This window comes from Aquarana catesbeiana, linkage group LG10 (assembly GCF_042186555.1).
Source record: "Aquarana catesbeiana isolate 2022-GZ linkage group LG10, ASM4218655v1, whole genome shotgun sequence".
In the NCBI taxonomy this organism is placed as follows: domain Eukaryota; kingdom Metazoa; phylum Chordata; class Amphibia; order Anura; family Ranidae; genus Aquarana; species Aquarana catesbeiana.
In genome coordinates this window covers 164,533,424-164,677,602 of record NC_133333.1, presented here as the reverse complement: position 1 = coordinate 164,677,602, position 144,179 = coordinate 164,533,424, and the positions used below count along the sequence as shown (strand labels likewise).

The 144,179-nt window shown below is 44.1% G+C and overlaps 1 protein-coding gene across 1 annotated transcript; it reads left to right on the top strand.

The window, feature by feature from the left end:
• The first annotated feature begins 31,938 nt into the window (after window positions 1-31,938).
• Window positions 31,939-81,499, top strand: LOC141110999 (uncharacterized). The gene is made up of 7 exons (XM_073602883.1): window positions 31,939-32,098; window positions 61,874-61,999; window positions 67,949-68,077; window positions 70,752-70,818; window positions 72,382-72,608; window positions 75,016-75,126; window positions 79,655-81,499. Exons 1-7 carry the CDS (start codon window positions 31,969-31,971, stop codon window positions 79,732-79,734), a joined length of 870 nt encoding a protein of 289 aa, XP_073458984.1. The 5' UTR covers window positions 31,939-31,968; the 3' UTR covers window positions 79,735-81,499.
• Window positions 81,500-144,179: the final 62,680 nt, after the last annotated feature.

The following is a 144,179-nucleotide window of genomic DNA, read 5'->3' as shown; positions in this document are numbered from 1 at the left end:
ACCAAAAATGTAAATATCATTTTGTAAGGACTCTTTAAAGTGTTCCACTAAAGAAAGCATATGCAATTACCTTTTCATTCCATAGGCTCATGGAATCAGAAATGTGCTATGATGTCATTGCGTCTGTTACAAATACACCTATGCTGATACCAATCAACCACACACATATCCTTTTCTGTGATATACTACTATACAGCACATATTCATTTCCTGTGCAACTGCTAGCAAAGCAATTTGGAATCGAAGAGGAATTTGACTCATCACAGGAAGCCAGAATACAGTACTGATCAGATTCATATAGTACGTTTTCTTTTATCTGTATAAATTTGCTTGCTGAAAGCATTCACAGAAGACTCCGGAGTTACCAGAACATCAAGTTATCTTTTTAAAGTAAGAAATATAAAAAGAGAAGTTTATTTTAATCAAGTTTTCGATTTCTGGAATTCTCAAAGCCAAACAATATTTTGGAAGTTTCGGGTGTTTTAGCGCTAGAAATAGCACCTGAAAACTGATGCTGCCCGAATGTGAAAGCTTGCGTGCTTTCACACTGGGGTGGTGCGCTTGGGGGATGTTAGAAAACAAGCAGCCTTTGGAGCGGTTTAGGAGCACTCCCTAAATGCCCTGCCCATTGAAATGAATGGGCAGCACTTCGAAAGCGTTAAAACACGGGTGCATTTAACCCCTTCTTCGGCCGCTAGCGGGGGTTAAAAGCACCCTGCTAGCAGCCGAAAAGCGTCGCTTAAACAGCGCTAAAGCGCCGCTAAAACGAGCTGCGCTTTAGTGCTAACGCTCGGGCGGTCCCAGTGTGAAAGTAGTCTTACTAATGGTAGAGATGCATTACATGACCAAAGGTATGTGGACTCCTCCAAACCTCGAACAACCTCTAAATTACTGAGTTCAGGTGTTTCCAGTGAAAGGTACTAATAATATTACAGATTACAAAGACATTTTAGACAATTAATCTCTGACTTCTAGAATGTCTGTGCCCCGAGCACAAAGTCAACTGCATACCGACATGGTTTAACCAGTTTGGTTTGGAGAAGCTTGTGTGGCCTGCAAACAGCCCTGACCTCAACCCTCAAATTTTTGGGGTATGGTTTGGAATGCCAATTATTCAGTAATAGTACCTGACCTCACAAATGTTTTTGCCTGAATGGGCACAGATTCTCATGTGGCATAGCCTCTAAAAATAGTAATGAGTAAATCTGTTGAAGTTTGATTTGCAGCTAGTTTCTTTAGAACGCAAAATCTTTCCCAGAACCACATTGAAATCTAGTGATACAAAAGTCTTGTTTTTTTTTTTTTTTCTTTAAAATAACAAACTTTGTCCTTGTAATGAAGTATTTTTACCAGGAGCGATCTAGGAGGGGCACCTGGTTGAGGGGGTCTAGGAGGAACCCTATGAGCTCTTTCTAGCACAAAGACGGGAGAGAAAGACTGGTCTCCAAACAAATCTCTAAACCATTTTTACAGAAATACAGTGGGATCTGATCCCTCACTACGTTCAGGGAGCCCCACTATCCGTATGTTCTTCCCACGCATCCTGTTATCCATTTCATCGATCTTTGTTTGATAGTTAGCTATCTCCTGTTTCATAGGATTCAGGTCATCCTCCAATAGACTAACCCTCCCCTCGAGAGCAGTAGTCCTTTCCCGCACTTTTTGCAAATAATGCCTAACAAGGGACAGTTCTTCTCGCACAGTTTTAAGCTGGACAAACATTTCATTTATAGAATTTTTGCAGGATTTAATAGCATGCAATGTTTCTGTTAGTGATGGCTCAGCTTCCTCCGTGGTTACCGTACTGGGTGGTAGCTTTACTTGCCCTGAAGCATCCTCCATCCCTTCACTCGTAAAATTTCCTATGAGGACATTCGCTCACTGGGGTTACCTGGCCCTGTCCCAGACTCTTTCTTGTAGGATTAGCCCCAGACTGTGGTTTGGACAATATGGCGGCTTGTTGAGTCTGTTGGCTGTTTTTTGGGGAAGACTGCCCCTGTGGGTGTGAAAATTCTTTTAATCTGGCAGCAGCTGCCTGGCTCACCTTTGTGGTGCGCTGGGATGGCATAATCACATAGGATTAATATACAGAAATATATCTCAAACCCTTTTTCCCCATCCTCTACCAACCTCAGGGCCGGCTGTTTAAGACCACAAAAAGGAGGAGGAGGAGGGCAGAGGAGGCAGGGGGAAGAAAAAAAAAAAGGATGCCAGGTAAAAATAAAAAAATTTTTTAAAAAAAAGGTCCTTCCCCCACAGTTCAAAACACTTGTACTTCACAGTCCCAATCTCATGGTTTAACACCATGAGGTATTGGCAAGGGGGAGATTAAGGATACAGAAATACAATTTCTCTTTCCCAGAAAATTAATGAATGGAACTTTCTCACCCTTCTTTGCACCAGCGTGGGAGGCTCTCGTCGTGTGAAATGGGGAATCTGTTGCTCCACTCTGTAGCGTGTCTATTTTGAGGTGGGAGTGAGGGTAAACTGAAGCCTTTCCAATCTGGGAAATAGGGAGAATGAGGAGGGGGGGCAGCGGGGATCTCTCACACCACCGATGCTACCCAACTGTAACAGGGTGTAACAAGATATCTCTGTTAGGTAAGTGGGTGGAGGGGGAGCTAGGGGGAGGATATACCTGTCACCCTCTGCCATTTTATCTCCTTCAAACAGGGAAAAGAAGTAGGAGTTCAGAGGGGGTCTCTCACACCACTGCTGTCCGCCTTTAATCAAGATGCCGTTCCCTCATAGAAGATGGAGGGGGGGGGAGATGCGATAGTCCACACAGAACCGGAGGCTTCCATCTTTCTTTCACACCAGGATCATGGGAGGGCTATAGCTTACCCCACTTTGCTGTAGCATGTTGTGAAGCAAGTCACTGACCCCCTGGCAGAAGAGCCAGAGCTGGAAGAATATGACGGTATCGCTCCTGGATTGCTGAAACGTCCCCCCTGTGAATTGGGTGGTCAATGGCCTCTGTGTACCCGTAGTCCTCTGGGCTGGCAGCAAAGACCAAAAGGTACTTTTCTAACAGTTGGTGTAGTATTCTTTGCTGTGGCAGGGGATAGTCCTGGAAAGGAATGTCCAGCTGTTCAAGCAGTAACTTGTATTGTGACTCATCCAATGAGGCCATGGCGGCTTGAAGCGGGGGCACATGTGGCCTGTACCCCAGGCTGTGCTTCTGAGATGCGGTGATGGGGTATTACTTATAGGTCTGCTAAAGTGGCATGGTTGAGGAGAGTAATCTGGGTGGTCTTTAGGACCTTCCCCTTTGTGAACCTTAGACAAGGTGCATGCAGCCAGCCATTCCCTGGGGGCTACTGGGTCTTTGCAGGGGTTCTACTATCACGGTGGCCCCTAGCAGCCTCTTCTGGGCTCCTATGGGGAGGGACCAGACTACCTCTTGGAGGGTTGACAGTAGTAGCTTCTCTTTAGGGGGTGTACAGACAACCCCAACTTGCTCAAGCTTTTTCCTGGCTGCCCTCCGTTCAGCTTCATAAACTCGGATGATGTTGAGCCATATCGCTCTCAGACCACAGCCCTGTGCCTGCCAGCCGAAACATTCAAACTTGGCCAGCAAGTGGGGAAAGTCCAAGTCCTTTAACATGTTCATGACCAGAACAATGGGCACTGAAGAGCTGACTGGGCCACGAGTCACTACCACTCCTAACAGATCCACCACTTGGTCATCAGTGTGGATCTTCACCCAGGTGATGCCTTCCACCAGGATGGGCAAGTTAATGGCTGCCTTAAGGGATAGTCAGGAGAGGTTCAGTTGGCCTTGCATCCCAAACCGATGGATATAGACGTCATACTCCATGATTGTAACTTCTGTGTCCATTAAGCATGGGACCTCCAGTCCATTGACAATGGGGGACACCAGTGGGCTTGGGGCAACCATGGACTGTGGTTTGCTGGGACCTTGTCTGGCTGGTCACTAGTTTAATAGTGGCCTTCGTGTACTTTTAATTTCAGTCCTACCACAGTTCTTGCCCACATGCCGTAGCACACACACAGCCAGCATTTACAGGCGTTCTTCCTCTGGGTCCCTCCATAGCAGGTTCTCGCCCTTAGGGGAAGGAGCCAAATCCCATTGAAGTGTAGACACCCGTTGCTTCAGGGAGGCCACGTCTAAGATGAGTTCCTTTGGTGTTTACTGTATGGCAGACAGCGGTGAGGGGGCCAGAGCCTCTTCTAACAGATGTTACGGCATAATACTTTTTGGTCACGGTTATCGTTGCCTCCATGTCCTCCTCTTCCCACACAATGGCGTCTACCACATTGTCATGAGAAGAAATGGCAGGTTGTACTCTAATTCGCTCCTGCTGAGCCCTCTTGACTGGGCCTGCTCTCAGTCCTGCCACATATTATCCCCTCAGAATGTGGCCTGAATCCACGATTTCTGCACAGCTACATGCATCCTTCTTTTCCAGTCGTTTCCAGAGGTGTTGGAGTGCCACTGCAAACTTTATGTGGCTCTTGTCCTTCTGTTGTCTCTGGACAAAGAATCTGTGCCTGAGCTCCGGGACCATCACATTTTCTCTAAACAGGCCCTCCAGGTGTTCCACCAGTTGCTCCAGTGTAGTCTGGTCCTCTTCCGGCAGAGCCATGACCGCTTGTCAGCAGGGCTGGACTGGGACAAAAATTTGGCCCTGGACTTGATCCAGACCGGCCCACTTTAATTTTGCAAACACACACAAAAACAGTATATAAACTATACGTTACTGTGACCAGTGACATTAAATTACTAATCAGTTACTGTGACCAGTGGCATTAAATTATTCATCAGTTACCATGGCCGGTGGCAGTAATTATTCATCAGTTACCGTGGCCGGTGGCATTAAATTATTCATCAGTTATCATGACCAGTGGCATTAAATTATTCATCAGTTACCGTGACCAGTGACAATAAATTACTAATCAGTTACCGTGACCAGTGGCATTAAATTATTCATCAGTTACCGTGGCCAGTGGCAGTAATTATTCATCAGTTACCGTGGCCGGTGGCATTAAATTATTCATCAGTTATCATGACCAGTGGCATTAAATTATTCATCAGTTACTGTGACCAGTGACATTAAATTACTAATCAGTTACCGTGACCAGTGACATTAAATTATTCATCAGTTACCGTGGCCAGTGGCATTAAATTATTCATCAGTTACCGTGGCCAGTGGCATTAAATTATTCATCAGTTACCGTGGCCAGTGGCATTAAATTATTCATCAGTTACCGTGGCCAGTGGCATTAAATTATTCATCAGTTGCCGTGACCAGTGGCATTAAATTACTAATCAGTTACCGTGGCCAGTGGCATTAAATTAATAATTGACCACTGGCATTAAATTAATATTAATGCCACTGGTCACAGTAACTGATTAATAATTTAATGTCACTGGTCAATTATTAATTTAATGCCACTGGTCATGGTAACTGATGAATAATTTAATGCCACTGGTCACGGTAAGTGATTAATAATCACTTACCGTGACCAGTGGCATTAAATTATTCATCAGTTACCATGATAAGTGGCAGTACATTTACCCCTACCCCCTCCCCCCGCCATGCTGCATATTACAGATACAGAAATCACAGACACTGACAGTAACAGACTCAGTTTTATTAATCATGCCATTCAGCCTGCATTCCATATAGCATCTGATGAGTAGCTTATTTAGTGCTTACTTGAATTACACTATCGATTTGGTCGGGTCCCTGTCTGTGCTGCTGTCTGTACTTGCTGCAAATTGGAATTTTCTGGTTCCGGAATCCTCCTCCTCCTCCTCAGCGGCGCTGGCTCGACTCCTCTGGGTTGCAGGCTTGCTACACTATGCTCCTCCTATGTCCCCGGGCCGCCTCCGCCCTCCGGCCGTGAGTGACGTCACAGCGCCGGGACAAGGAGTCCGAGGCTGTAATGTTAGGGGGAGTGACAAGTGAATGGCAGCATCACGATGATGCTGCTTGTGTGCCGCCGCCCGCCGGGTGCAGGAGCGGAGCCGAGCCGCCCGCGCCCGGCGTTATTATAACGCAATACAGACTTGGAGAGAGAGAAGTGTAGTGAATCAGTCACTGTCTGGCCTGGCCCACTGCCAATCGGCCCACCGGGAAACTCCCGGTAGTCCCGATGGCCAGTACAGGCCTGCTTGTCAGGCATCATCCTCCAACGAAATAAAGCTAGCTCTGCAATCAGCCAGACGGGAACCTGGTACGGGTATGCAGCACTCTCAAGTCTCTCCTCCCATTCTGCCAGTACTATATTGGAGCCAATAAACTTAGGCCAGAGCTGATCCTAATGGTACCATGATGGAGCCTGCTTCCGCATCTGCTGTAAGAAGTGACATATTCTACCGACTGCCACCAAGTGTAGATGGGTGCAGCGTGGTGTGGCAGCAATTACACACACAGTCCAGGTGCAAATAATGGAACTTGTATTGAAGAAAAAGCAAAACAGTTCACAAAAGGTTGGTAGAAGGAGGCCCAACCGGGAACACTTATGAATGCCAACAACATGTTGCGGAGCAGGTTTCAGCCAAGCTGACAGCATCTGTCTCGAGTGACAGAATCTAGCCTAGCCATCTAAGCCCAAGGAAGAGTGGTGTTACTAGACTTTCCCTACTCATCTGGAACTTTTCTTCTCTACAGCTACTATTTTCCCTGACAGATGGGTAGCCTGTCACTACACTGTCCACACACAAAATGTGCGCCAAACCCAGGAGCCAGGGTCTCAAATAGACTCTGCCTGACCCAGGATGACTGCCAGGGTTACATGAGCTGTCAGCATCCAACCAGATCGCTGTCCCAGTGACCCAGGAAACCACAGAGGAACTATGTTCCTCTTGACTTTCTCTCTTACTGCATTGCTGCTGTGGTTGAGTGCCAACTGCAGTGGAAAAAACAGACTGCACCTGCCTATACGCTAAAATCTTGTCTGTGAAGGTTCTGATTTACAAAAAAGATACAAAAAAGACGACACTTGCTCCCATCTATATCTATCGCAGTAAGAAGCATTGAAAGGCTAACAACAGGTAAAAACAAGGCCAAGGATAAATCCAAGGAAAAAACCAAGGTTAACTTACCACCAGCCTGCAGACAACCAAATAACCTGTCTAACAGTATGCGTTAAAAGCAGGGGTTTAGTCTGCACACATTTGCAAATGCATGCGTAAGCCACAGAGCCTCGTCAAGGCACCCTGGTATCTGTGGTACCTAACACTAACTTATACGTGTCCCCACAGTGGAGGCACACGCATTCTGATGGATAGGTGAGAGCAGGTGGACTGAAGGGGAGCCACCCCTTCTTAAAGGTACAGGGGCACATTGAACACCCAGCATATAGCACAATAGCTGCAAAGGTGTCAGTGCGTTGCCTGACCAAAAAACACGACAGTGATACAAAAAAGGCTCCACTTGCTCCCATCTATAGCTGGCTATCGCAATAAGAAGCATTGGAAGGCTAACAGCAGGTACAAACAAGGCCAAGGATAAATCCAAGGAAAAAACCAAGCTTAACTTACCACCAACCCGCAGACAACCAAGGTTTCGATTTACCCAGGTTGTGGTATAATTTGTTAGTAGCATTCAATTAGGCCTGTTCTGTAACGTTGAATATATTTTACCTTTCATCCAAGTGGCTTTTTCAGTTTTTCGAACATCAGGAACATACCCCAGCGTTTATTGAACCACAACATGACATTTGCTTATTGTTCAAATAAATACATTTACTGGTTATTTATTCTAGACAATTTTTGATTTTAAGATATTGCTGTCTAAAGCCCCACCGGGGAAACTGTCAATTTTTTGCCAATATATTGCTTTTTGGGTGTGCAGCGCATACATCTCTCCCATATGTGTTTTTCCCTCTAATAACAAATTTTGGGTGGTTAAACACCCCCTCCTCCCTATGACACATGAGAGATATGGCAGGAGCTTTGTGTTGTTCATATGGCCCCTTTAACCCTTGCATGTCCAAAACTTTCTAAATACGATAAACATTTTGGGGGTGACATTTTGTTTACCTCTTGTTGAGGAAACTTCCCTCAAAATGGGGGAGTAGATCACAACCATATCTTTCCCAACCTCATGCATCAGGACATATCTATTATAGATTCCTGCAGGGTTTTTTTTCAGCAGGAACGCAGGGGAACGCAGTTCCGGCACCTCAATCTCTGAATGTATGTAATGGCAAGGGGTGCTGGAGTTTACTGGAGGGTCTATTAATGCTGGCTGCTGGGGGATCTATTGTTGCTGGAGGGGATCTATTTTTACAGGGGGAGAGGCTATTGTTGCTGGTGAGGTCAGTTGTCGCTGGTGGGGGATCTATTGTTGCTGGGGGGGGCTCTTATGCTACTCAGAGGTGGGTAGAGAGTGGAACCAAAAAATAATGCTCTTAGGTGGGTAGGAGGTGGAACCAAGGAATGGTGCTCAGAGGAGGGTAAGGAGTGGAACCAAAGAATGGTGCTCTGAGGTGGGTAGGGAGTGGAACCAAGGAATGGTGCTCAGAGGTGGGTAGGGGGTGGAACTAAGGAATGGTGCTCGGAGGTGGGTAGGGAGTGGAACTAAGGAATGGTGCTTGGAGGTGGGTAGGGAGTGGAACCAAGGAATTGTGCCCGGAGGTGGGTAGGGAGTGGAACCAAGGAATGGTTCTTGGAGGTGGGTAGGGGGTGGAACTAAGGAATGGTGCTCGAAGGTGGGTAGGGGGTGGAACTAAGGAATGGTGCTTGGAGGTGGGTAGGGAGTGGAACTAAGGAATGGTGCTTGGAGGTGGGTAGGGAGTGGAACCAAGGAATTGTGCCCGGAGGTGGGTAGGGAGTGGAACCAAGGAATGGTTCTTGGAGGTGGGTAGGGGGTGGAACTAAGGAATGGTGCTCGAAGGTGGGTAGGGGGTGGAACTAAGGAATGGTGCTTGGAGGTGGGTAGGGAGTGGAACCAAGGAATGATGCTCGGAGGTGGGTAGGGGGTGGAACTAAGGAATGGTGCTCGGAGGTGGGTAGGGAGTGGAACTAAGGAATGGTGCTTGGAGGTGGGTAGGGGGTGGAACCAAGGAATGATGCTCGGAGGTGGGTAGGGGGTGGAACTAAGGAATGGTGCTCGGAGGTGGGTAGGGAGTGGAACTAAGGAATGGTGCTCGGAGGTGGGTAGGGGGTGGAACCAAGGAATGGTGCTCGGAGGTGGACACAAGAGGTGACTCGGAAGGAGGGAGTTCCTGCACCTATTCTCTGAGAAAAAAAGCCCTGGATTCCTGTATTGCAGTAGATCAGATGTTTAACTAATATCTGTTCTGTAAACATATATGCTAGGATTTGGGGTCATTGAGCCATCACTTAGCTCCTGCATAAATTTAATGAAAACTTTATTACCCTATAAGTAGTGTTCATTGCATTCATTGTGTCTGTATCCAACAGCATCATATATACATTATAGTCTATGGCTGTTGTGGATCATGGTGGGCTTCCGCAGCCCCTGTCGGCCTCATGGAGTCCTGGTCCAATTGAAGGCTTCCCGGCAGGGTAAGTGTGAGGGAGATGCGGTATCCACGCTCTCCCCCCATGCTCTGGTTGACGACGAGTGATTTCCCTCGTCCGCCGACGCAGTGTTGCCAACCGTCAGTATTTTTACTGGCAGCCAGTAAAAAATGGGCACTTTTCTCCTGCCAGTAAATGCCAGTAAGAGGAAAAGGTTGCCAGTAAAAAATATGGCAAATCAAAAATGGGAAACTCAAGCGCTAATATGAATATAAATATAATAATAATAACAATAAATTCAGCTGCAGCTATTCTAATGTGCTCTAACACCACATATATTTCAATAAAAAGTAATAATTAATAGTGCGCTAGAACCTATAATACTAATCCACAGTGAAAAATAAAACAACCACATATAATATAAATATAATTGTCCATAAACATATGATTGCTGAAAAAACTTTGATAAGTAAACTCTGTGTCAAAAGTCCATATGCCGTGATGATGAAAAGGACTAAAATTGAAAAAGTGCAGACAGAAAGTCACCACTACCTCAGTGTGAACTGCCTGCTCGCCTTCCAGAAATTTTCAGACATAAATCCTTATAATGGTCAGCCTTTATGTGTCCCGATCCTGGGTAAGGTACAAACAATTTTCCTGGAATTCTCCACAGGTGATTTAACTTCTCCAGGGTAAGTTTATTCTCAAAATAATATCATGGTGCAAGATTGCTAATAAACTAATTGCTTCTACTTAGTTTAAAATAAACACTCACATTTGACTCAATAAATACCACATATTGATTGATTAGCATTAGAACGTAGCTCTCCTCCTCACTGCACATCCAGCGTGTTCAGTAAAACAAACACCCGGAAGTGTCGTCACCGGCTCCTCCCGACGCGTTGTGTCACAGGTCACGTTTTCCAGCAATCATATGTTTATAGACAATTTATTATATGTGGTTGTTTTATTTTGCACTGTGGATTAGTATTAAGGGTTCTAGTGCACTATTGATTATTATTTTCAGTAAAAAATATAGCTATTATGCTCAGCTCGGAACTGCGTATGTGCACCTCTGGCCTGGAGCCGTCCGAGACCATCCAAGTGCCTGCTACAGTGTGTTCAGGCGGTGCCGGCGGGGGGCGGGTCTGGTGGAGGTGGTGTCTGAACATGTCGTGTGATGTCATGGTGCAAGGGAGCTGAGCGGAGCGGCCGGAGCTTTGTGTGCAGGTTTGCAGGATGGGATTAAGGCAAGCCAGGACCGGGACTGTCAGTGCTGTTTGGACTGGAGGGGACTGAAGGGACCACCTGGCATGGAGAGAGAATGTCACTGTGACTTGGGAGGGGACATGTTGTATCAGTGATCTGTGCTACTCCACACTGCTGTCAGTATCACTGTGAGAGTCAATTTCATTAGTGCATCGCCCATTCTAATGTATTGCCCTCCTGAGTCCTGTCCCTGAGCTACTTACTTACTATATTGAAAATAAAATAAGAAATATGCTTTTTGCCTTAATATCTACCTTAAATCACATTGCTAATTGCATATTGTACTTATTTGTAGCCTAAATACTAGAATTTGCACTTATAACTGTAATTTTGTAACTTCTAGAACCGCCTGTAAAAACGTGGCTGTGCCAGTAAATTTTGGGTGTTGTGTCAGTAAATTTCAATCTGGTAGATTGGCAACACTGCGCCGACGTGAGGTTCACCCTGCTGGCGGCATCCCTCCGGATGAGCTGCGGCGAGGTGCGCATGTGCGAGCTCTCTCGGTGTGTGCACGGCGCCGCGACATCTCGCGGCTTGCGGCGGAGATGACGGCATCTGCTGGGGCATCTGCCTTCCGGGACGCCAAGGGAGCCCTCCGGATGAGCTGCGGCGAGGTGCGCATGTGCGAGCTCTCTCGGTGTGCGCAGAGCACCGCGACATCTTGCGGCTTGCGGCAGAGATGACAGCATCTGCTGGGGCATCTGACACGTGGGCTGCTCATCAGCAGCCGGGACGCCACTACTCGGGGGGGGGGGGTCAGCACCTGTGTTCACTCACCTAATTGCCTATCCTAGGCATATATCCATGACTGGCTGCCTGTGAGTCTCACCATGAGTCCACGCAGACCTAAATGGATGGCACTGCATATATTCTTCTTGGCTCCAACTCCTTACCTCTTTTGCTGTCATGGTTATGCAATAGAGTTTTGTCTATCAGCTTACCTGTCTCCATGTGTTCATCTCTAAAGACCAGCTGACTCTCACATGACTGCTTTTATTAACTCTCCTCTAGCATGGCTCCACCCCAGCTCCTATCAGAGAACTCTATATTAACCTCTGCACTGCAGGCCAGCCCTGCTGATCAACCTTTGTGTGTTTGGCTTCCTGTTCCTGCCTGCCGTGTGCTCTATGTTTGTTTCTGTTACTGACCTTGGTGTGTTCTCTACTATTCCTGTCTGCTCGTGACCCTGACCTTTGGCGTGTCCCCGACTATACCTGTTTGCCTGTGACCCTGAACCCTGGCGTGAACTCTGTTGTCCTTGTCTGCTTGTGGCCCTGACCTTGGCTTATTCCTTTACTATCCCTATCCTCCTGTTGCCTACTGTGGGTGTGAGCTGGGGGACCCTGGGGGTCGCGACCTGAAGCCAGTTGCAGCCCAATCCATCCTCACCACTAGAGGCTCTGGTGAAAACCTGCTGGCTCTTAGACTCCGCGCCCCAGGGAATCCTATGCTCTAACCCTGGTGGGATCTGTGTTGGTGTTCCAGCGGCTCTGCCTTCCTTACCACCCGGACTCCCATCCGCAGCAGTCAGCAGTAGGTTCCACTGCCTTGTGGTGCACTCCTGATCCCATTGGTGTGCATCTGTCACCTAGCCTCAACACCTGACATTTGCTTCATTGCAGTTTGGTTTATATAAGTAAACATTTCCCATACTACACCAGCCACATTGTGGCACAATATAAACTACAATATTATATATATTCCTACTCCTATAATTGGTTTAGGTCCCTCACACATGTTTTTGATTTTTTTTTTTTTCACTTTTATTCCATCATGCGTTGGCTGACACATTACACATATTTATTCACTTTGATATGGCACTTTAGCCAGCACTGTGCTGGCCATCCATTCTATTTTACTTAATCACTTAAGGGTTTTTATATTCCCAGTACCCTATACCACCTCTCCTCCACTCACTTCCACACACCACAGATTTCAAACAACTCCATAACTATACTACAATTTCTTTTACCCCATTACGGCTTTGCCACATTATATTTAATTAATTACGCCTATGAGACTTTAGGATACCTGATGAATATACATTGATCATTATGATTGCAGTTAGCCCATACACCCTATGCTTATAACTTAATCAACATTCTTGCCAATGTGCTGAGAATCAGTCTACCCAATTTTTTGTATTTAATTGATTATGACTTATTGGGTGTTTGTTGCAGGTGCGGACTCTCCCCTTCCCCTGGAGGGCGTCAGCAATGTGGCTCCTTGTAAGCCCCTTGGGCTGGATTCATACGCTCTGGGGAGGCAGGGGCGACTATGGGGCCCTCCGGACCCATTTACGGCTTGTAACAGTTCTGGCCAAGGGATTATTCCCTCCACTCTCCAGCGGTAAATATAGCGCCATTTTAATCCTACAATGGGATTTATGATGATATGTTCTCAAATTCTGAAGCTGTTTAATGTGTTTTATAGAACCAATTATCCCCCTGATGATGACCGTCCATAGGTCGAAATGCGTCGGGGATTTATACCGTCAATAGTCCGGATATGTATTATTGTATACAATTTCTTGAAAATTTGTTAATTCTATATTGTGGAATATGTATTGTACCACTTGGCCAGCTTTCATATGTTATAATTTAAATTGAACCACAACATGACATTTGCTTATTGTTCAAATAAATGCATTTACTGGTTATTTATTCTAGACAATTTTTGATTTTAAGATATTGCTGTCTAAAGCCCCACCGGGGAAACTGTCCATTTTTTTGCCATACCCCAGCATTTATAGCCACACAGATAGTCTCTTTATTCCAGTCACCATGAAATAGTGGTGTGAAAGTGGTTCCTACGCAGGTGCTAATTGTTTGAGTAACATTGCTGAAGGTTTGAACTCTTGTCAAATTTTAAAGGTAAAAATGTTAAAGTGGAGCTGAACTCAACAAGAGAAGATTTGCTATGTTATAGGGAACATCTAGAAATGTTAACTGTTCCAAAGAGGTACCTAGAAAATAGACATTTTCCTGTAAGTTCTTCCTGCACCCCTGTACCTAAAGCCTCATAGCTGGATATCTGCAATGTGAAATCTAAGGCACTGTTGCCTCTGACTGCTAGTTTCAGGAGATTTGAAGCGAGAGCTGACAATGTCATTACTGTGCTACTCTTGCTTGAGGCTCTGACATGAGGATGTACAGTGGTTAGTCAGACTCAGAGTGTTCCAATGCCAGAGAGCCGACGTCCAGAGTAGGACCTCAGATGGCTCTCTGGTTTTGGAACACTCTGGGTCTGACTTGCCACTGTGCCAGGAACTATTGGCTTGACATGCTGTAAACCTATATCGTTTGTGAGTATGTATTTTATCAATTTGTAATAAAGTTCCCATGGTATAGTGCACTAGGCCAGTGCACCCTCTTTTGTTTGTGTTTTTACAGTTGGACGCTTGGACCAGCCCAGTCGTCAGAGGGCAGCAAGGTCAGAGAGTATGTATTTTATCAATTTGTAATAAAGTTCCCATGGTATAGTGCACTATGCCAGTGCACCCTCTTTTGTTTGTGTTTTTACAGTTGGACGCTTGGACCAGCCCAGTCGTCAGAGGGCAGCAAGGTCTCATGCCTCAAAGGGAATCCAATGAGGGTTTGTCCCTAGTCCATCATACTCATGTGTAGGGGGTGTTTTTACTTTGTACTTTTGAGGATGCAAAGCCCTGCCTCTACCAAAATGAACACCTCCACACAGAGGCACAAAATAGGACAAGGCATGGAAAGTTTAAAGTTGAGGAAAAGATCAGCTGCAATCTTTTTTACATTTCTACTTTGAAATGGGGAATTGGGTCAGAATTTAACATGCGCAGTATGAATCCAGTGGGAAAAGGTTGGCAGCATGGCGGTTTGCACAAATCTGCAGAAGCTATGTGGTGCTAAGGTGTCAGCATGGATCAGAATCTTTAAAAGACATTTCCAGAACCTTGAATCTACCCTAAGAAGAATTCAAGCTATTATGAAGGTAAAAGGGACTAATACCCAGTGCTATATAGGTATATATGAAAAAGGGGTCTCTAACTATGGATGCTATAATTAAAAAATCTGGCTAATTCATCACACAAGTCTTTCGAGCAGCAGTCATCTACCACTACAGTCGCCCTGTTTCTGGAACACCTCACACATAAGCCACATCAATATGAGAATAAATTGAAAGGTCCCTGAACAGCATTTCTTGCCCACCTTAGTTATATATATGTGAATGTGGTCAGATTAATGTAAATGTCAAATATCAATGTGATACATACAACAAATCAAATATAAAATTAATCCCTAAGAACAGAATATGCACACTATAACTATGAAGTATAATTTCCTGTTTCGTGCTGGAACCCCTGCAAAGATCCCATCAGCTTTTCTGGAGGTCAAAATTTGTATACTGAACCCCCCCCAGCTTGTGGACGTGTGTGGAAGTGCTGCTCCAATGAGAGTGCCGGCCCCCTAATCCATGCGCCCGGCCCCTAATCTACATGCAGGGCGCTGGACGCATGGAATTCCATGTTTTTTTGTTTTTTTTTAAGTACATGATTAAAACCTGAGGCTCTAATTGGCTTCAAAAAGGGTGGGCTCGGGGCACAGAGCACTGCGCCCCAAGCCCACTCAGTTGTGTGACAATAGCGAATTAATATTTATTAATATAAATGAATAATATAATATGAATAAAAAAAATGTAAAGTAACATACCAAAAAAAAAACCGAACGAGCTTCAAGGGTCATAGCTCGGTGACCTGGCATCATAGAGACCCAATGTGGGAGGTAGGTAACTAAGTCCTACCCTACCACTGGTCAAAATTTGGGGCTCCTATCATCTATGGCTCAGGAGATACAGGGCTCCTTGTGCAACCTGTCAGAAGCTACATACAGAGCGACCAGTTTAAATACAAGCTGGCACACACTGTTTGCAGAAGACTGAGAGGATGAACTCACAGTGCCTCTCCTCACTTCTTGTCAGAGGCACTGAGCTCAGTGGACAGCTTGGAGTCTTGGACCAATGGTAAAGTACCATTGGCCCAAGCTGTCCAATAAAAATGCTGCAGTGGAGGCACGCCTCTTACTGCAGTGTCATAGAAGGGGGCATGTGTCTAAAAGACATATGCTCCATTCCAGCCCAGCCCTCTTAACTACAAGGAAATACATGGATTTATGTGTATAAGATTTACCCACAATCCCATGTTTTTCTTACATGTTAAGAGGGAGAATGAGTATCTGCTGCTGCTGATAAGGTACAAGCTAAATCAATGGAAGACTCGGCTGTCATGGTGCACGTTGGCACCAATGACAAAGTCAGAGGCAGATGGAGTGTCTTAAAGAACGATTTTAGGGACTTAGGAGCTAAATTGAGGAAAAGGACCTCCAAGGTAGTACTCTCAGGAATACTACCAGTACCTCGAGCCACACCAGAAAGGGAGATTAGGGAAGTAAAAAAGTGGCTAAGGAGCTGGTGTAGGGAGGGGTTTGGGTTCCTGGAGAACTGGGCCAACTTCTCAGTCGGTCACCAGTTCTATAGAAGGGACGGACTGCACCTAAATGAGGAGGGTGCAGATCTGCTGGGAGTCAAGATGGCGGAAAAGTTGGAGGGGCTTTTAAACTAGGCAACAAGGGGGAGGGTCCAGAGGTAGAGATAGTCAGCCCGGAAGATATTCCAGAGAGTATTGGGAACTGGGAGCTCTTCAGGCAGTTTCTTTGACCTCATGATTCTCATTTGCTCTGACATGCACTGTGAGCTGTAAGGTCTTATATAGACAGGTATGTGGCTTTCCTAATCAAGTCCAATCAGTATAATCAAACACAGCTGGACTCAAATGAAGGTGTAGAACAATCTCAAGGATGATCAGAAGAAATGGACAGCACCTGAGTTAAATATATGAGTGTCACAGCAAAGGGTGTGAATACTTAGGACCATGTGATATTTCAGTTTTTCTTTTTTTAATAAATCTGCAAAAACGTCAACCATTCTGTGTTTTTCTGTCAATATGGGGTGCTGTGTGTACATTACTGAGGAAAAAAATGAACTTAAATGATTTTAGCAAATGGCTGCAATATAACAAAGAGTGAAAAATTTAAGGGGGTCTGAATACTTTCTGTCCCCACTGTACATCTCTGGAAATTACAGACCAGTTAGCTTAACATCAATAGTATGCAAGCTCTTGGAGGGGATGATAAGGGACTATATACAAGATTTTAGTAATGAAAACGGTATCTTTAGCAGTAATCAGCATGGATTCATGAAGAATCGTTCTTGCCAAAATCTATTAACCTTCTATGAGGAGGTGAGCTGCCATCTAGATAAAGGAAGGCCCATAGACTTGGTGTATCTGGATTTTGCAAAAGCATATGTACACCTGTGTGTATCTGGCTCTGATACTAGCCAGTGCCTCACCAGTCACTGACCTCACCACACGTCCCTGCAAGAAACCAGTGGTGAGATGATTTCAGCTTTGTGACATGGTTCATTATCCTGCTGGAAAAAGCCAACAGAAGATGGGTACACTCATAAGCGTGCGCACAGGGTGTGCCTAGGCACACCCTAATGTGTGTCCTGAGATCTGCTGTAAAATGCTGCAAGAGACTGTATAGCGCACTGCCTGTAAGACAGTTTCACATTGAGCAGTCAGTGAGGCATGTAAGAGCCACTCAGTGTTTGAAACTGTAATGTAATGTCACTGCTTGCAGAGACCAGCTGTCAAAACTCAGCGCTGATGTTGGTGATGAGCGGTGGGCGGGACCAAACAGCAAGCCTATCAAACACAAGCCAACAGGATATGGGCTGGGCAGGCCGCTCCATGTATGTGGCCCCGCCACTATTCTATCAGCTATCAAACACCAGCCAATGATTGGGCTGCTTAAGAAAGGGTGCGGAGCGACATACACGGAGCTGCCCGCTCAGCCCCTATCCCATTGGCTTGTGTTTGATAGGCTAGCTGTTGGGTCCCGCTCATCCCCGACATCAGGGCTAAGTTTTGACAGCTAGTCTCTGCAAGCAGTGACATTACATTACAGTTTCACGCATTGAGCAGCTCTTACATGCCTCGCTGACTGCTCAATGGGAAACTCCTAGATCAGTGCCAATCGGTGCTGCCTGTCAGTGCCAATCAATGCCACCTGTCAGTGCCAATTAGTGTCAACTAATGCCACCTATCAGTGCCAATAAGTGCCCATCAGTGCCACCTGTCAGTGCCAGTGCCCATCTTTCCCACCTGTCAGTGCCAATCAGTGCCACCTGTCAGTTCCAATCAGTGCTGCCTATCAGTGCCAATCAGTGCTGCCTATCAGTGCCACCTATTAGTTCCCATCAGTGCTACCAATCAGTGCTGCCAATCAGTGCCCATCAGTGCTGCCAATGAGTGCCCCTCAGTGCCGACTATCAGTGCCAACCAATGCCATCATTCAGTGCCCATCAGTGCTGCCTATCAATGCCACCTATCATTGCCCATCTGTGCTGCCAATCAGTGCCATCTATCAGTGCCAATCAGTACTGCCTATAAGTGCCAATCAGTGCTTCCAATCAGTGCTGCCTATCAGTGCTTCCAATCAGTGCCACATATCAGTGCCCCTCAGTGCTGCCTATCAGTGCCATCTATCATTGCTGCCAATCAGTGTTGCCTATCAGTTCCATCTATCAGTGCTGCCAATAAGTGTTGCCTATCAGTGCCATCTATCAGTGCTGCCAATCGGTGTTGCCTATCAGTACAGCCTATCAATGCCCATCTGTGCTGCCAATTAGTGCCAATCAGTGCCACCTATCAGTGCCACCAAGCACTGCCTATCAGTGCTGCCAATCAGTGCCAATCAGTGCTGCCAACCAGCATACCTCCCAACATTTTGAGATGGGAATGAGGAACACCTACTAGCAAATGTATGTAGGCATAAGACATGCCCCCTGCCACGCCCCCTTAAAGGAAAATTAACAAAAAAAGGTTAATTAAGTCCACAAGTACTTTTTTTTACCACTACTATTTCCTTATATTGGCTTTTAAAACTTACAAATGCAGCAATTTAGAAATTGGATGAAAGGTTTAGCACTGGAAAAGACTTTTTGAAAGATAAAAAGTGCATTTTATATACAACTATATAGATCAGACCAAAATGAGGGACAAATGAGGAGGAAAGAGGGACAGAGGGACAGTGCTCCAAATCAGGGACAGTCCCTCGAAATCAGGGACAGTTGGGAGCTATGCAACCAGTATCGCCTATCAGTGGCCACCAGTGCTGCCAATCAGTGCTGCCTATCAGTGCCCATGAGTGCTGCCAATCAGTGTCACCTATCAGTGCCAATCAGTGCCCATCAGTGCTGGCTATCAGTGCTTTCAATCAATCAATTATACTTCTTTAGTATAATAGGTAATCACCACACTACTATTTACAATAAACTACGGGAGGTAAAATAAAAAAGTGTCAGTAAAAGCCCTGCCGCTAAGCACTGTTGCGTGTTCCCACACCACAAAAAAATAAAGTGTAGTGCTAACTAACTAATCAATAACTTAACAATAACCCTCTAATGTATGGAAATCTCAATAAACTTCAATATTACTATACACATCAAACTGAACAAATAAATAAAAAATGAAACTTAGCGGGGATGGTAGAAACCCCTCCTATAGATATTTGCCATACAGATTAACTTCAAGTGTAATAATTCCAGTGATATGCGATTTCACATGTAATACACATCAAAATGAGAATAAGACAAACATTTTTTTAAAACAGCAAGGATGGTGGAAACCCCTCTACAAATAATTGCAATACAAATTAACTTCAAGTGCAACAACTTTTTAGTTGGGAGGTTCACACCATTATAGCACTTTGAAATTTTAATTTTTTAGATTGTTACACTTAATTTTATATGTTTTAGTTACTATTATAATGTGAATATCTGCACTTGAAGTTAATTTTCCACCACCATCGCTCATCCATGTCTTTATGGACCTTGTTTGTGCACTGGTGCGCAGTCATGTTGGAACAGGAAGGGGCCTTCCCCAAACTGTTCCCACAAAGTTGGGAGCATGAAATTGTCCAAAATGTCCTGGTATGCTGACGCCTTGAGAGTTCCCTTCACTGGAAGTAAGGGGCCAAGCCCAACCCCTGAGAAACAACCCCACATCATAATGCTCCCTCCACCAAACGATTTGGACCAGTGCACAAAGAAAGGCCCATAAACACATGGGTGAACGAGTTTGGGGTGGAGGAACTTGACTGGCCTACACATTAGAATGGAGACTGTGAGCCAGGCCTTCCTATCCAACATCAGTGCCTGACCTCACAAACACGCTTCTGGAAGAATGTTCAAACATTCCCATAGACACACTCCTAAACCTTGTGGACAGCCTTCCCAGAAGAGTTGAATCTGTTATAGCTGCAAAGGGTGGGCCAACTCAATATTGAGCCCTACGGACGAAGACTGGGATACCATTAAAGTTCATGTGCATGTAAAGGCGGCGTCCCAATACTTCTGGTAGTTTAGTGTAAATATATATATATATATATACGCATGTGTATTTGAGCTTTGGGGTGCACACCCTAATGCAATAGGCTGCGCACGCCTATGGATACACTGTAGTCATAGAGGGATGGACATGGTCAGTAACAATACTCAGGTAGGCGGTGGGGTTTAACCACTTCAGCCCCGGAAGGTTTTACCCCCTTCCTGACCAGAGCACTTTTTACAATTTGGCACTGCGTTGCTTTAACTGCTAATTGCGCAGTCATGCAATATTATACCCAAACGAAAATTGCATCCTTTTTTTCCCACAATTTGAGCTTTCTTTTGATGGTATTTGATCACCTCTGCGGTTTTTATCTTTTGCGCTATAAACGGAAATAGACAGAACATTTTGAAAAAAAAATGATATTTTCTACTTTTTGTTATAAAAAAAAATCCAATAAACTCAATTTTAGTCATACATTTAGGCCAAAAGGTATTCAGCCACACGTCTTTGGTAAAAAAAAAGTCAATAAGCGTATATTTATTGGTTTGCGCAAAAGTTATAGCATCTACAAACTAGTGTACATTTTCTGGAATTTACACAGCTTTTTATTTATGACTGCCTATCTCATTTCTTGAGGTGTTAAAATGGCAGGGCAGTACAACCCCCCCCCCCATATGACCCCATTTTGGAAAGTAGACACCCCAAGGAAATTGCTGAGAGGCACGTTGAGTCCATTGAATATTTTATTTTTTTGTCCCAAGTGATTGAATAATGACAAAAAAAAAAAATTTACAAAAAGTTGTCACTAAATGATATTTTGCCACAAGTTGCGGGAAAATGACAAACTTTTTTTTTTTTTTTTTTGCACAAAGTTGTCATTAAATGATGTATTGCTCAAACATGCCATGGACATATGTGGAATTGCACCCCAAAATACATTCTGCTGCTTCTCCTGAGTACGTTGATACCACATGTGTGGGACTTCTTGGGAGCCTAGCCGCGTACGGGGCCCCGAAAACCAAGCACCGCCTTCAGGATTTCTAAGGACGTAAATTTTTGATTTCACTCCTCACTACCTATCACAGTTTTGAAAGCCATAAAATGCTATGATGGCCCCCCCCCCCAAATTACCACATTTTGGAAAGTAGACACACCAAGCTATTTGCTGAGAGGCATGTTGAGTCCATGGAATATTTTAGATTTTGCCAAAAGTTGCAGGAAAATTACAAACTTTTTTTTTTTGCACAAAGTTGTCACTAAATGATATATTGCTCAAACATGCCATGGGCATATGTGGAATTGCATGCCAAAATACATTCTGCTGCTTCTCCTGAGTACGGGGATACCACATGTGTGGGACTTTTTGGGAGCCTAGCCGCGTACGGGGCCCCGAAAACCAAGCACCGCCTTCAGGATTTCTAAGGTCGTAAATTTTTGATTTCACTTCTCACTACCTATCACAGTTTTGAAGGCCATAAAATGCCCAGATGGCACAACCCCCCCCCCCAAATTACCACATTTTGGAAAGTAGACACCCCAAGCTATTTGCTGAGAGGCATGTTGAGTCCATGGAATATTTTATATTTTGCCACAAGTTGCGGGAAAATGACAAACTTTTTTTTTTTTTGCACAAAGTTGTCACTAAATAATATATTGCTCAAACATGCCATGTGCATATGTGGAATTACACCCCAAAATACATTCTGCTGCTTCTCCTGAGTATGGGGATACCACATGTGTGGGACTTTTTGGGAGCCTAGCTGCGTACGGGCCCCCGAAAACCAATCACTGCCTTCAGGATTTCTAAGGGCGTAAATTTTTTATTTCACTTCTCACTACCTATCACAGTTTCGAAGGCCATAAAATGCCCAGATGGCACAAACCCCCCCAAATGACCCCATTTTGGAAAGTAGACACCCCAAGCTATTTGCTGAGAGGCATGGTGAATATTTTTCAGCTCTCATTTGTTTTTGAAAATGAAGAAAGAAAATAAAAATGTATTTTTTTTTCTTTTTTCAATTTTCAAAACTTTGTGACAAAAGCAAGGCCTGCAAAATACTCACCATACCTCTCAGCAAATAGCTTGGGGTGTCTACTTTCCAAAATGGGGTCATTTGGGGGGGGGGGGGTAGGGGGGTTGTGCCATCTGGACATTCCATGGCCTCCGAAACTGTGATAGGCAGTGAGGAGTGAAGTCAAAAAATTACACCCTTAGAAACCCTGAAGGTGGTGCTTAGTTTTCGGGGGTCCCGTACATGGCTAGGCTCCCAAAAAGTCTCACACATGTGGTATCCCTGTACTCAGGAGAAGCAACAGAATGTATTTTGGGGTGTAATTTCACATATTCCCATGGCATGTTTGAGCAATATATCATTTAGTGACAACTTTGTGCAAAAAAAAAAAAAAAAATTGTCTTTTTCCCGCAACTTGTGTCACAATATAAAATATTCCATGGACTCGACATGCCTCTCAGCAAATAGCTTGGGGTGTCTACTTTCCAAAATGGGGTCATTTGGGGGGGTTTTGAACTGTCCTGGCATTTTATGCACAACATTTAGAAGCTTATGTCACACATCACCCACTCTTCTAACCACTTGAAAACAAAGCCCTTTCTGACATTTTTTGTTTACATGAACATTTTTTTTTTTTTTTGCAAGAAAATTACTTTGAATATATTACTTTGTATATATATGTAAAGCGCTGCGTATATTGACGGCGCTATATAAGTACCTGAAATAAATAAATAAATAAATAAATAAACCCCCAAACATTATGTATTTTTTAAAGAAAATGCCCTACAGATTAAAATGGTGGGTGTTTCATTTTTTTTTTCACACAGTATTTGCGCAGCGATTTTTCAAACGCATTTTTTGGGGAAAAACACACTTTTTTCCATTTTAATGCACTAAAACACACTATATTGCCCAAATGTTTAATGTAATAACAAAGATGATCTTAGGTCGAGTACATGGATACCAAACACGACATGCTTTAAAATTGCGCACAAACGTGCAGTGGCGACAAACTACATACATTTTTAAAAGCCTTTAAAAGCCTTTACAGGTTACCACTTTAGATTTACTGAGGAGGTCTACTGCTAAAATTACTTCCCTCGATCTGACCTTCGCGGTGATACCTCACATGCATGGTGCAATTTCTGTTTACTTTTGACGCCAGACTGACACTTTTGTTCGCCTTTGCTGGAGAGCAGGGGGGGGGCAGGCGCTTTTTTCTTTTTTTTTTCTTAATATTTTTTTTTTGCTTTTTTATCTTATTTTTAAACTGTTCCTTTCATTTTTTTTAATCATTTTTATTGTTATCTCAGGGAATGTAAATATCCCCTATGATAGCAATAGGTAGTGACAGGTACTCTTTTTTGAAAAAAATGGGGTCTATTAGACCCTAGATCTCTCCTCTGCCCACAAAGCATCTGACCACACCAAGATCGGTGTGATAAAATGCTTTCCCAATTTCCCAATGGTGCTGTTTACATCCGGCGAAATCTAAGTCATGAAATGCTTGTAGCTTCCGGTTTCTTAGGCCATAGAGATGATTGGAGCCATTCTGGTCTCTGATCAGCTCTATGGTCAGCTTGCCGAATCACCGGCTGCGTTCTCGGGTTCCCTGTTGGGACAGGAGAGCCAGAGAAAACCATGGAAGATGGTGGGAGGGGGGGGACAGTCCCTCCCACTGCTTGTAAAATTAGCCACTAGGATTGCTTTTACATGAAAGCCGACTGCTGGCTGAAAAGAATGATACCAAGATGATACCTAAACCTGCAGGCATCATTCTGGTATAACCACTCAAAGTCCAGGAACATACCAGTACGTTGCTGGTCCTTGTTGGGCATATATTGTAATTTTTTTTTTTGTGCAGCCTGTGGGCTGAACGAAAAAAAGAGATTGATCGGTGGGTATGCCCACCATTAGAATACCTCCCTTCATCCACCCACTTCTAATGATGGGCATACATGCACCATATATATATGCCGAAGCATGGGGGCATGCGCCCCAAGAGTTAGGAGCAAATCGCTCCTCCGCCCCTGCTGCCCACATACTTCGGCATATATGCTCTTTTTTTTAACTGTGGTGGTGAAATCACCTCCAACAGCACTGGAGTCACGGCTTTATGTATCGTGGGAGCAAATGCTGTTGCTGTCAAGATAAATAAATCCGCGCTGCAACTGAATGACGTACCTGCTAAGCAAATGATGGTTAACAATAAAACAAAGTAACATTACAGTATAACAGCAATGCCCTGTACACACGGTCGGATTTTCCGATGGAAAATATGTGATAGGACCTTGTTGTCGGAAATTCTGACCATGTGTAGGCTCCATCACACATTTTCCATAGGAATTTCCGACACACAAAGTTTGAGAGCTTGCTATAAAATTTTCCGACAACAAAATCTGTTGTCGGAAATTCCAATCGTGTGTACACAAATCCGACGCACAAAGTACCACGCATGCTCAGAATAAATTAAGAGACGAAAGCTATTGGCTACTGCCCTGTTTATAGTCCCGACGTACAAGTTACGTCACCGCGTTCAGAACAATCGGATTTTCCGATAACTTTGTGTGACCGTGTGTATGCAAGACAAGTTTGAGCCAACATCCGTCGGAAAAAAAACATGGATTTTGCTGTCGGAATGTCTGATCAATGTCCGACCGTGTGTACAGGGCATTAGACTTACCATAACTGCAAAGCAAATACAAAAAAAAATAATAAAAAATAAAACATTTTTTAACGCAACCTGTGCCTAAAATATATATATGCCGAAGCATAGGGGCATCCACCTGCAAAAGGTAGGAGCAAATCACTCCTTCGCCCCTGCTGCCCCCATGCTTCGGCATATATGCTCTTTTTTTAACTGTGGTGGTGAGATCACCCCCGACAGCGCTGGAGTCACGGCTTTATGTATCGTGGGAGCAAACGCTGTTGCTGTCAAGATAAATAAATCCACGCTGCAGCTGAATGGCGTATCTGAAAACAAAAAAATGGTTAACAATAAAATACAGTAAACAGTAAAGTATAAAAAAATTACATACCTGAAAAGCAAACATGATTAAACATAATAACAATAAAACATTGCAGAATAGAATACAGTACAAAAGAAATATTTTTGTTTTTCTATTTTATTTTTTTTTTGTGTATTTTTTTTTTTTTTTACACTTTTTTTTATAACTGTAACTTTTGTAACTGTAACCGGTTCCAGGTGTGCCTAGTCTGTGCAATGCTGTACCCTGCGCTAAAACTCAACTAGTGTATGGTAGCGATCAAAACATTGACCAATGCAAAGACCAGGATTGTCAGGACAGGAGGGACAATAGTAGCGGGTGTCACGCCTATGTCCGCGCTTTCTACAGACACAACATTTTCTTTGGGGGGTTCGTTGGGTAGGGGTACTCGGGAGGACATAAGGAAAATGCTTCTCATGCAGCCGGCTTACTGCATTTGGTTGGGGAAGGTGAGGTGGAGCACCGTCTGGAAACAGAAGGGCTCTGACGATCTCTTCCTGGAATTTAAGGAAGGATCCAGTCCGTCCTGAAGCTCTGTATAGCACATGAGCATTCAGCAAAGCCAATTGAAATAGGTATACAGACACTTTTTTATACCAGCGTCTGGCCTTACGGGCAACTAGGTACAGCGACAACAACTGGTCGTTGAGGTCCACCCCTCCCATATTTTGGTTATATTCGTGGACACAGAGGGGTTTCTCCACAACAGCAGTCGCTGTAGTAATTTGGACCGTCGTGTCTGCATGAAGGAAGGTAAGAACGAAAACATTCTTATTATCCCTCCACTTGATAGCGAGCAAGTTATTACACTTCAAGCAGGCTCTCTCCCCCAGCCTAAGATGGGAATCTACAAGCCGCTGGGGAAAGCCCCGGCAATTAGATCGCACGGTGCCACATGCTCCAATCTGATGATCAAACAAGTGACTACAAAGTGGCACGCTAGTGTAATAATTGTCCACGTACAAGTGGTACCCCTTTCCGAATAAGGGTGACAGCAAGTCCCACACAATCTTGCCAGCACTTCCTATGTAGTCAGGGCAGGTTGTTGGCTCTACGTGAGTATCTCTTCCCTCGTAAACCGTAAAACTACATGTATAGCCTGTGGCCCTGTAACAGAGCTTATTCATCTTGACCCAGTATCTGGCATGCTTGCTGGGAAGGTACAGTTTGAATGACAAGTGGCCAGAAAACTTAATCAGGGACTCATCAACGCAGACAACTTGATGGGGAGTAAACAAGTCTGCAAAACATTGGTTGAAGTGGTTTACGAGGGGACAAATTTTTTATAGCCGATCGTATCCAGTTTTTGGTTATGCCCATGAGGAGGGAAAGGCCCAGAAAGATCTTAAATTCAGAAACCGTAATTGGTTTCCAATCTCTGGCAAGGGAGGACTGGGGAATAGTGGCGATGTGTTGACCAGCGTACAAATTGCTTTGGTCCACAATAGATCTATAGAGATCTTCGGTGAAAAACAGCGAATAAAAATCAAGTGAGGTAAAATCAACTGTTTCCACATGAATGCCGGGTTGGCCAGTGAATGGGGGAAGTACGGGTGCTGCAGAAGTGGTGGGTTCCCAATTAGAATTGGCGAATGCAGCAGGAAGGGCACTATGGGCACAATGGGCCTGTGTTGGTCTTCTTGGTGGCAGCGGGACACTACTTGTGCTTGCCACCTCGCCAGCTGGAACTGCACTTATGGGACTCGCCACGTCACCAAGTGTTACTGCAGTGCTGGATGTACGACCAGAGTGTACTAGGCCGCTGGTGCTTGCCAGTTCACCAGAAGGAATAGCGGCGCTAGTACTTATCTGTTCCATACGAGAGCCCTGCAGTTCTTGCACCTCAACAGCAGAAGAAGAAGATTGGGGTCTGGTATGCCTGACCTTGGCAGGAACCACAACTCCGTCATCAGAGCTATCTGTCATGGAGCCGCTGTCGTCTACAGGTTTGTATTCTGAGCCTGAATCTGACAGATGAGTGACTTCCTCTTCACTATCTGTCATACTCAGAAACGTGTAGGCCTCTTCACTACTGTACCTTCGATTTGCCATTTTGGGCTCTAAATTTAGTGGTACACTAGTGAGACTCACAGGTAAAAAAGCTCCTGACTGTTAGCGACTGTATCAAAACGCTACCAAAAAAACGTTAGTGATCGCAGGGATCAGGCCTGACTCTGCGAACGCTGCAGTTATGTGTGTTTAGTGTTTTGTAAGTGACAGTGATTGATCGATACTGCACTTGGGTGGGCTGGGCTGGGCGGAGGGGCAAAACGCAGGTGCTAGCAGGTATATGGGCTGATCCCGCTAACACTGCGTTTTTGGGAACTCTAAACTGCTGGGGACGCTAGTATAGATCTGATCGGATCAGATATTGATCTGTTCATATACTATACCACTAAGGGAGGTGTATGCTGCGTGTGTGGGTGTTAGCGGTACTGGCACTAACCTGACGCTGCCTGGGGCAACGCAGACCCTATCTGACCCTAAAACCTAACTTATATAACCCACCGGGTGATTAGGGGGTTAAACCTTTATTCGGTAATAAACGGCGGGTGCCCTGACACTATAAAAAAAAACGAACTAACCAGCGTCACCCGTAACAGTTATACGGTGATCACTGGTGAAAGGGTTAACTAGGGGGCAATCAGGGGGTTAAAACCTTTACTAGGTAGTATATGGGGGTCCCTGACGCTATAAAACGCTGACGGCGAACCTAAATACTTACCTCCCTAACTAGCGTCACCAGTGACACTAATACAGCGATCAGAAAAACGATTGCTTAGTGACACTGGGGACGGGGGGTGATTAAGGGGTTAAAACTTTATTAGGGGGGTTAGGGGGGGTACCCTAGACCTAAAGGAGCCTAACACTAACTGCACTACCACTTTAACTGTCACAAAATGACACCAATACAATAATCAGAAAAAAAAAACTGCTATTGGTGTCACTGTGACAGGGGGTACAGGGGGGTGATCGGGGGGTGATCAGGGGGTGAAAAGTGTGCCTAGAGTGTTCTACTGTAAGTGTTGTGTTGGTGCACTTACTTGGATGTCTTCTCTCCTCGGAAGCCGTAACGAAAAGGCTTCACGAGGAGCGATAACATCACTTACTCTGCCGCTGTTTACATTACAGCAGCAGAGGAAGCATTCCATTCGCCCTCACCTTGGATCGCTCCTGACGGTAATCCGACCGCCGCAGGCACCGGGGGGGGGGTGGTCCGATCAGACCCCCCGCCCGCGGGCAGGCAGGGACGTACAGGTAAGCCCTTATGCCTGCCCGTGCCATTGTGCCGACGTACATCGGCGTGCGGCGGTCGGCAACTGGTTAAACGATGCTCAATTGGTACTAAGGGCCCAAAGTGTGCCAAGAAAATATCCCCCACACACCATTACGCCACCAAAACCAGTCTGAACTGTTGATACAAGGCAGGATGGATCCATGTTTTCATGTTGTTTACGCCAAATTCTGACCCTAAAATCTGAATGTTGCATCTGAAATCGAGACAAAGTTTTTCCTATTTCCTATTATTCAATTTTGGTGAGCATGTGTGAATTGTAGCCTCAGTTTCCTGTTCTTAGATGACAGGAATGGCACCCGATGTGGTCTTCTGCTGCTGAAGCCCATCTGCTTCAAGGTTCGATGTGTTGTGCATTCTGAGATGGTATTCTGCATACCTTGGTTGTAACAAGTGGTTATTTGAGTTACTGTTTCCTTTTTATCATCTCAAACCAGTCTGCCCATTCTTCTCTGACCTCTAACATCAACAAGGCATTTTCCTCCACACAATTACCACTCACTGCATATTTTCTCTTTTTCGGACCATTCTCTGTAAACCCTAGAGATGGTTGTGCGTGAAAATCCCAGCAGATCAGAAGTCACTTAACCTCCCTGGCGGTTTTCCCGAGTGTGGCTCGGGGTTAAAATTCAGTACCATTAGCGGTAACCCCGAGCCACACTCGGGATCGCATTGCAGGATCCTGGGGCGGCGTTACTTACCTTGTCCCCAGGATCCTGCGATGTCACCCGCAGTGTCCGAGGGCTCTGTCCTCCTCCGAAGCCTCTCTGTGCCAGGCTCCGTTCCCTGCGAGCGGCGCGACGCACGGGGGCGGAGCCTGGCGGCAAATTCAAAAAAATGTCAAAAGCATAACACATACAGTACTGTAATCTTACAGATTACAGTACTGTATGAAATGATTTCACATCCCTTTTGTCCCCAGTGCTTTGTCCCATGCCCTGCATGCAATTTTACATGATATACACTGTTCTTTCTGCCTGGAAACTGGAGATTGTCCATAACAACCAAAAAGTGTCCCTTTACGTCAAAAGTGGCTTTAGACCAGCTAGAAAACAGCGATAGTAAATTAGAACACTTGCAGAATTGAGCGATAGTGAATTGTGGGGAAATTTATTTTATTACTATTTTTTTTTTTTTTTTAATTATTTATTTTTATTTATTATATTATAATTTATGTTTTTGTGTTTCAAACTTTATCATACCCGGGATATCTACTAGACTCTGGTTTGGACAGATTTAAGTGTGTTATTGTTAAGATTTACAGACCTACAATATAAAACGCCAAATTTCCATGCAAAATAATGGTACCGCTTTCAGCACCTAAAATCCGAAATAATCATACCGCCAGGGAGGTTAAATCTCCTTTCTTCCACCATTCTGATGCTCAGTTTGAACTTGGTCTTCGCCGCGTTTTGATGCCTAAATGCATTGAGTGGCTGCCATGTGATTGGCTAATTAGCAATTTGTGTTACCAAGCAATTGAACAGGTGTACCTAATAAAGTGGCCGGTGAGTGTATATACATACATAGTGGTTGAAGGAGAAAAAGGTAAATCTGCTTGCATGGCTTAGCCAGAACCCAGACTTAAACCCCATTAAAAATCTGTGGAATGACTTGAAGACTGCAGTTCACAAACAGTTACCATCAAATGTAACTAAACTGGAGCAGTCCTGCAAAGAGGAGTGGGCAAATATTGCAAGGTCTAGGTGTGTAAAGTTAGTGTTTTTCTCCCATGCGTTGTTTCTTTCCTAATAATAACAATAATAATAATAATAATTAACATCCATGTCCAGCCAAAGCTTTTTTTTTTTTTTTTTTTTTTTTTTTTTAGAATCCTATTCAGGTTTTTACCACTATCTGGGTCTTAGAGAGATTTCCCCTCATTTCCTGTAACAGTGACAATGGTTTCACTAAACAGGAGCCGAGTGAAAAATGTCTCTAATGGAGTTATAAATAGGGAGTAAAGACCAGACAAAGGTTCTAATCCTTTCACATTATATCTAAAACTAAAACAAAGTTTTTGGGCTAAACTTAAACCTGAACTCTGGGAGTATTGTCTAAATACAAGTCATGTATATTCTTTCTTGAACCTTGGTGTGCTCTGTGTATTTCTTCCAGATCTGTGCAGTAATCGAGTGTGAGACTTTTCCTCTGTTCAGGAGCTTCCTGTAATAAAGACCGGTCACTGCTGCTCTCTCTCCTGGTTCAGGGTGACTGGTCTGTCCACCCCCTCCTGTAGCTTTCTGCAGGCACCTGTACTGGAAGGAGCCAGGGCTGCTGTTGGCCCCATACAGACAACCTGACAAAGGGCCCCATACAACTAACGCGTCAGTTATGAATAAACACAGTGAGTGATCACTACCGATCAACCATTGTGTTCATTCAGGAATAAAAGGGGCTGGTGAATATGACATATTCACCTAACCCTTCCCCCACTCTCAATCTTAAAGGATCATATTGTGTGCTTGCAGCTTCTGGCGGGAAGAAGAAGAGGGAAGCTTGCAGTGCTGTGGCACACAGGGGGGCCTGGGCAGCAGAGAGAAACATATGGTGCACAGGGAGGGTGATTGATGTGGCTTGGGGGGTGGGAGGCTCAATTACTGAAACTGATCCTTTGTATGGCTCTCTCTTTGCCACCTCATCCCTTTAAAACCAAACACATATTCATTACACAGGTTCTGTGGCTGATTGAGGTGGTAATTAAATTCACATAGTGCCTTACCTGCATTAAATTAGCCCCAGAACCTGTGTAATTAATATGTGTTTGGTTTAAAAGGGATGATGTGGCAACCCTACTCTCTCTGCAGCTGCTGAAAGCCAATGGGAGGGTGAGAAGAAGGAGCCAGCTTTCAGCTGCTGCAGAGAGCCCTACAGGGGATCAGTTCCAATAATTGCCCCCTATGCTGCACCGATCACCTTCCCTGTCCACATCCAATTCACCCTGCTGCCTGGGCCCCCCAGGCCCTGTACAGGAGGACTGGTGGTACCCCCTTATCTACAGCCCTGGATAAAGCCTTCTAGCCTCCCCCCCCCACACCACACACACACACACACACCTCTGCTCTCTGCATAGACAATGTACAATACACTGATGATATAACTGCTAGTTTTACAAGGTAATATCTGGGTTTGCAAAGGCATTTGAAGCACACAAATGAAATTTATTTCCTTTCTGGTTGTTGAAGAATATATTTAAATTAAGGTTTTTGTGCCCCGGGATCAGCTTTGAGTTTTTCTTTTTTTTTTTTTTTAAAGAATTTTAGCAAAACAAAGTCATCTAGATCTTCAGAAATTAGGTGTTTTTTTTTTTTTTTAGTTTTCATACACAAAGTGGTTCCAAACTTCTAAGCAGTGGTAATCAATGCATGATGAAAAAATTGAGTAAAATGTTGCGGGTTTTGTCCCAGGATTTCCCCACCCCGTGATCGGTCATTTACATATTTCCTTCTCTTATACTTGTAGAAGAGGAAGCAAGCAGCAGTCAATCCTCAGCAGTGAACATGAACCGTCTGTGGCTTCCAGTTGTAGCATTTCATTCTCTTGTACTCGCTGTCACTGAAGGATGCCGAGATAACCAATACGCATTCTATGCCAACGGGAGGGACCTCTGCTGTGACTACTGTGGTGAAGGTGAGACCCCTTTTATCATCTCAACCTTCTGATTGTCATTTTATCTCCAATTTTCTTGAAAGTCTGTGCGTTTTAGGGTCCATTCATACCAGATGCACTGACATGCGTTGATCAATGCATGCCAGCGTATATACACTGTAAAAGCAATGTATTTAAATCAAAGCAGTGCACATTGATAAAAAAAGTAAAAAAGCATTGTGCCAAACAATGCATGTAAGTGCACCGCAAAGCGCTTAAACGCAAGTTAAAAATTGTTTATTTATTTTTTTTATAACAAAACTTACTGAAATAAAAAAAAAAATATTGCAGCACAACACATGTTAAAACACACAACAATACAGCATGCCAATGCATGTACGTTTACGTGTGCTCAGTGCACACATGGCAGTATGAATGGATCCTAATTCCAAGTTCCTTGATAATATATAGGCAAGTTTCCTAGAGATCACTTATAAGGATTTAAGGTCATTCTAAATGCCAATTACTAAAATCAGTTATAAAATGTAGCATGTTATTATTAGGGATGCACCAATACCATTTTTCTTACAATGAGTACCGATACTTTTTTTTTAGTACTCGCAGATATCAATTACCGATACCTAACGCAACTGTTTTGTTTTAACTTCAGCTGTCAGCAATGGTACAAAGCATTGAAAAGTTATTTACAAATAAATTTTTTTTTTTTTTCTTTAATTTAGCGCTTTTTCAATGTGAAACGTGTAAATATATGTTAATATATATGTGTAAAAAATATTCACTAACAAAGCAAACAAAAAAAAAACATTTTAATTGTTTATCATTTATAAAATAGACGTGAACAAAAGGAAAAAAAGCAGGAAAATAATAATTAAATGGAGGAGAATAGGGAGTTAATTAAGGCTGATTAGAGTAAATTAAGGGTTATTAAGGGGTTAAACAGAGGAACATTTGTTCATTCCTTTGATCTGCAGATGAAGAAACAGAAGTATACAAAAAGAAACAATGTTTCTTTTTATTTTAGTGTTTCAGGGCTGAGCAATGTTGTTAATAAACATTGCCGGCTGCTTTTTTTTTTTTTTTTTGATAGCTCCAATTACCGGACTCCTTTAACACTGGGGAGACCCACTGACAGCTCAAAGAGCCGAGCCTGAAAGTATCAATTTCCGGTGTCGGTACATTTGCATGAGTACCGAAAATTGTGCAAATACTTGGTATCGGCACCGATACCGATATCTATACTAGTATTGGTGCAACCCTAGTTATTATGATGAAGCACTATTGTATAATACGTCATTTCAAAAGTTGTTTTCATATTTCGCTTTCAATAAAATCATCCCTGGCGATTCTGACAGCAAGGTCCTTGTTCAGGCACTTCCTAAACAACTGTCACCCATGAGCTCCTACTGGAGAATACAAGTAGCCTGGCTCACATTGCTCAGGTATAATCCACCCAACGATGTGCAGCCAATGCATGTAGACGGGAAGTGGCTGAAAGAGGCTGGAGGCGATCAGTAGCACTGAGGTGCAAAAAGAGGGTGAAAAATGGTAAAAACAACATTTTATGACAAAAATAAAGTCTGATATTTATGATACAAAGAACTTTAGAAACTGAAATGCCATCCATTAAGGGTTTAGATCTCCTTCAAGTATTTGAACATATGTTCATTAAGTTTTGTTGGTTGCAAATACGTTAAAGTGAGGCAGTTGAAAAAAAAAAAATAGAACAGATGCTTCCCTTGTAAAAAAGAGATATTATTACTTTATTTTTCCAGGCACATGTACTGCAATTCTTTGCTCTTTTCAACTGTTATGGTACTGGAGAATCCTTTCCAACCATCACACTTAGAAAACAAAAGTTAGGGTGGCTGCACTCCTTAGATCCTCTTGAAATCAGCTTTATTAAATGTGTGAATTTATAAAAGCAGTACCATCACAGTGAGGGGTGCTTATGAGTAAGTACTAAGTGCGAAACGCGTCAACGGTGTCTCTTACCCCCACACTGTGACTGTACTACTTATATGAAAGTGAAGATCTCTGTGCAACCTTCAATATATCACAACTCTTTTAACCACTTCCCAGCCACCCGCCGCAGTTATACTGCGGCAAGGTGGCTGGATAGCTCAAATCACCGTAGGTATACGTCAGTCCGTGCATGTGATATAGCGGTGGTACATGCGCCTGCGGGTCCAGCAGACTCGATGTCCGCCGGCGACCCACGATCTCGGTATACTGGGGCAGAACGGGAATCAGCCTATGTAAACAAGGCGGATCCCCGTTCTGTCAGGGTACATCTCAGAGTTCTGCTGTTCCCAGTCATCGGGAACAGCGATCTCTGTGGTGTTCCAGGCAGCCCATCCCCCCTACAGTTAGAACAAACCCAGGGAACACAGTTAACCCCTTGATCGCCCCCTAGTGTTACCCCCTTCCCTGCCAGTGTCATTTATACATTGTTCAGTGCATTTTTATAGCACTGATCAATGTAATAATGTCACTGGTCCCCAAGAAGTGTCATTTGGGGTCAGATTTGTCTGCCACAATGTCGCAGTCCCGCTAAAAATCACAGATTGCCTTTACCAGTTACCAGTAAAAACAATAAAAAAAATAAAAGTCCCTAAATCTATCCCATAACTTTTGGGCAAACCAATCAATATACACCTATTGCGATTTTTGTTACAAAAAATATGTAGAAGAATATGTATCGGCCTAAACTGATGAATAAATTTGTTTTTTTTTTATATATTTTTGGGATATGTAGTATAGCAGAAAGTAAAAAAAAAAAACATTTTTTTTTCAAAATTGTCGCTCTTTTTTTGTTTATAGCGCAAAAAATAAAACTGCAGAGGTGATCAAATACCACCAAAAGAAAGCTCTATTTGTGGGAAAAAAGGACCTCAATTTTGTTTGGGGACAGCTTCGCACGACCGCGCAATTGTCAGTTAAATCGACGCAGTGCGTATCGCAAAAAATGGCCTGGTCAAGAAGTGGGTAAATCCTTCCCGGGCTGAAGTGGTTAGACAACCCCAAAAAATTCTCCCAATTCACTATGTGTTGCTGCAAAGCACTAAAATGTGTTCCCACCTGCAACTTGAAATGAACATTTATAGAGTGCTGCACTAAATTAGGTCATTAATCCCATAATAATAAACAAAATTGCATTACATGCAGTGGACATAATAACAATATCTTATAATATATATATAAAGTCTATTAATTAAATGTGTATAATATCCAAAAGAAGTTATTTAAAATAAAAAGGTCCAATGTGTAAGTGAGAGGGTTCCACCCCCACTGTGACACTGCAAATCAAATGCACATTTCATAAATTCCAAACTGTGCCCTAATAAAGGTCGCATCTTCCTGGTGGTATGTTGACGCCATTAAGCTCCGCCCTGGTGTGTTTCGTCACTTCCTGTGACTTCTTCCAAAGGAACCTGCTTTTATAGATTCACTCATTTAATAAACCTGATTTTCAGGAGGATCTAAGTGCAGCCATCTGGACTTTGGTTTTTTAATTGGGGAAAATGTGAGCTGACCTGGAGCAGCGTCCTGTTTGTTTTGTTCCACCCATCACACTTCTGAGAGCTTCAGATTTTTGGTCCCCCCTAGATGCTGTGATTCCTTCCACCATCTCCTACATCACCACAGGACACAGGCAATCTTGATTTAAAATGCAAAGCTCTTCTTTATGATCACATAAAAAGGCATGGTTTCAGAACTATGCAGGAACCCTTCATCGGGCATTTAATAAACCTAGTACAAGTCTGAGGAAGGGTCCTTTGCACTGTCCCAAAACATTGTTTTTCATGTGATCTTGCAATAAACTTTGCACTAGGAAATAAGCTTGTTGGTGTGTTGTGGACTTATCCTATTATTGATATATACCATGACCAGTAGGGAGTCGTGGCAGCACCCTCTCAACCATATGGTTGATTCCAGTATGGTGAGCGAAATTGCAGGAAACAGTAGTGACATGTTGACCAACAGAAGAAATCACAGTGCCCAGTGGGGGCCCAGTACTCCAATGCTCTTCTAAGTGTGTGTATATATACAAAGGATTCTCTTTGCACCATAACTGCTGAAGAGAGCGAAGATCCACATCATGGGCAGTGGGAAAGGTAAAGTATAATATCTATTTTTTTCTAAATATTCCTTCTTTAAAACTTTTTAATAGAGTCACACAAAGTCATTATTTTAGATTAGATTTGACAGGCAGGAGTAGCCCCTGAGCCTCTCAGTATACACCAAGGGGCATGTGTTTGGAATCAGAAAAAATAGAATTTCCATTTCCATTGCGAAAATCTGGAGAAAAATACATTTGAGTCAATGTGGAAGATGAAATGCATGTGGTTATGGGTGGTTTTTAAGAATGCAATGGACTTTGAATGGCTCCTGAGGGTTATGGAAGCTCTTCATATATCCTATTCTCCTCCTATTGGCCCAGTGTTTTTACTTTTGAAAAAATTATATTGACAATATAAAATACACAAAAAAAAGTGAAAAAAACAGGACACTAAATTAAGTAAATAAAACTACCCAAAAAAGACCCCACGCCATCTTCATAAAAGGATTTTCTTTCTTTATAAATTGTGCCTAAGCAAATGAATGAGAGAAACTGAGAGCTACTGTTCCTGCTCAATCAGCATTTTACGGTATGATCAGTTTCGTTCAAATCATCTTGCACTTCCCTGGTCACTAGAAGAGAAACTGTAATTTATTGTAATGTGAATTTAAGAGGAATTCAGAATTTTTAGGAAGAAGCAATTCAAAAACCCATTTAAAGCTGAAAGGATCAATATTTATCATAATGACTGTTATTTTCAGCTTTGAGATCTGAGAGTTGCAGTCACAATTAAAGCGGTTGTATACACGCAAACGAAAAAAAACAAAAAAACTGTGGGGTAAAGGCATAAGGCTAATTATGAAATACTTACCTTAGAACGAAGCGTCGGCATCGCATCCCGGTCACTGCTGAGGGAGCTGACATTTTCCCTTCAGTTTTCCGCGCTGTGAGTGGCCGGAGCCACGATGATGTCACTCCCGCGCATGCACGCAGGAGGCCTCCATTCCGGCAAGTTCCGGCAGCATACGACGGACCTTCGCCCGACCTTCACTGTGCATGCGCCGATGACGTCAGCGGCTGCATGCAGGGTGAATATCTCCTAAACCGTGTAGGTTTAGGAGATATTAATTTTACCTACAGGTAAGCCTTATTATAGGCTTACCTGTAGGTAAAAATTAAAAAAAGGGGTATACAGCCGCTTTAATCATCATAATAAATGAGGCAGAGATGAATGAGATGTCATCTCACTTTCTAGTGACCAAAATTAATCTGCTTAAATCAGAGGTTCTTATTCTGGGGTCTAAGCATCCCTAAGTGGTCCATGAATGGGTTTCAGGGAGTCTGTGAGGGTCAGATAAAAAAAAAATAACATTTACATTAATTGAAATAAACTATGTAAAGAGAGAGAGAGAGAGAGAGAGAGAGAGGTGGGGGAAAGAGAGAGATAGTAGTAGTAGTAATGATAGTAGAAAGAATAGTGATTACTACTGGTAGTAATAGTAGTAGATTTGAGCAGAATTAAATTAGTTTTGTTAAATTTTTTCGAATCAATGTTTTGTTTTTGTAATGGATGGTCATTAAGTTTTGCACAGAAAGTTTTTTTTTAAGATTGTTTAGTTTATTTGTACTTTTTTTATGTTATATATGTATGATGGAATCAAATTTCAATAAAATAAAGTAAATATATTAATTGCATGCAAGGTTGTATTGTGAATATTTCCATAGCTTTCATTAGGTTTTTTAGAGGGTCCGTGACTCAAAAAAGATTAAGAACCACTGGCTTAACTGAATGTAAGAAATACACACAAGTTAACTGGACTAGTGGTGAACCTTTAGTTTTATACCGTATATATACTGTATATAAATACACTCAGTGATTTTCAATCCATACTCTACCCAATACTAAAAAATAACATACAGAGTTTTGACTTAAGGTAAACTTTACTACATTTACACAAATGGTTTGACCAATATTTCAGTTTCTGGGAGATGCGAGTTATCCCTTTAATGGCTTCATGAAGTGGAGCTCCAGCACCCCCCTCCAAAAATGAAAAGTCAGCAGCTACAAATACTGTAGTTGCTGACTTTTAATATTAGGATATCGTAAAAAATACTGCGCTATCCCATAAGTGGAAATGATCCCCACATGTGTGTGATGAAAAGACAAATATCTCAAACCAAAAATTGAAATGTAAAATGCTGCTGCAACCTTAGATGTGAAACAACCTCCACCTTACTAGCTATACAATTTAAAGGCTGCGCTGCTAGTGCAAATACATGATCATATTAACTGGAAATACCATAATTATGAATGAACACAAGTGAATTGTTTCATAACAAAAAAAAAAAAAAAAAATGCACATAAATCGCATGCAAAAAAAAAAGAATCGCATGCAAAAAAAATGAGTGGAACATTCAGTAAACAAAAACGATTAAGTAGAGTCCATTTAGTCATAGATTGAAATGAACTGTAGGTCTTGTGGGTGTAGAAAATGGTTGGATAGAGGGAGAAAGACACCCTTCCTTCAAGTGATATAAAGATTATCTCCGTAGGGAGCGTGATGTTAAAATAGAGAGAAGATCCTCCACCTCAAGTAAGGTAAGCCCCTTACCAGATCCAAAGATCTCCTGTCACAGAGATCATGCACACATGTGGCTGTGTCCCCCAGCCACTGGGTCTCTGTCAGTGCGCAGATCGGAAGCCACCTCTCCAGGAAATCAATCCAAACGTGATTTATCCGCTCACAGACCATGGATAAATAGGATAAATAGGAAAGAAATGCTCCATAGCGTAATACAGTTAAAATCCACTTTAATTTATAAAAGAAAAGCACTTACAATTTGTGCAGTAAAGATCGCTTATAAAAACATGTAGCGCCGGCCGGCTTCAGCTGCTGCCCGTTTCTTCCGGGTTCAGCGTGGTATGGTGGTGACGTCAGCACGCCGCTCCTGCCTACGCCGTTTCGACAAATCTGTCGTCTTCCTGGGGTATTAGGACACTTACCTGTCTAGGGAGCCCGCAATGTCAGCACCCCAAGCCGATCCATCCATCGGCTCTTGGGTGCTGCCACCGCAATTCCTTGTAAGGGAAACCGGCAGTGAAGCCTTTTGGCTTCACAGCCGGCTCCCTACTGCACATGCCCCAAGCGCGCTACACTTTCTGAATGGTCCTAGGGGGGGGGAGGGGGTCGAACTTCCTGCAGCGAGGTCCGAGGCGAGGTCTCACGGAAGTGGGGACAGGTACCTGTCAAAAACAGGGACCCGCTTCCCCTGAAAGGTGCCTAATGTGGCACTGGAGGGGGGGTGGCAGATAAGCGGAGCTTCCACTTTTGCGTCTCTGGGACCCTTTCGATGAGTTTTCTGCTCTTGAGTTCCTCGGTCTGCGTTACTGCCTTGGAACAAAAATGTTGAAGTTGAGACCCCCCCCAATAGTTTTTCTTTAAAGTTCATATTGAGCTTTTTTAACAAGGTTCTAGAGAATCATTCCTATTATATTATAAAATAATATTTACTTATTTATTTGCTATTTTATAATCAAAGCAAATAGCGGGAGGCAGTGTTCATATCCAGACATGTATTCATGTGAGACCTAGTCATGAATTCCATCAAAGAACATTCACAGTTAGTCATGTGAGTTGACTGATATTGGACTCCAGATATGAGTGATGAAATTAGTTACTTATTCCCAAATATGGCATTTTTTTCAAGCTTTTTTTCATTTCTTTCCTCGGAGTGCTCCCATGTTTAGTAAACTAGGCTGCTTCATACAAGATTCTTTGCTTATCTTGTTTATTAGTTAGAAAATATTAGCTTAAAGTAAATGTAAACCCTAATCTAATGATGTTCAGTTTATTAAAGCATTGTATGCCTTAAGCAATTGCCATTTATTTTATGACATACTGTTTTCACCTTTTTATCCTTTGTTGTATCTCAGCCATGCTGATCTCCTGCAGCCTCTTTTTCGCGGCTTCCTGTCTACACACACTCCAATTATGGCTGCCTAGCATTTCTCAGTGTGGGTTTCCCAATGGTGATAACAGTGGACCATGCCTGTGTGATATGTGTTGAAATTGCCACTTGTAGTCTCCATCAGAAGCCAGCATGACAGGGACAAAGCACTGTCACCCTATAGCAGAAAGTGCCTTAACAAGGTCCTTAATGCAGGATCACCAGGATGTCAGTTTTAATAAAAGCTTCAGACTGAAAATAATTTTGTAAAAAAATTATTTTGTACAACCTTATACAGTCATGTGATTTTAGTAACTGGGTTTTACACTTTCAACTTATATTAGGTCTAAACACATTTCAATAACAAAAAAAATGTGTATGGAAAAACTCTCCTTAAAGCTTATCTGGTCAAGACAAAAATGTAAAACAATCTTATTAAAAGGCTAGTCCTCCCAAAATGGATATTTTAGTTAGAGGGGGAGAATGATAGGTGGAGTCAGTGACTGACTTCTAAAATGCCTTGGATACAACAGGCTCTTCCTGCTATAGTGAGGAACTGCATTGTTCTGTCTCTATATGGGAGGTCACCATCCTGATGGAGAAAGGGCTTTTCTTCTTCATGTCAAAGCCTCCAGCAAGGAGAATAGTGAGCAGCACAGTAGTGACATCACCAAGCATAACTCCAAATTTCCTAAGACAAGCAGTCAGCTAGTCAGGCAGCAGAACCTTAGCTCTCACACCAGGGGAGTAGCTACAGGGGTCGCAGGGGGCTGCAATTGCAACCTGGCCCTATGCTGCAGGGGGCCCATGTGTCCCCCTGAACGTAGGGCCGGCGCGAGCATAAGCAGCTGGGTGGGTAGCAGTACCAACACCCGGGTGGCTGGAGGATGGGGAAGGTAACAGAGCTCCCTGCTCTTCCGCACTGGCTTTTATTTAGTCTCACATCCCCCACATGTGTCCTCAGCCGGCTCATCCAGGTCCCTCTCTCCTGCCCCATACAGTGCCACTCAGTCCAGTGTCCACCCCAGCCAGAGTCCTGTCCCCCCCAAGTCACCTCCATCCATTTCTTTGCAGAGCCTTCTGGTGCACACTTCTCCCAAGCAAACAAAACTTCCAGCACACAGGTACAGCCCTATGAGAGCCGGCTCCCCAGAGGACACCGCAGGCTTGCCTCCCAACCCCCCTCCTCCTCCCCCATCATACACAGGTCTCCCTCGGATGCTGATCGCCCTGTCTGTGCTGCTGTTGGAGGGAGCCCAGGTGATCATGGATGAGCACCCTGCAGCTTGGCAATGGTGAGTGAGACAACCCCATATCTCCCATACACCATCCCATACCCCACTCCATCTTCCCTGGGGAAAGAGACCCCTTTTCCCCTAGGGCAGGGACCCCTTTTCACCTAGGGACAGAGCCCCTATCTCCCCTGGGGACAGGGCCCCATCACCCCTGGGGAAAGGGACCCCATCTTCTCTATAGACAGGGATCCCACCTCCCTTGAGGTCAGGGACCCCATCTCTCCTGGGGACAGAGACCCCATCTCCCCTAGAGAAAGAGACCCCATCTCCCCATGGGATGGGGACCCCATCTCACCTATGGATGTGGACCCCATCTCCCCTAAGGGCGGGGAAGCAGCAAACACAAAAGAGGATATCCTCTCCAATGTATCACAATAAGAAAAAAGTGCTGCGCTATAATAAACATAAAACTGATAGAAGTGACCAATAAATAAAAATAAAAAATGTGAGCAGTTAACAATATACTCAAAAAATTATAAGCAATCAGTTACCTGGAAGATGTCTGTTTATGACATCAGAATTTAGTGTTTAGTCTGAGTTCTTAAGGAGGTAACCACACAGGAACTTACACAATGATGTTAATTTTAAGATCTAAACGTGAATAACATTTTGATCCATATCTTAAAGTAGTTCCTTTTTTCGTCTTGGCTTTTAAATGTATATTTTTAAAACCGTTCTGTCATGAATGAGTCAAGCTTATAGTGTGGTACACCAGGTTAAAATTTAAAGTTGTGTTTTTATCTATGTAGACACCCTGAAATTGCAAATTAAAAATAGTGTATGCATACACACTTCCAAAACTATTGGGTCTATTTATAAATGTGTTCATGCAACTGAATTCATTTGAAAAATGTGTGAAACTTGGGTGAAGGTTATTATTATTATTTTATTATTATACAGGATTTATATAGCGCCAACAGTTTGCGCAGCGCTTTACAACATGAGGGCAGACAGTACAGTTACAATACAATTCAATACAGGAGGAATCAGAGGGTCTTGCTCGTTAGAGCTTACAATCCAGAAGGGAGGGTCAGGTCAAACAAAAGGTAATAACTGTGGGGGGTGAACTGATGGAGAAAATGAAAATACAGTTGTTAGGTGTGGGTAGGATAGGCTTCTCTGAAGAGAAGGGTTTTCAGGGATCTTCTAAAAGCTAATAGAGTAGGAGATAATCAGATAGGTTGGGGTAAGGAGTTCCATAGGATTGGAGAGGCTCTGGAAAAGTCCTGGAGGCGAGCAAAGGAGGTGACAAGGGAGCTAGAGAGCAGGAGGTCTTGAGAGGAACGAAGAGAACGATTAGGTTGGTATTCTGAGTCTAGCCTAGTGATGTAGTTGAGGGCTAAATTGTGGATGGCTTTGAAAGTTGTTGTTAGTATTTTGAATTGAATTTGTTGGGTGAGCAGGAGCTAGTGGAGGGATTGACAGAGAGGAGTAGCAGACACAGAGAGATTGGTAAGGTGGATGAGTCTGGCAGCAACATTCATGATGGAGTGAAGGGGGGATAGCCTACGTAGAGGTAAGCCAACGAGTAGGGAGTTGCAGTAGTTGAGGCAAGAGATGACCAGGGAGTGAACTGAGAGCTTTGTTGTGTCATTGGTTAGAAAAGGGTCGTATTTTGGAAATGTTGCGGAGGTTGAAGCGGCAAGATTTGAACAGTGATTGGGCGTGGGGCTTAAAGGAAAGTTATGTAAAAACAATTAAAACAGCCCCAATGTGTGTTGTGGCTTTTCCAGAATTTTGGAAAGCCAATGTAAAGAAAAAGTAGTGGTGAAAAATGTACAGGTGGGTTCAGCCATACAGTTTTGGCATAATAATCCTTCATGGCCCACACAAGAGGGAGTGATAGGGACATGTCCTCTGACTACATACTTTGCTGTAAAGGGAATCCCACTCTCTCATCTCAGAAAGCCGGTAGGTGTGATTAAAGGTTTTTCCCATATCTCCTATCCCCTGTGCCTCACTGTTGGCTATTTAGGCCCCCTGCCAAAGTAATGGGACAAAAGTCAGACAATGAAAAAGAGGGGAGGGTCAAACTTTTAACCTCTTAAGCTGGCCATACAGTCGTTGGAATTTTGGCTGATTCAGAGGATCCAACAAAATGGTAACAGTGGTGGCCCTGCTGACTTCAAAAAAGTTGATTGCCCAATAATTTTTTCTTTGACAGAGCCAGGCTGAATTTTGTAGGCCAAACGGTGTCTTCAGCCAATCAGTTGCAGGTACAATTTGAGTATTCTGCAAGCCAGTGAAATCAGGTGTGGAAATATAATAGCTCAAGAACAACGTGTATGTGAGGTGCTGAACTCAAATCTAACTCCTCTCAGGTAGAGATTGGTAGTGAAACTTGCTCACTTGACTTCAGCTGCTCAGACACAAAATGTGAAGTATCCCAAAAAGTAGAGGTCATGCAAATAAAGACATGCACAATGGAATCAAAAGACAGAATGTGAATCAATGATCTCAAAAGATTGTAACCCTTTATTGTTAAAAAAGAGCAGTGGTAGCCAACACATTTCGGGGCAAGACCTCCTCCTTTATTAGGGCTTGGGCATAAAAATACAGTTTCTCAAAATAATTTTTATAGAGTCTCCCAGAGGACAATTTCTCTCTGACGAAACAGCCTTGTCATCTAATTCTTATTCAATATAGTGTTTTCAGCCACTTGAGAAACTGTATTTTTAAGCTCAAACCCTGATGAAGGGGGAAGAGGCCTTGCTCCCAAAACTGTTGGCTACCACTGTACATCCTGTTGTTATACCACAGCAACAATGAAAGACTATGAACTTTTGAGATTATTCCTTGGTGTTCTGTCTTTTGATTCCAAAATACATTATTCTGGCAGGGGGATTTGTCCATCCACACCATTTATAATTGTGGTGTCATATGCTTCGTTTTGGACCTAAAAAAAAAATATCTCCACTGTTTAAAAAAAAAAAAAATCTAATGTGTTCTTTGTCTAAGCAAAACTTTGAAACTGATTTCTGTTAGGTTACATTTGAAATGATTTTGTTTTTTTCAGATCAGCAAATGGAAAGAAAAATGAATTAAATGGGAAAACCCCATAGTACAGAAGAGTGTGGTGTAGTGACATCCTCAGAGCCTGTTTTAGGTGACTAAGTATAGAAGAGCAACTAAGGGCTGCTAAAAATAGTTCATTATTAACAAAAGCCGATGGTTGATGTCTTTTTTTTCACTGAGAGACTTACTACTACGCGGAAGGCTTTGTGTATGTGGGAAATTTCATTGAGCTCTGTTTTGCTCTCATAATGCTTTTATGAAGACTGAAGTTATAGCTGCAGCAGACAGCCTGGCTTGACCCGTGTGATGTCCGGTTTGGACCCAGGTTTAGAAGCTTTGCCCCTGCAGATGTTAGTCCCTTGAAATGTCCTTGGTTTTCTAAACTGACTGATTTTACTATAAAATCCTACTGTGGTGTCATGTGAGATGGGGGTCCACCACAAGGAGTTGGGGGGGAGGGGGTTTGTGTTGGGTGGGGGAATTTGGGCGACAGCAGGGGGTAAGAATTGTTCTAGGAGGGGAACTTTGGGGGTGTGCTGCTAGGAAAGGTGATTTGGGGGATTTGTGTTGGGAGAGGGATGGGGGGAGAGAATTTGTGTTAGGAGGGGGGATTTGGGGTGTTTGTGCTAGAAGAGGTTATATGGTAGAGGTGGAGGGGGTTTGTCCTAGGAGGGGAATTTTTTTTTGGGGGGGGGGGAGGATTGGTACCAGTAGGGATAAATGGGGGGTGTTTGCACTAGGAGGGGAGATTTGGGAGGGGATCTGTGCTAGGAGGTGCGATTTGTGCTAGGAGGGGAGAGTGCGGGGGTGGGGGGATGTGTACTCAAGGGGGGGATTAGTAGAGCATTTTTGCTAGGAGGGAGGGATTTTTTGGGGGGGAGGGGTGCTCTAGGGTGAATTGGGGGGGAGAGAGAATTTGAGCTGTGAGGAGGGATGGGGGGGCAAAGACTTGTGCTGGGATAGGGGATTTCAGCAGGGGGGTGGCTTTGTCCTGGGAGGAGGGGGAGTTTATGCTTAGGGAGTAAGTATGCAGATTAATCATTTTGTTTTTCTTTTGGGAGAAGGATTTTTGCTAACACACAGTGGTGGCCTGTCCATTAGGGGTGCAGGGGCCCTGCTCCCCTAATCCATGCGCCCGGTCCCTAATCTACATTTAGGGCGCCGGACGCATGGATTCCAATGGGTTCCATGGATTCTGAGGCTCTAATTGGCTTCAAAAAGAGTGGGCTAGGGGCGCAGAGCTAATATCTTCCTGCTTCTCCTCCCGGCCAAACATTAAGCGGGTTCTGAGTCCTGATTAACTGGGAGTCCTAAGACCTGATTGGCCGCAAGTCCTAACTCCTGACTGGCCCAGAGGAGAAGTGCATGCCAGGACTCGAGAGGAGATGCAGGAGGGTAAGTGCAGGGGCTGACCGGAGGCCTTGCAGGCGACGGCCGATCGATCAAGCAATGGGGGGGAGCGGCGATCGATCGAGAGAGTGCCTGGGGGGTGGGTTATGTGGTTGGCTGGCTGGGGGGGTGGCTGACTGGCTGGCTGGGGGCTGTGGTCTGGCCATCCCCAAGAATATTGAGCACCAGCAGCCACTGCTAACACATAATGCTCTTTGGGGAGGGGTGCAGTTTGGCATGTTTGCCCTAGGCTCTAGATGGCCTTGTCCCACCACTGGGTCTGGATCTCGTAACTATGAACAGGAACTGGGAGGCCCAGTTCTCGATCACCTGATTGATGCACTGCAACCGATCTCAGAAGGTCACATGACAATTGTAAGCAATGGATGGCTTCCTTTTGTGCTATCCATTGTGTACAATTGTGTTGCTAGCTGTGATTGGTCGCATGGTACAGACAGGGCCAATCACAGCCCATCTGTACCATATGATTAACTATGGCCAATCACAGCTAATCACAACATTACACGCCAATGAATTAGTTTAATTCGGTAAAAATGGTTGCTTATACCAGTGAAATTACTGGTATAAACAATCATAATGTGTATGAAAAAAATAAATCCTGACCACTTCCCCAGTGTAGTACAGTGTTACTATGGTAACACTGTATTGTTCTGGTGACAGTATGTTAAAAAAAAATTGTAAAGAAAAACAAAAATGTATTAAAAAAAAAAGAAAAAAAAAATTGAACTTAAGTCATCAGTCAGTGTCCCTGATCAGCCCCATGCCAGTTATATGATGACGCTGTACTGCACTGGTGACAGTATATAAAAAAAAAAAATGTGAAAATGTGTTTTTTTTTTTAAAAAGGTCATAATTTTCAACAAATTGTGACAAAAAATACAACTTCAAAAATCTCGCCCTGCCTCTTACTAAATACCTTCGACTGTCTACTTTCCAAAAAGGGGTAATTTGGGTGATATTTGTACTGTCCTGGCGTTTTCGGGCCTCAAGAAATGAGATGGCCATCAGTACATCAGGATTAATCAATCTTCAGATGTACAGTGGTGACGGAAAGTATTAAGACCCCCTTAAATTTTACACTCTGTTATATTGCAGCCAATTGCTAAAATCATTTAAGTTCATTCTGTTTCTCATTAATGTACACACAGCACCCCATATTGACAGAAAAACACAGAATTGTTGACATTTTTGCAGATTTATTAAAAAAAAAAGAAAAACTGAAATATCACATGGTCCTATATTTTCAGACCCTTTGCTCAGTATTTAGTAGAAGCACCCTTTTGATCTAATATAGCCATGAGTCTTTTTGGGAAAGATGCAACAATATTTTTTACTTTTTGGTATAATAAATATCCCCAAAAATATTTTTAAAAATCAAATTTCTTCATCAATTTTGGTCAATATATATTCTTCTACATATTTTTGGTAATAGCTAGTATGAACACGCGATCTGTCTCTCCTCACAGAACAGGGATTTGTGTGTTTACACACACACGCGTCCCTTATTTTGTAAATTGGTAAAAACCACCAACCCACGCAGGTGGAAACTGGTAAATATAAATTAATTAATTTAGGAGCAGCACGTTATAAGGGTGAGTGAAAAGGGGGATAATTAACAGATTAATTACAAACCCGCGCTCCCTTTAAAGTGCAAGTGCAAATAATTGACCAACAATCACAAAAATACAAGTATTACATGATAATCACAAAAATTGTGAGAAATACTGTATCAATATCAACCATCAATAGCTTTCGGCTAGAGTCCAGTCAAAAAGCATCAAAAAACATCAAAGTGTTGGAATATCAAGCATTGAAAACAAAAGATCAAAAATTCAAAAACAAATAGTGTTCAAAAATAGTACGCATTTTCAAAACTTTTGGATAAATTCTCCTAGTATTCGGCAAACATCAAAGGAACAGTAATCCATCACCATTACCGGCCACACAGCCTACTCACCAGATTGTGGCGACTCCCATTACAGGGATCAAAAGCGCTTCAAAGACATGCCAGAAAGCTTCACACGATCACGGCTTGGTCCAGGTGCTGGAAATCAGGAACGCTGTGACTGCATGAATAATGGATGGATTTAGATGAACTCTCGGATGAGCTTAAAACTTGGGTTAGATAAAGAAGAAGGAAAGACAGTGGAAAGACAATATAAGATTAACATCTATAAAACAATATGTTCACGTCCGTAAACAAAACCATCCTATGACTGTACATAACCTCACTATCTATCTAGCTAAAAAGCCTAACAGCTTGATAGGAGATCAAATGGTTCCTGAAAAGGAAAAAACATATTAAACACACATATATCCTGTACAACTTTAGGAGCAAAGCCTCATTTAAAAATGAGACTCTCTTCCCATAATCTATATTAAAATAATCTTTAGGAGTCCATCCCTGTATAAAAATGTTTTCCTCTCCTCAAATGAAAGAAATCCGGCTAGCAAAAAGAAGTCCTTGGATTTGAAACACTGAGATGAATATCCAGATCTTGACCACGAAGATCTCTTTATACTGACACTAACTAACTAACTAACTAACTCCAAAGTTCTTTTGTCCATAATCACCAATAAAACCGGGGATCTGGCAAGGTCAGTGTCTTTCCCAGTTTATCTACTGTGGTAATGAAATATACAATGTCATCTTTTCCGGGCCTGCAGATGACCACTTTGTCAGCATAGATGTGCCGACCGAAGTTCCAGTGCATAAAACATCCACTAAAACATTCATCCATTTTAACAGAACATCCAGTCTTTCGGAAAGGCTTAGGCACAGACAAATAGTCCCAAACAGCCTCACTGTACCAAGGTTCCTGGTTAACTTCAATCACTTGCATTATGTCCTGAGGGACATAAGGGAACTCCAAACCATATTCCGTAGCTACACGCTTGTTCAACATTCTCTGCAAATGTGCAAGTTTGGGCAAGGATCTGTTTTTTCCCATGCCGGGAGGCACACAGGAATCCAATGATTTGCTCACCATAGACCCAGCCAGTGTCTGTAGTGAACTAACAACTTTTGATAATGTCTCATTCACAGTGCTGTGTGGCTCCACACAGGGTGACGTCTTCCCAGAACTCAGGGCTGTCCATTCAGGGAAAGTCATAGCAGAGGCGATGTCTTCGCCTTGTGCCCATAACATCTCTTGTGACATAATCTCAAATAGGTCATCATCAGCGGAAAGATCTGACAAGGATTCTATTTCCGAATCTCCCAGCTCTTCCGCTGGCAGATACTTATTTACAGTCCCAGATACATTCCCCATCAGCTGCTTACCCGTTCCTGTCGTGGACTTTGTTGGATCCGGTTCGGGTAGCCTCTGGGGTAGGCCTCGGCCACGGCCGCGGGAAGCCTTCACATATCCCACCTTCCTCTGGACAGGTACAACAGAGACAGGCGTGGTGGACGCAGAATTCAAAGCAATGTCCGCTGATGAGACGGCAACAGCAGTGTCTCTTTCCGGAACATTCTCGGCAACAACAGTCAAAGTGATGGCCTGCCGTTCTCTCTCTGTAGCAGTAGCAGCTTCTACTGTGGCGATACCTGTTGCCCAATCCATTCGATAAGCACGGGGCGACATGGTAGGCTGCTCCACCACAAACAAATACTCTCCACATTGTGGACATCGGCCAAATGGACGGAGACGTACGGCCAGTCCTTCACATCTGTGACAGATCATGTCCAGCCCTTCAATATCTCCTGAGGTATACAGAACAAACCTCCCCTGCGGCTTCAGACGAACACCAGTATCTGTAAGCAGGGTTCCGGTCAGCACAGTACTCGACATGGTGCTCGCAGGGAACATTCTTGGTCCCATAATTGGCTGCATCGCTGAAAAAGACATGGCCACACTCTGATCTTCTCAGCACGATCATGAGGCCTCTCTTCTTCTCTGGCGCCAAACACATACACGCGTCCCACGCGGTATCAAGTAGGGTAGGCTCCTCCCACTTGTTCTTCTGATCACATAGCTCCCGGGCTTTCACTGGCGCCTGCCTACGCATTCAGAAATAAAGTCCTGCAACTTTTAACCTCTTCTCTTCCTGAAAAATTGACAAAGTCCAGCTCTCACCGTAAACTCCCGGTGAAACACCTCTCTGGGTTGCGAGAGGTCCCGGGTTCAAATCCCGGACGAGCCCCCACATGTAGCACTAACTCTCGGTAGAGCTGCTGGTTTAAGCGGGCTGTTACCTTCACTCTCGATACCTCTGTTTCACCGGCACCGGGTCTAGGGTTCCGTTGAGTTTACCTCTGGACGATACAAGCACCAACCATACGTCCTCCAACTGAGTCACCAGGCCCCTCTCCAGACCAGCACTCTGCAGTGATGGGAGTAAGTCACACATGTGCAAGTCACAAGCAAGTCTCAAGTCTTAACCTTCAAGTCACAAGCAAGTCCCAAGTTACTGTGGCAAAAAGCAAGCACGTCAAGTCGAGTCCCTGCTCGAAGTCAAGCAAGTCAAGTCAAGTCATTTATTTTGGTCAAGTCACAAATTAAGTCAAAATACTGATCTACCCCGAAGCCGGGACTCGGGGGAGCTTTCTTTTGTGGGGGGGGGGCGGCTTTTGCCTAGGCCAAGACACAGAACTGGTGGTGCCAAGTCATTGCAAGTCATTGCAAGTCAAATAGCCCAAGTCAAAGTCAAGTCGCAAGTCATTAGTGACAAGTCAAAGTCAAGTCGAGTCATTTATTTAAGTTTGTCAAGCAAGTCGCAAGTCCTCAAACAGGTGACTCGAGTCTGACTCGAGTCAAGTCATGTGACTCGAGTCCCCCACCTCTGGCACTCTGCATGATCCATGACGGGTCCTCCCCTGGGATCTCCTCGGTTTTCCAGCTTCTTCACTCTGGATAGACAGCTCAGGACCATTCCTCGGCTGCTGTGGTAGGCCCCAGACAGGCTTCTGGGCCCACCCACGCACGGCAGCGACACGGGCCTCCGGAACGGAGGACCACGAGGTGGTACTCTAATGCGTACCTGTCGGCCAGGAGGGCCAGCAGGTGGCTGTAAAAACGACCCATAAACATGGCGTCTTTCCCATAAATACCCTCTCCCAGAATGCAACTGGGAGGACCACCTCCACCGAGTTGTCTCCGGGACAGAGGAGCACCCATACGCTTCGACACGTTGCTTTTCCAACACCAGCTAAGGGTAACAACGACACCCACCGGCTCAGTGTGGAATCACACGCAACGTCAGCCAAGCTGGAACAGAGGCAAATCTAACTTCCTCTAACGAGCAATTCACTAAATTTAGTGGTAGATCATAAATCTACCAGCGCTACATGTATATACTGCTTTATACAATTGCACCAACAACTGGCCCTCCAAATCTCCTTCTCTCATTCAAAACCACCAGGACGTATAATATTCCAAGATAGTGTAATATTTTTATTAACAAATAAATTAATATAAAAATGATTTTGCACTTACATTGTAGGGTGCTGCCGTTAGCACCAACATAAGCAGTCTAGTGTGTGCTGCAGGCCGCACGGTTCAAGCCGACGTGCGTTCCAACAACTGGAAGTGCTACCCAAGACCCAACAGGAAATTACACCAACTATGGCGGACGCGCAGGCTCAATGCATTTCGCATAACCAGCGTCATCAGTAAGCTTCCCTTCACTTATGTCTCAATGACAATGATCACTAGGATAAATTCTCACATACATTCTCTTTCGGTCTCTATTGCTATTTTTTCCACCTTTATCCCTTTTCTATTACTGCATAAAAGCATCCACTTACCAAGTGGGTCTGATGAGTGGGGAAACCCATCATCAGCCATTCTTCAGACCACAAGAGGAAGAGATGTAACACTATTGCTGAACATGGAAAAGCCCATTTAGCCCACTTCCTCGATCAGTGGTGCCCAATGTCTGTGACCTTATCTGCACACGCCAGCCTATTTTGTGAAGCTTGCCCTTCAGGGGCCCGAAAGTTCACACTGGAGTCCAAGCAGAGAGCCCTATACTCCTCTCTCTGAAATGTTCATATCTTTTACTGGCATTCAGTAAAGAAGAAAGTGATTTTTAAGCTGAAATTGCATTTGTTTTATTCATAGAAGGCATTTTTTTCCAAAAAGGATATGCAAAAAGATTTCGGGAACTTGTCCAACCAGACTTTCTGTCTACTGAATCATGAACAAAACTTCACCTAATATTTTACACTGATGTTTATAGGGGTTTCCCATGGTGAAAGGAAACTGGAACTATGACTGTGAAGTAACACAAAAGAAATGTGGGCCATTCCACTTCTGTTTATGGACTGAGGCGTGATGTAATTGATGACGAGGATCATGATGGACAAGGATCATACTCTGTAGACCTTTTCCAGCTGTCAACTCAAAGCACTACTTTTATCGGTAATGTACAATTGTTTGTTGGATTAAACATGTTGCGTCTAATGCCGCGTACACACGAGCGGACTTCTCGTCAGACTGAACTCCGAAGGACTTTTCAACGGAGTTCCGATAAAAAAAGGACTTGCCTACACAGGATCCCACCAAAGTCTGATCGTTTCGAATGTGATGACGTACGACCGGACTAGAAAAGGAAGTTCAATAGCCAGTATGCAATAGCTGCCCTTGCATCGTTTTTGGTCCGTCGGACTAGCATACAGAAGAACGTTTTTTTCGATAGGAATCGAGTCCGTCGGAACGATTTGAAACATGTTCTATTTCTATGGTCCTTGACAAAGGTGCTTGACAAAGGAGTGCCGCTATTCTCTCCACCTATAGCGAGCTGACTCAGAAATGCGTTGCACAGTAGTGATGTCACTGTCCAGCGCCACGCTGTGTTTGTCTTCCAAGCCTCGTTTTGGCTCCGATTACACGGCCGTGTTACCCCTACATCACGGACGCCGTACGAGGTATTATTGACACTGCAGCACAGCTGATGACCGGCTCTGGCATCCCCCCCACCATGTTCCCTATTCCTGGAACCCACACCATTCTCGGACGGTTTCATCTGTGATTTCATCTCCCCTTGGTGTGCCATCTGGACTACTGCAAGAGAGAGCTTGCTACAACTCATCCATGTCGAACGGGATGTGATGCCAAGCATATATGGCTGCTACCTGTAGTCCTCCTTCCTCTCTTTAGCCCCGAGATGTACCTGTATTCCACATCTGTTTTTTATGTGAGTGGATATTGCTTTTATAATTAAATTGTTATTGATACATATTCAGGGGTGTCCCCTCTTCCTTGTTTTTTTCTCCTAACTCATTGGACCTGGCTTCTGGTCCTTTATGGTGGCAGCCCTGATGGACTCCTTGTATACACATATATATCTATCTATATATATAGATAGATATATATATATTTTGCCATTGGACTATTAGGAACACTACAACTGCCCTGCAGCTGTGGTCTTTCAAAGTTTAAAACAGGTGGTGAAGAGGCAACATATTGCCTCCCAGCTGCCTATCAATGGCATTCCACTGCGGATCGCTTTTCAGAAGGGTGATGACCACCAACGCAAGTGCGTTTTGGACAATTCTTGTAAACTCCTCTCCACTGAACAAAAGTCAATTGAAAGATTAGCTTTTATCGAGCACAATGATGCAGACAGGAAGGAGCCTGTCTGCAAATTTTCAGCCAAACAGTGCCTGTATCTAAACTATTCGGGTGCTAGCAGCCCCTGGAGCAGTGGCTGCTAAATACAATAGCTGACTGCTTAGTGTGAATGGAAGATCTGATCGATTTCTCTGGTTCACCCCGGGGGGGGGGGTGCTGAACAAGAGAAATTGACATGTGTTTAGCCAGCTTTAGGGCTATGCAAACAGCCACCTGTGGCCCAATCATGTACAGTTCACACAGATTCCCCATCTGGGGGCCAGAGGTGCTGCATACTGCCAAAACCCCATACATTAATGGCTGTATGGGGGTATAGTTGGGTACTTTGGTAAACCTGTGCATATGTAGACATAAAAACCCTAAATGCAGACTCTCTCCCCATAAAACATGGGTAAATGTGAATGTATTGCAGAGATGTACTGCTTTTGTTTTTTGTCTTGACATACACTTTGGGGTTTATGTATTAAGCATTTATTCATACCTCCCAACATTTTGAGATGGGAATGAGGTACATCTACTAACAAATGGATGTAGGCATAGGACACGCCCCCTGCCACACCCCCTTAAAGGAGAATTAACCGGAAAAAAAAGGTTAATTAAATCCACAAGGACTTTTTTTTTTTACCACTACTATTCCTTTATATTGGCTTTTAAACTGTACAAATGCAGCAATTTAGAAATTGGATGAAAGGTTTAGCGCTGGGAAACACTTTTTGAAAAAAAAAAAGTGCATTTGATATACATCTGAATAGATCAGACCAAAATGAGGGACAAATGAGGTGGAATGAGGGACAGAGGGACATTGCTCCAAATCAGGGACAGTCGAGAGCTATGTTCATTATGCAGATGTGACAAACAACAAACATCCACACATTTAGAATGAAAATTGCCATATTTTCTCTAATATATGTAGTTCATATATCGTCTGTGCTATCTAGTGGCCATAATGTTTTAATTTTTTTTTTTCATAAATCAGGAAAAAAATACAGTACATTATGGCAGCTAGGTGGCGCTAGGAACCACATATATTAGGTAAAACATGACAAATGTTATTCTTATGTGTAGATATTTGTTGCATCCTTACAAGTGAAATCAGAAAATCAGATGAAATATGAGTTCTGGCACCTACTGCACTTCACAAAGAGCTCTTTGCCTTTAGCTTACAGTATATAATAAAAAAAAAAAAAAAAATCAAAAATAATTTTTTTTCCATAAAAATATAAAAGCTTATATATACTTTATATATGAATGGTATATACTTTGGCATTGGAGTCATCTTTTCTGAACTCTATGATGTAACATATGATAACATCTGTATGCCGATCATCTACTTCCCTTTCTGTTCATTGTAGAGAGCGTATCATTTGAACCTCACAGAATGTCATGAGGAACATAATTCAGACAGTTTCCTTTTACTGCTGTATATTTCCACAATGAAAAGAAAGGGCGCTTTCAACTTTCAATGTCAGCGTTATTTCCACGATGTAATGAAACTGCTAGTCAAATTAGCAGTGAAAAAATCCAAATGAGGCGGCTTTGCTTCGGCTGCGCAGATTTCATCTTCATAACAGTTTTCCAGATCTCATTTCTATTCTGGGATCTCTATTTTCTATTCAGTACATTTTTTAATGCAGTTTTTCAAGAAATGCGACCACTTTGTCTGAACTAATCGCTCTTTTCTTTAGTTAAAGCTTTGATGAGACAAATATGGAGGCTGCAGTTGTTGATCTTTCTTTCTGAAAATGCTAGCTGTCATGCAGATCCCCTATATTTAATATGTGTAGGTCTATTTATTATAAAAAAAAAATGCTGAGCAAATGTCTTAACATCCACACTACTGTCACTAATAAACCCAATAATCTGTCTAATATGATTAGTGAAAATTAATTTGTCAGCCAGAGGTCTTGGGAGCATAGGCACTGCATCCCATAAACTAGAGAATCCACATAGAACAAAACACAGGGACTTTTAAGGTGCCAGACAAATGCAATATACTACATCATGCTTTAAAATCCAAATCAAATGTATTAGGTAGTGGGTACATTAAAAAAATACATATATTTTATCATAAAAGGTTTGAATATAGATCACATGTGATCTAGGTATACAGTACAGTGATTTTTGCTCAACATGTTTCACCAAGAAATGGCTTCTTCAGGAGCCTTTAAATGATTGTACAAGGTATTCACTGTAAACAGATTATACAGTGGTGCTCAATAGTTTTCATACCCTGGCAGAAATTGATAAATTTTGGCATCTATATAGAAAATGTGACTGATCATGCCACAAAACTGTTGTTTATTTAGGGATAGCAATCACATGAAGCTATTTATTATCACATAGTTTTTTGGATCATTTTTAAATCATAATGATAACGGAAATCACCCAAATGGCTCTGATAAAAAGTTTACATACTCTGGAATGTTTGGCCTTGGTACAGACACAGAAGGTGGCACACACGGGTTAAAATGGCAATTAAAGGGTAATTTCCCACGTTTGTGGCTTTTTAACCATTTCAGCCCCGGAAGAATTTGCCCCCTTCCTGACCAGGCCATTTTTTGCGATATTGCACTGCGTCGTAACTGACAATTGCGCAGTTGTGCAATGCTGTACACAAAAATGTATGTCCTTTTTCCCCACAAATAGAGCTTTCTTTTGGTGGTATTTGATCACCTCTGTGGTTTATTTTTACGCTATAAACAAAAAAACAACAATTTTGAAAAAAACCCACAATATTTTGTACTTTTTGCTATATTAAATATCCCCCCAAAAAATAAAAAACAAATTTCTTCATAAATTTAGGCCAATATGTATTCTTCTACATATTTTTGGTAAAAAAAAATCGCAATAAGCAATAATATTGTTCAGGAGGGGGGGCGCTCTCTCATCGCCCTCTTTTCCTGCGGCCTGCTCGGGTAAGGGTTTGGTACGGATTTTGGGGGGGGACCCCTACACCATTTTTTTTAAATGTGGCGCAGGGTTCCCCTTAATTTCCATATCAGACCTGAAGGGCCTGGTATGGATTTTAGGGGGACCCCCACACAATTTTTTTTTTTAATTTTGGTTCGGGGTTCCCCTTAATATTCATACCAGACCCAAAGGGCCTGGTAATGGACTGGGGGGGGGGGGGGATCCTATGCTCTTTTTTTCAGTGAGTTTTATCTACATTGCTGAGATCCGACAATTCATTACAGCCGCGATCAGTTTTAAATGACAATTTTTCCTTTAGAAATGTCATTTTGCTGTGGTACTGTTCTAAACAGGGATAAATGTGCCAATTTACAGGCATACTATAGACACCCCCAGGCACGATATTTAAAGGAGTTAATTTTTTCAAGGAATTTAATTTTTATTGTTTCACTTTAAGCATCAAAATAATCACTGCTCCCGAAAAAAGTCTGTTTAAAAAAAAATTTTTTGCATTGACACATGTCCCTTGGGGCAGGACCCAGGACCCAGGTCCCCAAACACTTTTTATGAAAATAACATGTTCGTGTCCCATAGACTTTAGTGGTATTCGTGTATTCTGCTAAATGTTTTGCCTGTTCGCAGCAACCGAACCGGGGGGGGGGGGGGTGTGTTCAGCTCATCCCTACCCCACACTGTTCAGCACTAAACCTTTAGGCTTTACAAATTAAACATGCAAACAGTATCACAGATATCAATATACTATATTTCTATATGCTCACTTTATTGCTAAAATTACTGTTAAGTTCAAGATGTAGCTGGGTGTAGTAAAATGTCCGCTGCCTGCTTCTGACTGCAGGTGTTCTGTCAGATGAGCTAACCTGGTAGAGGTGGACACATGCGCAGCTGATGGAACGTCACTTCCGTTACATAATCTGACGGGTCGTCGATTCTGATGGACCACCAAGCTACCTCATATAACACAAAATAAAGTTTACCAGTACTCAGATTATTTCTTGGACAATGAATAAAGTGTTATGATTAACTGTGATTATTATTATTAGCTATTATTATTATTAATGTAGCAAGGTCCCAGGTCTCCTTTGGTCTGATGAGAACCTCTAGGGCCAGGGATAGCCGACATCCTTCTGTATGTGGTGGGTAGTGAGGCATAGTGGGTGTAAGATGGTTAAAGTTATTGGGCGCCAGACACTTCTTGGATGCGAAAGAGGTTTTATTTCTCTTAACAGTCCTTTTTGTATTTTTGTGGGAAGAGAGGGTTAGGGCAGACTCTGAGACTTCAATAGGAGGACAGCCATTCAGGGAAAGGCATCCAGCAAGAAGGCACATCTGCATGTGCAGGAATGCTGTCTCCTATGGCAACAGTCTTTAACAGTTCCTAACACAAAGCATAAAGGCCTTTGCACATGATCGGATTTTCCGACTGGAAATGTTCGATTTCAGGCTATTGGCGGAAAATCTGATCACGTTATCACGTTATCTCCGCAACATGTCTGGTTGACGACCGGCCGTTCAGAAACAAACTCAAAAGCGCAAACTGAAAAGTGCAAAATGAAAAGCGTGAATTAACACTCACCAAACTTCTACTAACACGAAATTAGCAGAAGGAGCCCAAAGGGTGGCGCTAAAGAGCTGAAAAAACACGAAGTACGTCTAGTAGGTCACTACGTTTGTAATTGTTGGCCAACAATTGTGTGACTGTGTGTATGCAAGACAAGTTTGGGCCAACGCCCTTCAGACAAAATGCTACGGTTTTGTTGGCGGAAAGTCCATTTGTGTGTATGAGGCATTACAGGTCTTTCACCTTCACTAAAACTTCTCCTTGTAGTTCTTCAATACACTGAGCTCCCGGTCTCTCACTAGACCCTCTGATTCACTGCCACTAAATCCCTTGAGCTCCACCAATCTTCACAGTGGTATCTTCCTCAAGCGTCACCCCCGCTTCTCTGCTGGGTCCCTAGCTTGACACTCTAGATACCTCTCAAGCGCCACCCACGCTGGCCTGCTCGGTCCCTGGCTTGACACACAAGGCTGCTCTGCAAGCGTCACCTCCGCTGGCTGGGTCCCTGGCTTAATTCCCACTGAAGTTTCCAGATTCTTGACCGTCCCCGTCTGGTGAGAATACTACTCCAGTGCTTGCTTCAGCTATTCACTGTGGTCCCTGGTAATAAGGCGGATAGTCGCTTAGTGGCGACAGCCTCCCCTCTACCTCCGAACACGACAGGTTCTCCGGCCGGCAGAACCGTCACTTCTGGTTGGACTGCAAGCCGCAATCACGACCCTGTGCTGCTCTCCTGCTTCTGGATAGGCCCTGAAACAGCCTAGCAGCCAGATGTCCCCAGGATAGGCCCAATCTCCGGCCTAGCAGCCCGGGCAATACAACACACGTCCACCCAGACAGCCGTCCAGTTGGCACAGAACATCGATCACCTGACTCCACCCGAATATATAGGCTCTCCCAGCAGACCAAGGGATTCAAGAAAACCCCTGCCCATTAGCTGAGACACCCCATATACCCATAACCTGACCTTGGGTTGCCCTTCTCATATCTAGTACCACCAAGTACCCGGCCACCTAGTGGTAGAAAAGAAAAGTGCAATAAGGTCAAACTTAGGGAGAAATCAATAGATTTTTAACAATCAACCAGGATAATTGTTCCTGGCAAGTAAAGGAACAACCCTGCCTAAACTCCAGGGTGCTACATCAATATTATTGTTACCATGATTCATTTCCTTAAGTTTTAGGGGATTAAAATGCCTATATAATTAGGAACAATGTTTTTCTTTGAAATTGGTAATAGTTTTATTGTCAGTGTAGTTATTTGTTTGATTGCTTGTATGAAAAAAGCCTTTTGGACTATAACTAATGCCGCGTACACAAGAGCGGACTTTTCAACCGGACTGGTCCGACGGACTTTCAACAGACTTTTCGAATGAACTGACTTGCCTACACACAATCACACCAAAGTCCGACGGATTCGTACGTGATGACGTACGACCGGACTAAAATAAGGAAGTTGATAGCTAGTAGCCAATAGCTGCCCTAGCGTCGGTTTTTGTCCGTCGGACTGGCATACAGACAAGCGGACTTTTCGAGCGGAGTTCTGACATAAAGATTTGAAACATGTTCCAAATCTAAAGTCCGTCAGATTTTTGACCGAAAAAGTCCGCTGCAGGTCCGATGAAGCCCACACACGGTCGAATTGCCCGTCGGACCAGTCCGGACGAAAAGTCCGCTCGTGTGTACGCAGCATAAGTAAAGTGTTATACTAAACAAATAAAGTTTTGGGGTGTTGTTGTTATTGAGATTTGAGAGCACCTGCATCTAGTTGGGAATGTGTGTCTCTGTAAGGGCCAGTTCACACAACATGCAGTCCAGTGCGTTTTTGTTCAGCATAAAAACACATGCAAAGTAGGTTATATGCTTTCCAATGGCATAATTCACAGCAGTCAGTTCCAAGGCTTTTTAGTTCCAGAAAAAAAAAGTAGAACATGCTGCATTTTTCCTGCACTGGACTGTACTGGAATGCAGTAAAACGCATCAAAAATGCACTGGAACGCATCAAAAACACATCAAAAACGCACTGGACCCTAGTATAGTGGAAAAAAACAGGAAAAATAAGAAAAAAAGCACCTGGAATGCATCTGGAAATGCATCAAAAACGCACCAAAACCGCACCGGAACACATCAAAAACGCATTAAAGATACGCATGCAGAAACGCATCCAGAATGGATCTGGAGTGCGTTTTTGTGGTGTGAACCGGTCCTAAGGCATGGCTAGAACAAAGGTCACACAAACATATTACATCACTTCTGATTTTACGCTGGAACATAGCTACATATGTGGGAAGTTTTCCTCTGTCATTTGAGAGTTTTTGTGCCATTGATGGCATTCTCGTTTTCAGCATGGTAAGAACATTCGGTGGAAATCGGACGATCGACCATCTGATTTTCTAATAATGTGTACTAGGCTTAAAGAGTAACTCCACTTTTGTTGTTTTGTCCTCTGGGTGATCTATGTACATTGCAAGGATTTTAACACACTTTGTTGTAGATTCCTACCTTTTATTACTCTGAAGAAATCGCTGTTTGTTTGTCTGTGTCCATGTGAATCTGTATGGGAGTGATTTCATATTTATCAATCAGCTGCTGCACCTGGAGGGCTCTGAGGAAAGTGGCAGGGTCTGCACCCCTTTAGAAGTGATTTCCCTTTGGGAGTATCTCACCAAAAATTAAACGGTTGTTGCAGGGGATGTCTAAAATCTGATTTGTATCTTAGTGCAGACTTCTGGGAAAAATCAGTGAGCCAATCACACAAGCAGGAAATTACTTTTTCAGGGAGCGTTCTGTATACCATCTGTGTACGGAATACCTCCAAGTAGCCATATTGAATTACATTTTACAGAAAATTACAGTGGCTGCAGATTGAAAAGGAAAGGTAATTTTTGTAAAAACGTTCAATTACAATATGACTTGTGTTGCAATTGTATATGCTTAATAATTATTTATTTTGTATTTGCTATTTTTTTCTCTCACGAAAGTGGAGTTACCCTTTAAATTCTAGAAATGAAAGTAGATGTAAACCCTAACTGAATGACGTTTACTGTAGTTTGCTAAAGCTGAAGAAATTGAAATGTTCACTTGTAGTATCCATTAGAAACCCAAATGATAGGGTGACAACACAGGAGCACAGTTGGGAGACAGGGACAGAGCGTTATCACCTTATAACAGGGGATGTCCAAACAAAGGTCTTCGTGGCAAGATCACCAGGTTTTATTTTAATGACTGCTGTCAAATTAGAAAGACTGAGAAGACTTTTGGGTTTAATTATATGTATATATATCTACACCGGGGCAGAGTCTCTGCACTGAGGTCTCCTCCCGCAGGACTAGACCCTGAAACACTGCACTGCTCAGGCATCAGACTATTTGTGAGCCCTCTCTCCACCTTCTGGGCACACCTCCACAGGGATTGGCTAGAGTTCCATAAATATTCAGGCTGCTTGTTCTGTTCTTTCTCCCACTATACTATCCTACACTCCAATGCACCTTACCGATAAACGTGTGGTGCAGCAAGTTGTGCTGTACTGCAACACACGTCCATTTGCAAGGTGTGTTGGGTTGTCATTCAGAATTAATGGCACTACATTGCACCAATGTATTATTTATCAAGCTATTCGGTAAAGCATGTGATAGAAATTTTCTGGTGTGAATGAACCCTGAACACATAGTTCTATACAGTGCCATTGAGAATGATTGGCGCCCCAATGCAGCATGCCTACGAGCGTGTGTTGCAGCACAGAGCAACACGTATCAACACACTAACGTGCATTGCGGCATGGAGGCAGATCATGGTGCATGTACCACCTTTTGGCAGCACACTGTAGGCAAGTCAATTGCAAGGTGCGTTTTGGGGGCCATACGGAATTAACTTGCAGTAAAGGGTCCACTAGTATGAATGGGCCCTCACTCATTGATGTTTTTGGTACAGTGATAATAAAGAAACATTGTTTTTGAGGTTATCTTGCAGGTTTTCATTGTCTTTTTTTTTTATGTTAATGCAGGTGAAGAAATAACTAAGGAGTGCACAAGGTACAATTCAGCATCAACATGCACCAAATGTCCTGAAGGTCATTTTAATCCCGCAAACTACAGGGCCCCATGCATGAGATGCAAAATCTGTGGCACTGGTAAGCAGCGAAATCAAAGCTAAGTCATATCTTTCTGCCATGTTTTGTATTGTAAAGTCAGGAGCGGTAAGGTGCACTCTATCTATGGTCAGCTTTACTGTGTTTTTTGGCTTCTTGTAAACATCCTCCATAAGCTCCTAAACCTCTCCTTTTCCCCCCTCACTTTATCTGGAATGAGAAGTGCATGCTAGTTGCAATCATGCACACTGCTCTTGCACACTGCAAATCTCGGTCCATAGTCCATCTTGGGTGTGAGTAAGAGTGTGTGGCTACATTCCTATATATAGTGGAATCATGGAGAACAAATGTAACCACCATTTAACAGGAAGTCAAATAAAAAAAAAAGGAACTTGGAGAATTGGAGAAGGCTTAGAGCAATAAAATGTGCTTATTTGAGTTACAGCAGACATTTAGGTATAGATATTTTTACATAGTTAAGTTGGTTCAACTTGGACCAATGTAAGTACGTAGTTTCTATACCTATTCAAGGCATTCCAACGCACCTTACCGATGGACGTGTAAGTACATAGATTCCATTCCTGTTCTGTAGTTTCAATACCGTAGACTCAATACCTATTCTGTAGATTCCATAAAATAGGTTCCATACCTGTTCTGTATGTTCCATTTTGTAGGTTCCATAACTGTACCCTAGTTTCCATACCATAGGTTTCATACCTGTTCTGTTGTTTCCATACCATAGATTCCATACCTGTTCCGTAGGTTCCATACCTACTCTATAGGTTTCATACCGGTTCTGCAGGTTCAATACCGTAGGCTCCATACCAGTGGCGGCTTGTGCTCAATGATTCGTAAACCAACGACACCCCCTCCCTGCAGGAGACGAGGCCGTTCCACCCCCCAAATGATTTTGGGGAACAACCCCCCTGCCGTGAGACGGACGGTTTCCTTACCTGCCCGGGATGACTCCGTTCTCCCCTCCCTCCCCTGTCCAGGGGCAGACTGGTCCAGGGGGCAGGGTGGCAATTTCCTCCTGGACCGCGCTAATACAAAAAAAAAAAAAAAAAGGCCGCCACTTCACTCATAGTCAGACAGCAGTGTCCCAGCCGGCCGAGAACCGTTTTCACTTGTTCCACAGCTGGCCACTGGTTGCTAAGGCCGCCTCACATCTAGCAACCAGTGACATCACGTCCACTAATGTACAGCGAGGCCGAGGCCCCAGCATTCAGAGCTGAGGAGGATTTAACTTCCTCCTCCCCGTCTAGTGTTTAGCACCACCCACCTCGTCCGGCTCGTACAACGGCATGCCCGGAGGGAAGAAGGGAACTGGATTTGAGATTCTCTCAAGACTGTGAGCTGAGGCTGGACGCTGGGGATTGAACCATGTGTGTCATGAAGGAGCCGGGCAAACAGAGATCCATACAGAGAGGAGGACGGCAGATGAGCAGGGAGCAGACACTCTGAAAGGGAAGGGGGAAGGAGGTCACATCTTCAGCTCTAAGGGGCTCATGCTGGGAATTGTAGTCTTTGTGACCTCCCCAAGTGTAGGACTCAGTATGAGTACCCTTAGAGCAAAGGATGTGTCCCCCGGCCCTTCAACTAGTGAAGGACTACAGGTCACAGCATGAACCCAGGAGATCTAAGGAGTCACATCCTTAGATTTCAGGGGTTCATGCTGGGACTTGTAGTCCTTCATTTTTGGAGATGCAACCCGCCAAAATAGAAGGACTACAGGTCCCAGCATGAACCCCTCAGAGCTCAGGATGTGTCACATCCCTGCCCCCCCAACTAGTGAAGAATTACAGGTCACAGCATGAACCCGTGAGATCTAAGGGGGTCACATCCTTAGATCTCAGGGGTTAATACTGGGACTTGTAGCCCTTCATGAGTTGCGGTGGAGGGGGGGGGGTCAGGTCCTCAGCTTTGAGGGATACATACAGGGACTTATCTGCACTGTTTGCACATTAGTTCCTGGAGGCCATGGTGGTATAAGTCCCCCAGGGGCCCTGGAGGGCCATATTGTCCCCCCCCCCACTTTGTGATCATGGAAAACCTTTGACTGTTTTCCCCCGATCCATCACTTTGCCACCACCAGCTCTACTCACTCCCCCCTCCACCAACCACCACCACCTTGGTAAACAACACAGAGCTCGGCACACTGACAAACAATCTTTCTTTCTTTTATTTTTATTCCCTGCAAAGCAAGGCGAAAACAAGATTGCTTAGTAAAAGCACCACATATTACACCAGGGGTGCCCTCTGATGTGGCCCGCCACCTCCTGCTCTGGGATGGCAGATCAGAAAGCCAAGATTATAAGTTCCCGATACGCCATCCCCGAGAATTAGTGTGAAGAACGGAGCTGGCACTAGAGGAAGCAGAGCCGATGCTTCCTGTATAGCGCTGGCTCCTGTCACAGGCAGGGTGATACCAAATGTACTCCGCCTGTGACAGGAGTGATACAGAAAGCATTGGCTCTGCTCTCTACTGCAGCCTCATGCTTCCTCCAGCGCCGGCTCCTGTTACACTGATGCTCGGGGATGGTGGGTGGGCCACTTGACTGGACTTGCCCCCCAGGCCTAAGGCTGCCAGCCCTCCCCTGACAGAGGGGGTCGCTTGCTTGGCACAGGCACCATTCACAGAACGCTTTTCATTTCCTCAATGAATGGGGTTACAGCGTGGTTGGGGTGCAGTCCTATTTACTTGAATAAGTCACAATCGGTGGTGGTACTGCCTGCCAAGTGTGACAGGTTGTATAAACCACAGTGCTGTGACTAACATGACCATTAGCTCAGCGGTCAGGGGTGATAAAACTGAGGCGCAACCACTTATTTTCAACATATCTAGACCAAACGTATGAACGAGACCCTGGAGTGTAAAATGAAGGATACTCCTTACTATGGAGAGATTCAGGGGATCATGGGGAGGATACTGAACATATTGCATGTTGCACCCTAAATACGGGTGTAACATGTAAAATGTTCAGAAAGGTGAACTTTAGCTTTTAATATTTTCCTCTAATTCTGTAATGGATGTTGCCCTGTGAAGCAGGTAAAGCTGACATGATGTAATTCTCCTCTAGGTGGCGCAATTGTCTCTTTTTACTTTGTTGCCTTGCTGTTGTTCTCAACACTTTTTTTTTGCAGGATACATTAAAGTGGGGTTCCACCCATTTAAAATTCAGCAGCTACAAAAAGTGTAGCTGCTGATTTTTTGTAATCAGACCAGTGACGTGTCCCAGAAGATTGCAGGGAGGGAGGGGGGAGAGGTGATCTTCCTTCCGGCACTGTGGTGCCAGGAGAGGAAGTGGGAGCTGGGTGCCTCTAAAAAATTACATGCCAAATGTGGGATGTCAGGGGTCACCAACACTTAAAGTGGAAGATCTATTTTTGAGTGGAACTCCGCTTTGACGACTTTTCTGTTCACAAAGTTCCATTAACCACTTGCCGACCAGCCGGCGTCATTATACTGCGGCAGGTGGGCACTGTATGTCGGCTCCTATAAGCGGGATAGCAGGCGCACGTGCACACCCGCTGCATTGTGGGGCTGCCGATGCTCGTGGCCAGCGATCGCGGGCACAAGGGGCAGAAAAGGGACGTGTGTGTGTGTAAACACACAAATCCCTGTTCTGTGAGGAGAGGAGAGGCAGATCGTGAGTTCCTAATAGCTAGGAACCACGATCTGTCATCCCCTCTAGTCAGTCCCCTCCCCCCCACAGTTAGAACGTACAGTCAGGGAACACAGTTAACCCCTTGATCGCCCCGTAGTGTTAACCCCTTCCCTGCCAGTAACTTTGACACAGTAATCAGTGCATTTTTATAGCACTAATTGCTGTATAATTGTCAATGGTTTCAAATATGTGTCAAAAGTGTCCAATGTGTCCGCCATAATGTCGCAGTCCCGATAAAAATCGCAGATCGCTACCATTACTAGTAAAAAAAGAAAAATAATAAAAATGCCATAAATCTATCCCCTATTTTGTAGACGTTATAACTTTTGTGCAAACCAATCAATATACGCTCATTGCGATTTTTATTACCAAAAATATGTAGAAGAATACACATCGGCCTAAACTGAGGAAAAAATTAGCTTTTTTTAAAAAAAATTGGGGATATTTATCATAGCAGAAAGTAAAAAATATTGCGTTTTTTTCAAAATTGTTGCTCTTTTTGTTTATAGCGCAAAAAATAAAAACGGCAGGGATGATCAAATACCACCAAAACGAAAGCTCGATTTGTGCAAAAAAAGGACATCAATTTTGTTTGGGTACAGCGTCGCACAACCACGCAATCGCGCAATTGGCAGTTAAAGCGACGCAGTGCTGAATCGCGAAAAATGGCCTGGTCATTGAGCAGCCAAATCTTCCGGGGCTGAAGTGGTTAACCAGTACGTGACCCTTCCATGGCTAGATAATACATTACTAATAAGTTTACTATCTTACAAACATAATATTTTGTCTCCCCCTTCCTCAGATTTCCTATAGTTGGTACAGACCTCAAATTGAGATGAACCAGGCTCCCATCTGCCTAGGGCCAGGCAGTGCTGTAGTCACCATTATGGCATTCATGGGTCATTGTCTAGGTCAGTGGGTGAGGCCTCTTTCACAGGGGGTGACCTGGGGGTGGTAAAAACAGATGGTTGATTTTTAAATCCCCTTGACTGCCCACCTACAAGTGGACATGGCAGCAAAAGGGGTGTGTACATATACAATGGCCACAATGCTTTGCTATATGGCCGCTACAAATTTACCTTGGCTTGCCAAGTCTGACAGGTAGCACAGCCTGTCAAACTTGCCATTGATGTAAATAGGACGGTGCTGCAACCATGAGCCAAATGCTTGAATCTTGGCTGGGATGTGATATTTCAATAAAAAAATCTCACTTGGGCGGGATCAGCTCCTGAACACCTCCTGAAGCCACTGCTCTACCTTCCTCTAAAAACCGATCTTTTCAGAGGGCGGTAGAGACTGCTGCAGATGTAAAATTGGCCTTTCAGTGGGCAGCACCAAGCCTGAAGGTTTTTAGATTGTATTACATTTTTCTAGTTTTGTCTCTGTTGGTCACCTCTGGACATGATGCTGAGAGGAGTCACAAGAGTCTTAACTGTTCAGGAACAGGAAATCTTTTTGTTTCTTTAGTTTGGTGATCCGTTCAGTGTCAAAGTAGGTCACAATCACAGGCTTGAGGAAGGGGAGGTGACCAAGGAGGATTGCTTTGACTGCAAAAGAGAAAAGTCCAGTCACCAACCTGGCTATGCTGGCAGGGCTGTGTAAATTTCAGGATTGGATGGACAAAAATATAAATCTTTTGTAAGACATGACAGCTCCCATATTTGAATGTCACCTGTCCTAGATTGTAAGCTCTAACAAGCAGAGCCCTCTGATTCCTCCTGTATTGAACTGTATTGTAACTGTACTGTCTGCCCTCATGTTGTAAATCGCTGTGCAAACTGTTGGCGCTGTATACATCCTGTATAATAATAATATTCAGTTTAATTTTAAATGCCGATCTGAATCAAGGCAATGTTTATGTCTTATTGTACAATTGGAATGGGGGAAGGTAAGTGATGAATACTACCTACCAGGGACATGCGGTGAGGTCAGTGGCTGGTGAGGCATTGGCTAGTATCAGAGCCAGATACACACAGGTTACATACGCCGCAATAGTTAGAGCGAGAGCAATAATTCTAGCAGTAGACTTCCTCTGTAACTCTAAACATGTAACCTGTAAAAAAATTTAAACCGTCGCCTATGGAGATTTATAAGTACTGAAGTTTGGCGCCATTCCACAACTGTACGCAGTTTTAAAGTGTGACATGTTAGGTATCCATTTACTCGTGTAACATAATCTTTCACAATATTATTTCATTGCCTTGCCTTATGCTATCACACTTGTGGAGTTACTTTCTAATTGCGCCTATAAAAATGGAGGTCAGTAAACATCAGTTTTGATATAAAAGTTATAAAAAAAAATTTTTCTGATTCTTTGCTAAAGGAAGCATTGTAGAAAAGCCATGTACCAAAAGTTCAGATGCCAGCTGTATCTGCCCCGAAGGAAGCTATCCAAAGAATGACAGAAAAACAGCCTGTACCTGTGACCGCGGGAAAGAGATAGTAAATAAAAGTGAGTTCTATATTAATATTGGAAAGTCAATGTTATCATTATCTGCTGTGTGTAGTTCCTGTCTTTTTGTTATTTTTTATCATTTTACTTTTAACACATTCCTGCCAGTGTAATGCATATGTGCCACAAACTTGCATCAACCAGCTCCGCTCTCACCCGCATGCTCCCTGCACAGTGACCAAGCTGTCAACAACTCCCGGTCACTATTTACAAGGCAGGACCACTGGGACAGGCTGCTGATCATGTGACCAGTGTGACAACAATTCACAGTTATCACACAGTCAGGAAGCCCACTTGTCGCTCCATGTGTTTAGTACCCCTTAAAGGGCAAGTGGGAGCCCATGACAAGGGGTTAAAAGGGGTTCTCTCTTCTGGGATAGATTACAGGCATGTTTTTATTGGGGTCCCCCACTATGAAGATTCACCCTTTCAATTTGTCCACAGTGACCATTGTCAATAGTACAGAAACTGATGTTAAATCCAAAATTGCCATCGGCATAATTGGTGAGGATAAGTCTTCCAATGGGGAAACTTGTTCCAGTGACAACTGTATAAGATGGGAATTCCCCCCCACCTTGCGGAAATTTCCTCTTAAGCCTCGTACACAGGATCGGACTTTCCGACAACAAAACCGTGGAATTTTGTTCGAAGGGTGTTGGCTCAAACTTGTCTTGCATTCACACGGTCACACAAATGTTGGCCAACAGTTACAAACGTAGTGACTACTAGACGTACTACGTGGTTTTTCAGCTGTTTAGCGCCACCATTTGGGCTCCTTCTGCTAATTTGGTGTTAGTAGAAGTTTGGTGAGTGTTGATTCGCGCTTTTGTTTTCGCGTTTTTAATTTATCGCTTTTCAGTTCGTTTCTGAACGGCTGTTCGTCAACCAAACATGTTACGGAATCGGAGGAGATAACGTGTTATTTATTATTGGCCTTGGAGTTATTGCTTTGACATTATTTTTTTGGTTGAATAATAATGATTTGATTTGGTAAATTTTCCATATTTTTGGATGCATAGAATGCACTTTTTGGTTATTTTCTATTGGCAGATAGCATGTCTAATTTTTTTTTTATTAAATGCACAATAAAAAAAAAATTGTGTAGAATAATACTTGGCTATGTGTTTTACTTCAAATGACAGTTTGGGAGTAGGCAGTCACATTTTAAAAAATATAATGTAAAATTGACAAGGGACACCAACATAGTTGGATCTTTGATCTTAAAATCTACAGGATAATGATGTAGTGGTAACTTGCACAAATAAAAAAAAAAAAAAGCATAATAATATTATTCTTGATATCACTAGAAAAAAAAGCCTTTGAAAATTTGTTTGCAATAACTCCATCAGTATCACCAGCAAAGCAGCTTCATTATTATCCCATTAAAGAAAAAGATAATTGTGCGCTGCATTTGGAGATTTCATAATTTGCCACGTCACGAATGTTAATTCTCCATTACGAACGCTAGTTTACAAGACCGACCACTTCTGCTTCCGAGCATGCGTGTTTGTACTTTGGACTTTTGTCCGACAGACTGGTGTACACACGATCGAAAAATCCGACAACACACATTTGTTGGCGGAAAATTTGAGAACATGCTAGCCAACATTTGTTAGCGGAAAGTCTGACAACAAATGTCCGATGGAGTATACACACGGTCGGACTTTCCACCAACAAGCTCACATCCAACATTTCCCGTCGGAAAATCAGATCGTGTGTACCGAGCATTACTTCCTGTTGTGTCTCTGGGATGGGAAGTGATAGGGAATGCCCCCAACTGGACACACAGCAAAAACCATTTTAACCATTCCTTACACTTTATTGATACTGCAAAAAAAAAAAAAATGGTATGCTACAACTCATAGCGACCAATTTTTATTGGATTAGAGCTGGCAGACTAATGTAAGCTAATCTCTCGCTGGTTACTTTAGATTAATTTAGATACAGACCCCTGTGGTTACTATGCAGTAGGGCGACTGCCCAGCACAAGTGGTGATCACTGTAGCAGCAAAAACTACCAATTTAGTTAATTAGTTTGAAATATAAATGCACTTTTAATGGACTTACTAAAAAATGTAAGCCTATTTAAGCTCACTATGCTCACTCACTGAACTATATCTATAGAAAAGCAGTAATATTACCCTAGAACAGGACCATGGAACTCCTACCCTTCTCTTATTCTCCATAACATAGGAGGAAGGTGTTCTGTATCCCATAGAGATTGCTGGGAACAATGCAAACTGTTAACAGTGCACAACATCCAGAGGGCACCGGAAGTTATTAGTAGACTGGATTTCTGGCATGATCATCAGTTATTTTTTACACTTATCATATAGATATAACAAAACACTTTCAATGGTATATTTAATAGACCAAAAAAAGAACAAATAGCAGACTTTCCCTGTCATGTTCAGTTTAATGTGATTGGTTATTTGTGTCAGGCAGCAAGCATTCTGATTACATGCTATAGTAGGGATCTCCAGCAGAGGGTACATTTGAAGAGAAGTTTGGCTGACCTGTCATAGTTGCACCTTCTGGTGGCAAAAAGAACAAAGGTCATTATAAGTTCTCGAAAACAGTTTTTCTCAGTCCTTGTGTGGAGTCTGTCCATAGACGTTAGGAGATGATATGATAGGCCCTTCTAGAAATGACCACAGCTGTCTATTTATTGCAGAATGCCAGCCTTGTGCCTATGGACATTTCACATCTGAAGAAAACAGCAAATGCCGCCCATGGACCAAGTAAGTGAAGGAGTTTTCATTTTGAAAAATACCCTAATAAATACAGTAACTGTTTAATAATGTGATACTCTTGAGAGTAAAGGGGTCAGGAGAGGGAAGGACCTAACCCGACTCCTTAGGGTCAGAGACTGCACCCATAGAGTCTCTGACCCAGAACTAGAATAAAAATAACTGCTGCAAGGTTATCCCTTATTGCTTGTTTAGAAGGCATAGAAAAGAAGATTTACTTATGTCGTTCACCTCCTAAGGAGCCGCAAGTTACCTGGGATCCCTGCACAGCCAGGCACTCAAGTCAGAGAACAGTCCGTGACTTTGTTTTTTGTTATTTATTGAGGGTAATAACTTAGATAGGGATGGGATGTTATGGGATACCCATCCGACTTCATCAACAACTTCAGGGACAACTCTTACTATATGCAGTCTCTATATACAGCTCCTCTTCTTCCTCCAGCACACATTTGCTTGCAGAACCTAGCTGGATCACTGTGTATATCTGACAGTCACTAAGTCAAATGAAAGCAATGGCCCATTATAGGCAGGAACCCGGGGCCCCTTAGTTGTGTAGCAGAATTTCAGTGTCCAGCTTGCATCACTCCTGTGGCTACTAAACCCAGCACCACCTCTTCAGGCACTGCCAACCCGCCTGGCTGCAGCTGCCCCTTTCACCACCCCGACTGACTCTCTGGGGATCTTCCAGAAGTGCTGACCTGCTCCCGCTGTCCTATGTCCTTGCTCCCAGGAGAGCATCCTCCGTGTGTTTTGGAAGGATCCTTCCAGCGCCTGAGCCCCAAGCCCGAGGTCAACCACCCCCCACCCCACCCGACTAGGAGGCACCCTCAAGGGCCACCGACAGCCTCCTCAGCACTCCATCTTCCACCCTCTTGGCATGACTGATACCTATTTATAAGTTGGCCTGCCCCCTGCCAACCCTTTACTGGGGGTTGGCTGATGCCCTCATAAATATGCCAAGCATATCCTCTTAACCTCTGTCCACTATGTCTAGAACATTCTCCAATGTTCCAGAAAACAGGGGGAGGCACCAGGGAAGCTGCTAGGATGAGTCACCCTGCCCTGAGTCAGATTCATAGCTTAGGCTTAGCCCTGAGCTAAACACATTTGTATCTACACTAACAACAAACCTATCTACATCTAGCACACTAGAGGGTGCTACACTTACTTGATCCTCCACAGCAACCAGTTTATGGTTCTGACATCTTTAGGACCAGTGCGTTGAACGTGATGATGCTAAAGGGACAATCCACCGCCAGGGTGTGGGGGAGTGCCATGTGCCAGGGGAACAGAGGATTGGGTAAGTTGAAATGCTTTTACTGTCCCCTAGACCTAAACCAGCAAATAATTCCTGCAGTGTGGGTGCAGCCTAACTGCAATGGATAGTTATTTTTAGTTCTCCGGAGTTGGGCTTTAACCACAGGCATGTTTTGTATGAAGTTTTCTTATAATGGGATATGCTTATACGCTCTGTTTCAAATGCTAAATTATGTGAACTCTCTCTATCCTCATTCTGTTTTCTTGAGTTGTCTCTAATTTTGTGCCCTTTTTCAGTTGCAGCGCTTTAGGCCTGATAGTGCTTGTACCAGGATCGGCCACGAACAATGTACAATGTTCCAAGCTGAAGAGCACAAAAGTTTCGGTTCTACCTACATCTGTCACCACAATTCCTCCACATACACAAAGAATGCCTGGGGATGCTGAGACATCTACTGCAGAGAGCTCTGTCACTTCCATCAAACACTCCACAATACCCAAAACCATAGTGGCCCTGAACTGGGGTAAATATCAGTCCATGGGAATGGACAGAGAATTGAGACGTGACTGATTTAAAGCTCTGAATTGTCCCTTATTTAAAATAACTGTTCCTCCTTCATAGCCAAATCAATCCGTCTCTCCTTCTTTGTTAGTTGTCCCTCTTTTTGGTCTAAAGTTTAAACCTCAATTAACTATTTAACCTCTTGTCGACCACGGAACGCATACAGTATGTGCGTTGGCAAGGTGAATGTAGCAGGGAGAGTGGGTCTTAATGTCTACATGCTGCACATATGTGTCATTGGCAGTCAAGGTTTCTGTGCTGAGAGCACAGAAATGTTCAGAGGACACCTGTTTCAGTAACAGTGGTCTAAGTGGAGATTTGTACTCACATTTGAGAGATTTTCTCTCACTGCCTATTGTTTAGTGGTAAGGAAGTGAAGGGAAATCTCCCAAATAATACACAGACAGCAATAAAAGCAGAGTCTGGAGCTGGACTTTAGAGTGGAACTGTGGCCAAAAATGAAACATGGCATGTGTTGCAGTCTGTCAATAGCATTGACACAATTTCTGTTTCTCTGAGTCCTCCTCTAAAGCTCACCACACGTTACAATCTGATTGTACATTTTTCCTTAGATCTACCAAAATGCATGTAGTGCAAAGGTCTGCCTAATTGGATACAAATTGATTAGATAGTTTGGGTATGTCCTCATATCACATAGCTTTGCTAAATCTAATGCTTGCATCTTAGGCTTGCCATACATTATACAATTTTCTTGTAAATTTTCCTTTAGATTTACCTAAACCTTATAATATGAGTGCAAGGTAAACCGGATTTCTAGCGCCAAAAGGTCAATGCAGATTCATGCTTATCCACATTGCACACATGCTAATATTAAATGAGCGAAAGACCAATGTCATTTATGAAGTGCCAGTTCATCGCACACATATTTGGGCGCATGCGCAAATTTGTGCACATACCAATTAGCACTTGGCACCCAGTGGCCTATTTAAACTACTCTATCATTGTGAGTAGTTGCTGAATGGTCTTCAGCTCGTTCCTGTGTTCCCAAGACCTGATCTGCTGTACCTGATTGCTTGTGTATGACCCAGCTTGCCTTTGGACTTTGCTTCTGCTCTTGCTCTAACTCTATTACCTACTACTACGATCTTGTTTACTGGATCTGATCTGCCTGCTGACTTTGTGCCACTTTGCCCGGCTATTAACGACCTTGGCCTATCACCTGGACTTGCTTTGCCTGCTGATTCGGTGCCTCGCTGCCCAGTTGCCACTGACTGTTGCTCTTCTACTGATTCTGCTTCTGCCCCACGCTCTGGTGCCAAGCTGCTCTTGCATCCTAGTCCGAGGACTGCAACTACCAGTTCTACCCACCTAAAAAGTGGACATCGCCAGTTAGTTGCTACGGCACTCGTGCCACTCCTTGCCTTTACACTCTCTGTCTCCACCTTCAGGATTGTTAGGCGGGTGGTGCAAGAGAAACCTCCTCAACATTCCAGCCTTCACCAGTACGTGATAATGAGGTTAAACCTAAATATTTTCAATTTGTATGTAATCAGGCAGGCCCTTACACTACGTAGTTAATAATAACTATTATCAATAATCTGTTTTAAATTGTCATTCAAATATATATTTTAAATCAAATCTTTATTATTTTTTGGCAATAACATGGTTTGGGTGGCTTTCTGTCAGTCATAGGCTGTGTCACACCCCTTCAGCCTGTGTTTTAGAATAAGAAGGAGGTGAAGCCACCATTAATCTACATGCAATATCCTGCCCATGTTATGTTTAGCTGTTTAGTGGGCTTGGAGGAGGAGGAGGGAGGGAGTGGGCTGTCATTTACCACTGTGTATACGTCCACATGTGTGACTCTATAGTCACATGGGCTGCTCTGATGTGATAGAGGGAAAATACCATTTGTTGATAATTTTTTATGATGTGGGTTTAGTGACACTTTAACAACCATCATTCAAGGAATGCCTTGAATGTAAAGTGGAACTAAACCCTCCTACCCTTTACAGACAAGAAAGATGCAATCTTAGCTTTTGTAAGATCTGCAGTTGCCATGGTGTTGCACCTATTATCAGTTATGACCCCGACATAAATGGTTTGACAGTTCAGTTGAGAGCATAAGCAATTGTGACAGTTATCAACCACAGCATGCCTTAAATGTAACTATTTTGGGAAACAGTTAAATTGATTGTTTTGATTCCATTTTAACAGTTTTATTATCTGCTGATCCTGCCAGTAGATCTGTTATTTTTCTATGTCCTTTAACAATCCAAGCTGTCCAGCAAAAGTGGCAGTTACACCTAAAACACAACCTAGAACCCTTTGATTTTTAAATTTGAAATGATACAATGTCCTATAGTTTAATTAGTTGTATTTTAACATCTGTTCTTTTTCCATCTTAGATACTGTCACTTTAATTCTCATTACTGTTACCCTGCTGATGGCGATGGCTGGAATTCTACTGGCAGTGATAATACAGACAAAAAAGAGGAAAGTAAACAGAGGATTCATCCGTAAGTATTGTAGAGAGTGAAGTACCACCATGTCCTGATGACAAACAAGCTTTGTTACATAGAACATTGAAATCTGTCTCTGTTTTTTTTTTTTCTGTATGAATGTCAATGTGATGTGCTCAAAGGGACATCATCATCATTTTTATACGTCCCAGCTTCAGTCAAACTTTCTTTTATTTAATTCTGGATAGAGCAGGGATGAGTGGAGGCATTGTTTGATTCTTTGTTTTTTTTTGCCATCTGTGTAACTGTCGGGGGGAGATTCCTTCATTTTCCTTCATTGCGATTTTGCACCCTCTAGTGTGCTAGATTAGGTGTACCTAGTTAGTTGTTAGCCAGGCCAAATTTCCCTACACTAAGAGCTAGGCTTGGATTGAATTTGGGTCAGGGCTGAGTGACTCAGGGAGGCTGGATGACTCAGCAAGCAGCATCTCTGGTGACTCCCACTGCTTTCTGGAACTTTGGAGAAGCTTTCAGAAGTAGAAGGTGGAGTCTAGGAGGGGCTGCTTGGAGTATTGATGAGGGCTCCAGCCAATCCCCAGCAAAATGGGCTGGCAGGGGCAGGCCGCCTCATAAATACTCATGAGTCATGCCATGAGTATTCATGAGACCTCAGGCCTGGGGCTCGGGTGCTGGAGGGACCCTCTACAACACACTGAGGAATCCTTCCTGGAGGCACAGGAGCAAGCAGAGGACAGCGGGACCAAGTCAGCATGTCCAGAAGTTCTCCTGAGAAGTCAGCCGGGTGGGCTGGTGAGTGAGCAGTCTGGGAGGACTATGGAGAGAGAGAGAGTGTCAGTCTAGTAAGACTGTGTAGAGAGACAGAGTGTCAGTCTGGGAGGACTGTGGAGAAGTTAGCCTGGAGGTAGGGCTGTTTTTTGGCCTAGGCCGACAAGGCCTAGGCCTAGGGTGGCGCTTTACGGGGGTGGCGCATGAGAGAAAGCCCGCCACCTGTCTTCCCAATTCCCGGCTCCCACGGCTGCCTCCTGCACATATACAGCCAACGGCGGATAACTTGCTGTAGCGGCGCCACTGTGTATGGGCGTGCTTGGCAGAGGGTGGGCGGGTGTGTGACTGGCGGAGGTGGAGCCTTATGCTCAGTCTATCCTCCTTCGCACTCTGCAGTGAATCTTCTCCTCGGCATCGGGGCGGGGTCTGGCTGTGAGGAGAGAGAGAGGAGCACAAGGGAAACAGGGCACAGTGGCTGTGTTTGAGAGCACAGTCGAGGGCACAGTGGCTGCGTTTGAGAGCACAGTCGAGGGCACAGTGGCTGCGTTTGAGGGCACATTGGCTGTGTTTGAGGGCACCGTGGCTGTATTTGATGGGCACAGTAGCAACATTTGATGGGTACAGTGGTGGCATTTGATGGCACAATGGCTGTATTTGATGGCACAGTGGCTGCGTTTGATGGCACAGTGGCTACAATTGATGGGCACAGTGGCAGCATTTGATGGGCAAAGTGGCAGCATTTGATGGGTACAGTGGCAGCATTTGATGGGTACAGTGGAAGTGTTTGAGGGCACAGTGGAGGGCACAGTGGCTGCGTTTGGGGCGGCTGCGTTTGATGGGGCATAGTGGCTGTGTTTGATAGGACACAGAGGCTGCAATTGATGGACACAGTGTCTGCAATTGATGGGCACAGCGGCTGCGTTTGATGGCACAGTGGCTGCGTTTGATGGCACAGTGGCTGCATTTGATGGAACAGTGGCTGCATTTGATGGAACAGTGGCTGCATTTGATGGAACAGTGGCTGCATTTGAGGCTGTAATTGATGTATTTTTTTCTGAATTTTTAAATTTGTTTGCGCCCCCCCAGCCGCCACTGGCATGTGCAAAGTGCTCAATGCATGCTAAAATCAATGCAAAACCATTAAACTTTCCACATTTAGTGAAAGTGCATTAATATGCAGATCATGATATTGCAATAAAGTGATCCATCAATGCTGAAATCAATGCAAACTCATTAAAGAGGATTTCTGCCCCCCCCCCCCGAAAATATTAAAACTCAGCAGCTACAAATACTGTAGCTGCTGACTTTTAATATTAGGACACTTACCTGTCCAGGGATCCCGCAATGTCGACACCTCAGCCGATTTTCGGATTGGCTCTCGGGTTTTGCCACCATCATTCATGGTAAGGGAAAACGTCTGGTTCCCTCCTGCACATGTGCGAGGCACGTTGCACTTTCTAAATGGCCCAGTGGAGGAAGGAGAAGGGGAGCCGAACTTCAGAGGAGACAGCGCAGTCTCCCGGGAGTGGGGAAGGGTACCTGTCAAAAACAGGTGCCCGTTCCCCCCTCCCTCTTGAAAGGTGCCAAATGAGCCTACAGAGGAAGGGGTGTGGTTTACAGATGATAGGGTGGGTCTTAAACAGGAAGGCGTGTGGCCTCAGCAGGAAGAGGTGGGTCGTATTTAAATTAAGGGGGTGCATGGGTTTAGTCAGGCCAATGGGCAGCACAAATCCTAAATACACCACTGCCTGGAGGGCTAGTGAAAGGGGCAGCTGCAGCCAGGCAGGCTGACAGTGTCTGAAGAGATGGTGCTGGGATCAGTAGCCACAGGGATGAAAGCTGGACATTTACTTTTTTTTATTTGCTTCACATTTAAAGGGGCCTCGGGTTCCTGCCTACAACAGGTGGTTGCTATAATCTGACTGAGTGCTTTGTCAGATTCACAAACAGTGTGCCAGCTTGAGGAGTGTATATAGACTGTATATAGGAGAAGTTGTCCCTGAAGTTGTTTAAAGTCAAGCGGGCATCCCATAATGCCCCTACTCCCCATCCAAGTTATAATCCCTCGATAAAACAACAAAACAAAGTACTGGACTGTTTTCTGACTCTGGGAGACTGTGAAAATGTGGTGTGTCTAGCTGTGCAGGGTGGGGTATCCCAGTTCATCTGTGGTTCATTAGGGGGTGTGATACAGACAGATCTCTTCCAATGGGGATCACAGACAAGGACAAAAAATATATTTTTGTGGAGTGGGGAACAGTTACAACCTGCAGCTTATTTAAAAGGGTAAAACATGGGAAGATGTACTGAATATGTTTTTTATTATTTTGTCTAAGCATACATTTTAAGTAGAAAAATGGTGTGGAGAGCTGGATCTCCCAAGGTAATAGATGTTCTCAGTCAGGTCTTAAGCAATGTAGAGGGAATGATTCTCTGTAGGCAGCTCTCCCAGGAGTGTTGGCCACAGGGTGAGTGGGTTTGCAGGAAGGAAAGTGCCAAAGGCAGAACGTTTTAAAGTCCAGATTCAATTTTATTTAGACTCCTGCATCTAAAAAAGCTAATTTTTTTTTTGGGGGGGGAGGGTTTATTGCCCCCCCCCCCCTTCATCAGGGCTTAGTGCTGTTAAACAAAGTGTTTCTATAGACATTGGAGAGATCCGGAGGAGTAATTAATTCTCAGTGACACTAAGCAATATCCTTATTTTCCAAAAATAATTCAGACACATCTACTACTTAATGGCCCTGTAATCTATTTTTCATGAAAACATTTCTCGTGTCTTTCTCCCTCCTTCTAATGCCTGAGAGATCAAGAGCCTCTCCTTCTCCTCCTCACTTCAATTTGTTTGGAACGAGCAGTGCACGTTAGTTGTTGTCATGGCCACTGCTCTATATACACTACAAATTTCATAGTCCATCTCAGGAGTGAGCAAAAGAAGGTAGCTATGTTCCCATATACAGAGGGACCATAGGGAATAAACATAGCCACCCTCTAACAGGAAGTCAGACCACAGCAGCAAAAAAAATAATGAATCTGGAGATTCGAAGGAAGCTAAGAGCAAAATAAGGTACTTTTCAAGTTAAGAATACATCAATAGAATTTTCTTAACCAGAGTTTGTCATTTTAACCATCACCTGGAATGATCATCAGTATCATGTTACATATGTATTGTTGTTTGTCTTCAAATTTGTCCATTCCTCACTCTGTAGCTAGGGGATAAGCTATGTAGTCCCACCCTTTTTCTTCCTTGTGCTATAATCTCAATTCATCACATATGCTGTATTCTGCTGGAGCTAGATACACTAATGATGTTGACTTTTCTGATGTTCATCTGTTATGATCTGCACAAGTTTTTGGATTAAAGCTTTCTATGATCTGCAGGATGTCATTTGGATCAAGTTATTTATAGAGATCACACTTTCAGTGCTTGGATTTCTGAAGCACCTACTATGTAACTATATGTAAGAACAATTGGGCTAATTACCCTTCAAAGTCATTAGATTTCATTAGTCCAGTACATACTTTTTTTCAACAGTACCAGGTCTTAATGAAGGGGGATCCTTTGAACCCCGAAACGTGTTGGATTTTTATGACAAAAGAGTCTGAAGAAAACTGAATATGGATACCATAGGCTCTGCTTTTGGTGCTTTCCTTCTTGCACACCTAGACCATTAAATGTTTACACTTTATTACAGTTATGATATTTGCTGAATATCATCAGTATCTTAATAATTACTTTTTCATGTTGCCTAAAGTTTCTCTTTATATAAATACTCATGAGATTTCTAATGTTTTCTTCCAGGAAGCAATAAATGCAAAGTACCAGTACAGGAAGAAAGCACGGATTCTGAATCTAGTCTTACCAAAAATAATCCTGTGTGAGGAACTGTCTGAAACTCCATGCAGCCTTACAAGCTGCTTTTATTCACTGGTATCCAGTGACATACAGGGACCCAGAGTCCCCCTGGAGCCTGGAGAGAGCTGCCTGTGAACCTCCTTCTTATTGAAAGAATATTTTCATTCCCTTACCATTTCATGACAAAACTTTTCCGTTTAATCATCCTGGATGAACACAAACTGTAATACACGAGTGACAGCCTTTACAGATCAATTGTCCTTGCCTTCCAAGTGCAGCTGTGGAGTTTGGAAATTACCTTGGAAGTAGTTGTACCCATAGATCTCACTGGTTTTCCAACACTCATACTTTACATTAAAATGCCTTTTTTCCTACATAAAATAATGTGAAATGTATATATCGAAAACACAGGTTTCCCAGAGCTCAGGTATGTTAGCCAGCAAAAGAAGCCTATACAAAGCCTGCTTCAAATCGTTCAGTATACATAGCGGTCTTGGCTTGCTACATTTGCAAATTGGTGTAAACGTCACACGCCCTACATCAAGATGGCTGCCCTCTGTGTTAACCGCAGTCTATTGTTTACCATCAGAACCAGGAGCAAAGGGTAGTGGAGTAGTTGGAGATAGAGAGTAGCAGTTAGAGATATTCAGTGGCAAAAATAATTATTTAATCCCCTGCAGATTTTGTAAGTTTTCCCACTTACAAAGAAATGAAGGGTCTATCATTTTTATCATAGGTGTATTTTAAATGATAGAGACAGAATATTAACCAAAAATCCAGAAACCTTAGGGATTTAGAGAAGATCTGTAAAGAAGAGTGGACCAAAATCCCTCCTGAGATGTGTGCAAACCTGGTCACCAACTACAGGAAACGTTTTACCTCTGTGCTTGTCGACAAGGGTTTCTCCAAGTACTAAGTCATGTTTTGCTTGGGGATCAAATACTTATTTTACTCTCTGAACTGCAACTCAATTTGTATCTTGTGTTTTTTTTCTGGATTTTTGGTTGACATTCTGTCTCTATCATTTAAAATACACCTATGATAACAATTATAGACCCTTCATTTCTTTGTAAGTGGGAAAACTTACAAAATCTGTGAGGGGATCAAAACATTATTTTCCCCACTGTATTAGCAGTTTAGTTCCACTTAGTGTTTGAAAGGGGTGAGCATGAGTTTGGTCTGAACCCAAGAGATAGCTATCAGTGCCAATCTGCTGTAGGTGGGGGATTTCCCAAAGGCATTCATATGTTATGGGAAAGGGGGGTGATGCTCATGATATCATTGACCTGATAGGACCACATATGTTAGATCAATGACATACACCTATTATGGCCATGCGGCCATATTAGGTTAATAATGCCATGAGCAGCCCCACCCCTTTGTTCACATGCAGCTGTGAGGTTGGGAACCCTCTGCCTGCAGCTGATTGGCCTGGCACTGACAGCTACATCCTGGGATTTAGAACCAAACTCAAGATCATCCCTAGTTCTTGATAGCAATTATACCTTTTATGTCTTTTGTTTGGAATGAATAATTTATTTTGCATTTAAAATTTATCTCAGTGACCTGGGTCATGCCGGTATGGTGCTCATAGTGAGCATCCAATTCACTGGCTGATTTTTGACATATTATGAACTAGTTATTTCAATATTGGGCCATGTTGCATTTAACATGTTAAATATAATGTGCATTTTGTGAAAGTTTTTATTTTTTGTGTGGAAACTCAGTTTGTGTGTTATTATTTAGGACATAATGTATATGTTTTAATAAAGTGCACACTTATTCATATAACTAATTTTGATATAATTTGTGTATATTTAGTATTGTGGACAACTTGTATGGGATTGTTTTGTTGTTTGAGCAACCCAGTCTGAAGTATGGGAGCACACACATTGGGAACAATTAGGGTTACATGCGATTGTCACTGATCACAATATAACTCATCAGGGAGGAGAGGTATGCAAAGGATACCGGAAATTCCTGAGCTACAGGGGCACTTTTCAGTAGTTGTATATTCCTCTATAACAAAGTATACATAACGTAAAACCTTTTTATATAGGGTGGGGAAGAGTTGAAATCCCTCTCACGTTTTTATCATTGCCTGTGTTTGTCCTGGTCACAATGGTGGAGAAATGTGACGAGAATTCCAAAATGTTACAGTTGTCACTGGAACAGGAATATAGAGATATTTTTCCAAGGGGTACTTTTTTTCAGTGCCATCTAAGATGTGAATTCCCTTATTATTTGTAAAAAAAAAAATGTTAATTTCCCTTGCATTTGGGTAATGTCCTCACTTACTGTTGTGTCTTTGGGTAAGTGAAGGGTAGTCTTTTCAGTAGGGAAAAAATTCTGTATTACAGGGGTTCTAACTATTCCCTAACCAAAAACTAAGAAAAGAAAGTTTTGGGTTTAGATATAGATACTTAAAAATGTAAGCATCTGGAATCAAAACGGTCTGTATTAACTAATTATTCCTTTCACTCTCCAGCTGTTTCCATGCCCATAGGAACACAAGCATAGGGCATCCACTGCAAAGCCGTCCTACAGAATTACCATTGTCCAATTAATAACAATTGCACCAGCTTTGTATACATGTTTATACCCTTTGTAGAAACTCCCAATGCTTTCCTTTTTGAGCTAGGGGCTCCTTTTGTGCCTGGCTGAGAAAACCTATTTTGACCTACCTTCTCTTCCTACTGGGATTGGTTGGCCTTGAGTTGTCTGAAATCCAAATTGCAGCAGGTAGACATATGACTGCCTATGAGAATGCTGTGGCCCTTATTGGCCTTGTTATACACTGGGATCCCAAGGGTTCCTTATGTTTAAACCGTCTCTCCTGAAGCCACATTGGCTGAAACAGAGGGGGGTCACGTGATTGGACCATAGTGGCCTGAAAATAGTTAAGTATATACATCTTTCTTACACGCTTTAGTTAGCATATGTGCTAGGACGATAGAGGTGATCATTTTGAGGCTAGTTAGGTGTAAGCTGGAATTCGACTTTAAGTTCTGCTGCAAAGTCATCAAAATTACAATCCATTGCCACCCCAACATAGAAGCTTGTCAAACCAATTGACACGTGGAGGAATCTAAAGGTGCAAGCCTCTCTCCAAGCACACAGGCTCAGATTGTGTTCGAAGAGGGATTTGCACCTTAAAGTGGATGTAAACCTGATTCATGAAATTTGAGCTGGGCACATCTATCTGTAGTGTTTACTTATCTCTCTTCAAAGCCCTGTGTCTTGTAGTTTTGTCCTGCTCTGTTCCTCTGTTATCAGCCTGATAACTTTTGACAAGCTCTCCGAGATGGGAGCCTGAACTGTGTGTGGTAGGAGGTTGCTATAAATAGATTATCACAAAGATAAAATATACACAGGCAAGCTCTGCATGTGTGGGGAGGGTGGTGTGTGCCTTTCCTTCAATCAGCTGTCTCACAGTTTCTCACAGTGTCTAGCAATGATCCCCTCCTACAGGTGAACCAGTAAGTGAAAATTCTAACAGAACAGTATATAAAGCAGAAGACAGCAGATATACATGTAAAACTTATATAGGGAGATTAGTTTCATCTCTGTGTATCATCTGAGGCTGTTCACTTCATTGGGTATATGGAGGGTTTACATCCACTTTAAGATACATCCTTCCTTTTCCTCCTGTAAAAATGTGGAGAGGGTGTAAAAAACCTTCTCTTCTCACAGACACGTGTTATGTCAACAGTGTCTTAGGCGTTTTGTTCAAAAGTTCAGTAGCCAGACTGTCTTAAACAAAGTGTGAGTTTATTTGGTCACACTTGGCAACAACTTGAAAATATATACAAAGTTAAATTCTTCTTACAGCTTGATGTAGTAAAACAAAAAATAATAGGAACAAAAACTTATATCAAGAAGGTTCAAGAGATGTCTCAGCTCCATCTGTTCTTCTCTATGTCAGAGAGATGTCCGCTCTAGCAGCTGTTTGTGAGGTAGGCTGTATTTAGGCCTAATGTAAACGAAATGTCTTCTGTAGAGTAAGAATGCGCGTGTTCTTCTTTGTGTATGTGAAAAGGTAGTGAAGTCCTTCTGTGTGTGTGAGTGAAGGACATGTGTTGTGTGTGTTGTGTAGTGAAGTGTAGTGAAGTGTGTCGTGCATCCTGAAGTGAAGTGTCACTCTGTTTTTATACTATTTCAAATCAACTAGTCAGCAGACTAAAGCCATAGCCATATACGGCTAGAACTAAAAATGAAATGATCATATTTGTGATTCTTCTAAATATTCTCTTTGCCAACAGCTGACACGTCTCTTAAACTTCTTTGATTGTCAGTAACACACAACAGATTCTTATAAAAAACTAAAGGTGAATGACCTTTCCAAATGGCAGAATTCTTGTAATGGATATTCTTTAAGCTACAGAAATGCAATTCTGTACCAAACCTTACAAATGCATATTAAACTATAATTGGAAACATATAAACATATATTACTTCACACAAACTCAATCTAGCTAACTAATTAAATAACTTTATCAAATAACTAACTATATTATGGATAATATATGTTTTTACTTTTAAAAAGATCTTTGCAATAAAGTCTATGACAGACACAGTATATTCTTATCTGTGACACCACTGACCTACTGACCTTTAGTCATTAACTCAGCACATGTAGAACAACTGTTACAAAAATGACATGCACACAACCTAGCTATTTCAAGATTTGTCTTATGCTGAGCTGAGTGAGCTTTTTCAAAGTCAAAGCATAAAAGGGAACCCAGACTGCATACTTACAGATCTTGATTATAAAGCCAAATTAATATAATTATTCTACAATCCCCCCTGAATATAATTTATTATATTAACTAAATCACGCACACTCCATTTATGGCGCCCTTTCATACACATTTTGAATCAGTTGCTCCAGATGTACCACAGCCAATCACAGGATCAGATAAGCCAGAAGTAATTTTCCGACTAGAAATACCTGTCATAATTTTTCACCTTTTTTCATTTCTTCCTTAATCAGTTTATAAAATTGTTTCATTCTAACCATAATACAGTTTTGAAATAAAATACATAATATCATAATAATAAATATAATAACTATAGGATGCAATAATATATTTCCGGCAGCAGTTGTCACTGAGGTATTTCCTCAAACTGAAACATTCCTGCTGATTACATCCTACCCATCCTACCCATTTAGTTCTTATTTTTACCAATTATTTTTATTTATTTTATTACCAATTCTTTAGAAACAAAAAGTATAATTCCAATGTACCTTAAAAATAACAAAATAATCTTTCCAATTGATATCTCAGTTGACATCTCTGTTGGCATCCCTGGTACCTTCAGATCTTTAATTCTTAACCATAACTTTAGCTACTGGAATAAATTACTAAACATACTCATTAGAAGTTGAAATCTCATTCAAGACATAATTTCTATTTAAATTTAGCAAAGGCCTAGCCATAATTTGTGAACAAACTTCTGAAATACCTGTACCCGTTTGCAAAGTTTGCAACCACACTTCTTTCTATACAACAGATTATATAAAAATAACGGAGTATGCTAATCTCAAAAGACATCCTGTCATTAACTCAAAAAGTTTACAAACCTTGTGTTTAAAAAAAATAATAAAGTTTTTAAACTTAAACTGTAGCAGGTAAATAAGTCACCCAATTTTTACCTTATTCTTGAATCATCTTACCCTATTTAGACTTTATAATACTATTCATATGTTCTACAATACCTGAGTACTTAAGATGATAAGAAACAAAAAGTTTACTAAATACCTAAAATAGCATACATGTCCTGCAAAATTTTAAATCATAATCTGATTCCATGGTTTGAAATCCAACCCCAATGGAATATAACATAAGTTCACAACAACTTAGCTTTTGTTAAAAATATTATTTTTCCTAGAATAACCTCAATTAATTTATCAAAAAGAAACATTAACTAAAAAACAACATCCTTGTATCCTCCTTAAGCAGGAAAAAAAACTAATATAATCAATCTATAAAGATTTGCCAAATTCCTCAATACTTTGTAGTATCAGGTTACTCTTTCCTTTTGGATAGTTCTATAAACAAATAAAACAATATTCAGAAGTTTGATGACAAAGTGTTCTAAAATGAGTAGTTCAGAATTTCTTTCATTAGCTTAAACAAAAAAATCAATCAATCAGTCAGTCAGTCAGGTACCTGGATATGCAAAAAGAAAAAATTTAATTTAAAAATAACTCTATTCATTATTGTTGGAATTATTTTTTTTTACAATAAATATTATCTTCATCAGTCTGTACTGATTCTAACTAAAACAAAATGTCATAGTCCCCCTCTTTATCCTGTGACTAATATTAAATCTTGTAAAAGAATAATCTTACCAGATTATTGTATTTTTTCCTTTACACTGACAATTTAGGTTGGGCTTTCCCAAATATTCTATTTCTGAAAGAAATTTGATCATGTTGAAATTTCTTTCAGAACCAAAAACATTCCTCTCATACAGTATGATTGAATGAACCACACATGCCTGTCACTCTGACTGCTAAACACATGACAGTCTTAAGTTCAGCTTTTAATGCAGACACTTACAGAAAGTTTAATATTGTCATTCCATTGTGCCAATATATTTAGCACTATCTATATAAACACAGGAAATTCTTTCCCAATAAATGTCCACTAAAAGTTGAAAAAGTGACTTTTTCATGATTAACTTACAGAACTGTGGCTCCATCACACTGCATAATTTAATCCCCATGTATTTTTAAATATCACTACAACTGATTTTTTTAACATCCAATTGCCACTAGACAAAGCTGTGTGCATTGACACCTCCTGTTTTCTTTGTAATAACACCTTTAGCGTAACATAAGATGTTTTTCAAAACAAATGGTGCAAAACCCACAATGTCTCAGATCTGTAGCATTGGACAATGCATTCCTAACACATTTTTTATATTTTTTATTTTTTTATAAATACCAATGAAATTGTCCCATCACCCACATACACTTAAATGTAAAATGGCTGAGAGAAATCTCTATATTAATCAAAAAATACTAAATTAATAAGGGCTTTCTTTAGATCTTCAAATTATTGTATATAAGTTCTCTCTTGTAATTAAAAATATTTGCCCTACATTAAGCCTATATAATTCATTAAAATTTACTCAGACAGATACTCTGTCTACAAAAATCTCAATGAACTCTTAAGAAAAGTTATTAAGGCTTCAAAAAATCTTATTTTTAAAAACAATTACTTTAGTAAGTAATAATACCTTTTAAAAATGTATTTTTTCTCATCCATGAACCCTCTTCCAGATATTTGGAAGACTTTGATCCACAGAAGTGTAAACTGTCATGGCATGACGACTAGTCTGTGTAACTTGATCTGCATTTCTCTGTTGGTAATAGGCTCCTCGTATGTCACAAACTCTTCAGAGAATGATCTGTTACAGTCAATCTTAGCTATCATGCTTTGTATACAACACACTGTACAATTCGGTAACAATCTAGTTTTTCGTTTTTAAAATGTTTAACCTTTTTAACACTTTTTAAACATATTTTGTTTGTACATCTGCCAAAAATCATGTACACTACGTTATATGACTTTCCTGATTATAGTAATGACAAAAAAATTGTTTAGAGGACAATCTCGTGAAACTCACAGATTGGGTCCTGCCCAAAAACTGCGATTGGCCATATCCCCGAGAAAACTCCTCCCTCAATCAAAGTCCTTACTTTTACCAGAAATACTCATTTACAAAGACTTTTAATAATTGTTATTTTTACAATTTTTTAGATTGAACAAAACTTTCATATTTTTATATTTTCTCTGGGTAGTTTTAAATAAATTAGAACAATCTACTACTTTTCATTTAATAACCAAATCTAAGTTTGGAATTTTTGTAAAAATTGTTCAATCCTTAACTTATTATTTCCTACAACCAAATCTGTAGGATTTTTTTAAAACACTAAACACCATGTTATTTTCCATAATCTCAATTTCATACAGTTCTTTCCACAATCTTAATCTATACTTTTTTCTCTGAAAACTTTTTTCTGCCCCCTATATATGTGTTTTAAAATGACCACGTGTAATAACACACATTTCTGTTTTTCAGGGCTAAAATATTCATAAACATTTACATGCAGCATTAAACTTAGTTTCCTTGTTAAATAACTTCTTTACACTCTGGCATTAATTAATTACCTTACTACTGCATGTATTCCTGATGGTACAGGAAAATACTTCTGAGCCTTGAGATGTTAACCATCCCATGTTACCCTATTATATATAAACAAACACACTCACCCCTTGTTAGTATGATAGTCCTTGTGTACACTTAAAAAAAACAAGAGATGAATAATGTCCTTTAAATTTGTTGTTCGTTGCCTTTTCTTTCGTTTGTTGCGTTTTCTTTCTTTCGTTGCTTCTTCTTTCCTTTGTTGCCTTTTCTTGGAAGAATCATTTTCTTGTAGCTTTTTGCCTTGTTCCTTGTATTGTGTGCTGTAGTGTGCTTTAGTGTGCTTTAGTGTTCTTGCCTGTTGATTTTTCTTTGCCTGTTTCTTGGACTTTCCATCTTCAAACATTAAAATCCGACTTTCATGTTAGCTTACCAAATAGTACATACATCTGCCTGTTGTACCTCAATGGTAGCTTTTTCAAATAACGTGAAGTCTCAGTTCCTGATTCAACATTTTTTCTTATTGGGCAACTACCCAATATTTTCTTATGTGAGACTTTCTCACCTTCTTAGGAACTAACCTTGGCAGAAATCTTCACGTACGTAACGTTACGTTTTCACAAACAAAGTCTTGGATTTCCAACCATAGCTTGAAGCATACCGTCCAAATGGCCTTGTCAATCAACTTCATAGGCTGGGTCTTCCTTTTTTTTTTTTTTTCTTCAAAGTTACAAACTTTGGCTAGAGGTGAGAAAACAGACATAGAAAAACTCACCCGCGACTTTTATTGAACTGTTGTCCACATCTGACGCAAACGCCTCCGTCTAGGTTCTTTACTTAGTTTCTTCTTGGAGCTGCTTGTTCCTCCATATTTGATTATCAGAAGCCATATCTTATTTAGAAGAATTTCTCGTCTTTAGCTGGCTCAGTTCCTTGGACCTTGCATCCTTGTCTGATGGAACACAAACGCCGCTTTCTAGGTTCTTTGATCGTTTTTTCCCGAGACTTGATCAATCATGAAAAATGTGTGAGTCTCCCCCCTTTTTCGAGGAACAGGGAAAAAAAACTGGACTGGCTGGCAATCGCCAATGTAAAAATGTGGAGAGGGTGTAAAAAACCTTCTCTTCTCACAGACACGTGTTATGTCAACAGTGTCTTAGGCGTTTTGTTCAAAAGTTCAGTAGCCAGACTGTCTTAAACAAAGTGTGAGTTTATTTGGTCACACTTGGCAACAACTTGAAAATATATACAAAGTTAAATTCTTCTTACAGCTTGATGTAGTAAAACAAAAAATAATAGGAACAAAAACTTATATCAAGAAGGTTCAAGAGATGTCTCAGCTCCATCTGTTCTTCTCTATGTCAGAGAGATGTCCGCTCTAGCAGCTGTTTGTGAGGTAGGCTGTATTTAGGCCTAATGTAAACGAAATGTCTTCTGTAGAGTAAGAATGCGCGTGTTCTTCTTTGTGTATGTGAAAAGGTAGTGAAGTCCTTCTGTGTGTGTGAGTGAAGGACATGTGTTGTGTGTGTTGTGTAGTGAAGTGTAGTGAAGTGTGTCGTGCATCCTGAAGTGAAGTGTCACTCTGTTTTTATACTATTTCAAATCAACTAGTCAGCAGACTAAAGCCATAGCCATATACGGCTAGAACTAAAAATGAAATGATCATATTTGTGATTCTTCTAAATATTCTCTTTGCCAACAGCTGACACGTCTCTTAAACTTCTTTGATTGTCAGTAACACACAACAGATTCTTATAAAAAACTAAAGGTGAATGACCTTTCCAAATGGCCGAATTCTTGTAATGGATATTCTTTAAGCTACAGAAATGCAATTCTGTACCAAACCTTACAAATGCATATTAAACTATAATTGGAAACATATAAACATATATTACTTCACACAAACTCAATCTAGCTAACTAATTAAATAACTATATCAAATAACTAACTATATTATGGATAATATATGTTTTTACTTTTAAAAAGATCTTTGCAATAAAGTCTATGACAGACACAGTATATTCTTATCTGTGACACCACTGACCTACTGACCTTTAGTCATTAACTCAGCACATGTAGAACAACTGTTACAAAAATGACATGCACACAACCTAGCTATTTCAAGATTTGTCTTATGCTGAGCTGAGTGAGCTTTTTCAAAGTCAAAGCATAAAAGGGAACCCAGACTGCATACTTACAGATCTTGATTATAAAGCCAAATTAATATAATTATTCTACACCTCCATTGCCGATATAATAACATTTTGGAGATATTTTCCTCCTGTGACACAATATATGTTTACTTATAGGAGAGAAATCAGATTGTCACGTACCCGGTGATGAGCCCGGAATGCAGAAAGAGACCTCTCTTGCGTCCCTGACTCACGACCCATGATAGAGGAAACAGGGAGCATGGGAGTCTAAGGTAGCACGAGTGCCTGGCAGGATCAACAGCCGATGGATGGATCAGGAAGCCTTCAAGAAACTGTAACAGAATCAGCAGGTCTTGGCAACAGGAGACAGGAACCAGCTGGAACCAGGAACACACAGGAGCAGTTAAGTAGCACTGGATGCGGTGCACAGGAGAGTCAGGCAAGCCGGGTCAAACCAAACAGACAGTGCAGGTACAGATGCAGTAGACAGGGACAGAGTCACAGGGCAGGCCGGGTCGGTAACAGGCAGGCATGGATGGACCAGAGGATAAGGCAGAAGCAGAGTCGTAGACAAGCCGGGGATCAAAGGCAGGCAGCAGACAGGGAAAGTCGCAGGTCAAGCCGGGTCAACACTGGATCAGATCAGGTCAAACAAGTAAGGCACAGGAATGCGGTAGATCAGGCAGCACTTGTCTGAGGGAAGAGCTGTGTTTAAATAGCCCGCCTGGCACCAATGGCTGTGCACGTCCCCCATGACGCGCATGAATGCTCGTTCCCACGCACACGCGTGCGCCCAGTCGCCCCCGGGGGCGCACAAGAGGGTGAGGGACCACTGTTCCCAGCCAATCTTTCCTGACACAGATATAGGGGATATAAAACATGCATGCTATACATCAATATATTTATACACCTGAGTATTTTAGTGTGTAATTTCATTTTATGGAATAGAATGTAGATCCCTCGTAGATAGGTTGCTAGATTGTTTGGTAAATTTAGTTTCTTTTGGCTCCTCTGTAATCATTGGAACACTATTAATTGCTTTGGGCTGGATCTCACAGGCAGAAGGTTTGTTTCCTGCTGCATTCTAGATGCATTCAAATGAGCAACCTGAATATTTATTGCACTTCAGCCAATATCAGCAGGTTGCTGGAGAGACATATAAATAGTCTGAGGTTTAGAACAGCAGGGTCTTCCTACTGAATGGAATCCTACTCGATGTGGGGGTGGCTATACCCCCACCCCCTTGCAGCAGTTCTGCTGTTTCAAGCCGACATTCATCGAGGTCCCAGCTGTGGCATAGCTGGGGGGCCTATTTCTAAATCTTCTTGGAGCTAAAGATCTGGTCTGTAGGTCTCACTGAAGGGTGACTGGTAGAGGTTAAAAGGGTCTCTCTGTCCTATGGCATTGTAGGCATTAGCTTTTCCCTCACTGAACAGTGTCTGGTGGATACTGGAAGAAGGCATCAGGCTGTTCTGTGACATTGGGACTACGGACCTGAACTCAAAGTCCCAGTAACTGAGTGCTGGCGTCCTTTGGGTGAAAGTGCCAGTGGTGAATATGGCTGAGAGAAGCCCTTGCAAGGTCTCAGTTCTGGCTGTCTTACTTCTGGTGTAAAGAGAAGCTTTAGAGAAGCTTACCTCATTGTAGTGTGTCCTCCTGTTCCCATGTAGTTTTTCTGGAGTATCCCATGCTGCCCTACACCCTCTCCAAATTTTATTCAGCAATAAATACAAAAAAGACATCCCTTAGGCTGTTTATTGAGATGGAGTGTGTGGACTGTTGCTGTGCGCCTGGCTGCCTCTGCACTGCAGAGATTTTTTTGTCTGATGAAGGGCGACACAGGACATAAATCTGAACTAGAGGAGCATCACTAGAGGACAGAACCTTGATTCTTGGTTTACGTACAAGGCTATATTTTTTCAAAGATTTTATTTATTTAAACCAGGACAGTACGTCACATCCAAAATACATAGGCGCCAACATAATCGGTTACAAGGAAAACAATGTGTCTATTCCGTGAATCCGTGTTAAAGATCTATATACGTCAGGGAAAAATTACAGAAACTATAACCAATTTGTTTTAATCATTTCTGCACCTGTTTTGAGAGATAAACCACATAAAGAGGCATGGAGTCGCCCATTTCTTTTTCTATTCTATATATAAGATAAGAACAAAGAAAAAGTAGATAAGCTGAGGTCAGAAGAAGAGGGAGAGGAGGGAAAAAAACTATAAATTAGGAATGGGTGACTGGGGGAATATAAGGGAATGAAGGGAGGGTATAAAGGAAGTTTATTGTGAGGCAATGGCACCTCTCAATGCAGGCGTGTAGAGAGTAATGTCCACTGAGCAAATAATGGACCTAAAAGAACTTTCCTCTCTTCAGAGAGGACAAACATATTCCAGTGTCTCCAGGTCTTGGAGTATTTTTCGTGTTATATTTATTTGAACTTTTATGAGTATCCTCTTTTTATTCCTTAATAAAGTGCTCTGGATACTGCACTAGGCGTTTGTGCCCTTTTCTTTATGTGTGTATTTATTTTTTATTTCACAAAGGATTTTATTGGATTTTGAAATACTAAACAATGTACAGTAACACAGGTCATTGGTATACAAGTACACCAAACACAAGGTAGCGTAAACATTATCCAGCATCCATGCTTATTTTTTATTGTTTTCTATAGTCCTCCTTAAAAATGTATAACATAAATTTATCAAGGATAAAGGTTGGATATGTATAAAGGGTGGGACCCCATGCCTTTATATTTTTTTAATTGGGTCCCCCTTTATAACATTATGGGCTCATTCAGACTAGACCTGCATGGTGAACCATCTTCTGCATGTGCATCCACTTCTGAGTTGTGTGCAGGCAGCCCATAGAAGTGAATGACGCACATCCAAATTTCAATGAAAAAAGACATAGCCACATGTCCAGATTCCAATGAAAAGAAAAGGCAGCCAAGAGGCGTTAGGACTTTGATATAAGTTTTATATGAAGTAGTGAGAAAAAACATTTGAAGAGCCCACTGACTCAGGTTAGACTGCTCATGACAGACAAGGCTACCCTCTAGTGAGTACCCCAACAGATTACCAGAAAAAAATGTGTATACATACATGGAAGGAGCGCCAGACCACAGCACAGCAGAATAATTTCATTTATTGATGCTGTGCTAAAAGATAGCCAATGCTTTTCGGGGGTCAAAGGAACCGCCCCCTTCATCAAGGCTTCAGTTAATAATGAAAACCTTAAGTGGACCCAAAATAAGGCTTTCCTGTGTGAATATGTGCATGGAAGCCAATTGCTGGAATAAATTTAAATTGTTACTAAACCCAGTAATATGAAAATATTTCATCTGCCCCCATCCTCCACAGTGCCCACAGCTTACAAATCTTCTTTTTACATTAAAATATTGCCACTAGCTTTCTGGGGTTGATTTACTAAAGGCAAAAAACTCTGCACTTTGCACAGTGCAGTTACCCTGTGCAAGTGCAATTGCTCCAGAGCTTAGTAAATGAGGTAAGGCTTTACTTTGCAAAGAATACCCAATCCCCTGCAAGGAAAATGAAAAAAACTGCATTTTTGCTTGCACACGATTGGATGATAGGAGTCAGCAGAGCTTCTGCTCATTTACCAAGCTCTGGAGCAACTGCTCTTGAAGAGGGCAACTGCACTTTGCAAAGTGCACAGTCTTTTTCCCTTTAGTAAATCAACCCCTCTGTGTCTCAAAAAAAAAGCAAAAAATAGAATTTGGGCACAGTGTTGCATGACTGTCATTCAAAGTGCTACTGAAAGCTGAAAATTGGCCTGGGCAGGAAGGGGGTGAAAGTGCCCCGCACTGAAGTAGTTAAGTCTTTTGATTGATTTGAAAATTAATGTGTACAATATGTTTATTATATTTGTTTTCTTGAGAACCAATTATTTTGAATATTTAAAAAAATATATAAAATATTAAAAAGTTTAAAATATTTTTTAAAATATTTAATAATCCCATTCAAAAGTTAATTGAAGATACAGTTGTGCTCATAAGTTTACATACCCTGGCAGAATCTATGATTGCTTGGCCATTTTTCAGAGAATATGAATGATAGCACAAAAACATTTCTTTCACTCATGGTGTTTGGCTGAAGCCATTAATTATCAAGCAAAACAGAAAATACCCAAATGACCAAATGAAAGTTTACATACCCTGGTGATTTTGGCATGACAACATGCACACAAGTTGACACAAAGGGGTTTGAATGGCTATTAAAAAGGTAACCATCCTCACCTGTGATTTGTTTGCTTGCAATTAGTGTGTGTGTATAAAAGGTCAATTAGTTTCTGGACTCCTGACAGACCCTTGCATCTTTCATCCACTGCTGCACTGACGTTTCTGGATTCTGATTCATGGGGAAAGCAAAAGAATTGTCAAAGGATCTGCGGATAAAGGTAGCTGAACTGTATAAAACAGGAAAGGAATAGAAAAAAGATATCCAAGGAATTAAGAATGCCAATCAATAGTGTTCAAACTCTAATCAAGAAGTGGAAAATAAGGGGTTCTGTTGAAATCAAACCACGGTCAGGTAGACCAACTAAAATTTCAGCCACAACTGCCAGGAAAATTGTTCAGGATGCAAAGAAAAACCCACAAATAACTTCATGTGAAATACAGGACTCTGAAAACATGTGGTGTGGCTGTTTCAAGATGCACAATAAGGAGGCACTTGAAGAAAGATGGGCTTCATGGTTGAGTCGCCAGAAGAAAGCCATTTCTATGCAAATGCCACAAAGTGTAATGTACCTGGTAGTTGAGCCTGACTGGTAGAAGGAGACCTCTCTTAAACGCTGGTTCAGGAGCCGCTGGAAGTGGGAACAGTGGTCTCCTGAGCGCAGTGGGTAGGAGGGCCTGATGCAGGTTCCAGCAGAAGCAGACACCGGAACTGGAAGGATGTCCCTCAGGGATGGCTGAGCTGCGGATGCAGGTAAATTGGTGCAGGCTGGAGGGCAGGCAGACAGATGTGATGACAGCAGCTGGATGCAAAACAAGCAGGCTGGAAGCAGCGTCACAGGACACAGGCAAGCAAGGTCAGACAGTCCGTTTTGGCAGGAGATCAGGCAGGTATAAACAGGAGGAATGATCCAAGGGTAGTCAGACAGGCAGGAGTTCGGCAACAGGTATCAGAATAAGCAAGGTCAGGCAAGCCGGGTCGGATTGGAGACTGGAGAGTGGTCAGACGTAGCCGGGTCAATAGCAAACAACAGATAGGCAGATACAGGAACTTTCAGGTGCAGAGCTGCAGACGAACAGCACCTGACATGAGCACCTGTCACTCTTTTAAAGGGCCCTTGGCGCCAAACGGCGCTAGCACGAACGGGCGCGCGCACCCGCGAACGCGCGTACGGGCACACGCGGGAGCGCGCCGGCGCCCCCTGGTGGGGAATTTAGCTGAATTCGCCTAGAAACATTCCTTGTGGACCTGCGTGCACGCAGATTCACCCGACGACTGCTGACATGCCCCTGACACAAAGTATCCCGTTTACAATACGCCAAACAGCACAGAGACAAGCCTCAAACCTTCTGGCACAAAATCATTTGGAGTGATGAGACCAAAATTGAGCTTTTTGGCCACAACCATAAACACTACATTTGGAGAGGAGTCAACAAGGCCTATGATGAAAGGTACACCATTCCTACTGTGAAACACGGAGGTGGATCGCTGATGTTTTGGGGATGTGTGATCTACAAAGGCTCAGGAAATTTGGTCAAAATTGATGGCAAGATGAATGCAGTATGTTATCAAAAAATACTGGAGGAACATTTGCATTCATCAGCCAGGAAGCTGCGCATGGTTCGTACCTGGACATTCTAACATGACAATGATTCAAAACACATAGAAAAGAGAAAGGTTTCCCCAGGATGGGGTTTTTAGGCAGCAAAGAGATTGAGTCAACGGAGTATGAAAAAGGTAACGTATTTATTTTTATAAAATTGGTATAATATAAAATTTAAAAGAAAATGAGCTCCAGTAGGAAGCACTTTCAAACTTGATAAGCTAGACATACATTTGCAGACAAAATTCCATAGCAACATTGAACAAGAATTGTTGACAATATGAAAGGTGATACTGACGCGTTTCAACCCATATACCAAGGGTCTTCTTCAGAGGGTCAGTCTGCTAAAAAATATATATATAAAAAAATAGGTACACATGTAACACTTTACATACACAAAGTACAAATTCGTATATGGTGCATATATATATACCATAATTACCTAATAATGTGTGTACAGCAAGGAAGAAGGCCTCCTATATGGAGATCCCTTTAAAAACTACTTCTTCTCCTTCCCAACGGGTCCCAGAACACCTCCACAGTAACCAAACATGGGGGGGAGAGGGGGTCCAACCCCCTCCCCCCAATGCTTCTTTTTTTCTTCTTTTCTTCGCGGGGGCGAACAGGTGCGCAGTGCGGCCACGCCGTGTTGCCAGGACTCGGCGCGAACCTGATCTCTGTAAAGAGCCGGGCGTCGCGCCATGCACACCAGTGCCGCCTATTAGTCCCCATCAGTGCCACCTAACAGTGCCCATCCGTGCCGCCTATCAGTGCCACATTTCAGTGCCACCTATTTGTGCCCATAAGTGCGGCATATTAGTACCTTCTCATCAGTGCCGCCTCATCAGTGCCCATCAGTGCCACCTCATCAGTGCACATCAGTCAAGGCGAAAAATTACTTAGTTACAAAATTTACTGACAGAAAAAAAGTAAAAAACATTTTTTTTCAACATTATTGGTCTTTGTTTTTTGTGTGAAGAAAATGATAAAACATTAGTTTGGGTAGTGTAGCACGACTGCGCAATTGTAATTCAGAGTGCGACAGTGCTGAAAGCTGAAAAATGGCTTGGGCAGGAAGGGGGTGTAAGTGCCCTGTAGGCAAGTGGTTAAAAGGGCTATTTTCTTTTCTTAAAATAACAAATATGTTATACTTATCTGCTCTGTGGAATGGTATTGCACAGAACGGTCGCTTACCTCCTTTTCTGGGGTTCCCATCTGGAGCTGTCTGCTCCTCCTCTTCTATGAGTGCCCCCTCAGCAAGCTATGTACTGAGGGGGCACTCATGTTGGTGCATTTCTGAGATGGGCTGAGTGCATCCATAGACACACACACACAGCATGTCTTGGCCATGCCCTCCTCTCCTTCCTCACAAGATTTGGCTAACAGCAGTGGGAACCAAAGTCATGTTAGGAGAGGAAGAGAGAGCAATGCTACTGGATACGGGCACAATGTTGGATCGAGCGAGGACTCTGGTAAGTATTTATGGTGGTGCTGGTGGTTATTTTAATGCAGGGATTTCATTAACGTAATATATGTCTTGACTTTGGAAACACTTTTCTATTCTTTTTCTCAATCAGAGTAAGGTTGAATCTTTCCAGTAGGGATGAGCCGAACACCCCCCTGTTCGGTTCGCACCAGAACATGCGAACAGCTAAAAAAGTTCGTTCGAACACGCGAACACCGTCAAAGTCTATGGGACACGAACATGAATAATCAAAAGTGCTAATTTTAAAGGCTTATATGCAAGTTATTGTCATAAAAAGTGTTTGGGGACCTGGGTCCTGCCCCAGGGGACATGGATCAATGCAAAAAAAAGTTTTAAAAACAGTCGTTTTTTCAGGAGCAGTGATTTTAATAATGCTTAAAGATATTAAGGTTCCCCTTAATATCCATACCAGACCTGAAGGTGCTGGTATGGAATTTAGGGGGACCCCCACGTCATTTTTTTTTTTAAATTTTGGTTCAGGGTTCCCCTGTGGGGAATTCCCACGCCGTTTTTATCAATGAACTTTTATGTGTATTGTCGGACCGGCAATGCAATAGCCGCGAGTAGTTTTAAATGACTTTTTTCCTTTGAAATGTAATTTTGCTGTCAGACTGTTCTAAACATGGGAAACATGCGCCCCTTTACAGGCATACTATAGACACCCCCCAGCTACGAAATTTAATGGAATATTACACTTTTATTGTTTGACTTTAAGCATTTTTAAAATCACTGCTCCTGAAAAAACGGCCATTTTTAAAACTTTTTTTTGCATTGATCCATGTCCCCTGGGGCAGGACCCAGGTCCCCAAACACTTTTTATGACAATAACTTGCATATAAGCCTTTAAAATTAGCACTTTTGATTTCTCCTATAGACTTTTAAAGGGTGTTCCGTGGCATTCGAATTTGCCGCGAACACCCCAAATTGTTCGCTGTTCGGCAAACTTGCGAACAGCCGATGTTCGAGTCGAACATGAGTTCGACTCGAACTCGAAGCTCATCCCTACTTTCCAGATATAATTTTAATTCAGTGTCTTTCTCTTAAAAAAGGTTTATGGGATAAAAACAGGGCAACCTGTCTGAGGTTCGAGGTCCAAGGTTTTTAATTTCTTCATCGGTCTGTTTCAACTCCTTTTTGTATTCCTCTACTAATAAGGACATCATTATTCATTTATTTCCCATTATGAGAGTTTTTTTATAATTGGAATGATCTGAACTCCTCCAATTGGGTTCAATCTCTCATTCATGTGTAGCGCTCATCCCTGAAAGGGTCTACTGATTTGCCCCTGTCCCAGATTAGTGCAACAGCAGCAGTCACTTTTCTGGCTCAATGAGCAGTCTAGGGGTTGTCTTTTTTAAGTGTATTGGTAAACAAACATGGATAGGCCACAGGGAGCTGTGGGATACTTCATTAAAGGAGTTGTAAAGGTAGAAGGTTTTTTAACTTAATGCATTCTATGCATTAAGATAAAAGCTCTGGTATTTGGAACTATTAATAATTCTCTCTACCTTGACTAAGGCCCCTGTTCCAGCTGAAGAAAAACTGCCCCAAAACATGATGCTGCCACCACCATGCTTCACTGTGGGTGATGTGCAGTGTTGTTTTTGCACCAAACATATCTTTTGGAATTATAGCCAAAAAGTTCAACCTTGGTTTCATCAGACCATAACACATTTTCCCACATCCTTTTGGGAGACTTCAGATGTGTTTTTTCAAAATTTAGCCTGGCTTGAATGTTTTTCTTTGTAAGAGAAGGCTTCTGGCTTGCCACTCTACCTCATAGCTCAGACATATGAAGAATACGGGAGATTGTTGTCACATGTATTACACAGCTAGTACTTGCCAGATATTCCTGCAGCTCCTTTAATGTTGCTGTAGGTCTCTTGGCAGCCTCCCTGACCAGTTTTCTTCTTGTCTTTTCATCAATTTTGGGGTGACATCCAGTTCCTGGTAATGTCAATGCTGTGCCATATTTTCTCCATTTAATGATGACTGTCTTCACTGTCTTCCATGCTATATCTAATGCCTTGGAAATTCTTTTGTACCCTTCTCCTGACTGATACCTTTTAACAATGAGATCTCCCTGATGCTTTGGAAGTTCTCTGCGGACCATGGCTTTTGCTGTAGGATACGACTAAGAAAATCTTAGGAAAGACCTACAGAACAGTTGAACTTTATTTGGGGTTAATCAGAGGCACTTTAACCACTTGACAACTGGGCACTTAAACTCCCTTCCTAACCAGACAAATTGTCAGCTTTTGGTGCTCTCACATTTTGAATGACAATTACTCAGACATGCAACACTGTATCTATATGAAATTTTTGTCCTTTTTTTCACACAAATAGAGCTTTCTTTTGGTGGTGTTTAATCACCACTGGGTTCTTTATTTTTTGCGCTATAAAAGAAAAAAGACCGAAAAATCTGTAAAAAAAATACATTTTTCTTCATTTCTGTTATAAAATTTTGCAAATTAGTAATTTTTCTTCATATATTTTGGCCAAAATTTATACCGCTACATATCTTTGGTAAAAATAACCCAAATCAGTGGATATTATTTGGCCTTTGTGAAAGTTATAGAGTCCAAAAGCTATGGTGCGAATATCTGAAAATTGATCACACCTGAAGTACTGACGGCCTATCTAATTTCTTGAGACCCTAACATGCCAGAAAAGTACAAATACCCCCCAAATTACCCCTTTTTGGAAAGAAGACATTCCAAGGTATTTAGAAAGATGCATGGTGAGTTTTTTGAAGTTGTCATTTTTTCCCACAATTCTTTGAAAAATCAAGTTTTTTTTTTACTGTTTTTTTTTTTCACAAAATTGTCATATTAGCAGGTTATTTCTCACACACCGCATATGCATACCACAAATTACACCCCAAAACACATTCTGCTATTACTCCCGAGTACGACGATACCACATGTGTGAGACTTTTACACAGCGTGGCCACATACAGAGGCCCAACATGCAGGGGAGCACCTTCAGGCGTTCTGGAGTGCCCAGGCCAATTCTGACATTTCTCTCTTACATGTAAAAATCATCATTTATTAGCTAGAAAATTACCTCGCAAGGTATTTGCGCAGCAATTTTTTTAACGCCTTTTTTTGGAAAAAATAATTTTTTGCTTCACAAAAACCAAAACAGTAAAGTTAGCCCAATGTTTTTGCATAATGTGAAAGATGAAGTTACGCCGAGTAAATAGATACCCAACATGTCACCTTTCAAAATTGTGCGCGCTTGTGGAATGGCGCCAAACTTTGCTACTCAAAAATCCCCATAGGCGACGCTTTAAAATTTTTTACTGGTTACATGTTTTGAGTTACAGAGGAGGTCTAGGGCCAAAATTATTGCTCTCGCTCTACCGACCGCAGCGATACCTCACATGTGTGGTTTGAACACCGTTTTCATTTGTGGGCGGGACTTACGTATGCGTTCGCTTCTGCATGCGAGCACGATGGCTGAGCATGGATGGATGGATGGATGGCTGGATGTCTCTGTGCAGCGCTGTACATCCATCCCCCTCTCCGCTCACAGTGTACCGATCGGTACACAGGAGGGGAGGAGAGGAACCGGCGTCATCAGATGATGCCGGTCTGTTTACATGCGATCAGCGGCCATTTACTGGGATCCATGATGCGCCGGGTCCTCTGGACCCGGCGGTCACAGATGTGTTCAGGTGCGCGCCCCAGGGGGCGCGCGAGAGGGGAATTCTGGGAGGACGTTATAGTACGCCCTCCCAGAGTTAAGCAACCGCCCTGCAGCCGTCATTCGGCTATGGGCCGGTTGTTAAGTGGGTAAATGATGACAGGTGTGTACCGACTCCTATTTAACATGAGTTTGAATGTGATTGCTTAATTCTGCACACAGCTACATCCCCAGTTATAAGAGGGTGTGCGCACGTATGCAACCACATTATTTTAGTTTTTTATTTTTACTTCCCCCCTAAAAGATTTCAGTTTGTTTTTCAACTGAGTTGTACAGTTTATAGGTCACATTAAAGGTGGGAAAAGGTGGAAGTTTTAAGGTACCACATACAGTATATATATATATATATATATATATATATATATACACACATTGGGGGCGGAAAGTATTCAGACCCCCTTAAATTTTTCACTCTAAGTTAAAATAACAAAGGAGTGGCTTCACAACAACTCCGTGACTATTCTTGAATGGCCCAGCCAGAGCCCTGACTTAAACCCAATTGAGCATCTCTGGAGAGACCTAAAAATGGCTGTCCACCAACGTTTACCATCCAACCTGACAGAACGGGAGAGAATCTGCAAGGAATGGCAGAGAATCCCCAAATCCAGGTATGAAAAACTTGTTGCATCTTTCCCAAAAAGACTCATGGCTGTATAAGATCAAAAGGGTCCTTCTACTAAATACTGAGCAAAGGGTCTGAATACTTAGGACCATGTGATATTTAAGTTTTTCTTCTTTAATAAATGTGCAAAAATGTAAACAATTCTGTGTTTTTCTGTCAATATGAGGTGCTGTGTGTACATAAATGAGAAAAAAAATGAACTTAAATGATTTTAGCAAATGGCTGCAATATAACAAAGAGTGAAAAATTTTAGGGGGTCTGAATACTTTCCGTCCCCACACACACACTATATATATATATATATATATATATATATATATATATATATATATATATATAGTTTACACACACACACTGTATGTGTGTAACAATCATGATTTTAAAATTGCAACAATGTTATAAGTAACAAGAATGTTTAAAAACATCCATAATGCTAACATTCAGTGCTACTAGACAGTTAGTGTGCTTGTGATTCTATTGTCAGTGTAGAATGTCAGTTTAGTGTGAATCTAGGGATAGTTCAGTCAGTGTGAGTGTAGTGTGACCACACATCTTTACATTAGTGTGAATCTAGGGATTGTTCAGTCAGTGTGAGTAGTAACCACCATTCATCTTTACATTACTGTGAATCTAAGGATAGTTCAGTCAGTGTAAATAGTGACCACCATCCATCTTTATATTACTGTGAATCTAGTATTAGTAAAGTCAGTGTGAGTATAGTGTAACCACCATTCATCTTTACATTGGTGTGAATCTAGAGATTGTTTAGTCAGTGTGAGTGTAGTGACCATTTAACGTCATATATTTCATTGCGTTACTGCAAGTTTAACGTCATATATTTCAGTGTGTTATGTGCCCTTTAATGTAGTTTATTTCTGTGCGTTAGTGTATGTTTAACGCAGTATATTTCATTGCATTACTGCAAGTTTAACGCCGTATATTTCAGTGCGTTACCTTCCCTTTAAAGCAATATAGTTTAGTGCATTACTGAAAGTTTAACGCCGTATATTTCAGTGCGTTACTGCAAGTTTAACATGATATATTTCAGTGTGTTACCTTCCGTTTAATGCAATATAGTTCAGTGCGTTGATGCAAGTTTAATGCAGTATATTTCTGTGCATTAGTGCACATTTAATGCAGTATAATTTAGTGCCTAACTGCAAGTTTAACGCGGTATATTTCAGTGCGGTATATGCCATTTAACGCAGTATATTTCTGTGCGTTAGTGCTCGCTTAATGCAGTATATTTCAGCATGTTACTGCAAGTTTAACGCCGTATATTTCAGTGCGTTAGTGCACATTTACCTCAGTGTATTTCTGTGCGTTGCCTTCAGTTTAATGCAATATAGTTCAGTGCGTCACTACGAATTTAACGCAGTATATTTCAGTGCATTACTACAAGTTTAATGCCGTATATTTCAGTGCATTACTGCAAGTTTAACACCGTATATTTCAGTGCTTTAGTGCACTCTTAAAGCAGTATATTTCTTTGCGTTACTGCAAGTTTAATGCCATATATTTCAGTGCATTAGTGCACGATTAACGCAGTATATTTCTGTGCGTTACTGCAAGTTTAATGCCGTATATTTCAGTGTGTTACTGCAAGTTTAACACCGTATATTTCAGTGCTTTAGTGCACTCTTAAAGCAGTATATTTCTTTGCGTTACTGCAAGTTTAATGCCATATATTTCAGTGCGTTAGTGCATGATTAACGCAGTATATTTCTGTGCGTTACTGCAAGTTTAACGCCATATATTTCAGTGCATTAGTGCATGCTTAACACAGTATATTTCTGTGTGTTACTGCAAGCTTAATGCCATATATTTCAGTGTGTTACCTTCCGTTTAACGCAGTATAGTTCAGTGCGTTACTGCACGTTTGACGCAGTATATTGCAGTACATCATTGCAGTTTTACAGCAGTATATTATAGTGTATCAGTGGATTGTGTCTGTGTACTGAGTACTCAAGTTAAAGTGCACCAAACACCACTTTCCATTGATTAAAGTACATCCACATACACATTTCCACGTCTAAATTACATTTTGTTAATAAGCACCCCCCATCATGTCTGGGAGGACAACAAGGAGAGGCAGACGTTCCAATGGCACTGTGAGGGGGCCAGCAGTGTATGTGTACTCAGGCAAAGGTGGACGTGGTCAGGCAAGGCATCATTTTCTCTGTTTAGTGATGTTGCCCATGCTATCCAGCCACAGCATGCAGAGAAGGTGGATTGGCTTATTAAACCATCCTCATCCTCCACCGTCACCCAAGCAGAGACTAGTGCGCAGTCCACTGCAGCTGCCAGAGTGTCTAAACCTGCTTCTTTGTCCACAGCTATTCCTGCCATAGCCTTAGAATCAGGCATGGAGGAGTCAGCAGAGTTATTTGAACACAGCATCAGCCACTTGCTTCTTGACGATGCACAGCTATTACTTGAAAGTGTAAAAGTGAAAGTGAGGGTGAGGCACAACCCCCAATGAGGCAGCCAACATGGAATAGTAGAGTAGAGTAGAGAGCAGCCACCCTATTCCATCACATTGTGGAGCAGTTATCTCCTGTCTGGGCCTTTTTTTAGCACATGTGCAGCCAATTGCACATCAAGCGTGGCAAAAACACCAGCCATTTGGGTACCACATGCTTGACAAGGCATTTAACCTCCCACCACTCAGCTCGTTGGCAAGAGCACCTGAAAGCCCCACAAAAGGGGCACAAATCTGTTCCTCCTCCTTACTCACCTCAGTCTGCCCCCACTATACCTCATGACCTCTCAGCAGCCTCCACTGACAGGGATGATGGTATAGTGCAGGGTGTCCCAGGTCCTTGCAGTACATCTGTCAGCAGCACACCACCAGCTGTGGACTATAGCTGGCAAATTTCTCTGCCCCGTCTGCTGCAGTGAAAAATAATACGGACACTGCCATCCACATGCCAAGTGTCTAAATGCAAGCTTGTCAAAACTGCTGGCTCTACAACTTCTGCCTTTCCGTCTGGTGGATTCTGCCCCCTTCTTTGAATTTGCAGAATGTGCTGTACCACAATGGCAGGTTCCCAGTTGCTATTTCTTTTCACGTAAGGCCATTCCAACTCTATACTATCATGTGGAAGGCAAAGTTGTTGCATTGTTGGGCAAGGCAGTCAGCCGCAAAGTCCACGTTACTGCTGACACGTGGTCCTGCAAGCATGGTCAGGGACGATATATTTTGTTCACAGCACACTGGGTAACTCTGCTTGCAACTCAGGAGGATGCAGGACAGGGCTCAGTGCTGCAGCTTGTTGTGCCCCCATGTCTCCATAAAACTAGTGCTGATGATGCGAGATTTGTCAGCTCTACCTCTTCCTCCTGCATGCCCTCCTCTGCTGAATTGTCCTATGAACCACAAGTACCCCCCTAAGTGTTCAAAGGGCTATTCAAGGAGTTAGGCTAAAAGATGCCATGCAGTGCTTCAGCTGCTGTGTCTAGGGGACAGGAACCACACCAGAGCAGAGATTCTTGCAGCTCTGCAGGGACAGGCAGGGGACAGGCCCAGAGGTGGTTCACACCACGCCAGCTGGAGCTAGGAATGGTGGTGTACGATAATGGCACAAACCTCCTGTCCTCTCTTAGACAAGGAACGTTGACATATGTGCCATGCCTGACACATGTCCTCAGTTTGGTGGTCCTAATTAGGTACCCATGGTTGGAAGATCTGCTAAACCAGGCCAGAAGAGTTTGTAGCCATTTAAGGTGGTCATACACAGCCAGTGCTCAGTTGGCTGAAATTCAGTGGGAATTCTACCTACCCTTAAACCGCCTGATTTGTGACATGCCCACCAGGTGGAACTTGACTTTGGCAATGCTGCAGCAACTGCACATGCAGCAGAAGGCCATCAATGAGTACCTGTGCGAGTATGGCACAAAGACAGGCCCAGGCTGGCTCGGCTTTTTTTCCCCATGCCAATGGCTGCTCATAAAGAATGCATGCACTGTACGGTCGCCATTTGAGGAGGTCACAAGGATGGTGAGCCGTGACAATGCATGCATCAGGGACACAATCCCTGTTGTGTTCCTGCTGGAGCAGACTCTGCATGGAATTATGGACAGGGCACTCGAGGCAGAGCAGCGGGAGGAAGAGGAAGACTTCCTTTCCTCTCAAGGCCCACTTTATGCAAGTACCATTGTTCCTACACCACAGAACACACAAGAGGAGAAAGAGAAGGAGGAGGAGGAGGATTCTGGCAGTTTTGGAGGCAATGAAGCAGAGGAAGACATACGTCAAACAGTAAGAGATACTTTTCCATCCCCAGAACCCTTAGGAGTAGTACGTGGCTGGGAGGAGGCAGTTTCAGATACTGTAATCCTCAGTGACCCTGAGGAGTCTGCTTCTCATGCCTTCGCCTCCCTCATCCCTCATGCTTCAAAGCCTGCGAAAAGACCCAAGAATATGTGGCAAAAAGGAGAAGGATCACTATTGGTTGGCAACCTTCCTTTTCCACTGTTACAAGAGGAAAGTCTCATAACTCATCCCAGCAGCACAGAGAGTGCAGAAGATAAAACCTCTCGAGGACACCTTAAAGAGGAGTTTATCTAATGCTTTTCCTGACTCTGGTAGTTTACAGTGTCATGGAAAACGTAGTTTTGAGGCTTCTATTGGTCAAGAGAGGAGCGGTGGAGAAAGCAGCCGCCTAAGTGATGCATTTCACAATTTTTTTAGGTCCTCGCCACCCAGGGCTGTCAGCTTCCACAGCCCATCACATGGTGGACGATTATCTAGGGGCGAACACAGAGATGGAGAGCTTTCCAGTCGGCGATCTACTGGCTTACTGTGTCATGAGAATGGACCACTGCCCAGAACTTGCCCAGTATGCAAATAAGCTGCTGGGCTGCGCTGCATCTAGCGTGCTTTCTGAATGGGTATTCAGTGCTGTTGAAGGTTTTGTTACTGATAATAGAACGTGTCTGTCTACAGACTCCATGGACTGTCTGACATTTATCAAAATTAATCAGTCCTGGATTACCAGCAGCTATGAAGCCCCTGATGTCGATGAAACCGATTAAGTGTTTCTGGGATATGGGATCTCTGCAGGACTTCTAGGCTGCCTAGCATTGTGGGTGTTGATTTCATCTGGAAGAAAGTTTTTGATGTAGGTTTCACAGGCACAATGAACACCCAAAGACCAATTTTTCTGCACCTGTTTGACAGGTGCATATCATTGCAATTTTTGACAGCAAGGCCAATTCTTGCTTTCATCAAGAGTATCTCTTATAGGGTTATGGTGTGAATGCGCCACTGACACCCAAAGACGAATTTCTCCACACCTGATTGACAGGTGTATATCATTTAAATTTTTGACAGCAAGGCCAATTCTTGCTTTCATTAAGAGTACCTCTTATAGGGTTACAGTGTGAAGGCGACACCGACACCCAAAGACCAATTTTTCTGCTCCTGTTACTTCTATCCAAAGTCTGTGGAAGAGACACCAGAATTTATCCAAAAAATGCGAATTGAATAGGGGGTCGTTTGGCCCATCCCTTGTCAACAGCCCATCTTAAGAGGTAAGTATCTGCAACATGAACTGTAAATAGCATTTATAAAGACAGAGTTAATTATTTTGGTAGATGTTCACAACATATTGATACATACCTCGATTGAACAGCACAAAGCTATTTAATTGATTGATATTTAACCGCCATTGTTAGTATCATATACAGTCCCGGGATTTCAAGTAAATCCCGGTGTCCCACAAATCTGGGCTGAATCCCACAGCGGAACCCAGTGCTGGCAAAGCTGAGACTGACACGTCTATGCCCAGCCCCCCACCTCCCCCACCCGACAGCTTGCCCACCCGCTCTGAAGAATGGGAAAAGAAGATAGGCTAGGTCTGCTCCACCACCTCCCTTTGTCCCCCTGTGTCCACTCATAACCCCTGGCATGCAGCCAATGCTGTGCCTGTGAAGAGGTTGTGTGGTGGGAATTTTGAAGCAGTACACCATGTCACTGCCTGAGCCTCTGGAGACCAGCCAGCCTATGGTGAGTGAACATAGATGGTAACTATCACCCCTCTCTCTCTTCCTTCTTTTCATATAACAGTGATTAATCGTTCATTCCACATAATATAGTGACCCTTCCATGTACTACAGTGATCTTTCCTTATGCCATAGTGATCCTGTCTTCCATGTACCATAGTGATCCTGCCTTCCATGTACCATAGTGAACCTTCCTGCCTTTCATGGGCCATAGTTATCCTTTCTGCCTTCCATGTACCATAGTGATCCTTCCTGCATTCCACGTGCCATAGTGATTCTTTCCCGCCTTCCATATACCATAGTGATCCTTCCTGCCTTGCATGTTCCATAGTGATCCTTCCTGCCTTCCATGTACCATAGTGATCCTTCCCATCTTCCATGTGTCACAGTGATTCTTCCTGCCTTCCATGTGTCATATTGATTCTTCCTACCTTCCATATACCATAGTGATCCTTCCTGTCTTTCAAGTGCCATAGTGATCCCTCCTGCCTTCTATATGCCATAGTGATCCTTCCTTCCATGTACTCTAGTGATACTTCCTCCCATGTACCTTAGTGATTCCTCCTTCCTTTCTTCCATGTACCATTGTAATCCTTGCTGCCTTCCATGTGTCATAGTGATCCTTCCTGCCTTCCATGTATCATAGTGATCCTTCATGCCTTCCATGTGCCATAGTGATCCTTCCTGCCTTCCATATTATTATTATTATTATTATTATTATTATTATTTAAGGTACTTATATAGCGCCACCAATTTACGCAGCGCTTTACATATACATTGTACATTCACATATGCCACAGTAATCCTGCCTTCCATGTACCATAGAGATCCTTCCTGCCTTCCATATGCCATAGTGATCCTTCCTTCCTGCTTTCCATGTACCACAGTGATCCCTCCTTTCTTTCTTCCGTGTACTATAGTGATCCTTTCTTCCTGCTTTTAATGTACTATAGTGATCCTTCCTTCCGTATAACAGTGATCCTTCCCTCTCTCAAATCTCTCTCCCTAAGCGTTCGCTCATACTGAAATGCAACCATGCTGCCCTTGTGAGACAAACATGGGTGCCATTAATTGTTAATGGCAGCATGTTTGCAGAGCACCCCATTCACTTAAATGGGTCACGGTCAGTGGGCCATAGTGCCAGCCAATGCATCAGGGGATATAACTCCTGTCGCAGCTCTGAAGAAACGCATCAAGGGTGCAGTATATGTACACCCCCGTTTGCTGCCTCTGCAGCTAAAAGGGGGGCACTTGGCGAGGTGGTAAAACCCTGTGGTTGAGCCACAGTTTTACCATCCCTACAACCACTGACATGAATGAGCCCTAAGTGTTATGTTGCATATCTCTGACATTTGAGATAAGATTTCCTTCTGAGGCTCATTTGTTCAAGCAATGATGCACTGTATACTGCAACTAGGTTCAGTTTCTGTTTAATCATCCCTCTTTAAGCCACTCCCACTGTTAGGTGCAACTTGACCATGACCATCATTTGCTAATATGTGCTACATGTACTGCAGTACTTATTTTTTGGTTCCATCCCAGGGTCATTTATATTTCTATATTTTAAGCACTCTGTCTATTTTCAGTGTATACAAAACCAGATGTATTGAATTATTTTTAATGATTGTGTTGAGGTTTATATGTATCCCTGAGACTCCAGCTTGTGGTACGGCAATTAAAGCATATTTTATAGGTACAAGGAAGCCCAAGTTTTGTTTAACCATGGCCTTAAGCCCCTCCCACTATCATGTTTGGCCACACCTACTTTTTTGCTGAGGCATGTATAATGTGCGCTGCAAGTCACTGTCTTCCTGAAATGTCACTCATTCTCAAGTTCAAAAGTTGGGAGATAGGCATACCTCTGATGTGGAAACAAGGCTAAGTGATTCAACTATGCATGAAAACATAGTAATTGGGGTGCAGAAAACAGGCAGCAAGTGCTCTGGACTGATGGGTCAAAATTGGAAGTATTTGGCTGTAGCAGGAGGCAGTTTCTTCAAAAAGGACTGGAGAGCGGTACAATAATGAGTGTCTGCAGGCAACAGTGATACATGGTGGAGGTTCCTAGAAAATGGAGAATAGTCAGAATCAATGGTGTGATGAGAAATACAGGCAGATACTTATCCATCATGCCATACCATCAGGGAGGTGTGTGATTGACACCAAATTTATTCTGTAGCAGGACAACAACCCCAAATATACAGCCAATGTCATTAAAAACTATTTTCAGTGTACAGAGGAACTAGGCATCCTGGCAGTGATGGTTTAGCCCGGCTCACTCCTGAGCCAGGTTGTGTGCGTAATTAACACACACAGCATGGCTCGGCCCTGCTCCCAGAATTTAATTGACAGCATCAGGAGCCAATAGCTCCTTCTGCTGCCTTTCTCTCCTGTGAATGCAGAGAGAGAGGAGAAAGGAGAGAGCCGCTACAGACAGGCACAGCACTGGATTGAGTGAGGTAAGTATTTGGGGAAATGAGGGGGCAATACAAATACTGGGACATTTTTTACCTTAATGCAGAGAATTCATTAAGGTAAAAAAAAATGTCCTGGCTTTGGAACTACTTTAATGGGATAGATTTGCTGTACTCTTAAATATTATATTATATACTGTACGTACATGGACCTTTCTTACATTATATTGCAGAGAGTCTACCTGTCCCATGATGACTTCTAGCCATGCTGAATCCTAGTTGCTCCACTCCTCTGTGGTGATGAATTGTTAATGTGGCCATGACCTCCATTTGGGTTGTCAGTTGTCACCTTGCCTTTAATGAACTGACATCCTATAAACCATTGTCTAAGGCATTGCTTTGTGCTCTTTTGTAGTCTCTATAAATGTATTTTAATGGCTATAATTAATCAATGCTCACTACAATTGTTTTCTCAAGTTTATTTCTTCTCGGATCATCGACCAAGGTAGGACATGTCTTTGAAGTTGAATTTTAAAGGATGAGTTCACCTTTTCGGGCAGAATTTCAGTTTTCAAAATAAATAGAATAGGTTTCCAATGCCATTTCTGGCACTGCCATGCCAATGTGCTTTTCTCTCACTTACCCCATCCTCAGAAGGTTTAAAATCTTGTCAGTGTATTATTTGAATGATTGAACAAATTTTCAGATTCCATCGCTTCCTGTTGCTTGTATCAGCCTTCACTTCCCTTTAGGTCATCTCCCAGAAGCCTTCACTTTCTTGTTGCGTCACAGAAAAGGGCATGATAGGGTGTATTTGCCACTCTAGACCACACCTCACTCATTACAATACCACCTTCCATTCTCTTCCTATACAATCTGATTGTACAATCTCCTTTAGATCTGCCCTCAGCTGTGTAATACAAGTGTCTGATTTGATACAAATAGAATTGATTGTTCAGGTGTGTCTTCCTATTCCATAGTTCTGATAAATCTAAAGGAAATTGTACAGAGATTGTAGAATCAGATTGCATAGTGTATGGCCATCTTCATACAAGTATATAGTCAGAGCAATTTCAGAAAAGGTATGTAAATTGTGGTTGCAAGTAGATTTAGAGATTTTAGTTTTAGGCTGAACGGCTTTAAGTATATGACCCTTTTTGTTAACAGAGGTTCTAGGTTGTAAAGGCTGAAGGTTTTTTTACCTTCAGGCATTCTATGCCTGAAGGTAAAAAACCTTCTGTGTGCTGCTCCCCCCACAGCCCCCCCAATGCTCACCTGAGCCCCCTCTGGATCCAGCGATGTGCAGGAGAGTCTCGGCTGTCCCGGGACTCCCTCTCCTCATTGGCTGAGACAGCAGCGGGAGGAGCTATTGGCTTCCACTGCTTTCAATCACAGCCAGTGAGTCAATGAGTAGAGAGCGGGGAGTGGGGCTGAGCCGTGGCTCCATGTGTCTTATGGACGCATAAAGCAGGGATCAGGAGTGAGCACACACCAGTACCCCCATAGCAAGCTGCTATTGGGGGCACTGGTCATGAGGGGGGGGCAGGTGTGCCAGTGGGGGACCGAAAAGAGGATTGGGGCTGCTCTGTGCAAAACCGCTGCACAGAGCAGGTAAGTATAACATGTTTGTTCTTTTGTTTTTGGTGCACCTTATATGGATTTAAAGTGTTTTTTTCACTGATTTTACATAATTTTATTAAAGTTATTTTGAAATTGTGTATATATTTTTATTATATAAATGAAAAAGCAATAGTCTTCCTGATAGTTTTTTTTTAGTTTTAATTTTCATAATGGGGTATTCACCTACTGTACCTCCCAGCTTTCAAACTTGATAATGAGGGACACTTGAGGGACCATACTGGGGAGTGTGGCCAAACTTTACAGTGGGAGGGACTTAGGGGACTTAGGGGACATGATTATGTAAAACTCTCAGGCTTCGGATATGTGCTGGGGGGGAACGCTTTGGGAGGGTAGAGGACCTGTGCTAACATGTGGGGTAGAGTGTGGGACAGATATTTACTGGGGGGTGCTTTGGGAGGGGAGAGGATTTGTGCTAGAATGTGGGGCAGAGGAGGGTCGAATAAGTTCTGGGGGGATGCTTTGGGAGGGAGAGGACTTATGCTGGGGGGTGGGGGAGTCAGATATGTACTGGTGAGTGCTTTGAGAGGGGAGAGGACTTGTGCAAGAAGGTGGTGGGGGGTGGATATACAATATCTCACAAAAGTGAGTACACCCCTCACATTTTTGTAACTATTTTATTATATCATTTTCATGTAACAACACTGAAGAAATTACACTTATCTACAATGTAAAGTAGCAATCCCAGCATGCCCCGGGACTGTGAAGTCATAAGGGGGTGGGGTCACTGGATGACATCACCCGGCGACCACGCCCCATGCCTATATAAGTTATTTCGAGGCGCTCACACAGCATTACAGCGGGAGAGAGCGTTGTGTCAACATCGGAAGAAGAGAAGAGGGAACAAGACGATGGAGAAGACCAGGCCACCGCTAGCAAGAGAGCGGCAAAAGAGCAAAAGATAGCGGAGGAGCCCGTCAGGAGAACCGGACACTGGGAGAAGAACCGGACACCGGGAGAAGAACCGGACACCGGGAGAAGAGGCCGGAGAGAGAGCGGAGAAGAACCGGACACCGGGAGAAGAGGCCGGAGAGAGCGGAGAAGAACCGGACATCGGGAGAAGAGGCCGGAGAGACCCTCGAAGTCGGAAGAAGACTCCCGGAGCTGCCTAATAAATTACTTTCAAAACCTGTGTAGTGTGTGTTTTTTATTGACACTTTTTTCCCTAGGTGAATGGGTAGGGGTACGATGTACCCCATACTCATTCACATAGGGTGGGGGCCAGGATCTGGGGGCCCCCTTATTAAAGGGGGCTCCCTGATTCCGATAAGCCCCTCGCCCGCAGACCCTGACAACCAACGGCCAGGGTTGTCAGGAAGAGGCCCTTGTCCTCATCAACATGGGGACAAGGTGCTTTGGGGTGGGGGGGGCCGCAGGCTTTAGATATCGCTATAAGGTCTCATGCACACTGAACATTTTTGGACGTTGTTACAGCAGCTGTTTTTGGGTTCAGACGTTTTTTTCTACAGTCAATAAACTCCCCATCATGTTATCCTATGTGTCCATGCACACATAGGCTGTTATCAGCAGTTTTTGGCTGGGGAGTTTTTTGGCTTTAAAAACAAAAAAAAACAAAACTAGTTCTGAGAGGAGTTTTTCAGCTGTAAAAACGCTCTAACTCTAACGTCAAAAAACACTGTTAAACACTCAAAAATGTGGCTCACCAGCATTTTTTGACATTTTTGATCCATTGAAAAAAAAATGTTTTCTTTTTCAAAAAAAAAAAAAAAAAAACGCTAAAAAACGCTAATGCGGAAAACCGCTAAAAAAAGCTAATAGACGTTAAAACATTGAAAAACTTTGAAAAACTCACTGCAAAACTACTGACATTTTTATAACGTTATTTTAACATCCAGTGTGCATGAGGCCTAAAAGTTGTTAATTTTACAAGCTCTGAATTCATGACTTTTCTAAGAACTTTGTCATGACTTGGGATCTGACCATAAAACTGTACTTCACACTGATGTTAGATGGTTGTCACGTGGAAGGATGTTAAATTGTCTTTTTGAACTAAGAAATTAGGTTACAATTTTTTTTGGGAAACATGAAGTCTGAATTTTTGCATAATTTTGAAGATGAGGTATGGATGTGCAAATTAACTTATCTCTTTGACATATTTGATAAAATAAATGATTTAAGTCTTCAGCTACAGGGGTCTAACATTAATATTTTTATCTTGCATGATAAAGTAAGAGCTTTTAGGAAAACATTAAAATTTTGGAAAAATAGAGCCTTGTCTGGAACTTTTAATTAATTTCAACAGATTTCTGAATTTTGTGTGGAAAATGAGATACCACTTTCTGATAAAACAAAATGTTATAGAACATTTAATTAATTTGGAATCAAACTTTGAACATTTATTTCCCCTATGCCGAAGAACAGCAAGAGGCACAGAAAGTATGGATTTTAAGCCCATTTGACGGTAGAGCTTTTGAGCAAGCTGGCCTTCCAGATTGCCAAAAAGAAAAGCTTTTTGACCTTTCTACAGACACTGAGCTGAAGATTGTGCAGAACATAGGAATGGATGAAATATCAGTGTTTTGGCAAAAACTGAACAGTGAATACTCAGAACTGAGGAAGATTGCACTTACAGAACTACTTCCTTTTGCTTCAACATATCTATGTGAAACCTGATTTTCACGTCTCAACTAAAAAGTAAAGCAAGGAATTGTTTGTTTTCTGAAAGCGATCTTATTGTAGCAATAAGTAGCTTGAAACCAAGGTTTGAAAAGATTATGTCATCCAAGCAGGTCCAAATTGCTCATTGAACCATAGTTTACATCAGAGCTCAACAAAACCCAGGCGCCAGGTCGCAATGGCGACTGGAAATTGCATCCTGGTGCCTGGGCTACATTTCAGCAGCGGTCTGGATTTCTGCCATGCACAACCCCCCCTGCGCGGGTGCACGGACTCAGGTCAGGCTGGCCAAAATTCACGTTCCTTTCTGCGAACCAGCGCCCTCCTGTGGTGGGCGGTGCTGTGATGAGCACGGCTTGCTCTTACTGCCTGCCCACCTCCGACATCATCTTCCCAATTTGACAACTGGGGTTGAGGTTGCAAGGCTTGATCAGTCGCCTGTTCCTTACCGCTGCTATGGACGGGGAGTGTCACCTGTCAGTGCCATCTCAATACTGCCCATCAGTGCTGCCCATCAGTGCTATCTCAGTGCTGCCCATCAGTGCCACCTGTCAGTGCCATTTCAGTGATGCCCATCAGGGCCACCTGTCAGTGCCATTTCAGTGTTGCCCATTAATCTCACCTATCAGTGTCATCTCAGTGCTGCCAATCAATACCATCTCAGAGCTGCCCATCAGTGCCATCTCAGTGCTGCCTGTCACTGCTGCCCATCATTGCCACCTCAATGCTGCCTGTCAGTGCCCATCATTACCACCTCAGAGCTGCCTGTCAGTGCCACCTCAGTGCTGCCCATCAGTGCCACTTGTCAGTGCTGCCTATCAGTGCCATCTGTCAGTGCTGCCTATCAGTGCCACCTGTCAGTGTTGTCTATCAGTGCTCATCAGTGCCACCCCATCAGTGCTCATCAGTGCAGCCCATCAGTGCCCATTAGTGCAGCTTATCAGCACACACCAGTGAAGGAGATGGGTGAGGAATTCCCGGGAATAGCTTTAATCAGGAGAGGACTGACTCGCAGTTCTCTCTGTGTTAATAGAGAAATATTTGGGACCCAGAATTTCGGAGGCTCTGAAGTGATATTCAGGTGGTAAAGAGCCTCCACCCCTGACTACAGGGGTTCCAGCACACACAGGGTTAAGAGCCTACAGGAAGCAGCTCTAAGGCTGGATTCACACCTATGCATTTTTAGTGCTTTTTGCATTTTGCAGATTTGCACTACAGTCCATTTAACTTGCTTTCCTATGGAACACGTTCTGTAGTGCAAATCTGCAAAATGCAAAAAGCACTAAAACTGCATAGGTGTGAATCCAGCCCTAGAAGACAGGAGGTAGTGCTAGGTGGGGTGGTGAGGAGGAGTTGGTGAATACACCTGTCTTGGAGAGCTGTGAGTCTGCTGGAGGTTGCTAAAAGATTTAAAAAGGACTGTTAAAGGCTTGGGGTGAGGACCCATCCACAAACTGTATGTGCCTTTTTACTTTTACTTTTACTTTGTGCTGAAGATAAGCGGACTTTATTTTGTATTTTTGTGCTTGTGTGCTGCTGGAAGCCTTATTTTGATTTGCTTGCTGAAAATAAAAGCCTTTTTGTTTAAAGTTTAATGGCTTTGCACTCGATCCTGTGGAACTACAATTCCCCAAACTTTACTATATATTATACAGTATATATATATATATATACTCTGCATCCAATGTAGCCTATATCTACAGTGCATTCGGTGGTGTACTGTAGACACTTCACTTCAGGCGGTGTACACAGTATCTAATACAGTGTGTACAGTTTCTACTACACTTCTGGTGGTGTACACAGTATAAAATACAGTGCAGCCGTAGTACCATTTCTAATACAGTGCATGTGGTGTACACAGTATCTAGTACAGTTTCTACTACTTTTCTGGTGGTGTACACAATACTGTGCAGCCATAGTACAGTTGGTAATACAGTGCAGGTGGTGTACACAGTATCTAATACAGTGTGTACAGTTTCTACTACACTTCTGGTGGTGTACACAATACAGTGCAGCCGTAGTACAGTTTCTAATACAGTGCAGGCAGTGTACACAGTATCTAATACAGTGTGTACAGTTTCCATTACACTTCTGGTGGTGTACACAATACAGTGTAGCCATAGTACAGTTTCTACTACTTTGCAGGTGGTGTACACAGTATCTAATACAGTTTGTACAGTTTCTTCTACACTTCTGGTGGTGTACACAGTACACAATACAGTGCAGCTGTTGTACAGTTGCTAACAGGCCCGGATTGGCCATAGGGCAAACCGGGCATTTGTCCGGTGGGCCGCGGCCGCTGGGGCCGCCAGGCTGCAAGTCCTTGCATGGCCCAAGGCTTGAGCTTGTGCCGCTCATCCAGCCTCTCCGCGGCCGCCCGGAGCTCAGCCATCGGCGCCGGGGGGAGGAGCTAAATGAGACGCCTTCGGCCTCACCACGGCTGCACGGCCGCACGTATAGGTCAGCCGTCAGTGCCGGGGGGAGGAGCCAGAGCAGACACCTTGGAGCCGGTATTATGTCGAGAGGTGCCGGAACAGAAAACGTAAGTTCAGCCTCCCCTGTGAACTAGATAGGAGGATCGGTGGGGGCGGCTGCATATAGAACAATTATTTTCTCCATCTTCCTCCTGCAGTATCGGAATGCCTGTGAGAGGTAGAGGAGAAGCAGGCATTCCGAGACTGCAGGAGGAAGATGGAGAAAATGATTCTTCTATATGCAGCCGCCCCCACTGATCCTTCTATCCTGCTTCTCTCTGCTGCTCCCGCAGGGCTCTCCACCGCACCCATACTCTCTGCCAACCCCGTGCTCTCCACGTCACCCCCATGCTCTCCGCTGCCCCCCATGCTCTCTGCCACCCCCCATACTCTCCACCCCCCCCATACTCTCCACCTCCCCCCCATACTCTCTGCCACCCCCCATGCTCTCTGCCACCCTCCATGCTCTCTGCCACTCCCCATGCTCTCTGCCACCCCCCCATGCTCTCTGCTACCCCCCATGCTCTCCGCCTCCCCCCATGCTCTCCGCCTCCCCCCATGCTCTCTGCCTCCCCCCATGCTCTCCGCCACCCCCCCATGCTCTCCGCCACCCCCCATGCTCTCCGCCTCCCCCCATGCTCTCTGCCTCCCCCCATGCTCTCTGCCACCCCCCATGCTCTCTGCCACCCCCCATGCTGTCTGCCACCCCCCATGCTGTCTGCCACCCCCATGCTCTCCGCCTCCCCCATGCTCTCCGCCTCCCCCCATGCTCTCCGCCTCCCCCCATGCTCTCTGCCACCCCCCATACTCTCCACCTCCCCCCCAATACTCTCCGCCTCCCCCCATGCTCTCTGCCACCCCCCATACTCTCCACCCCTCCACCCCATACTCTCCACCTCCCCCCCATACTCTCCACCTCCCCCCATGCTCTCTGCCACCCATACTCTCCACCTCCCCCCATGCTCTCCGCCACCCCCCATGCTCTCCACCACCCCCCATGCTCTCCACCTCCCCCCCATGCTCTCTGCCACCCCCCATGCTCTCTGCCACCCCCTATGCTCTCTGCCACCCCCTATGCTCTCTGCCACCCCCTATGCTCTCTGCCACCCCCTATGCTCTCTGCCACCCCCCATGCTCTCTGCCACCCCCATGCTCTCTGCCACCCCCATGCTCTCCACCTTCCCCCATGCTCTCCACCTTCCCCCCATACTCTCCACCTCCCCCCATACGCTCCACCTCCCCCCCATGCTCTCTGCCACCCCCTCATAGTCTCCACCTCCCCCCATGCTCTCTGCCACCCCCCATGCTCTCTGCCACCCCCCATACTCTCTGCCACCCCCCATGCTCTCTGTCACCCCCCATGCTCTCTGCCACCCCGCATGCTCTCTGCCACCCCCCATGCTCTCTGCCACCCCCATACTCTCCGCCTCCCCCCATGCTCTCTGCCACCCCCTCATACTCTCCACCTCCCCCCATGCTCTCTGCCACCCTCTCATACTCTCCACTTCCCCCCTCTCATACTCTCCACCTCCCCCCATGCTCTCTGCCACCCCACATGCTCTCCACCTCCCCCCCCATGCTCTCTGCCACCCCCCATGCTCTCTGCCACCCCCCATGCTCTCCGCCACCCCCCATACTCTCCACCTCCCCCCATACTCTCCACCTCCCCCCATACTCTCCACCTCCCCCCATACGCTCCACCTCCCCCCATGCTCTCTGCCCCCCCTCATGCTCTCTGCCACCCCCATACTCTCCACCTCCCCCCATACGCTCCACCTACCCCCTATGCTCTCTGCCACCCCCTCATAGTCTCCACCTCCCCCCATGCTCTCTGCCACCCCCCATGCTCTCTGCCACCCCCCCCATGCTCTCTGCCACCCCCCCTCATGCTCTCTGCCACCCCCCCTCATGCTCTCTGCCACCCCCCCTCATGCTCTCTGCCACCCCCCCTCATGCTCTCTGCCACCCCCTCATGCTCTCTGCCACCCCCTCATGCTCTCTGCCACCCCCTATGCTCTCTGCCACCCCCCCATGCTCTCCACCTTCCCCATGCTCTCTGTCACCCCCATACTCTCCACCTCCCCCCATACGCTCCACCTCCCCCCCATGCTCTCTGCCACCCCCCATACTCTCCACCTCCCCCCCATGCTCTCCGCCTCCCCCCATGCTCTCCGCCACCCCCCATGCTCTCCGCCACCCCCCATGCTCTCCACCTCCCCCCATGCTCTCCGCCACCCCCCCATACTCTCCACCTCCCCCCGATGCTCTCCACCTCTCTCCATGCTCTCTGCCACCCCCCCATACTCTCCACCTTCCCCCCATACGCTCCACCTCCCCCCCATGCTCTCTGCCACCCCCTCATACTCTCCACCTCCCCCCCCATACTCTCCACCTCCCCCCCCATACTCTCCACCTCCCCCCCATACGCTCCACCTCCCCCCCATACGCTCCACCTCCCCCCCATGCTCTCCACTCCCCCCCATGCTCTCCACTCCCCCCCATGCTCTCCACCTCCCCAATGCTCTCTGCCACCCCCCCCGTGCTCTCTGCCACCCCCCCCGTGCTCTCCACATTACCCCCACGGTCTCCGCATTCCCCATGCTCTCCATTGCCCCCCCATGCTCTCCACCTCCCCCTATGCTCTCCACCTCCCCCTATGCTCTCCACCTCCCCCTATGCTCTCCACCTCCCCCTATGCTCTCCGCCACTCCCCCCTGTGCTCTTCCGGTCTTCCCATCACCCCATGCTCTCCGCCAGCCCTCCTGTGCTGTCCACATCCCCCATGCTCTCCGTTGTCCTCCCTGGGCTCTCCACCTCCACCCATGCTCTCCGCTGCCCCCCTGTGCTCTCCTCTTCCTCCCTGTGTTCTCTGCCTCTCCCCTGTGCTGTTGCCGCACCCCATGTTCTCAAGGTTCTTCCCTGTGCTCTCCAACCCCCATGCTCTTTCCTGGTCGCACCCCCCCCTCCACACCTCTGCTGGGTTCCCCCCTCCCCTCTCTCAGGGGATCTGTCAGGGTGGAGAGTGGGGAAGGGGCCGGTTAACATGTCATGGGCTGCTCAATCCAAAATGCCCGGGCCTATTTTTTGTCCCAGTCCGGGCCTGGTTGCTAATACAGTGCAGGCGGTGTACACAGTATCTTTATACAGTATGTACAGTTTCTACTACACTTCTGGTGGTGTACACAATACAGTGCAGCCATAGTACAGTTTCTAATACAGTGCAGGCAGTGTACACAGTATCTAATACAGTGTGTACAGTTTCCATTACACTTCTGGTGGTGTACACAATACAGTGCAGCCGTAGTACAGTTTCTACTACTTTGCAGGTGGTGTACACAGTATCTAATACAGTGTGTACAGTTTCTTCTACACTTCTGGTGGTGTACACAGTACACAATACAGTGCAGCTGTTGTACAGTTGCCAATACAGTGCAGGCGGTGTACACAGTATCTTTATACAGTATGTACAGTTTCTACTACACTTCTGGTGGTGTACACAATACAGTGCAGCTTTTTCAGCTGGTAGACTCTGCCCCCTTTCGTGAATATGTGGAATGTGCTGTACCTCAGTGGCAGGTTCCAAAACGCCATTCCGCCTCTCTACCAGCATGTGGAAAGCATGGGCAGGGACGTTACCTTTCCTGGGAAGGATGCAGGACAGGGTTTAGTGTTGTTGGAGCTTGTTCTGCCACCACGTCTCCAAAATGCTAGGGGTTATTCTGCCACAGCTCTTTCCTCCACCCCCTCCTATTCTTCTTCCTCTATGGCCTCTTCTGCAGATTTGTCCTCTGAACCAGCGGTGCTCCGTAAGCATTCAAGGGGCTACGCAAGCAGTCAGGCTAAAAGATGCCATGCAGTGCTTGAGTTGGTCTGCCTAGGGGACAGGAGGCACACTGGGGCAGAGATTCTGTCAGCTCTGCAGGGGCAGGCTCAGAGGTGGTTGACGCCATGCCAGCTTCAGCCAGGAATGGTTGTATATGACAATGGCACCAACCTTCTCTCCACCCTCCAACAGGGACACTTGACCCATGTTCCATGTTTGGCACACGTCCTGAATTTGGTGGTGCAGAGGTTCTTGAGCAGGTTCCCAGGCCTACAGGATCTCTTGAGGCAGGCCAGAAAAGTCTGTGGTCATTTCCGCCCGTCATACAATGCCAGTGCTCGGCTGGCTGACATTCAAAGGGAATGCAACCTACCCACCGACCACCTCATTTGTGACATGCCCACCAGGTGGAACTCAACGTTGGCAATGCTGCAGTGGCTGCACACACATCAGAGGACCATCAATGAGTACCTGTGCGAGTATGGCACTAGAACAGGGTCAGGGGAGATGGGCTTCTTTTCACCACACCAGTGGCTACTGATCAAGGATGCATGCACTGTCCTGTCAACATTTGAGGAAGCCACAAGGATGGTGAGCAGCGACAATGCACGCATCAGGGACACTATCCCTCTAGTCTTCCTGTTGGAGCATGTGCTTCATGGAAACATAAACAGGGCACTTGAGGCAGAACAGTGGGAGGAAGAGGAGGACTTCCTTACCTCTCAAGGCCCCCTTTATCCATATAGCATTCCTGCGGGCCCGCCAAACACACAGGAAGAAGAGGAGGAGGATTGTGTCAGCATGGATGTAGAGGATAACACTCAGCAGCAGTCTTCAAGGGATGGTTTTCAGTCCCCAGAAACCCAAGGAGTTGTACTTGGCTGGGAGGAGGTAGTTACAGATCATGTGACCCAGAGGACTCAGAGTCGAATGCCTCTACAAACTTATGCTGTGTGGCCTCCCTGATTCTGCAAAGCCTGTGAAAGGACCCGAGGATTCGTGGTATCAAGGAGAGAGATCATTACTGGCTGGCAACCCTTCTTGACCCACGTCACAAGGATAAGGTTGCAGAACTCATCCTGCCTTCACAGAGGGAGCAGAGGATGAAACATCTTCAGGAGGCCTTGAAGAAAGGTTTGTGCAATGCATTTCCAGACCCTGTGAGGTTACAATTTCCTGGTGCTGGACAACGTGTTGCTGTGGCTTCGTCATAGAGGAGGAGCGGTGGAGAAGGTAGCAAACAACCATCGCGAGCGTCTGCATTACACGGTGAAAGAATATCTAGGGACAGACTTGGAGACCTTTCCAACAGAGCATCCACTGGGTTACTTGGTCTTGAATAGGGTTGAGCCGAACACCCCCCCGGTTCGGTTCGTACCAGAACCGTACCAGAACCTGCGAACGGACCGAAAATTCGCACGAACGTTAGAACCCCATTGAAGTCTATGGGACTCAAACGTTCGAAATCAAAAGTGCTAATTTTAAAGGCTAATTTGGATGGTATTGTCCTAAAAAGGGTTTGGGGACCCGGGTCCTGCCCCAGGGGACATGTATCAATGCAAAAAAGTTTTAAAAACGGCAGTTTTTTCGGGAGCAGTGATTTTAATGATGCCTAAAGTGAAAAAAAAAAAAAGTGAAATATTCCTTTAAATATCGTACCTGGGGGGTGTCTATAGTATGCTTGTAAAGTGGCGCGTGTTTCCCTTGCTTAGAACAGTCCCTGCACAAAATTACATTTTTGAAAGAATAAAAGTCATTTAAAACTGCTTCCGGCTTTAATGTAATGTCGGGTCCCGGTAATATGGATGAAAATCAGTGAGACAAACGGCATGGGCACCCCCCAGTCCATTACCGGGCCCTTTGGGTCGTGTATGAATATTAAGGGGAACCCCGCACCCAAATTAAAAAAAGGAAAGGCGTGGGGCCCCCAGGCCCTATATACTCTGAACAGCAGTATACAGGCGGTGCAAACAAGACAGGGACTGTAGGTTTTTTGTTAAGTAGAATCTGTTTGTAATTTTGAACTGGTACATTTCTAATGTGTTTCGCTCTAGCCAAAAAATCTATTTTTAAGCTTTTTGGAAAACATAGGGAAGGTTTGTTTTGCTGTCTGTGCTCCTCTTCAGAAGATTTCACCTCATTTTCTGTCCCAATGCCAAATGTTTTTAGAAAAATGGCGGTTTTTAGTGAAACAAGGATTGGTGATAAAGCATCAGTGGAAAGGAGAAACGTTTTTCCCATATTAACTCTTACAGGAGAGAATTTCCCTTCCTAGGGGTAGATTTCATCTCACTTCCTGTTGTCTCCTTCCGTTTGCAAGTTTGAGTCGTTTGTAAGTTCGATGTTTGAAAGTAGGGTCCTGCCCTATATATTCTGCAGAAATTTGGGCCTTAGGTGTTGGTGTTGCCACAACACTGTAAGCCCTCACAGGGCCCTGCTGTGAAATATTAGATCAAGAATTGTAATTACATGCCCCTGTTGAACAGAGGCAGAAAAATTGGGCCTTTGGTGATGGTGCTGGTGCCACAACACTGTAAGTCCTCAGTTACTCTTGGTGGGCGCTGGAACGGGCCCTGCTGTGAAATATTAGCTCAAGAATTGTAATTACATGTCCCTGTTGAACAGGGGCTGAAAAATTTGGCCTTAGGCACTGGTGCCACAACACTGCAACCCCTCACAGGTACTCTAGTTGGAGCGCAGGAATGAGCCCTGCTGCAAAGTATTGCATTAAAAATTGTAATTACACACCCCTGTTAAACGGGCTGAAAAAATGGGCCTTAGCCACTGGGGGCGGCGCCTAGAAACAAAAATATTCTTACAAGCTATCAGCATGATCATTGAGGAGGAAGAGGATAGTCTACTCAGCATAACAGGATAGTCACTCAGCATCAGCATAGGCAGTCTTGAAGGGATCTGACACTTCAAAAAAATTTATTTGGTTACATCAGCATCAGGTGCTTGGTATCTGGTGATCCAAAACTGATTCTTTTTATAAAGGTCAGTCGATCGACCGAGTCAGTGGACTGGCGCACCCTGTGATCGGTTACAAAGCCTCCAGCAGCACTGAATGTGCGTTCCGAAATAACGCTGGATGCAGGACAGGCCAATAGCTCAATTGCATACTGTGCAAGCTCTGGCAAGTGATCCATCCTCAAGACCCAGTAACCCAGAGGATTTTCGGTGGGAAAGGTGTCCAAGTCAGATCTTGCCCCTAGGTATTCCTGCACCATGTAAAACAGATGCTGGCGATGGTTGCTGGAACCGATCATACCTTGGGGCTGCGGACCAAAGAATTGTCTGAACGCATTGGTCAGACGGCCACCTTCTCCACCGCTCCTTCTTTGACTGACCAAAGCCTCGGCAACACGTTGTCCAGGAACAGGAGTTTGTAACCTCCCAGTCTCTGGGAACGCATTGCACAGACCTTTCTGCAAGGCCTCCCGAAGATGTTTCATCCTCTGCTCACTCTGCGTCGGCAAGATAAGGTCTGCAACCTTACTCTTGTAATGTGGATCAAGGAGGGTTGCCAGCCAGTAACGATCCCTCTCCTTGATACCACAATTACGAGGATCCTTCCTCAGGCTTTACAGGATCAGCGTAGGTTTGCTGAGACATTCGGTCCGGAGTCCTCTGGGTCACTTAGGACAACATGATCCGCAGCCACCTCCTCCCAGCCACGTACAAGTCCATGGGTTTCTTGGGACTGTAAATGATCCCTTAAAGGCTGATGCTGAGTGCCAGGCTCCACCTCCATGCTGACACAATCCTCCTCCTCTTCCTCTTCCTCTTCCTCCTCCTCGTCTTCCTCCTCCTCGTCTTCCTCGTCCTCTTCCTGTGTGATCGGCGGGCATGCAGGAACACTGTCTGGATAAAGGGGGCCTTGAGAGCTAAGGAAGTCCTCCTCTTCCTGTTCTGCCTCAAGTGCCCTGTCCATTATTCCATGCAGCGTGTACTCCAACAGGTGGACAAGGGGGACAGTGTCACTGATGCATGCACTGTAACTGCTCACCATCCTCGTGGCCTCCTCAAATGGTGACAGGACAGTGCATGCATCCCTGATCATGGCCCACTGGCATGGGGAAAAAAAACAAGCTCCCCTGACCCTGTCCTGGTGCCATAGTCGCATAGGTACTCATTGATGGCCCTCTGCTGTGTGTGAAGCCACTGCAGCATGGCCAACGGTGAGTTCCACCTGGTGGGCATGTCACATATTAGGCGGTTATTGGGCAGGTTAAATTCCTTTTGGATGTCAGCCAGCCGAGCACTGGCATTATATGACCGTCAGAAATGCACACAGACTTTCCTGGCCTGCCTCAGGACATCCTATAAGCCCGGGTACCTGCCCAAGATCCGCTGCACCACTAAGTTAAGGACGTGAGCCAAACAGGGCACATGGGTCAGTTGTCCCTGTCGGAGGGTGGAGAGGAGGTTGGTGCCATTGTCGCAAACCACCATTCCTGGCTTAAGTTGGCGTGGCGTCAACCACCTCTGAACCTGCCCCTGCAGAGCTGACAGAATCTCTGCCCCAGTGTGGCTCCTGTCCCCCAAGCATACCAGCTCAAGCACCACATGGCATCTTTTGGCCTGCGTACTTGTGTAGCCCCTTGAACGCCTACAGAGCACCGCTGGTTCCGAGGACAAAGCACAGGAAGAGGCCATGGAGGAAGAAGAAGAGGAGGGGGTGGAGTAGAGAGGTGTGTCAGAATCACCAGTAGTGGCATTTTGGAGGCGTGGTGACGGAACAACCTCCAACACTACTGCACCTTGTCCTGCATCCTTCCCAGCTGCCAGCAGAGTCACCCAATGCGCCGTGAAACTTAGGTAACGTCCCTGTCCATGCCTGCTTGACCATGAGTCAGCGGTAATATGCACCTTACCACTGACCGCCCTGTCCAGCAAGGCCAAGACATTGCCTTCCACATGCAGGTAGAGAGCCGGAATTGCCTTCCATGAGAAAAAGTGGCGTTTGGAAACCTGCCACTGAGGAACCGCACATTCCACAAACTCACGGAAGAGGGCAGAGTCTACCAACTGAAAAGGTAGCAGTTGAAGTGCTAACAATTTTGCCAAGCTAGGATTCAACCACTGGGCATGTGGATGGCAGGGAGCAAACTTCTTTCTGCGGTGCAGCAGCTGGGGCAGGGAAATTTGCCTGGTACAATCTGACATCGGTGTACCGATAGCAGATTGCACGCAAGTACTTGGCTGTGACACACCTAATTCTACACCTTCATTCCTCTCAGTGCAGGTCTCAGAGAGGACTGAAGGTATAGTGGGGTTGGAGATCCCAGCTGATGAGCAGCAAGGAGAGGTCCTCTTTGGTGTGGGTCTTTTAGGTACGCTTGCCAACGAACTGCATGGCAGGTCAACATATGTCTGGTCAAGCATGTGGTGCCCAAGCGGGAGATGTTTTGGCCACGCGAGATACACTTGAGACATATGTTGCAAATAGCAGCGGTGTGATCTGATGCACTCGTCTCAAAAAAGGCCCACACCAAAGAACTTTTGGAATAACGCACAGAGACAGCAGTGCCCTGCACATGTGGAGCTCTGCGGTGTGATGCAGTCAGTGTGCTGCCCTTAGGCTGGCCCCTGGAGGGCATACTGCCTCGTTGGTGATGTTCCTCCTCCTCCTCTCTGCTATCAGGCACCCACGTGGAGTCAGTGACCTCATCATCCCCTCCCTCCTCATCACTGGAGCAAACCTGGCAGTATACTGCATACAGGGGGAACATGACTGCCAGATTGTGCAAAAGTGTATCAATATTCCTGCGCTACCATGTGTGGATGAGGAAAAAAAACTAACTGGAAAAGCTGGCTTCACCGGATAGGGTACACCCTGCCCCAATTGGTTAATGACACAGAAGTAAAAAATGTGGTGCTGCGCTAATCCAACAAGAGCATAATACATAAAAATGTGAAAATTTAAAACCAAATTGACAGTGCTGATAATATATAAAATACTTTAAAGTGACAGTGCTTGTGCTAACGTACTAATATTAGTAACATACCATATAGATCCACGTGTGACCAACAGCATGTGCAGGGTAATAACAATGAATATTCCCAATTAATAAATAAAATACAAATAAATACACTAAATCTTATAGTATAATGTTTGTGACAAATATCTAAAAAATGTCCAAAGATAAAAGTGTGCATATAATAGTCCTCTTGAAAGGAGTGAGGTGACTGGAACAAATAAAACACAGTGATGTTTTTCCTCTTCGTGCAACACAACACACACTTCTAAGTAGTGGCCCCTTACCTGCAGGTAATGGGGTAACAGCATAAACCAATATTAGGAATGACGACCCGTTCTCCTGGTGTAGGGGCTAAATCCTTCCAGGTGGCGGGGTACCAGCGTAAGACCAGTAGTGGGGGCGACAACCTTTTGGTCCTATACACGATAGCCTCATGCGGGAACTCAGTCCCTCCACGGATATGGAGGGGGTCCCCAATGAGAAAGAACAAAGGAAGGTCCCAGATAGTGTAATATAGTTGGCAACAAGTTGGATTTTATTAGCATAAAAAAAGGTACTCACATTAAAAACAGATAAACAATTCCTTACTTGTATCACCAATCAACATAGAGTGAATGTCCCGTCCCTACACGTGATGTCACGGACCCCTGATGAAGTCACGTCCAGGAACGGATCTATCTAAACTGAATACAGTGTGTGTGTGTATATGTATATATATATATATATATATATATATATATATATATATATACTGTAAGTGCAGCTAACTGACTCGACCTGCCTACTCTATCTAACTTAAATCAAATGACCTTGTCTCTCTGTCTATCTCTCTCCAGTCTCCGCCGCAACACACTATACAAGGCCGCCACGGAGGCGGCCTTATATAGTGTGAGGCGTGTACTAAACCCCCTGTGCCATAATTGGCCAAAGCCTCCTTGGCTTTGGTCAATTATGGCTCTCTGTACACACAGCGCTGTGATTGGCCAAGCATGTGGGTCATAGTGCATGCTTGGCCAATCGTCAGCCAGCAATGCACGTCGAACACGAACCTCATCCCTAGTCTTGAGGATAGATCACTGGCCAGAACTTGCTCAATATGCAATTGAGCTACTGACTTGTCCTACATCCAGCGTGCTTTCTGAATGCACATTCAGTGCTGCTGGAGGGTTTGTAACAGATCAAAGAGTGCACCTGTCCACAGACTCCGTTGATAGGTTCACATTAATAAAAATGAATCAGTCTTGGATCAGCAGCTATCAAGCACCACATGCTGATGTAACTGATTGAATTTGCTATGGATGTAGGATCTCTTGAAGACTGCCTATGCTGACTATCCTATTCCTCCTCAATCTTGATGATGATCCAACAATATTTTTGGTTTAGGGCACCACCACCCAAAGCCCAATTTTTCTGCCCCTGTTCAACAGGGGCATGCAATTACAATTTTTGACCTAATATTTCACAGCAGGGCCCGTTCCTGCACCCAACATCTGTGAGGGGTTACAGTGTTGTGGCACCACCACCACCCAAGGCCCAATTTTTCTGCCCCTGTTTAACAGGAGCCAGTGGATTACAATTTTTGATATAATATTTCAAAGCAGGACCCGTTCCTGTGCCCTCCAAGAGTAACTGTGAGGGCTTACAGTGTTCTGGTACCACCACCACCAAAGGCCCAATTTTTCTGCCCCTGTTCAACAGGGGCATGTAATTACAATTTTTGATATAATATTTTACAGCAAGGCCCGTTCCTGTGCCCAAAAGAGTATCTGTGAGGGGTTACAGTGTTGTGGCACCACCGCCACCGCCCAAGGCCCAATTTTTTTTGCCCCTGTTTAACAGGGCCTTTAATTACAGTTCTTGATATAATATTTAAACGTAGGACCTGTTCCTGCGCTTACTAAAAGTAACTGTGAGAGCTTACAGTGTTCTGGTACCACCAACACCTAAGGCCCAATTTTCTACAGTGTATATAGGGCAGGCCGTATAGTATATATACTTCTGTTCAGAGTATATAGTGCCTGGGGGACCCCCACGCCATTTAAAAAAAAAAATTTGGGTGCGGGGTTCCCCTTAATATCCATACCAGACCTGAAGGTCCTGTTATGGATTTTGGGGGTGACATCCACGCCATTTTTTTTTTTTGGTATTCTTGATATTTTTATCTATATTGCCAGGATCCGACAATACATTATAGCCGCGAGCAGTTTTAAATGACATTTTTTCCTGTGGCACTGTTATAAACATGGGAAAGATGCGCTACTTTACAGGCATACTAAGGACACCCACCAGGCATGATATTTAAAGGAATATTTCATTTTTATTGTTTCACTTTAAGCATTATTAAAATCACTGCTCCCAAAAAAACGTCCATTTTTAAAACTTTTTTTTGCATTGATACATGTCCCTGGGGCAAGACGCGGGTCCCCAAACACTTTTTAATGCAATAACTTGCATATAAGCCTTTAAAATAAGCACTTTTGTTTTTTCTCGTTCGTGTCCCATAGACTTTAACGGTGTTCGCGTATTTGAACAAATTTTTTGCATGTTCTGCTGCGAACCGAACCGGGGGGGGGTGTTCGGCTCATCCCTACTTGTAACCCACTCTACACTGAAGGATGTCAGCTGTCCTTAACTCTGGAGGACACCATTGGGCTTCAGGGGCTCTGGGACTTTGTTACACTATGATATATATATTTTGATGAAAATTGATCAAACCTGATGTACTGACAGCCTGTCTCATTTCTTGAGGCCCTTAAAAAACAACAGATAAAAATAAAAAGTATAGGAGTGAAGCTCCAAAATGGCAAAATGTTCATACAAAGCATTGACTCTTGTGCTTGATCAAAATCCAGTGACTCGTGTGCTCCCCACTCACCAACTCCTGGTACCCCTACAGGGGTATTGGGCATGTATAGATAGAAGTAGATGGCCCGTTGTCTCAGATCGGGACGTCCACACTGATCATCTGCTCAGCACATCCTCCAACCCCATATCCAGGAAGTGGTTCACCGGCTTCTTTTGGTCAAGTCCTCATAGGAAGAAACAGGGCTCCCATAGTGTAGTAGTTTAAAAAGCTTTTTATTTTAAAATAAGTTTATAAAATAAAAACCTCCCACCAAAGGGGGCAACAAACACACACTTATCTCCAGGAACGAGACAGAGTGGATATATCGGTTGAGGTCCCTTGCCCCTTGGGGCCTCAATTTAGATATAGACCTCAACTGTTTCTTGGCCAACCCTTAGAGCACAGTAATAATCTTGCATACTGATTAAACAGAATATTTATATTGCTGTGTGGCATGCCACCTATTACTGGATGGGGTTTTTTTTAGCCCCATGTATATGGGGCATATATCTTAATCCCTACTCACTACCACATATATACCCTTATGAGGGATATATATAGGGATAGCTCCTATAATGGGAGGCCTAATATATTACCACTCCAGAGACCCCCAACACCTTCACACCATGTTACACTCTTTACCATGGTGGTAGGTGGATTGGGGATGCAATACACCTATTCCTTTTTATACATGACCCATTTTAGGGACCCTCCATACTTCCTACCAGATTAGGTTCCATCTCTATCAAGCCAGTAAGTGATAGGAATATATTGTCCAAACTATTTGATACAGGTTGGAGGGGTGATTTCCCCTTGGTATATACAATAAAGGAGTTCTTCTTCAGTGATCCCTCTATAGAAGTTCTATTGTGTGAGGTACAGGGCCTCCCTGCAGAACATTATAGGGATGTTTATTTTAGTGTAATGACATTACCTTGTGTCCACAATCTGTCCATGTTGGAGGATATAAGTTTTATATTATAGCTTATGGGATGGTGCATATATACATTATCCTTGCAGAACAGGTAGTCTGGTTACCCATAGGAGTGTACTGGGCAGGCTGCATGTGATAGTATGTAGGTGATAGTTGGGTCACCCGTCCTTTTTGATACTTTACACTTATGCTAATGTTTTTTATAATTCATCATTTATTCATGTTTTGTGGATAATCTTTGGATATCTTGCCAGTCTATATTCTTTGTACTTTTCCCTAATATCACACTCTGGGTCATTATGTTGCCTTTTCCCTCACCTGCAAACCTATGGTTTACAGGGTAATATCTGATTTTGTACAGACTACTTTCTGCCTCTGTCGGTGTAGTTCCGCCTTTCACCACAGGGATGCGTTACATCTTAATGCCACTGCAGTATTAGGTTATCCTTTGGGGCCCGTTGGTTAGGGTCAGGCAACATACTTTTGGAGATATATATATATATATATATATATATATATATATATATATATGTGTGTATATGTGTTTTTTTTTTTATATTTATTTTTGATATATTTGTTTAAATTGTATTATCTGTATTTTGGACATCTGGTTTATACTTACGCTGTTAAATGTCTGCTATTATACATAAGGGCGAGTGGAGATGCACTGGTTTGTTTACATACAAGTGGGGACTGGGCCACTCCCAGGTCGGCGTTCCTATACTCCTTTTATTTTTCACTTGATGGTATGTTAGATTGCCAACGAGGGAGGGTCTGAATACCCCGGACACCAATGTGTGTTGTTTGCGTTAGTATAAAAAAAAAAAGGGAAAACACCCTCCAGGTCCGCTCGTCTCATAAACTCTGAGACGTAGTACGATGCTGACGCCTTTGCCAACATCTATGACGAAATGCATAAGGCGGAGCCATGCACTTACATCACACCCGGTATAGTGACAGGGGGCTTGGAGCGCAGCTGAGGCACATGCTGAGAGCCGATCGCTCCCTGGACACCGCATGTGACCATACACTGTAGTGTGTTTTGTCTAGCTTGTTCCCTTTGGTGGGAAGTTTTTATTTTTTAAACTTATTCTAAAATAAAAAGCTTTTTAAACTACTACACTATGGGAGCCCTGTTTCTTCCTATGAGGACTTGACCAAAAGAAGCCGGTGAACCACTTCCTGGATATGGGGTTGGAGGATGTGCTGAGCAGATGATCAGTGTGGACGTCCCGATCTGAGACAGCGGTCCATCTACTTCTACTTCTATCTATACATGCCCAATACCCCTGTAGGGGTACCAGGAGTTGGTGAGTGGGGACCCCTAAGGGGGAGCACACGAGTCACTGGATTTTGATCAAGCACAAGAGTCACTGCTTTGTATGAATATTTTGCCATTTTGGAGCTTCACTCCTATATTTTTAATTTTTTTTTTTTTTTTAGAGCTGCGGAAATTAACGATTAATTCCTCGATTAATCGTTCATTTTTTTGATCGGTAGGCCGCCTGCCCTGGGGCCACTTTGGGCCAAGCTGTGGCTGCAGCGCAGCGCTCCGCTCCCTCCTCCTCCACTATATGTCATACACAGTCTGCGGGCATCTCCCGCTGTGTGTCTAGACAGAACAGAAAGAACACTGCGTCTATCACACGAGCTGATCTAGGAGGAGGGCGGGACTTTTCTCACAGCGCTGTCAAAGTTTTCACACTCAGCTCCGAGACACACAGCGGGAGATGCCCACATACTGTGTAATCCAGGCACAGGCACTGACTATAGTGAGGCTGCGATTATGGGCACGGTGAGGCTGCGATTATGGGCACGGTGAGGCTGCGATTATGGGCACGGTGAGGCTGCGATTATGGGCACGGAGAGGCTGCGATTATGGGCATGGTAAGGCTGAGATTATGGGCACGGTGAGGCTGAGTTTATGACGTATGACGTCCTAGCCATGCCCCGCTATGTCCGGCTTCGGCCGTTGCCATAATAACCGTGCTAAATCAGCTAAAAGTAGTTGGATCTGTATGTGCGTTATAATTATTCGAAATTAGTCGATTAATCGATTAAAGAAAATCGATTAATCGAACACGAAAATTTTAATCCGTAATAGCCCTAATTTTTATCTATTTTTATTTTTTTTCAAGTTTTTTCATCTTTATCTTCACATTGCTGATTTGGGACACTTAATCACTTGGACCTGTTTATATTACACACCTCTCCCATATGGATGTTATTATCTCTGCTTACAGCTGAGAATGTTTGGGTGTCACTGTCTTTGCTGCTATTGCACTATAGGTGCACAGTTTGATGTTTTCCTATAAGGTTTTGACACATTGCCCCTATATTATTAATGGCTATCACTGTATTACATATCATATATTTTGTTTCTGATTTTAAGAAATTTATTTTTACTGTATTTTATCTTATACACTTTAGGTGGATGATAGCACTGTATTATAACTTATATGGAGCACACACTTTTGTGTTTTATTAGGGAGCACATTCCCTTCACTATAGGGAGCGCCATTTACCCCACACCTTCATATATTGTGCAAAATAAGCAAACACTATGGACCTTGAATATCTCCTAATGATAAAGTGCAAACAAACAGTATTGTGCAAAATAAACAATAATCTGGACCTTAAATGTCCTCTAAGCAAGGTTATGAACAAAATTAAAACAGATAAGAAAATAGGATTTTTTTACTTACCGTAAAATCCGTTTCTCTGAGTTCATTGACAGACACAGCCTTCTTTATTCAGAACGGTAGGTTATATCATCTCCGCAGGAGTAGGACTAGGCAGAACAAAAAAACAAGGAAATAAAAAGAAAGAGGGGCGCACCAGCCATGTGCATTATCTTTTGTAAAACATTTATTGAAATAAAATGATAAAGGAATTACTCACAAGCAGTAGTAAAATCTGGTGTCATAGACTCGAACGACAACAAGCAGCTTGGTGAGGATGATGAGCGAAGCCTACCAAAGGTCTTAGAGGAATATGTAAGCTTCACTACTAGCTGACTGCTGATGAAGAAGGGACGTGCCCTTCGAAACGCGTCAGCTAGTAGTGAAGCTTACATATTCCTCTAAGACCTTTGGTAGGCTTCGCTCATCATCCTCACCAAGCTGCTTGTTGTCGTTCGAGTCTATGACACCAGATTTTACTACTGCTTGTGAGTAATTCCTTTATCATTTTATTTCAATAAATGTTTTACAAAAGATAATGCACATGGCTGGTGCGCCCCTCTTTCTTTTTATTTCCTTGTCTGGTAGGACTCCCCATCCTTGAGGGCAGCAAGGCCTGTGTTGTTCTTCTATCTATCTGGTCGACCACTTGTGCGCAGGAGTCAATTTGTTCTTCTGGAACAAAAAAACAACCCCTGGCTACGCCCATGGGCTGTTCTCTGTCAGTATATAACCCCCTCCCTGCTCTAGGTATTCAGTTTAGTAGCAAGCAGTAATAGAAGTATCAAAAAACTCCATAGAGGGGTGAGTGCTGTGTCTGTCAAAGAACTCAGAGAAACGGATTTTACGGTAAGTAAAAAATCCTATTTTCTCATTCGTTCATTGACCGACACAGCCTTCTTTGTTCAGAACGGTAGGGACGTCCCAAAGCAGTGCTGAACATGAGGGGTGGGACCCCAAGGCTAATACATAAGCCAACCAGGTAGCAGGAGTTTCACACAGGACAAGCTGGAACCCAACCTGAACAATACCCCCTTCAAGAGGGATTAGACCCTCTTAACAGCAGCCCGCAAAAAGCTTGCGGCCAAAAAAGGCACCCGCAGATGCCAAACCATCCACTTCGTAGAACTTGCGAAAAATGTGCCACGAACGCCTGAAGACAGAAGGCCCAAGACGCACTAGGCGCCCTAGAAGAATGCGCCGCAACAGGGAAAGCAGGAACCCGATTCCTGACAGAATAGCCCAGAGTCATCATCTGTTTGATCCATCCAGAAGAAGGTCGCAGAAGAAGCAGACAGCTCCTTTCTTGGCCTGTCCGTGAGTACAGAGAGCCTGACCTCCAAAAGACTCAGTGGCTGGCAAATACAACTGAATCCCCCAAACCATATCCCAGGCAGATAAGACAAATTCCTTGGTATGTGTTGCCAGGGACACAAGAAAGGAAACACAATGTCCTTGTTCAAATGGAAACCCAGGGACGGAACTATAGAAAAGGGAGAAGCACCGCCTAAACCTGGGTAAGGTGAACGAGAAGATAACACCACCCTTTTCAACACCCTGTGAGCAGAGGTGAAAGCCACCAAGAGGCCACCTTCGAGACAGAGTAAGCAGTGGAATCTCCTGATATTTTGAGAGAGGGAGAAAGAGAGCGGCTCTTGGAGGACCGAAAACACCAAGTTCAGATCCCACGGCAGTAGAAAAAAACGCATCGGTGGAAACAGATGTCTAACCCCTTGAATAAAAAGGTACGCACCAGGGAGCGCGAGACCATGGGATGCTGAAGACGACCACCCAGGTACTCAAAGCGCATTCCTGCTAAACCCCCCGTAAATTGGGGTCGGAATTGGAGCCACCTAGAAAGAACAAGGATAAATGCCCGGTGATTCACATCAGGATATATGCCCTCTCCACACCCGGAGGTTAAAACCTCCTAAAAGATGGGCTCTCTAGCCATCAACAGCCAGGCCGTTAAAACCAGTGACTCTAAGGCAGTATGGAAGAACGGCCCTGGGACCATAGATCCTCCCTGAGAGGCGGTCGACAAGGAACGCCGGTGACCAGGCGCACCCTGTCGGCGTACCCAGACCAACTGGACCCATCAGGGGATAAAAGAATGACTGGAACCCCCGCAGCCGTGACCCTGCATAAAAGCCACAACAGAAGCTGGAGAGGAGGAAAGGCATAGGGAAACATCACTGACCTCATGGGCCACCAGTGCTGCCAGAGCAACCCATGACCTTACCAGAAACCTTGGTACTGTCCAGTTGAACCAGGACACCAAGAGAACTACCTCATGAGTGTCCCAGCGGAAACAAACCTTAAGAAACACGGCCCGGTAAAGGGCGCATCCGTGGTCCAACCCTCGTCAACTGAGGTATCTGCCTGTCAGCATTCCACTCCTGGAATGCATACACCGGAAAAGGGCCAGACGAAACGTTCGGCCCACCGGGAAATACTGGCAACATCCGGGGCCGCCACAGCCTATTTGTCCCACCCTGGTGAAGGGCATAAGCCATCGTGGCTGCCTTGTCCGACTAGAAGCGTACTGGGAGTGTCAGGGAAATGGCCGTAGGAGAACTGGCAATAGTGCCAGTTGTCAAGGAACCAACAGCAGGAGAAGGGCTCTAGGACCCAGCATCTCTACCAGCACTTATGGCCGGAGAAGGACTTTAGGACCCAGTATCTCTGGCAGGAGAAGGACTTTAGGACCCAGTATCTCTACCAGCAGGTCACATGGGCCTATATAAGGAAGTCTGCTAGTGTCTGCAGTTGCTGGTTTGTCAGTCTTCCTGTGTTCCTGAGCCTCTGTGCAATTACTATTTGGATTCCTGTTGTGACCCGGCTTGTTCCTGACCTGTCTGATCTGCTCTCCTGGTTTGACCCCCTGGCTTTATTTACGGACTTGTTGTCCTCTCCAGTACCTGATCCCGGCTTGTATTACGGACTTTGCTACAGTACCTGTTCCTGCCTGCTTCCTGATACCAGACCTTTGGCTTGTCCCTGTTTCTGCAACCTGCCTCTTCCTCTTGCCGGATCTACTGTGTTTGACCCCTGGCCTGGCTTCTACTACTGTTCCTGTTGCACACCTTGCCAAGTATTACCGAGGATTCTTATAGACTTTAGCCCAGCTGTGTTTCCTGTATTACCCGGTGTCCTTTTGGTGCCCACCAGCTCTTCTCTCTGGAATCCATCTGGCAACCTGTGCTTCTCTGGGCACTACACCCTCTGTACTCAACTTCAGGGGTGTACTGCACTCAGCCGCAAGGGGAGCCCTCTCGGCATTTCGGCCTCCAACCAGGTACGTGACAGTACAAACCAGCCATGACCGAGGCCGATGGAGGTGCTTCCCCGCTCAAGATGATGTGTCAACAAGTCACCACCCTTACGCAAGCCATTCAGAAGCTCCGGGATGGCTACTTTCGGTTGGAGGATCGGCTGCAGCATTTGTCTGTTGCTCCAGTCTTTGTGGACTCCAGTTCTTCCTCCTCTAACACGGCTCCAGTGTCCTTGCCTCCTCCTGAACCACGGGTACCTACACCCAAACGATTCTCCGGTGACCGGAAAAAGTTCAGGCCCTTCAAGAATGCCTGCCTACTGTACCTGGCCCTCCAAACTAGAACTAGAACTTTTGCTTCTGCGTTTGTGAAAGTAGGATTTATCATTTCTTTATTATCTGAGGAACCCCAAGCCTGGGCTCATAACCTGCTGGAACAAAAAGACTCTGCTTTGAATACTATGGACCCTTTCTTTGAGGCCATGACTCTGTTGTACGATGACCCCCAGCATGCGGCCTCCGCTGAATCTGCCTTGCCCAGTGGAAGATTATACCGTGGATTTCCGCAGGTGGTCCACCCACACAAGCTGGAATGAGGCAGCCCTCAGGTTCCAGTACCGCCAAGGACTGTCTGAGGTCCTTAAGGATGAACTGGCTCGAGTTGCTATTCCCGACACTCTTGACGGACTTATTCACCTAGCCATTCAGCTTGACAGGCACCTGCGGGAGCGGCAGTCGGAACGTGCTCAATCCTTCCAGCCTACACGGATGCTACCCAAGTTTTCTCCTGCTGTTGCACCCACGTCTGTTTGCCCTGCAATCCCAGAAAGGGAACTAAAGCAAGTTGGCCTGGCCAGTTCCTCCCTTACGCTTGAGGAGAGAAAACGCCGCCAGCAGGCCAATCTCTGCCTATACTGCGGAGGGGCCAGACATTTTTTATGCAGCTGCCCCATAAGACCCAGTAAGGTCTACCCACTAAATTCCACATATCTCCAAGTCTCTGGATCCTGCCATTCTTGCCTTGTTCTTCCCATCTCCTTACAAGTGGCAGAAAGGGAGATCCGGCTACAAGCAATCATTGATTTCGGGGCATGTAGCTGTTTTATGGACTTATCTCTGGCTAAAAAACTTGGTGTGCCCCTCTATGAAAAAAAGCAAAGACTTGAAGTTCTTTTGGCTGATGGTTCCCTGCCCAGTTCTGGACTTGTCACCCAGGAAACCATGCCCATCTTCACTACTACAGATACTGGCCATCAAGAATTTGTCCGCTTTGACGTCCTATGTTCCCCCATGTTTCCCATCATCCTGGGAATTCCATGGCTGCAGGCACATAACCCGCAAATCAACTGGGCCAAGAAGGAAATCTCTTTCTTCAGTATATTGCCTGCAGCATTGCTTTACTCCCAGCTCCAGTAAGCCTGTTAGCTGTCTGACAGTGCAACCTGCTCTCAGTAATCTCCAGCATGTTCCTCCAGCTTATCATGAGTTTACAGACATCTTCGACAAGAAAAAGGCCGTTGTCCTCCCACCTCACCTGCCTTATGACTGTCCAATTGAACTGCTCCCGGGGGCCGAGATCCCCTTTGGACTAATCTTCCCCCTATCTGAAAATGAGCTGGAGACCCTACGAGTATATATTCACGAGAACCTTGAAAAGGGGTTTATCCGACCCTCTTCTTCTCCTGCTGAGGCGGGTATATTCTTCTTGGAGAAGAAGGATGGCACATTGCGGCCGTGTGTAGATTACAGAGAAATCAATAAAATCACTTTTAAGAACAGATACCCACTGGCTCTCATTCCTGAACTCTTTCAAAGGTTCCGAACTGCCCGGATTTTCACTAAATTGGATCTGAGGGGCGCTTATAACCTTGTACGCATACGCCAGGGTGATGAGTGGAAAACAGCATTTCGGATGCGGTTGGGCCACTTTGAATACCTTGTGATGCCATTCGGGTTATGCAATGCCCCAGCCACGTTCCAGCATCTAGTGAACAACATTTTTCAGGAGTTCCTTGATTACTTTGTAATCGTATACCTCGATGATATCCTCCATCTTTTCTGCCTTTTTGGAGCTTCATCGAATTCACGTAAAAAAAGTGCTCTCAACCTTGAGAAAACATGGACTATATGTCAAGGCAGACAAATGTGAATTTGAAAAAAACATCTATTCAATTCCTGGGTCTCATCATCTCCACAGAAGGAATTGCAATGGACCCAAAGAAGGTGGAAGCAATACTAGACTGGCCAGCTCCTTCGGACAAGAAAGGTGTTCAGCGCTTCGTGGGGTTCTCCAACTTCTACAAGGTTTGTGAAGGATTTCTCCACCACCATAGCACCCATCACTCAGTTGACCCACCAGAAGGTCCGGTTCCAGTGGTCTCCAGAAGCCCAGACAGCCTTTGACAAATTAAAGAATCTGTTCACTTCCGCACCAATCCTACGGAACCCAGATCCGACCCTGCCTTATGTGTTGGAGGTGGACGCCTCTGAAGTAGCTACAGGCGCAATCCTGTCCCAACGGCAGGGGCCTAAAGTTCTTCTTCACCCCATAGCCTTTTTCTCTCGAAAGATGAGCCCACCAGAGAGAAATTATGATGTGGGAGATAGAGAACTTCTGGCCATTAAATCTGCCTTAGAAGAATGGAGGTACTTATTGGAGGGTGCCGCTCATCCCATTATGATTTTTACAGACCATAAGAACCTGGAGTACCTCAGGACAGCCAAACGTTTAAGACCCCGGCAAGCCCGCTGGGCTCTGTTCTTCTCCAGGTTCAATTTCCATCTTACATATCGGCCAGGTTCCAAGAATGGCAAAGCAGATGCACTCTCCCGAATGTTTCCGGACACCCCTGAAACGACAGAGCCAAGTATGATTCTATCCATCCAGAATTTTTTGCTTATTCAACCTGACTTAAAGACCTTAATCAAGCAAGCCTCAACCCAGTGCTCTGGATCAGAAGTGTCCTCACTGAGAAACCAAGATGGATTTTTGTGGCACCAGGATAAAATTTTTGTTCCCCAGCCAGTCAGACTCAAAGTTCTAAAAATGTCACATGACCATAAACTTGGCGGGCATTTTGGGATACCAGGAACCACTGAACTTGTTCAGTGCTCATTTTGGTGGGCCAGCCTAAGACAGGACTGCAGAGAGTATGTGAACTCTTGCACCATTTGTCAGCGCAACAAGGGTTCCAATGCCAAGCCATGGGGACTTTTGAGGCCATTACCCATTCCTGAACATCCCTGGAAAGAAATATCCATGGACTTTATAGTAGACCTGCCCCCCTCTGGGGGATGCATCACCATCATGGTGGTGGTAGACCGCCTTTCCAAAATGGCACACTTCCTTCCGATGATTGGCACACCCTCCGCTTCAGACACAGCAAACATGTTCATTAAAGAGATTGTCAGATTACATGGATTACCGGATAGAATTCTCTGCAAGTCTCTATCAATAGAAGTGTGTCTTTCCTCAGCTTACCACCCTCAGAGCAATGGCCAAACAGAGAGGACTAACCAGACCTTAGAACAGTACCTTTGATGTTTCTGTACTTGCTCGCAGGATGACTGGATCTCCCTTCTTCCCTGTGCTGAGTTTGCATATAATAACTCTTTGCATGCAGCAACCAATCAGTCTCCTTTCTGGGCGAACTATGGATTCCATCCCTCCTTCCTTCCAAATACTATATCTGAAACATCTGCTCCCGCTGTCCAGGATCGATTTAAGGTTCATTTAATTCAACTACAAGTTGCTTCAGGAGGCCATGCGAAAAGCCCAAGAGGACTATAAAAAATTCCCTGATAAAAGAAGAGGAGGGAATCCTGTCTTTAAGATTGGGGACATGGTATGGCTTTCTTCAGTAAACCTCAAGCTTTCATGTCCTTCCCGGAAGCTTGGACCCAAATTTATCGGTCCCTTTGAAATCAAAAGAGAGATAAATCCGGTGGCTTTTGAGCTGGCACTACCCAATACTTACAAGATCCATCCAGTGTTACACATCTCCCTGCTTAAACCAGCTGTACCCAGTCCCTTCCCTGAAAGAGAAGAGCCACCTCCACCTCCACCTCCAGTATTGGTAGAAGGGGAAACAGAATTTGAGGTCGAAGCCATTATGGCTTGCCAGAGGAGGGGTAGGCAGGTCCAGTATCCAATCAAATGGAGGGGGTACCCTCCCGAAGACAATTCCTGGGAGCCTGCAGACAATGTGCATGCTCCTAGACTTGTGCGGGACTTTCACAGCAGACATCCTGAAGCATTGGCCCGTTGGGGCATCTGGAGGCTGCCCCTTGGGGGGGGGGGCACTGTCAGGGAAATGGCCGTAGGAGAACTGGCAATAGTGCCAGTTGTCAAGGAACCAACAGCAGGAGAAGGGCTCTAGGACCCAGCATCTCTACCAGCACCAGCACTTATGGCAGGAGAAGGACTTTAGGGCCCAGCATCTCTGGCAGGAGAAGGACTTTAGGACCCAGTATCTCTACCAGCAGGTCACATGGGTCTATATAAGGAAGTCTGCTAGTGTCTGCAGTTGCTGGTTTGTCAGTCTTCCTGTGTTCCTGAGCCTCTGTTTGGATTCCTGTTGTGACCCGGCTTGTTCCTGACCTGTCTGATCTGCTCTCCTGGTTTGACCCCTGGCTTAATTTACGGACTTGTTGTCCTCTCCAGTACCTGATCCTGGCTTGTATTACGGACTTTGCTACAGTACCTGTTCCTGCCTGCTTCCTGATACCAGACCTTTGGCTTGTCCCTGTTTCTGCAACCTGCCTCTTCCTCTTGCCGGATCTACTGTGTTTGACCCCTGGCCTGGCTTCCACTACTGTTCCTGGTGCACACCTTGCCAAGTATTACCGAGGATTCTTATAGACTTTAGCCCAGCTGTGTTTCCTGTATTACCCGGTGTCCTTTTGGTGCCCACCAGCTCTTCTCTCTGGAATCCATCTGGCAACCTGTGCTTCTCTGGGCACTACACCCAACTTCAGGGGTGTACTGCACTCAGCCACAAGGGGAGCCCTCTCGGCATTTCGGCCTCCAACCAGGTACGTGACAGGGAGCCCCTGAAGTCGATCCATCCATGATCCAGATATAGCCTGATCGCTCGAAGTTCCAGGATATTACCTGGTAGTTTGGATTCCACCAGCGTACAATGACCCTGAGCAGAGCTCAGTCCCAGGACATCCTACCCAATTCGACTAGAATTGGTGGTCACCCTGTTTAATACAAGAGGAAAAAGGATTTATCCCGGCGAAGAACCGGAGAGCGAGCCACCAGACCAGAGAACCCTGGTTTTCTAACTCAGCCGAATCCGATTGTACCGAGACCTCGGGTATTTGTCTCATGCCGGGATCTCCCCAAAGGGAGCTTGTATGGAACTGCGCAAATTGATAAGTTTCAAAAAGGTATAGACTCTCAGACCCAATACCCACACGCAGGTACACAGAGGGCCTACCTGCCGGACAGAAAAATAAAAAACGCAGCATGCAACTTCTGGAGTTTGTCCAAGAGAAGAAAACATGCTGGCCAGAACTGAAGCTCGGGCTTAGATAATCAGACCTTCTGGAAGGGCCCAAGAAGACTTCAAATAGTATAGATGCCTACTGAAATCAGTCAAGGTCTGTATAGAAACTACATTGCCCCTCAGTGTAGCCGAGGAATGGCAGAAGAAGATCATCCAAGCAGCCAGGACCGCAAACCCCCACAGATGCAACCATGCCTGATCCGGGGCCAACAGGAGTGGTGGCCAGACTATGCGCTGATCATGCTCCGCACCCACAGCAAAATGGAGGAGGTGCTGGAGTCGGGCACATAACAGAATGCGTAAACAAGCATTTGTGATGTCGATAGAAACCAGAAGGTCCCCATGATGAAAGGGTGCTACCGCCATGCTAACGGACTCCATCCTGACCTTCTGTAACCACACAAGGCACACAAGGCAGGTCAGGGCTGTAAACTATTCCCGACAGGGGAACTGTGACAACCACACTTTGCAGCAACGGAGCTTGCACATCCCCCCCGCGGAGAACAGCAAGCGGTCCGGCAGTACACGCCCGTTGGAAGTATTGACATCCAGGGTAGCCCCCAAAATAGTGTCTAAGCACCACTGAGGAGACCTTAGAAGCTCAGTAACCAGGGGAACTATGGCCAAGAGGCATGGCTGACGTACTGCAGTGCCTAGACCATAGGTCCGGCAATGCAGCAAAGGCAGGGGAATTGCCAAATAAGTACCTCACAGCAAGCGTGTTGTGTGTGTGTGTTTTTTTTTTTTTTTTTTTTTTTATTCTTTTATTTTTTTAGAAACACAAATGCACTCTAGACCCTTCCAGTCTTCAAGGACAAGAGGGTAAGAGGGAAAAGGGAACGCTTATGAGGTATCGGCTCTCCACCGCAGCCACCGCTGCATCCCCCATCTTGAAAGATTCCTGCACAGATGTAATAAGTGCGATAACCAGCCCTTTTTCATGCCCTACTGCAGTCATCCTCACTCCCTGACAAGATAGGGAGCGTGGCCACCACCCCGCAAGGTGGGCCACATCCTCAGAGCCAGATAGGAGACAGAGGGGGAGGGGAGGGCAGGGGTGCCATATACTAGGCTTTATGTCTAAGCGCTACCCCAAAAAACACAGGGGGAGGGGGCCACCAACTGGAACCCCCCCGCCCAAGGTCCACGTATAGGATGTTGACCGAGGCCCCGCACAGGGGGCACCACCGAGGCCCCTCACAGGGGGAACAGACCAAGGCCCCCACAAAACAGAGCCCCTCACAGGGGGCGCAGACCGGGGCCCCTCACAGGGGGCAAATCCCGGGCCCCTCACGGGGGGGCGAAAACTGGGGCCCCTCACGTGGGGCAAATACCAGGGCTCCTCACAGGGGACTAATACCAGGGGCAAAAACCGGGGCCCCTCACAGGGGGCAAAAACTGGAGCCTCTGACGGAGGGCAAATACCAGGGCCCCTCACAGGGGACACATACCAGGGGCAAAAACCGGGGCCCCTCACAGGGGGCAAAAACCAGAGCCCCTCACAGGGGGCAAATACCAGGGCCCCTCACAGGGGACAAATATCGGGGCAAATACTGGGGCCCCTCACAGGGGGCACAGACCGGGGCCCCTCACAGGGGGCACATACTGGGGCCCCACACGGGGGCACAGACCGGGTCCCTCACAGGGGGCACATACCGGGCCCCTCGCAGGGGGCACATACCGGGGCCCCTCACAGGAGGCACATACTGAGGCCCCTCACAGGAGGCACATACCGGGGCCCTTCACAGGGGCACAGACTGGGGTGCAGATCCAGGAGGCCACAGAAGCCGCAACCCAATAGGTACAAAAGATGCGGCCGAGTAGGCCGTGGCCTAAATTTTCGGCTGCAGACCACGAATGCGGTAGGCCGCAAAGCCGCGGCCTAAATTTTCGGCCCCCGGCCGTGAGTGCGGTAGGCCGCAAAGCCGCCACCGAGAGTGCGGAAGGCCACAAAGCCATGTCCTAAAGACAGTTTTTGACAATTTTTGACAATTTCTTTATTAAGGAATTAAAAAAAACAGATGTAAATCTGTAAATTATTCACGACGCCGCTGCCACCGCCGGACCCGGAAAAGAAAGAAAAAAAAAAAAAAACAAGCCCCCCTGTAACGTCACTGACCCAGCATGCACCGGTAAGTGACTTCATAAGGGGAGAGTGGTGCCACCAGGTGACTTCGCCAGGTGGCCCCCCGTCCTTGTCTATATAAGAACTGTCAAACGGCGGAGCCTGCAGTATGCGGTCAACCTCCATAGCCGGCGGGAGCATTTTTTTCTTTTTGGGTGCGGCGGGCAGCATGATTGATAATTGATTT

Coding starts and splice junctions, on each gene's coding strand:
- LOC141110999 (XM_073602883.1), top strand. CDS start 31,969: ATGAACCGTCTGTGGCTTCCAGTTGTAGCATTTCATTCTCTTGTACTC. Junction 70,819..72,381: donor AAATGCCGCCCATGGACCAA/GTAAGTGAAGGA, acceptor GCCCTTTTTCAG/TTGCAGCGCTTTAGGCCTGA. Junction 72,609..75,015: donor CATAGTGGCCCTGAACTGGG/GTAAATATCAGT, acceptor TTTCCATCTTAG/ATACTGTCACTTTAATTCTC.